At 46.5% G+C, this 125,214-nt stretch overlaps 1 protein-coding gene across 2 annotated transcripts; it reads right to left on the bottom strand.

Moving 5' to 3' along the window:
- Positions 1 to 4,430: 4,430 nt before the first annotated feature.
- Positions 4,431 to 95,734, bottom strand: LOC126536836 (uncharacterized). Of its 2 annotated transcripts, XM_050183844.3 has the most exons (10): positions 95,135 to 95,734; positions 76,741 to 76,864; positions 69,088 to 69,170; positions 68,829 to 68,927; positions 63,285 to 63,389; positions 52,136 to 52,231; positions 50,154 to 50,347; positions 29,479 to 30,444; positions 16,694 to 17,061; positions 4,431 to 4,972 (listed from the first exon to the last, which is right to left on the bottom strand). In XM_050183844.3, exons 1-10 carry the CDS (start codon positions 95,219 to 95,221, stop codon positions 4,950 to 4,952), a joined length of 2,145 nt encoding a protein of 714 aa, XP_050039801.1. In that variant the 5' UTR covers positions 95,222 to 95,734; the 3' UTR covers positions 4,431 to 4,949. The 2 variants fall into 2 exon arrangements, with proteins under 2 accessions (XP_050039801.1, XP_054929529.1); XM_055073554.1 differs by lacking the exon at positions 16,694 to 17,061.
- Between the last annotated feature and the right edge of the window lie 29,480 nt (positions 95,735 to 125,214).

Raw genomic sequence — 125,214 nt, 5'->3', positions numbered from 1 at the left:
CCATTGCGGCGAGCACGACACACTTCGATTCGACTTCACACATGGTATACGCGTCGACTGAAGGAGCGGACTTTTGTTTGCAGCTTCTATAGATAATGTAAACCGAGGTTCACAAAAAGAGCGCCTGCTGTTCTCTGCATTGTAATGCTTTTAGGTGTCTTTTATTTTGGCCCACCAATCTTGGAGGGCTTATATCCTTGCTATAGTTTCAGATGAAAGCGCTTCGCAAAATGTGACGTCGAAGGAAGCTAATCCTCTATTACCACAGTTTCTTTCGTTAATGAGCATCGGCTGCATTAGCCTCTCTTTCAGTTAACGAAGCCATCATTAACGAGACAGGACGATTATAACAATGTTTCTTTATTTAAGAATTTCTTCTGTAAGCCATATTCTTCAACGAAAAACAACACTGGAATGACTAGATTTAAGCAGGGTCACCTGGCTAGGCAGAACGAATTACTTTACCATGTCATGTGCACCAATTACTTCGGGCGGCGTGACTATGTTTAGGAGATAATGCTTTTATTGGGCAGTAACCTGTGGGACAGGATTTCTAAGGCGCTTCCCTCAAGTAAACACATGTTTCGACAGAGTGTTAAATTATTCTGCCCTCCAGCAGAGCTAATTAACTGTACGAGCATGCAAAGTGTTCCGCAATGTCCACCGCCGATAGTTACACACAGACAGCCTGCATGCTAATCGTGTGTTTAATTTTACACGAGAATATTTTCTAACCGTTTGAACGCAGTAGGGTATCGCTGCGTGTTAAAAAATATCGTGAGGATCGCACGCACTGTGCAACTCGGTATAACCTTAGCATTTTCTTTTTCATTTTCTTTTGGTTTCACACTCGTTATAGTCTTGTTATTTGTTGCTTTAGTAGCGCAAATGAGCGTTTCAATTCCTTCACTGAGCTTGCTGCCATGGGCGAAGAGTGGAAAGGGGGACGATCATTAATCGCGATGCTCTTTTAGGCGGGTTCGCGTGTTTTCTATGCGTCGGTGCGCATTTCAATTGTCTCGAAGCGCTGGCTGCCTCTATGTAGCGAAACATGAGAAATAAGAGTGCCCTAGAAGCGCGCAACTGTGGCTTAATGGTTGCGTTATCACCTTAGGAGTCCTTGTTTGACATCCCACCATGAGGCGCATAAATTTTTGTAGCGAGGCTGTTAGTGCGAGTATAAACGCTCGAACACGTTGCATGCATGCGTGTTTTCACGGTGTTCCGCTATCACGGTTTTATCACGATGGTTTTCACGGTGTCCACTGTAGTGTGTTAGTTTTCCTAGCTTTTTCTTGCACTGTAATACGTTTGTTACAAACTTATAGAGTTCCTTTTCCTTGTACTCATGTACAGCTGTATGTAGCTAACATGTTTCTCTAATTTTTAGGCTGTGCACTTGGCTGGTGTTCTTTTTCTTTATCTTCATATTGTTACTAGCTTGTATGTGCTTACTTGATTCTATGCCCCCCTTACTCAATCCCCATGTAGGGGCCTTGTAAGGTATTTTACAAATAAATAAATAAATAAATAAATAAATAAATAAATAAATATAGACGTGACCATCCACTGAGTTCATGTTTTGGAAGGAATGAGGGACACGTCAGGAGCAATGTAAATACTCATTTCGAAGTATGTAGGTTAATTAGAGGCGAAATGGAAATTTCTAAACCTTCGTTTTCCGCCTGTTTATAGAGGCATATAGAGATTAGCTGGGACACCCTGTGTACAGGGTTTCCCAGCTCACTTTAGCCAGAGTTAAAAAAATGTGAATGCCACGTAGCTCGACAGAACCAATGTAATGTTGTTTGCCGGCACTTGGAGATACTCAAACTATTATTTCTTCATTCCGCCTAATCAGATAATTAGTCTTAAATAATTAATCAACTTCTCAAATATTATAAATAGATGAAAAGTGTAAATGGGAAAATTGTAGAACGACATGAAAAACTCCTGATGCAGCTTTCTGTTGCTCAATACGTGCTTCATAAAAGTGTTTTTCCTAGAGTGAAGAAGCCCGCTGATGCACGCAAAATTGCTGCGCGACTGGCCGCTCGAGGCACTTCGCGTGTATTCGCGGGCTTCTTTCACACTCGAAAAAACACTTTTATGTAGCACATATTGAACAACAGAAAGCTGCATCGGGAGGTTTTATGTCGTACTACAATTTTCCCATTTAGACTTTTCATCTATTTATAATATTTAGGTAGCTGATTAATGAATTAGGACTAATTACCTAATTAGGCGGAATGAAAAAAAAAATTTGAGCATCTCCAAGCGCGGGCAAACAACATTACCTTGGTTCTGTCCGGCTACGTGGCATTCGCATATGTTTAAGCTCTGGCTAAAGTTAGCTGGGTCACCCTGTATATATAACGCTCACAATGTTCCCCGCTGGCCTGGGACAACCAAAGGTTGCAGCATTGTTATATTTGAATAGATTTGGGGGCCCTATTACGGGTAACCTGCAACGCAAGTTAGACGTGTGTCGATATTGGTTGCACTGCCACATATACTGTTCTCCTTGGACACTGCGAAACAATGCGGATAACGGCCATACAACGCTTTCAAGCACTTGCCTAAGGAATGTTTTTGCAAGACCCGTAATTAACTAACGCTCTTGAAGGATCGCCCGTATACCCCTTGTGAGAGGCCCTTTATTTACTCGAAATGTAAAGTTTCTGACACGTTGAGTTCTTTCCGGACATTGGGCAAACTTCCTACATGCAGTTCGTTAATTACGCTTCTGACGCTCAGGGATGCTTGTATAAATACTTTCCTACCAAGGCTGTAATTAACCTACGCAGTTTAAACTCTGATCGATCAACACCCTACAACATACGTCTTATTTCAACCAAATATAAGCAAGGTACGTACATTGTTTAGCTCAGCGAGGGGACCAAGAAAACGTGCTACGCGTTTCGTATAACGCATGAAAGCGGAAATAATCATAACATAGTAAACACCTTTAGAGATTACACTTACAAATTGCTCTTGTCATTACAAAACTAAATCAAGGCAGCATGAACTGCAAGATCACTGCAAAAACGGGTAGGACAGTTAGCGCCTCAAAAGCGTTTTCAATAGTCTGGAAAAATCTGCGAAGACCTATTGTGTAAATAATTCGTGTGTATGAACTCTGTTTCTTTGTAAACTGTGACTTCGAACCATGTGAAGTGGCTATTAGCGGAATTAAAGGCAGAGAGGTTGGCTTGAGGTATGGCATGCTGGCAAGAAAATGAATATGAATAAGCTGATGACGTGAGAAAGACATGCCTATATACAAGCCCGCAGCGTTGTGGCATCTCTAAAACAGTGTGTCTAGCCTATTGACTAGTATAAAGGCTGTAGCTGCTCTTGTATTCATGGCTGAATTGTTTGAATACGGTCAGTGACCCTCCCAAGAAAAAAAAAAGAAAAACTCATCGGATCGATTGCCGTCTCTTATCGACTTGTGCGGTTTCTGTCGTTTTCGAGCGTATGCAGGACGAATGCAAAACGTGTGCGAGTGCTTCTGGCACCTGACAGTGTTTACAGCAACACCGCGTGAAAACTGTGCGTGAACGCCTTTCGAGATATGATGTTATATGTGCACCTGTATTTGTTAGAATCTGCAGTGGCTGGCAGTCGATCCGAACGACCGCCATAAGCACGCCCCACACATTTTCCCTGTCCCTGGCCGTTGTCTGAGCGATCGTGACAGACGAAGACACATTAAGTGGCCGCGGTTTAGATATTGTAAATATACATCTCAACATTTCTTAAACAAAAATGCTAGTCGTGTTGCAATTGCTTTGTATGAACTTCAGCTGTCATTTTTGTTCTGTCTTCTTTTTTTTCTTTGTATATCTTGCCCTCAACTGTGTACAAACCATAAATGTGTATGTGTTCTAAGTAGGGACATGCGAATATTCAAAACTTTCGAATAATGAATCGAATATTATATAGCCGTAGTTATTATACAGCCATAGCTATGCTGTCCATGCGATTGGCTTTCAGCCGAATGACGTGGTGGCATCCATGCTGGGTGACTTATCGTAGATGCAGATGAGCACTGCAAATGCATATTTCGTACCGCCACTTTGAGGCTGTGATACGACAGGCAGGAGCAGAAGTGAAAGCACGTACAGTGCTCAGCGATTGAAACGCGATACTCGGACAACATGGCGGCTGGTACTTTCTTGTGCCACCGGTGGGCGCTGATGACATTGAGATGATTCATTTTTGTGTCACATGAAAGCGAGAATCTTGTTGATGCATCGTAACTGCATTCGGCCTCAGCGATCACCAGGCGCAAAAACCGCCGGCCGCCATGCTGTCTGAGTATCGCGTTTCAATCGCTGAGCACTCTACGTGCTTTTTATAGCGATCCAGTCGATCGTTCCTCCTATTGCGATTATTGAGAAAGCCATAAAGTGTGGAACGCAATATTTATTTCAAAAAAGAATGTTTATTTTATCAAAGTATCTTATACATCGATAACACCATCTCTGAGCGACATTGTCCGTGCTTCGTGAACTCGCATAGATGGGCACTGACAACAAAGATGACTTATTGTCGCTCCGAGTTTGTTTCCAACACCTGTGGAGTTCGACGCTGTGCCAGCGTGATCCTTACAGGAATCTTTTGATTATTGTGCATAGGTCGCGTGAGTCTGATGCAAGTGAACGAGCAGCTGTGCCAAGTACTGTGCTGGGGCTCTGTTTTCCGCACCTGTTCGGTGCCTTTATGCAAATTGTAGTAGAATATGTTTGAAATTGGCCCAGACGCCTAAACTTCGCGACCTGTCTGCGTGAGATGACGGAGCCTTCTCGGCCGACGTTGCAAAGTTGCTGCTGTTACTTTCGTTAGATGGACGGGCTTGCAAGAAAATTAAGGGGGGAGAAAACGCATCCATCTGAACGTCCACGTCGGCGGAGTAGTGTTCCAGGACTTCGCTTAGGTGTTTCTCAGTAGCGGCCTCTTGGAGGAACTGAAATAGTAAAACAAAATTAAAATATGTTAGAACAGAAGGGTAATGTGCAGAACCCAGAATTTCCCGTTAGAACGCACGCACGCTCGTGTAGGTTTTGTTGTGGCGAAACGGTCGGCCATCTGCAACTTGCAGGAACAAGCTGGTCCACCTGGTATCGTTTTGCAGAACCCCAAATAATGCGGGATAGTCAGGTGCCCGCGAAATCCTTCGCATAACAAAGATTTCCACAGTGCGTGAAATCTGTACAATCTTTTCGTTATTATTTATTCGAAACATGTAAAGAGATCCGCACTATACGCGTGACCTAGTCTTGATCGAAACAATGCAACATTTCTCTTGGGGACTGTGGGAATCCTTATTGACCTTCGCCGATAGACATGTTCAAAGTTTCTATTACCACGAGCCGACAAAGCTACCAATTGCTAAGCACTTTTTTTTGTTCGTTTTCATCTTCGTGTACTCTTGGTACTCGCGTGATCGATCCAGCAAGGAAGGGGCTCCCTGCCACCTCTGGTACCTTCTTGGTACTTCCGGATACGACTGAAGAACGCGTCACTATGCGGTCATTTCCGTATTTTCTAGGCCGCTTTGTCCCTTTCGTTGTACGAAAATGCGGCACTATGGACGCCCCGCTGCTCACGTATGAATGGGCAGTGGCAGTTTGATTCCTATCGTCAGGCGACTCTTAGGGAAGGCTACTTTCTAAGCGCCGAGTTAAGTGCCCACCTAGTGGACATGCCCATTTCGTATGCTGCTGAAGTGCTGATTGGCTGGGGGCTGCTGTCTCCTTATGCCGCGTACCTTAGTACATCTAGTCAGAACTTCAGCAATAGACGAAATGGACATGTCCAATAGGTAGGCGCTTACAGAATAAACCCCTCCCCCCTCCCCCTCCCTCAGCAGCGGCCAGGAGTGAGCGGGCGCGCTGGCAAGCGTACGTGTGGTCTGACCTTAAGTTTCGCATGGCTCGAGGCTATTTGAGCGTTCAAAACTTGTCGAAATTAGCGAAATCACCCGGATACGACACCGATAAGTGGGGTGGCCAAAGTTTAATTATTACGAGGGCGGCCGTGACCAAGCGTGGGCAGATGACAGTCGGCTTCTTCAGGAAGTGCGCAGTTGCTATCGAAATTCAAAAGCAGATTTTTGCTTACTTCAGCCTGCACAACTGCATCAATACATAGCACAGAAACAGTGGTAAGAAGCGCACTGGTGCGAACGCCCTTCTTGATTGACGTCAGCTATTCCCCAATAGCGGCCGCGTATGGGAATCCACTGCATTATGAAATAAAACGTCCGGAAAAGAGTGAAGTGCAGATTTCTGTTGAAAAGAAAGCGTTTGAGAGAAAGCTGGCTTTGCGCTCCGTTTGCGAGCTCCACGCGCCGCGTACGACTGCAAAACTTAGCCGAGAGGTTCACAGCAGCGTATGCTATCCGCGGACTACGTTTTTTCACCAGGCGCGAGGGGTGGTTCAGGACTCCTTTAGAAAAGGAAAAGGCTGAGGAGGGGTTGGGGCGGGCAGGAGCGGTCACACGTATTTCCAAGGAGCGTGTAGATATCAATTTACAATTCATCTTTCGTGTAAAGTAGTACGTGACCGCTTAAATTTCTATAAATAATAAACCTATGAAGAAAACAGTGCTGAATATGTTCCACGTCACAAACCTGTGGCGCATTTATCTGATGCTGTGAATAGGTCAGAGAAGAAAACATAAGGAATGGTATACGGAAGGAAGGAAGGAAGGAAAAAGTGGAGAAGGAAGGCAGGGAGGTTAACCAGTTTTGCCTAACCGGTTTGCTACCCTACACATGGGAGCGGGATGGGGGGGATGAAAGATGGGGAGAAGAGATAGAGGGCACATAACACGGCACACACATCGTTGGTTACAGTCTGTCACTCTTGTGTGGTACGTGACATCACTGTCACAGTCGCTTGTCCAAGCCCGTATCCTTCATAAACCGAAGTAGTCCCTTCGTCGCCTTCAGCTGCGATGTCTTCAGTCGGCGATATGTGAAAATGGTTGCAACTGACAATGGTCTACTGTCAAGGTGCGCTAGAAAGGACGCCATGGACTGTCTCTGAACATTATATTCAGGACAGTCGCACAGAATGTGTTCCAGCGTCTCCTCGCAAAGACAGGCATTGCAGAGAGCGTTGTCGGCCATTCCAATGCGAAACGAGTAAGATTTCGTGAAGGCCACCCCTAGCCATAAGCGATAAAGCAGGGTGGCCTCACTTCGGCGGAGTCCGGTTGGCATACAGAGATGCATCAAGGAGGGCAGGTCGTGTTGATGATCGCTGCGGTTGGTCTGGCTGCTTGGTGTGCACCATAGAGAGAGCGTGATCTCCTGTGCAAGCACTTGAAGTCTGCTGGCTGCGTCGGAACGTGAAAGTGGTATGGCCTCTTCCTGTGTGTCTTCAAGAGCTGTCCGAGCGGCTTTATCGGCGTCTTCATTTCCGATGACGCCGCAGTGACTTGGCAGCCACTGAAACGTCACGTGATGTCCTTTCTCATGTGATGTATGAAGTAGGCATCTAATATCGAATACGAGCTGTTCAGATGGCCCGCGACGCAGAGCTGATAGTACAGATTGTAGGGCTGCCTTTGAGTCGCTGAAAATTGACCATTGTCGAGGTGGTTCCCGATTGACAAAACAAAGTGCAGCTCGAAGAGCAGCTAGTTCCGCAGATGTAGATGTCGTTGGGTGGTCAGTCCTAAAGCTGATGGTAATACCTCTTTCTGGGACGACTGCAGCACCGGACGAGCACTGGATGTTTGTGGAACCGTCAGTATAAATATGTGCACTGTCTGCGTACCTCTCGTGCAGAAGAAGCAGAGACAGTTGTTTCAGCACAGGCGACGACAGCTCAGACTTTTCCCCGATTCCTGGCACGTTGAGATGGACTGTGGGGCTGACAAGGCACCAAGGGGGCATCGATGGTTTAGATGCAGCGGTGAAGCCCGAGGGAAGTTTGTCGTTGTACTTGACAATAGTTTTTGAGAATGATGCTTGGTGCCTGTCTGAAGGTAGTGTTGCAAGGTGGTGATAGGGGGCCCTTGCCAAATGTCTGATATGCGTTCTCAGGGTTTCCACCGTGATGTGAGTCTGCATTGGATGGTCCCGAGCAATCGCAATAGTTGCCTCAGTTGACGTGCATCTCGGCAAACCAAGACAAACTCTGAGTGCTTGAGCTTGCGCTGCTTGCAGAACACGAATATTTGTCTTGCAGGTGTTGTTCAGTACAGGTAGACTGTATCTTAAAAAACCGAGAAAGAGAGCTCTGTAGAGTCTCAGCATTGCGTCTACTGACATCCCCCACGTCTTTCCTGTCAGGTATTTAAACAACTGGGAGGTTGCTGTTAGGCGTCGTTTCATGTAAGCCACGTGGGGGCTCCAACAGAGGTCTCGGTCGATAATTACGCCTAGAAATCTGTAGGTTCTGACATAGGAAATGGTCCGCCCGTTGATTGAGATGACATAAGGCGTCATTGGTTTGCGAGTAAACGCCACTAGGGCGCATTTTTCTGGCGATATGCTGAGACCTTGTTCACACAAGTAGCTCGCTGTCAAAGTAGCCGCTCTCTGAAGCCGTGCACGTATCTGAGGACGTGTGACTGCCGAAGTCCAGAGACAGATGTCGTCTGCGTATACTGAAATTTTGGTGGTAGTTGGCAAGTGTTCAGCAAGCCCAATAAGAGCGAGGTTGAATAGCGTCGGGCTGAGAGCACCGCCTTGAGGAACGCCCTTGCTGGTATAGCGTCGCGTAGTTGGGCCATCGTCAGTTAATACATAGAATGATCTTGCAGATAGGTAACTTGCAATCCATAAAAATACTCGGCCACCTAGGCCAACCGTCACAAGAGCGTCGAGAATAGCCTCATGCAATACGTTATCGTATGCCCCTTTCACATCTAAGAATAAAGCTGCAGATAAACGTTTACGGGACCTTTCGTGCTGGACATATGAAACGAGATCAACTAGAATGGTATACGGGGATCGTGTTAAAGCCAGTATGTAAGTACAGATACCATACACAGTCCCAACACCTCGTTTTGTTAGTTTGCAGTCGTTTTTTTTTCTCTCTCTACAGCTTCCCCGCCATATAGTTTTCGGTGCTTTTAGCGTTGTATGATCCCTTCCCCAGTCTGCAGCACTTATGTACGGCTCTCAAGGTTAGCCGCTGCACCCGCTGTCGGCTGAAAGCCGTGAGGGATCCATCTTGCTGCCGTGCTCTGGCATTGTGGCAATGCCCCTGGGACACTTCCCGACATATGCTGGAATTATTGTTGATTATATTTTATTATCGTTATTTATTTTTACCCTCGGCCATTGGCTTTGGCAGCGCAACGCCCATGTTATGACTAGGATGTTTGGACAGTCGCGTGATGGTTGATCCAAGGCAATCGATCCAAGGCAATTGTTGCTATATTACCAGCCCAGTAATCCGTGGGTTGAATTCGTCCTTCGGCTGCCGCATTTCTGCGAGAACAGAACGGGAGTCGAGGAATCTAGTGATGTCTGGGGCAACGCGGCGAGCCGCAGGTGGCCTAAGTTGATCCGACGATCTTCGCCAAGAATTCTCATTCTTTGCGTCCGCCCCTCTTTTTGTTCTTCCTTGCAATGCCAGCCGACTTCTCAGAAAGAAATGTATCAATAACTAACATAAAAAAAATCACCATTAGAAATGAGAAGCTGTTCTGTGGTATTAGGTTGGACAACGAACCGGTCTTCGGCATCAGACATCTTTTGCAATCAATCCGGCTCTAGGGGCTATTCGCTTGGTCCAGCTTTTGCTTTTATGCGGCGTAACGCTGGTGTTTCTCCTGGCGCGTGGTCTGAACTTAGCTTTTTGCCTCTTGGTTACCACGGTGCAATACAACGCAAGGGTTTAGCAACGAAAACGTGCAAAATACAACGTACAAATGGCAGAAAAATATTTCGAAAAACTGGAGACAGAAGAAAGAGAAAACCCACAACTGGCACTCTACAACGGAAGGTATGGCGATAGGTACGCCTGCATTGACAAATGTAAAAAAAAAAATCCCACAGCAATTATTAATTGCTGTGGGATAGCCTTCTACCATTAACTTTGTTTCTTGCTAACAAAGAGATCATCAAGTTCACAAAATTGTCTTTACCTCCTCACGTGTTGGCACATGTATGGCAGACACACATGAGACAGCGCATTGCTTTTGTATCAGTCAAAAGGGTTCTACGGATATCCTCTAGCCTTAATGCTGATTCACGATAAGGAAAGGTTGATACGTTCATAATGAAAAGTTGATACCCTCAACGGCGAGAGGTGGCCCATACGCACGAGCGTGAAAAAAAGAATGCAAATGGAAATACACCGTCGAGCCAACAGAGGTTTCCGAATCCCATGCGATCATGACCGCGATAGGATGCGACCTTACTTCCCAAGGCCCAGGCCAAATCCCTATGCATTTACGCCGATGATAAGGCGCTGCGTAGGCCAATTGCCCGTGAACCTTATTCCTTTGTACCTATACCGGGAGCACTGCGTACCTACAACACGACACCTCCAGCCAGCAAACGCTTATTTGCGGCTCCTACTCATTTGTCGTTGGGACCTCTGTCCGCAACATAGACAACTCACTTTGTGGCGCCTGCTTGTGTATAGAACGTAGTTGGGTCCTCGAAGACGATCTCATCGAAGTAAACAGATGCTCCAACAAAATGTAACAAAATGTTTCCTTTCTTTCTTACCATATATGCGGGTCCTTTCGTAGCATTGTATTGCGATCAGGTGGATGACATCTTTTTCTACCCAATGTACGTTTTTATGTTATCCTCGTGTTAACCCGGTCTGTTGATCAGGCCTCGTTTATTATTGTTGCTGGGTTGCTGCTGGGTTATTATTGAGTTACTCTTAGGATTTCACGCTATTTTACTTTTCACTTGATATTTTTAGACTCGTCTATTTATCTGTATAGATCCATTTGGCTCTTTCGAAATCCTCCATAGTGCCTACAGTGAGCTATATTTGGAGGAAAACCATCCAACAAACCAACGAGTCTGCTGTTGTGATCGGGTCCGACATATCGGCTGCTCTGTTGCCATTGCTTCTTTGTCACGTGGTGGTGAAGACAGTCCGGGACGTAGATAACATCTCTGGAGCCAATTATTTATTGGGTAAACTTATGCTATTCAAACTATTATTCAATAGGGCTTGCAATGCCAGCTTCGACTGCATTCCACATAGCCACCACCATAACAACCAAGAAAGTGACTCGGCTTGGGCAATAACAGCGAACATGACCAAAACCAATGGTTAAACACCAAAGCTTACACAAAACCTTTATTAACAGGGTGTCGTTGAACATTCCAATCGTTATCGCTAAGATGATAAAACAATTCGAACATACTACTGTAATATAAATGATTGCAAGGTCCGATAACGCGGATCCGCATCGCGCTGGCGCGTTGATATCTCTATTACAACGCAAGATAAAAATGATAGCTTATGCAGGGTGTCCACATGAAACCTCCCTGATTTCAGCATGAAATAAAAGAAGAGCAATGATACATGGAAACCTGCTGTTTGAGGCATCGTGTAAAATAATTCAAAAAGGTTTTGGTTGATTTTTTTCTAACCTCTTGTTTTGTTTCAGGTGCTGACTACCAAAAATGTCAACACCTCAAGAGAGAGCCCAATGTGTGGTGTCCACTTGAAACCTCCCCGATTTCAAAATAAAAAAAAAAATGAAGCTATGATACATTGGTACCTGCAGTTTGTGGCATCATCTTAACTGGAAAAGTCTATTGATTTCCGTAGAAATTCTCGTCCAATAATTCGTTGGACAGCCAAGGGTGACTTCGTTTTCGCATGCCACACCACACATTAGGCTCTCTCTCTCTGTCGAGATGCTTTAATTTTTGGTATTTATTCAGCAACTGAAACAAAACAAAAGTTTAGAAAAACAACAACAAAAATCTTTTGAATTGTTTTACATGATGCCACAAAGCGCAGGTTTCTATGTATCGTTGTTTCTATGTATCATAGTGAGGCAGTAGGGGAGGGGTGAATTCTCGTGATAAAGCGGAGTGAACTAATGTTAAGTTCGCGCCTTTAATAGGGGTTCCTTAACGCGTTCCACTATTTCGAGAAAAGTATATAGGCCTAATTTGGCAATCCGATCGAAAGCTGCTTTTAGGGCAACTTCCGCGAAATTTCACTGCCTGTAAATTAGTTATAAATTAGTGGTATATACAAATGAGGCAATTTTGGCAAAGCTGCAGAGCTGATAACTGTCTAATGTTATTGTTAGCAGCCTTTATGTTGTTATTAGCAAACTAAGCAGACGACACGACCACCCTATGATTAGTGGATACGATGGAAATCTAAGCACGTCGTCTCCAAGATTTTCAGTGCGCTGCTTAATCTCGGAGTTGACGTCGAGGAGCTCAACGTTCTCAGTTCGGCGTCATTTTCAGTGAACGGTAATACAAGCGTTTTTTTTTTTGTTTTGACATCAAATAACTTGGAGGACACTTAAGCTTCGCCTTTAAGAGTGGAACGCAATAGCGTTATCGGGTCCCGTTGACACCAACACAGACAGCGGATATTTTGCGACTCGGGGCCTGATGGAAAACAATAGTGGGTCGATCGCGCCGGCAGTGCGGGCCAGAGCAATGGCTCATACCCCCGTAAGGCAGAGGCTGCAAGCAGTGACTCATCAATGGCTCCTACCGCAGTAAGCAAGGAAAAAGGGGTTTGTGTTTGAGCTTCCGCATAAGAAAATTATGTTTTCTCGTATATTCCAATTACAATCCGACGCTATCATGTATGCAGGTTGTGTGTAAGTTGGACTTAACAATTTTTTTGACGCCTTTTACTTTGAGAAATTCAATTAAGTTCAGTAATGCCTCTGCGCCCCGCGGAGGGCCTGCGTGGTTGTGGTTCGGTATGATTTTTTTCCGACGGACAACGCCACCGACGGCGGACGCCGACACCGAATTTTCTGTGACACGGGACCCTTAACGCTGTCGCGTTAAAATGTCTATTTTTGCGAGCTTTTAGGGATGCATATACTAGTAGTTCAAACGCAAAATTTGGCATGAAGCTAGCTCTTTGTCTACATTATTTGAAAATTCTTTTTAAGCGTTCCAAAATTTCGTTGCAGTTGGTCTTTAAACGATAGTAAAAATAAAATAAGAAACAAGAACTAGAAAAGAAAAGAAATAAAGAATATCCGAGCACCGTCTGATCTATCTATCATTGTGCCAATATGTGCGTGTGTGGAGCCCTTTTTGATCAGGCAGGCACACGTCAGTGATAAGCTAAGAGCCAAGGGGCAGCTGATAAAAAGTGATCCATGATAGGGAGTAATTCTGGAATCAGGCAACTTACCGTCATGCTCTGTCACTGAAAGATGAAATATCTGACTAATGAAAACAGTTGCATCAGAGTGTGCAGAGTTGCACATGACTCTGATGCTGCTCGCTTATTTTTGCTCTGAAACGGAAATGAATGACATGCGGCATATAACTAACTTACGCGTTCCTTCAGAATAGATTGGGTGAAGAGTTGGACAAAACTTGAGTGACAAATCGCAATGTCAGCTATGTAATTGCAATGCTTTATTTATTACATATTTTAAATTATTTACTTAATAATGCATTGCAACTACGGTATCTAATTAGTCGGGCAGCAATGAGGTCGTTTTCGTTTATTAGATATCATGTTACTAATATCATCTGTATATATCGATCCCCTATATCTGTCGCAAAATACATTGACGTTCCATTTACTGTTGACTGACAGTGCGGGAGGGAGGATATTTAGGAAAATATAAAGCAAAACGCCAATTGAACTCGTAGAACATTCACGAGGTAATTATCTCGGAACCGGTGCTAGTCTGTGGATATCTGCTGAGTGGACAATACTTCATTACTGCCCGACTTCAATTCCGCAATAGCGACGTTCACACTAAAGTAATAAGTTATATAGGTAAATATTTAAAATTTGTTAATTAGCATATTTTAAATGATCCTTTGTCATGCAAGTCGAAGAACAGAGGAAGACATTGTGAAGAAGAGCGGAACAACGTTAAATCTGTGCGAAGTAGAGCTTTCAGTGGTATCTATACAACCGAACGGTCTATTTTTCTTGACATGCGTGAAAAAAGAATACATACAGAAACTAAATATATAATACATTCTACAGCAGTCGCACTCAAAGTAAGACACTACTATGACCGCCCCTTCAAGTATAAACATAGGGAGTTGGTCCAGTTGGTGCATGCTTGATTGGCGGGAGAAATATTCCGGCGGTGAACACGGTACACAATGGAAAATAACACGACAGGATAAAGCTGGAACTAGCAGTTAAATTTTTACTTAAAAAAGAAGAAGAAAAAACGTGGTCTACTTTTTCTAATTCAACGTAGTTTAATTCGACTTGCCGCTTAATTCAAGCCTTCTGAAAATACCCGACGAGGAACCATACATTCCTATAGAAGGGAAACTCGTTTAGCTTGAAATCGAAAGCGTGCCGCTTCGCATAATTCGACACCGCCGGGCATCCCCTCATGCGCTCAGCGGTTGCCAAAAGCCTGAATAAAACGAGAAATTCATTAGATGGTTCTACTGCTTCCCCAGGCGTGAAGCTGTTTTATTTAACTTTATTTTTATCATATAGTGGCCGTCGCTCCTTCCGCCAGGGAAGCCATCCGTTGTCGCTTGTTTCGTGTCCTGTCACGCTGAGGCAGCGTTTAATTAAAGAAGTCGGCGCTTTTCACTTCATACTGGTTGAGTCGCGCTTCAGGAGCAAGGAACAAAAACACTACAAGCTGCGTCAAACGGACAACAAAAAAATTGAATTCGTTCATTTTTTGCTTCCTTTTATCAATTCGATCTTTCGGATAATTCGCCCAAATGTTGCAGTCCCAAAACGGTCGAATTGACAGGAGCTGGCTGTACAGCTTCCGGCAAGGCTCCTGGCATGTCCAAACGTAGAAGTTCCGCAACGGTCTAATTAACCGGAGTTGACTGTATACCTTCCGGCAAGGCTCCTGGCACACGCACGAAGTATGAATCGGATATAAGAGAACGAAAAAACAAAACAAAGGCGAATCTGACCGCTGCATGACACAAACCTACATAACGCCAGTAAGAGATAACTTTTTGTCATTGACGTTCAAAGAAGTAGCACTGGCAGAGACATTTAGTTCGGAACCTTCTTGACCTTCCCGCTATGTGCTTCACCTTGCTTCGCTCTCCCCCTGATATGTGCCATTCATCAAAGTCTCAGCTTGAATACGAAGAGGCACATAATGAATACGTTAGAAAGCGCTAGAGAAAATGAAGATATGAGAGCAAAACAGATAAGAGAAAGGAAGTCACGCTAAGGAAGAACTTGTAGATTTGCTGAACTGCCGACCGTAATCTGCATATTCCCTTCGGTGGGAGCGGCGCCAAAGGAGCAACAGCTGGCTAACTAGATGTTTTCGGCTGATGCACACCCTTCGTCAACAGTCGACCTACAAGCTGCGTTATATGCGTTACCGCAGCCTACTTCCGACACTTGCGCAATCCTCGGACTACATTATCAGCGCTTCAAAGGTCAGAAGAGTGGAGATAATCTTGTCCTATTCTCCATAATTTCCACGCATGCAAGACTGCCACGAGAGCGTGGCCTCTTTATTTCCGAGCTTTAGCTATGACGCACGTCTATCCATTTTCTCCTCAGCTTTTTATCTGTCGCCTGAATACACTGAATCCTTCCTTAAATCTGCAAGTGCAATCAAAATTTTCTCGCTCTGACGCGACATCGTTGTGCCGCCTCCGAGTCGGGGTAGCACCTAAAAAGTCTTACTCGTTTCTCATTGGAACGGGTGGCATGCCTATGCGTGACTCTTGCGGAACTGAAGAGACCACTTTTTGTGTCTGTTACACTGGTACAGTATCCAACATAGACCTCTCTGGACAGCCTTAAACCAGCTGGACTGGGGACCGTTATCAGTATAGTGAAGATCCTTCGACTATCCCCGTGCACGTCGCTGGCGCAGAAAGCAGCGACGGCGTTGCTATATAGACTACGCAACTCGACAGGGCTCAGCGACCGTTTACAGACTCGTACAGCTCCATTTGCGCACGCAGATAGTGCTATTTCCTTCCCATTCCTTTTCTGTTTTCATACTTTCATACCCTTAGCCCCGTTCAGGGCATAGGAAACCGAACATGCGTCTGGTTAGCTACTCTGCGTTTCTCATATTTCTTTTTTTTTATCTCTCTCGTCACAACAAGCAAGTAACATTGGCTAGTTGGTTACAGGTATTATGGAACAGGATTTTACGGTACATATTTAGACGGGCCAGAGTGAGTTAACAGGACAAATGCGGAACTTCAAGTTGAAGTAGTGCCGTAAGATTATGTTCCACAATACTCTCGCCGCAGAAGTTCGACCAGTCATCAGAGCAATGATCTGTAAAAGTCCAACGACGACTACAGCTTAGATGCAACTCTTGTTTTTTTTTAGCTTATTCTTTTTTTAGAAGAAACATGTAAATCTTGCTAGTCCATAAGAAGTCAAGGCGAGGCGCTCGTGCTCGCCTTTTCTCAGTGTTTGTGTAGTTTCGAAAGCTTAAAGTGGCTTTCTGCGACGACTTATACAAGCCTTTCGAGTGGCAAGCGTTCTTATCAAGCACGGATGTTTTGACATTCAACGGCGGTCACTGAAGCTGGCGGCTGACCTCTGCGTACGCTGGCTGGCCCGACTGCCGGCACCCCTCCAACGGGCGCAGGTCCGGTGCGCAGCGCACCTCCAGTGGTGGACTCGTAGCGGGGCAGGATCTTCTTGACGAGGCTCTCTTCGCGCTTCAGGCTGGTGGAGCCGCCGCTGGGACGAACCTCCTCGTCCTCGTCGCCGCCCATCATGACCATGCTGCGGGGTCTCGAGTGCGGCGATGGCACGTTGTAGCCCAGTGGGCCCGGGCCGTAGTCGAAGTGGCCGCTGTCGCGGCTGTAGTAGGCGGACGTGGGCCGCTTCTTGACTCGCAGCTCTCCGTCCTCGGCCCGAAGGTAGCGGGACGCGTCCAGCGGCTGAGGCGGCGTCGGGGACCTGCGGGCATTGTCGCTATACGGGTGAACGATGGCTCACGACGAAGAGATTTCCTAAGCTGCACTTGAATAGAAATGAAAGCTGCTTTTACCGACTGGTATATGCTTTCTGATACTCGGTGCCTTGTGCATGGACTGGGCATGTTCCGGGTGTTAATGTACGCTCTAAATTTGACGTCGTATATCGCTTATGTATTAAACACAAGGTACATTAAAAGCAGGACCGCTAGCACCGCTTGAACGTCTTTCAGGTTACAGCTATGTGTTCGTTTCGCCTTTTTGCCCACTCATTTTCTTGCAGCGGTGAACAGTTGTTCGGGAGTGACTATCCTTGACTAGCGAAGAGCATTGACAATAGCGCACGAGGACTTTGATTGCTTAATCTGAGATTGTCCTCGCTATCTACGTGACCCATGTTAGTTTTTTTTTTTTCACGCAACTGGTATTGGCGCTTCATATTTTTCAAGGGGTGTGTGGGGGAGGGCACATGCAATGTTTACTAATACAGGATGCGCGATAATTCCTGGGCCATATAGCGTACTTCCGGTGAGTTGTGCCATGTGCTCGTTCTTCTCATTTACACTCCAGAAATAAAGCACAGTGTGTTTTTTAATATAAAGCCGCGGAGCGCTAACATAACTTGTGTAGTGTGGGGAGAGCAAGATATAAGTTTGTCTTAATTACGGGCATTAGACACACTAAATTTGAATGGATGTTGGATAGCTAGCGAAAAAAGAAAAGAAAAGAAAAGATTAGACCTAGCTTTACTATACTTTTTAGGTATTGTACCGCAAATTTTCAGCGTATTTGACACCTCTGGACTCCATATCATCAAGGAGATGCAATTGTCCGTATGAGAGCTTGTCAGCAAATCCAACGCGGCCTGTAGAGCTTAACAGGCGCTCCGACACAGTTGTCACCACATCCCAAATACCTCCGCTACCTACTTGGACCGCAGACTAGCTCTCTCTTGCAATGAATGTGCGTTCGTTATCTCTTTATCTGGCGTTGCAACATTTATTTAGCGCGTTCAAGGGTTTGGATCAAGGAGGAGGATGAAAAGGAAGGAAAAGGTTCGGGTTACGTCTCCGAATAAACAGCGTGGGAAAGTTAGCCGGCTCTCAGATCTAATTTCACTCCTTCGCGTCTCGGCCTTGATCGAGCTCACACCACTAGCATCGGATGTGCGCACATATGCTTTGAATGCCTGGTGTGTACGTGTCCTGAAAGTCTTATTCTAGTGTCCCTACGGGTGCATAAGACTGACATCCCGACGAAACAAGAAGAGTTGCAAGCTTAAAGCTATAGAAGCAATTGTCAAGTGACACGTGTTTTCTAGTTATTTACATCTTGCAACACCTTTACCTTTTCTGACTGTTTGTCGCCACTGTACGAGATGGGGGGGGGGGGGGGGAGGATTGGAGGGACTATTACATATCTGATGTAATGCAGTGCGAGAACGTGTATTTTTCGTCGTGATTTGATTTAGGGCGACAAGTTCTACGAATCTATGATACTATTGACTTTGGTTCGACATAGGCAAAATTTAAAGGCTCTTCCCTCAAATTGCTATCGAAAAATAAAATTGGGAGAGCAAGTTGCGAAAGTACAGAATCTTTCTCTAGCATGAAAGAACTAGTGCCTAGCGTGTGAAGCGGGCTGTCGCAGCGCGTACTTCGAGATATTTCCGCATGCGTCTCTGCCGCATAAGGTGCTGCCGGCGCTTCATCACCAATCGCCGCTTTAAGTGCACGTTGACGAACTTGCACAAGAAAAGCGCGCATGCTATACGCCTTGATGAAGCCTTTGTCTTTACTGGGGCGCCATCTACTGGGCACTCAACCAATGGCGGTTGTTGCCTCCACCACAATGAGTGCACACATTTGCGCCTTCTTGCGCGTTTCTTTTTTAAATTTCATTATTAAACATCTTCAAAGAAGATGACACGAACCAGTGGAAAAACAAGTAGATCAATTAAGGTTCCGCGTTATTAGAAATGTGACGTTTTAGACAACAGGCGTCGAAAAACAGCGCAAACACTAAGAATAGGATGTTATTGCAAGCACAATAAAGAAAAAGTGGCAGAAGGCATTTATATTTCTTTGGAAGTATTTTTTTTCTTCTAGTTGACGTTGCAAAACAAGTGATGACGTGGAAGAGAAAAGAGCATGATAATTGGTGTACTAAATATCACTCGTGTCGTTCTCGTTCTGTTTACGAAGCTCGAGATACGGTCAGCAATCATGTTTCGCTCACTGAAAAGGTTAGAAGCCAGGTCACGGACGCCCAAAGTGCCCTAATTAGAATTTTCAATGGGTTCCGGTTTCACTCATTATCGAGCTTCAAGAAAAAAAAAAATGGTCGGGAAGTGCCAGAGGCATTACGAAAGAACCCGCCGTGGTTGCTCAGTGGCTATGGTGTTAGGCTGCTGAGCTCAAGGTCGCGGGATCGAATCGCGGCCACGGCGGCCGCATTTCGATGGGGGCCAAAGCACCCGTGTACTTAGATTTAGGTGCACGTTAATGAGCTCCAAGTGGTCAAAATTTCCGGAGTCCTCTACTACGGCGTGCCTCATAGTCAGAAAGTGGTTTTTGCACGTAAAACCCCCCAATTTTCTTTTAGGAGAGCAGTTTCAAGAAATTTGATACTAGCGCCGACAGCCTTTAGTTTTGCTGCTCTAATGAGTAAGCTAGAGTGACTACACGTTTCAGAAAAGCTTCAATATTCGTAGCGCGTGCGGGTGCCGCTAATGTGAGCGCTTGATGCGTGCGACATGATACGGAAAATAGGTCGTGTATGCAGAATGGCTTTATGCGCGAACCTTAAACGTATTCGCTGAACAACATTCCATGGAATGCCTTCGTAAACAGAAAACCTTATTAGCATGTCGTAAGCGCCGACGGCCAACGAGGAAATGCTTTTATCAAAACAAGCCGAGACATGTGGCGGTGTCTGTCAGTAACATATCGTTTACTTATTTCTGGTGTACGTCCGCGTCAACACCAATCAAGCAATAATTCGACTGAAAGAGTAGGCTTGTCAGCAGAAAAAAAAATCATAATTGAAAATAGATCATGTTCGGAATATATAAAATTTGCAGGCGATCCGGACTCACGCACAAATGCATATCACAGAAAATGTTGCGTGTGTACGCTAATACGTGAATTTGCTGCGTGTGTGTGTGTGTTGCGATGGAATCAAATAAATGGCGTTAACAACTATTGGGTTGAACAACATGCTTACAACTACCGCTGCCTACAAGTTCTTTGAGAAGCAATTTGTACAGGACAAATTTAGAGTGGCACGCAGAGTATAGCCAGTGCGTCCTTACTGTGACTGTTAACTCACAGCAAAGATTGCCACGTCCATGGGATCTGCATACATTCTTAAATACATTTCTGAGAATCCTCTCCATCGAAGTGAACCCTCTGTGATGAGTGGACACACATTATCGAATGCAGAAGACAGATGTAATGAGGGGATTGGGGAATTCGCTGGTAACAGGTCGGTGCACTTGAACTAAACAAGGGTTACTGGACTTGTCTGAGAGATGCCTTTGTCCTGCAATTGACCTAATCAGGCTTATGATGGCGATAATAGTAAACAAAAGGGATTGCGTTGGAGAAAAGCAGTGGTACCGCACTTTGAGGAAAGATTTTAAAACGGTGCTTATCTAACCAGTCGGCTTATAGAGGGGGTGCGTGGAAGTATTCGCACGCAATTGATGCAGTGTTACTCAATTGATTCTGTTTCATCGGTACACGAACGAACACTTCTAGGTGCTAGTGGCTGGGCTGTTGCTTATTCGACGGTGTTTATTGATGTTTAGAATAATGCAGGTAGCTGCGCTGCCTAAGCATGATGCGTTGCTTGTCATACATCAGCCAATCTTTATCGTGCATATAAACACTGCAATATTAGACAAAAAACGTAGCCAGTCAATTATATTGTTCAACAGCGTTCGGGAAAAAATGTTATTGATTGAACTTTTTACTATGGTGAAGTTTCGCATGGTATAAGCGCGATGTAAAATATCATCATCAAGGCACACGAAGACGAAGAGCAAGAGAACGGCTCCTTGTCGCGAGCGCGTGCTACTTCTTCAATCCGTTCATGTTCGAAGCAGTCACCGGTTTCGATAATTTTAAAGGGCCCCTCAGCAGGCCACACAGCAAACTTGGGTAATACGTTAGAAGTTGATGCGGGAGGGACCTCTAGGGAGCGTTCTGCCGCAAAAAAATTTTTCAATTCGGCACATTAATAGCCGAGATAGAAATATTTCAGTGCCACGAACCCATGATTTCAGGAGGCGAGCTGTCCACTTACCTCGTCTAGCCTCCGCAAGCGAAATTCCTTCTCTGCGTTCTCCCATACCGGACCTGAGGATCGCGTTACGCATACGTCACGGGCCCCGCCTCCACTTTTTCTCCTCGCTTTTTTCTGAGGTGCGGCGCATACCGCTGACGGCGTCGCGCGCGAGCTGTTGTGATTGTCTCGTTTTGCGCAGCGCACAATTTTTCGCACAGTGCACGATTTTGCGCGCTGTGCACGAGGACAGCGGTATAAGTCAGTGCTACACGAATATTGAGGCAGACACAAGCGGATCACAGAGCATGATCGCGCGCTGGAACACGGTAGAAAATGATAGTGTCGCTGTCTGCGCGGGAGGCTGCACGACGTGGGAACAAGCAGATGAAACGGAAGTACAACTCTATTGCTCTAGCAATATAGTTCTAGCAATATTCTAGCAATATTCTAGCAATATTCTAGCAATATATTACACAAATAACAGATGTTGCCTTGAATAATTCTCGAAGTCATGCGTCACCACGAGCGACGTCACAGCACAAACACGTCTACGTAGGCGCACTAGCACGTGTACGTCATCCTCCGGCTTGAAGCGCGGCGGCCGCGAGGAGATGGGCAAATGGGGTTCGGTTTGAAATTTCAGACCTTTCCACGGCGCCTAGCGATGTAATACTTTGCAGACACGATCGTTATCGCGCATTGTATGCTCTGCGCTTGTCAGCTCAATATGGCCAGACCTGGTGAGGGGCCCTTTAACAATGATGCTGTGACCAGGACACTACCTCCCCGCCCACAAGGAAGGTCAACCTGCAAAGAAGCAACAGGGAAGGAAACGGCGGTGGAGCAGCTGATCGACCTGGATCGAGCGAGGAGACCAAAGTGAAAGCCATGAGCATAGGAACGGCTGACCGACAAGTAAGGCGTCATTGTTACCCGTCTAGAAATAAGCAAAGAAATAGTAACGAAGAAACCGCTTCGTTCCCTGATCATGCGGCTCATCAACGCAGTCGAACAGCGATTAATGAAGGAGCTAACAGAGAACAGTTGCTCGCAACGCAGGTACAGATTAAGGGAATAAGTGACAGCCTCAAGAGCGCCAATGAACAAATGGAGAAATTTCTAAGGGAAGATACTGCCGAAGCTGAATTCGAAAGAATAATAGAGTATGACATGAAAGTAACGACGATTTTGTCTAATATAGAGTTCAGAAATCAAGAGCCTGTACACTTAGATTTGAACAACAGAACAAGGCAGGCGGCACCACCAAGTACAGAACAAGGCGCAAGGAAGCTGGTTAAGCTACCCAACTGGAAATGACAAAGTTTGACGGAAGAGCTTTGGGGTGGAATCGCTTCTGGGTTCTTTACTAATCAGCAGTTCACCTCAGACCTAACACGAGCAAGAGACAGAAGTTGAATTATTCATTAGCATCTCTAACAGGAAAGGCATCGTCTGCTATAGAAGGGCTTCAGTACTCTGCAGATGAAAATTATTATGAAGCGATAAAAATACTTCAAACAACGTTCGGAAATTATGAACAATCAGTGGAGCTGCACATGAACGAGCTATTGAGCGTAGAGAAAGTGAGGTTGGCGCAAGAAAGTGATGAACTACGCAAGCTAGTGTACAGGGTGCAGGTCAACACATTGGCACTCAAATCACTGAAGGCGGAGACTGAGTTTCGCGCCGACGTTGTTGACAGTGTTCAAAAGAGAAATTTCACCGGAGTTATCAGTGCAGTCAAAAGGAGCAATGAGAAACAGCTGTGCGATGGAAGCTAGCGCGCAAGGCAACAAAAAAGCAAAAGAATGTGAGGAAAAGCTGGACAGGCTTATGTCATTTCTGCGAGAGCAAATATGTTTCGAGGAAGAAACACAGCTTGAACAGGAGCGGATAGTTGCGAAGCCAAGGAATAACAGCAGACAGCTTCGAACAACTTACAGCTTTTATAGCTCAGAAAACAGAAGCTGCCTGTTCTGCTAGCAGAACAACCATGCAACTGAGGACTGTCGTGGGAACATTACAATGATGGAAAGAAAAGGCCGTTCTCACCGAGAATAGAGCATGTTTCAGATGAACCCGGCCAAAACACACCGCACGTATTTGTATAGAGCAAGAGTGAAATGCAAGCAATGGAAAGGACGACATGCTGCATCGGTGCGTAGAACGGTGCGGCAAGAAAAGGCAGAGCAGGTCAGAACACAGCAAACGGAGGCGACGACGTCTACTCTACACGCAACTGAAAATCTAGAGCATAATATTGTGCTTTTGCAGACACTGTAGCTTGGATAGGGGAAAAAGAAAGATGGCAGACTTTGCCGTTTGTCATTAGACAGCGGACGCCAGCGGACATTTATTGCTGGATTTGCGAAAGAAGTACGTGCGACGATAATACGACAGGAAAGGCGAACGACTGGTTCGTTTGGAGGAGATGAAAAGTTCAAATTAATGAACGCTGTGTAAGTAACTATGCAACGCAAGAAAACAGATTAGCCACGGTAATCGAAGCTCTAGAAGTCGACGTCATATCTCACAGTTGTCTACCTGCTCCAAATCAGAAACTCAACGAGAAAATGAAACAACTAAAGCTACAACAGACGCCGTAGGATTCCTCATCGGCTCAGATTAGTATTGGGTGCTCTCCACTGGTAGAACAGAAAAAATTGAAAGCAGTCTGATGATAATTGAGGCACTACTGGGTTGAGTACTGCAAAGTTCATCGGAGAAAACCAAAACAAAATTAAATCAAGCCCAAAATCAAGCATCCATGGTTCTGAAAGTTGAAGCTGCGGAAACGACACTTCATCAAGAGCTATACAGGTTTTGGAGATGGAACCGATTGGGATCACAAAACATAGTTGCTATACTACAGAAGCGGAAATTGTAGAATTCGAAAGCTGTTATTCCAGAGGAACGAGACACGACAAAGGTTCGTGTAGTATTCGGCGCCTCTTCACACACGCGAAGAGGCATGCCGTTAAACGACAATCCAGAAGGAGGACCTAATTTAAGTGAAGACATGCTATCGCTGTTAATCAACTTCCTAAAGGGAAAAGTGACTCTAGTAGGAGGCGTTGAAAAGGCATTCCTACAAATTTCAATCACGAAGAGGACAGAGATGCCATAGGATTTCTGTGGTGGAAGCATGACGCTGACGGAAAGCTGCTGAATGAAGTAGAAACCTGGCGCATGGCTAAAGTAACTTTCGGTAAAGCACCAAGCACGTTTCTTCTTGCAGCTACAATCAAGCACCATTTGAAACAAGTGGCTGAGCGATTTCTAGATGCAACAGAAACACTACGGAAAGCGATTTACGTGGATCATGTAATTCTAGGTGCAGCAACGTTTGATGGTGCTATCAAGCTGTACAAAGAAGCAAAACAAGTGTTCAAAGAGGCGGCGATGAACTTGAGAAAATGGACATCCAATGAAGAGAGGTTAAACAAAATAATATATGAAAACGAAAAGGGACGACGATCACATGGAGATTCGAATGAAAGGGGCACAATGCTTCTTGGCATGATATGGAAGCACTAAAAAGACGTGCTATGCTTCCCTGTGGACAAGTGGGCGTCCTTGCAAGCAACAACGAACTAAAAGGACAGTGTCGCAAGCAGCAGCAAGGATATTCGATCCGCTTGGTTTGCTGTCACCTTCTACGATACGCGCAAATATAGGTTTTCAAAGGCTGCGCAAAACGGACGTCACTTGGAATGATCCACTCTCTAAAGAAGAATGCGACAAGTGGAAGGAGCTCATGTCTGAAGTGCAGGAGCTGCGAGTTCTAGAAATTCTCCGATGCTACTCAAGCAAGAATCAACAGTGCAAGCATACAAGCAGCGTGTGTTTGCCGACGCGAGTTCAACAGCATACTTGGTAGTAGTGTACAACGATGCAACAAAAGAGTCAAGGCTACTGATAGTGAAAAGCCGCGTAGTTTCATTCAAAGAGCTAAGTTTAGCAATACTTGAGCTAATGGCTGCAGTGCTAGCATCAAGACTAAGCGACTGCATTAAAAGTCACTTCACCGAAAGAATTCAAGCAACCCGCTGGACTGACTCAGTGATTGTACATCATTGGATCAAAGGGACAAGCGAAAGGGATACGTTTGTTACCAATAGAGCCGCAGAAATGAGAGAGAAAACACTACAAACGGGCTGGTCCTTCATTTAGGGTGAACACAGTCCGGCCGATCTATTCCCGCGTAGTATAAGCGCAAAGACGTTGATGAACTCGAAACTGTGGTGGCACGGACCCAAATGAGTTAGCTCCGTGGAGCCGGAAAAAGTAAGCGTTATTCACACGAATGTACAGATGGACGATCAACACGAAGTGCAATGTCACACCTGCGCATGAACAGCAGAGAATAAACTAATCTTGGGAATCAAAAATTATTAATCGTACAGGCGGACTCTAAGAGTAACAGCATAGGTATTCAGATTCATAGACAATGCAAGAAAAGAATATCGCAAAGGGCTGTTAACCGGAAATAGAGATTACAGCTGCAGAGACATACTGGTTACGACAAACACAACTGCTACTCAGGAAAACAAGTGGCGATGCTGATTCAAGCGCTAAATCCTTCAAAACAAATGGACAAGTCTACTCTGACGACAAAGAACTCACGAGACAGAAAAGGACGTTTGCACTACAGCCAATAATCAAGCCTGCACTTCATGCTACTACCAAAAGACGGGTATTTCCCGGAACTACTGATAACGTTCATCAAATAATATTGCACGGCGTAGTTTAAGCAACGCTAGCGCCCCTGCGAGCTAAGTTGTGGATATTGTAAGGTCGCGAAGCTGTAAAAAGTGTTTTGAACAAATTCACAGTCTGCAAGAGGCACAACACAAGACCGGCCTCTCAAACTATACCTCCTTATATACCTCCTCTTATGCCTCCTATATCTGAAGGAAATAGGAGCTACTGTCAAAGCCAAGATGCCACAAGCGAAACTATTGTCCAAAAATGGCGTGGTGTTAATTGAAGACCGGCGTCCAAGAACATTTTGGAAAATGTGCCGAATTGAAAAAAAGTTACCCCGGACACGATGGAATAACAAGAGCTTGCCTACTTCGCATAGGCAACAAAGTATTTATCAGAAGCTCTGTGAAAATGTTAAAGGGTGCTTCCAACAGCCCGCCGAAGCCTATGTCAGTGCAAGTTAGGCGGGCAGGAGCCTGTAAAATATCGTCATCAAGGCACTAGAAGACTAAAAGCAAGGGAACGGCTCCTTGTCGCTAGCGAGCGCTGCTTTACTTCTTCAATAAATCATTTATGTTCGAAGCAGTCACCGCGGTCTCGATCGTTCTAACACGCGACGATCATTTTAGCGGAGGAACATATATTTAGCACACTGCAGATCCACCTAACTGCTGTAGAGCAGATAAAGGAATGTAAACCTTGCTCCTTGTAATCGGAGGTGGAGTGGCTCAAGTTGCATCTTAATTAGCATGTTAGACCGTGACGACACATCTCAATAGATCGGTAACATGGCGTGACAGTAACTGCCGGCACTCTCGATCTCCTGAGTGCTTTGGCTGGCAACGTCACGGAAGACTTTTGAAACTGTAATTTACGGCAGGTCTGAAGTAACTTTTATTTGCCCATGGTCATAAAAGCCAAAATAATATTTATAGCCTTTCTACTTTGAAAACCTAGTCGTGCGCATGTCAGGTAGACGGGCGTCGTCTGCCGTTTTATTACGTTACAAAAACGGACCTTTGTTTTTGTTGCCTCAAAAAATTTGTCCCCCTTTCTTCCCAGCCCGTTTCTCTTCTTTCTTCAAATTCAGGGTTCGACGGAAACCCGTCTGGTCGGGAAAATTAATGGCGGGAAATATGGAGCGCCGACCAGTCGTTGAAAACAAAACCTTACCTTCTTTCTTAGCTAAGACACAGCCTGTTTCAATATTATACAATCGTCGCCGTGTACATGTCGTTTCAGGGATTGCATACGCGCTACCCATGTTTCTACAGTTCTGTTTACACCGTGTAAAGGTTCCAAGTACTTTAGGCGACAGTTTAAACAAAAAAGGCGGTCACAAACATATAAATTGACCTACAGACGTGGTATGCAGGTCAAGGAACTTGCCGGCGCCGACTTGAAGAATGTTCTCAAGGCTTTGAGTAAAAGCTTACGATTCTGTTTTCAAGGCGTGACGTCAACTGCCCCCTCTGACGCGAAAAGCGAAATAAGTACACCGGAAACGCCCGGAAAATCGCCACAGCCATCCGATGAGGCAGAATCATAAGCTGTCAATACGAGAACCTCCTTTCTCTCTTCCTTTTTTTTTCTTTGTTCCTCCTTTTCCTGTACGGATATCCACCAAGACACTTTTCCAGTTGACCTCCACGCCTTCTTCCCTTTATATTTTCTGTCTGTAGGCTATATGGCCCAAAATTCTGCGCAGCAGTATCTGTCTTTCGCCAAGGCTTAGACTGGGAGTGGCGTTCGTAGACTTCGGGTGTGTGCACTATATGCGGCGCACCGAATCTCCAGAATGTCCAGAATGAATGCCGTCTGCTTGTAGCCACGGATTATACTATGTATTTCGCCCTCAATACGTGCACGACCGACAGACTGTGGCTACTGCTCTTTCCCGTCCCGTCTCGACAACCAGCTGCTTATGTAAAGCCTGGCAGAGCGTCAGAAACGGTACTACAAAAAGAGGACATACACAGCACCAATATTTTCTCTGTCATGGTACGCCGAAAAGCTCTCTATACACAGTGCCACCTGATCCGACGCTGACCCAACCGTTAATCTAATACGCTGTTTCAGCCGATTGGCGTGGCTGTTCAGTTTTCAGACAATCGAGGTCTTATGTAACCTTCTTTTACTTATCTTCCGCGAGCACCATTTAAAATGAGAAAAGAAGAGGGTAGCTGAAGAATGGCCAGAGGAACGCACCGCAGACACCATCTATCTGCCCTTCCCTCACTATATTTTCTCTCTCCACTTCATTTAAACCAAGCCAGCTTGCTGGATTCTTGCCTGATATTCAGCAGTTCTATTAAATAGAACGATTGTCTTTACATTCGTTAGTATTTCTTCCGACCAGTAGAATGGCACTCTTCGTTCCTCTGCTTTCAAGACGTCAGCTCATCCTAGAAGACGAGAAGGAGTCAACGTAAACTGTTTGTAAGCTGGCCATTCGAAGGAGTGTTAGTTAAGGGGTTAGCACATCTGTCGGTGAACATTGACATGTAGCTTGCCAGAACGTGTAGCAAAGGTCTTGCAGCCTTGCGACAATGACGGCTAGGTGAATAACCGTGGACATTCGAACGCTTTCGACTAATCTGCGAATATACCAGGATAAGCTATAAGCTCATGTCATATTATGGAATAAACTATACTATATATAGTCTATAGGGTGTACTAGGATATGCTAGGACAAGCTATAATACACTATCTGCGGGCCTGACAGGCCCGCTGACAGGGTAGGATATGTTTTAATTGCAACACGGAAAATGAGAGCACCTTGTCGACGGATAAAAGATCTATGCCCACTTTCTAAGACATTGCTGAAAATAGTTTTAGTCTTTACACGCCACGAAACACAGCCAATTTTCTTTAATGGTAGGTCTAAAGGAAATCGTTTTGTCTAGTGCTTATAATTAAAAAGAAGAAGAGTGAAAACTAAACATTGTACGGACAGACGCGCAGAAGGAACCAAACGCCCTTCTTTGCCGGTATGAGATTTCTCGCCGAGCTATCGCTTTCGTCGAGCCATTTCAGGCGTTGATTAGCGTCTCAAAGGATTCCAGTTAAGCGACAAACCCGCTGCCTTGGTCAGTGCACCGTCATTTTGATCCGCATTCGAGTGGAAAGCGCCGTCTGCGCAGATGTCGCAATCCTTCTCGAGAAAGCGGTCGTCACTGTGTGTTACTTTTTTGTTTTCTCATTCCGGACGTTGTAAGAAGCTTTCCGCTCCGCAAAGGAGGAGCAGATCTTCCTTTCCGCCGTACAGACATAATTCTTTCGCTTTCATCTGAATCCAATTTTACGGCGATCGATCGCCTTTATCTCGAAGCAATCTGACTGGCTGGGCGATGACGATTTTAGAGAGAAAAAACACGAAAATAATAAGTAAAGTCGAGCCAACCGTTCGCGGTCGTAGTCCTCGGCCGGGCGCCTCAAGTCGGCTCTGCTGCTCCTCGCCTCGTAGTCCTCGTACGCCGAGCTGGGGCTACCCGCCGACGTTCGTTGCTGCGGACGCGCTTCCCTCTGACCGTAGTCGTCGCGGCCAGGCTCCCATCTCGGCGGCGGACGGGAATCGTTCCCTTGCTGCTGTTGCTGCGGTCGATCGCGTGCGTCGTAATCGCCGTTCCACCGACCGCGTTCTGCCGGCGACGCCTGCCTATCGGCTCTCTGCCTCACGTCGTCGTACTCGTACTCCGATCTCCTCGGCCTGTCGGTCCTCCTGAACTCGTCCTGGCGTGCCATCTGTGCGCCTTCCTTCCGGGGCTCACCGGCTTCGCCCTGCCGCCTGATCCGGTCGCCGTGCGCTGCCTTGCGTTGCTGCTCGTCCTCTGCGCTGGCGTAGTATTCCTGCCGCCTGTCGCCCGCGTACTGTCCGCGGGCTGGGCTTCGGGACCTCGATTCGTAAACTTGTGCCGGCTCTGGCTTGCCGCCCCTCGAGACGTCTTTCGGTGCAGAGGGAGGCCTGTAGTCCCTCCTGGAACCCGGTCCGTGCTCTTGGTACCGAGACTCCCTGCTCCTGTAGTCGCTCCCGTCTTCCGCAGCAGGCGATTGGGGTCTTCCAGAAAGGTTCTCGCAGGAGGGCTCCCTGCGAGAGTACTCCTGCAAGGGGTACTCCCGATCACCGCGACTACTGTGGTGCGCGCTGTTGCCGCGGTGGTCCCGTGCCTGCAGGAAGTCCACGTCGGCGCTCTTAGTCCGCGACTCTCTCCAGCCGTCATCCCTGCGCCGGCCGTCCTTGGTCTGTACTTGGGGTTCAACGGTTTCCGACCTCGGCGCTGTAGCCCGCGACGCACGGTGCTCCGCTTCCCTCGGATACCTGGACTCCCTCGCGGATGGCTGGTCGCTGCGCGCGTCCGGTCTCAGGGACCTGTTCGAAGAGAAAGAATGGTGTGGATCGGCACAAACCTTCGGTTAACGAACGAGTGACGAATGGTGGGAACAGCGTATCGCAATAAAACTCTCAGACAAGCAAAAAGCTGAAAGTGAGCGTTTGATAACTAGAAAAAAAAACATTAAGAGTGATGTTATGCTTTTTGGCGTTGTAGCGGCATCAGCGTTTGCATCGCGTGAATTTAGTGTAAGACGCTCGCATCCTCACAAGCCCCGGTGCTCCACATAGCACTGCCACAGCCGGCCAGTGTTCGGTAGATTAAATCAAGGCTCACACAATGCTGACATACCCTGTTTGATCTCGTCGCGAGCGTTTCGAAGCCTACACCTTGTCACTCGTCGTCGCAGTATAACTGGAATAGTATGTCACGCAATAGTGACGGTGTGGCGAGCATTATTACCTACCTACTCTAACCTCTGTTTAGTTTTTGCTTCCCCGCATCTTAATATCCTTTCTTTCTCTGCCTAAGAGCGGGAAAAAAGATATTCCTCGCTGCAAGATTTACTATTCTTTTAGTTCAGCTCTGGAGCGGCTCCATGTATTTCATTAGGTCTGTTCTGGCTTTCTGTTTTATCAACAATCTCTACAGCATAAGCGTAGTAATCATAGTAGGTATGCGCCGTGATTATTCATATCAAGCACTTTAATTTAGACACGACAGTTAGTGGTAGAAAGGCCTGTTGACATAGATTTGGCGGTTGTTGAAACTGTGAAGTTGATACATTTTGCAAATCTGACACTCTTTTTTGATTAAGATATATTTTAATAGAGAATGGAAAGACACTACGCGGTGACCAAGAAGCAGTGAAAATACCAAATAGAATTCGCGTACAAATAAACACAGTAATAGCGAAAGGGGTACCGTGAACTAAGCCAAGACAGGTTAAGTTACATCTGAGAACGTCTTGCAGAAAAAGGAAAGGCTAAAGTGGTAGTGACTCCAAGCACCATGCATAGTGTAATCTAGTTAAGCCCGTCTGTGTGCATTAAAACCGCCTGGTCTTGTAAGAAATTGCGGCGCTAAGTTTGCAACGGGATCGAGAAAAGGTTCATGTATACAAACCACAGCCCTTCACTATCCACACAATTTGTAGCAACCAACACTCAAAGGCGATCAGTTTGTGCTCAGCTGTGTATATAGTGCCTTGAAGGAAGAGGTAATTGAAGAATACGAGTAAGGGCGGTACCCGTACAAGTGCGCGAGAAGCTTGTGTCCAGTGCGTTAGCTCTGTTCGTGTTAAGGGCTCATTATGCAAGCAAAAATTTAATCCTTAAGGGTAAACAGATAAGTTGTAAGAATTGATGATTCAGTGAGACCTACCTGTACGGCAAAGATAAAAAAGTTTTGATTTGACGTGATGAAGTTCTACGTAGATCGGCTCTCGTTATACGAGTCAAAGGCGCGTTGCGCGACGCCGTAAACGCTTCTTATAGAGCTGAAAATATTTAATTTTCGCAGACTTCGACAAGCAAATAAATCTTGACCAGTGTGCCATTGTCGTATACCATCTACCAAAGAGCTCGCACATGCTGATTCAAATAACAACTGGAGCTGCATTTCCGCATTCCACGCCTCAGCTTTCCCAGACGATGCAGGCCGTTTGAACTATAGGTACATACGTACACTGGACATATATTGGCTTTTACGAAAGCCTACTCATTTCTTATTGGAATGTCCGACACACCGATTTGTGGTTCATGCAACTGTGAAGAGACGATCGAGCACGTGTTGTGTTTTGGTAATCTCTATGGCATCGAACGCTACGTTTTTCGGAGGGTGTTAATCCGATTAGATGGCAGACCATTTTCTTAGACTAAAATGCACGGACCATGGCCCCACGCGTCGCAGGCTTACAAAGCGACGCGGACACTGCTAAGTTTCATGAAATCGACTGGCCTCAGTGACCGATTGTAGGCGAGAAGTGATGAACAACCGCACGTATTCACACCGATAGTATCTTCTTCCCTCTTTCTCCTTTCTTTTCTTCCCTTAAATCCCTTCCCCCGTGCAGGGTAGCAAACTAGACGTGTGCCTGGTTTACCTCCCTACCTTTACTTCCTTATTTTCCTCCTCTTCCTGCTCACCCTTCGTTACTGATCACGATATCGCAGCTTAGATTCCCGGCCGCGGCAAACGCATTCCGACGTAGGCAATATTTCAAAAGCCACGAGACACCTCACTTTGGTGAGGGAGGAGATGTAGTGACTGTAGCGTATATGATAAGCGCTTTCACAGTATCACTTCACAGCGCATTAGTGCCTTCTGCGACGCGACGACACTATATTGCAATGCGTAGGAACTGCTCATTAAAGGCCAGCAGTAACAAAATTTTGAACCACGTAAGAAAGTCTCTAGTTTCACACAGTGTAGATATGAAATCAACCTTCATGCAAAACGATACGTATGAAATGCGAGCGGAGGCGTCATGAAATGCTCGCAGAAATAGACGTTTTTGGCATCGAAACTAAAACAAAGTTGGATTGTATTGTGTTTGTGCATCTGATGTTCTACTGAGTGCCATATTTTGTGACACTACTCGCTATTTTTGCGCATACTTGTTTCCTTTGCTAAGTGACGAGAAGTAGTCGGTACGTCCATAAAGGCGCCAAGCTCTCCTATTTTCATATCAATAAAAAAGAAAAGAAAAAAAAGACGCCTCTATTATCGCTCTCCGGAAATTAAGTACTATCTAGAGCGTCCAGAACCAATGCGGCACCTCGGCATGAGCCCTGATGTTATACAGCGCAATGAAAATTTTAGAGGCGACGGGGTGGAACTTGAGTCGTATCTGCTTAACCCCCGGATACCAGCGTCGTCTCCTTAGGTACTGTTTAAAGGCTGCTAACAAGAAAATTCCACAATTACCTGCGCTGCAGCCTTGCCTAGATTACTTCAATACTACACGCTACTCATTTGGAAATGATAAGGCCAAAGAAAATTTTCGTCGCAGTTGGCCTGTAAGGATTAAATTAGCTCGCAAAGTGAAAGATTCGCAAAGTGGAAGGACGACGACGACGACGACGACGACGACGACGACGACAACAACAACAACAACAACAACAACACCAACGACGACGACGACAACAACAACAACAACAACAACAACAACGAAGACGACGACGACGACAACAACAACAACAACACCAACGAAGACGACGACGACGACAACAAAGCCATTTATTGTAAAGCACCCCGAAGCTTCAAAATAAACCGAAACGGATTGTTCAGAAAGAAAGCTTATCAATTGAAGGAATAAATTTCCCTGGTCAGAAGATGCCATCCAGCACCACCACCTTATTCGCCGCGGTAGCTCCGTGGCTATGGCGTTGCGCGGCACGAAGTCGCGGGTTCGATCCTAGCCGCGGCGGCCGCATTCCGATAGCCTGGGAATGCAAAAACGTTCGTGTGCCGTGCATTTGGGTGCGCGTTAAAGAAGCTCAGGTGGTCTAAGTTAACCCGGAGCCCTCCACTATATACGGCGTCCCTGATAAACCACTATGCAGTCTCGGGAAGTTGAACCATGCACGTAATTAAATTCTTAGCGTCATCCCCTTATCGGGACACTCGTTAGAACAGCCGTGACAGCGGAATGCGGAACAGCGGAACAGCCGTGAGTGAATGCGGAATGAACGACGGCATTTCCTTAACACTTTGTGCTTCAATATTTGATAGAGGGAGAGTAAATAATCACGCAAGTATTAAAAAAAGCTCGCGATGAGGTACTGAAATAATGAGGTACTGACAAAGTTATTGATCTAATCAAGATTATTGCCAAAACAAAAGGCATGTACGAAGAACCTCCCCGTCAGGGAGGTTCCTCCTCCCTGACGGGGAGTCGTTGGATCGCGGACTCTTGCGGACCAGATAGTTGCCGCCAACGTGCTCCAGCAAGGATGGGACGTAAATGAAGAAAAGAATGAATTCTGGGTATTTACATGCCAAACCGATGATCTGATCACGAGGCACGCCGTATACTGATGGACTCCGGGTGAATCTCAACCACCTGGGCTCGTACACAAGCGTTCTTACACTCCGCAGCCATCGGAACGCGGCTGCTGCGGCCGGGATCGAACCCGTGATCTTACGCTCAAACAGCTGAATGCCATAGATAGCCACTGAGTTACCGCGAGGGGTGGTAAATAAAAAAACTCCCGTCGTCTGCTCACACATTATTCGCTCTTTTTTCCCGCGATACTCCCTATATGTTTGCCCTAAAACGAAGGCCCGAATAAAAACATTTAGTTTAGTCAGGGTTCGCCACGAACACACGCTCTAGTATGGAAATTTGGGCGCACGGTAAAGAACCGTCTGTGCTCGGAAGTATTCGCCAGCATTCCGATATGGCGTCCTTCGTAACATTTGTGTCGTTGCCGGACATCAGACTAAATGACATTACTGCGGCCAAGTATAAGCTGAGGCCCACTGCCGAATGCGCATCTGACGAGATGCTCGTGCGCACGTGAACATCCACCACGAAGATTCCTTCGCAACTGCTTGTACCTTGCTGTGTGTGCAGGTGACACAGCGACAGAAGGATAGGAACTAAGTCACCCCCCCCCTCCCCACACATACACGCGCACACACACACGCGCGCGCGCGCGGAATCACTATTATCTGAACGAAGGAGGTGGGGGCGGCGGGCAGCCGGATGCTTGCGTGGCGGCTCTCGCTACTCGCCTGGGAGGCTGCAAATCGCTTTGGGACAGCGATTGTCCTCCTTGGCCGGCGCCAGTAACCCGCGGAATCTCCTCTCGCGGGACGCATTCCTCGGGCGTCGTCTCTTATCGCCGGTGGCCATGCAGGTCGACTGGTGCGCACTAGAGCAAGGCGTTGGCTGGTAATGTGAGACATGAAGTGGGTAGCTGTCTCGGCCGACCATTCAAAATACACTTGAATTTGCCGCCATTTTGTAATTAGTACGTTTACGTCAGTAATACTAGTGCGTTTAGGATTAGTTTGCTTCAATATGATTTATACAATTTCCGGCGCACTTTCTCAAGGTTTATCTCTCCTTTTTCCTTTAGTCGCCAGTCTCTTGGTCGATTCCCTGTAGGGGTTCGGCGCGGTGGTTTGAGGAGCACGGAACCAAGCGTTCTCTGCTGGTGCCATCTCAATACATTTATGATACTTTCCCAATACAAACACGGACTACTTCGAATTCAGTACACGTGGTGTGCGATCTCGAAAATGCTTCAATTCCAGAGTATCGATAAATATAAAGCCAAGTTAACACAATGGTGCCATTCTAGCTGTGTCTGCAAAGCTAGTTTTGACGCGGATTGATCTGACAAGGTTTAGCGCAAGCGATCGCATGGTCTCGCCGAGCTCGTGAAATTCCTCGAAACGCCGTTGGTAAACAACGAGGGACTGATCGAAGCAACGCACAAGAAAGCGGAAGAAAGTCTGCTCGTCTCGAGAATCAAAGCCAGGGCTTCTCGTCACTCTATTCCGAGACCAGTTCCCCGACAGCTATAGAGCTCATCAGCACCAGCTTGGGCCATAACCTGGTACATAGCGGGCGGGGGGGGGGGGGGGGAGGTTTTAGTTCTTACACCACCCGCATGCACCCCCTAGCGTTGCATAGCGGGAACTATGAATTGCGCGAAACATTAGGGATGACAAAAATATGCTTGAGAAACATCCAAGGACCACGCAACAAAGCTATGGAACGAAAAAAAAAAAAAAAGATGTAACGCTAAGATGCAGGAAGGCAGAAGGGCAGGCGATATCCGACTTGAAGACATTATGGTGGAGTTAGCAAACATGTAGTTATGCAGTGATGCAAGAAGAAAAAGAAGAAGAAACGCGCACACTAGAGGTACTATATAGGCTTTCCTATCGGCGAGAGAGAGCATTTCCTGCCTGGGCTTACGCGCGTAAATAAGAAACTCGCTGCTGCCGCTTTTGCTGCAGTGCTTTTTTTTGGGTGGTGTTTACTCGGTTTCTGAGGAATCCAGAGGGCATTATGGCGACGCCCAAGGATCTCTCATTGGCACACTACCGCTGTATTAGTGTAATATACGGCGGCTTCTTCTTTTTCTGTTTTCTTTTTTTTTTCGAATACGGCTTTTAAGCTTTAAATAACACTTTTTTTTGCCGTTGCCATATTGTAAGGAAGCGGCTGCTAGAAAGAAAGCGTGGGGGGAGGGGGTTCTGTACGGCTGCAATATAGTAACGTGACTCAAGAGATAACTGAAGCTGCCTTTTGCCCAATCTCTGCAACTTAGTCCCGATATAAACGTGTGCCGGTGTGCCGGTGCCTCCACAATTGAGTGGTGAATGACGTTTGAGCCGCATTGTTCGGACTCCCTGCGCTTATCTATGTTGGGTGGGTTAAGCGCGCGCAGACGTGACCTCAAAGATAGCTCCTGGCGTCCAGGAGCGCGACTTCGATGCAACGCCACGCTATCAAAGGCTGCCCTCCGAGTTCACCGAACGGCTGCGCTTATCTGTCACGCACACAATGGATCAACGAGTGTTGGTCGCCTTAGTGCGTCTGGCTGCCAGTTCCAGCACGATAGGTACGATGCAGAGCGTTTACAAAAGGCTTAGAAAAGAACGGAGGAAAGTTTCTCTAATGTACAACATGGAGGGATTCAGGTGCTTGCGCGCGTGCATGCTTCGAAAATCACTGCACTAGGCCAGAGCACTGACCTCTTCTCGCGCCACGGTAAGGCGGCACAAAAGAAAAAAAAGGAGAAAGAAGAAAACAGTACGGATTACAAATTTTTTTGTGGTTATTACACGAGGTGAGGTTCCTCGTTTGTGGACAGTATATACTGCAGTAAACATTCCTTATACTAACTAATTAAGCGTCGTGTCACCTACCTGAGAGAGAGAAGGAGCTTTAATGAAAAGGATGGTTCAATGGCCTAAGCAGGGGTGCGGGCCAATGGTAGGGATCGTAAAACAAACAAATAGAAGAAAGAAAACGAACAAAGCACTACACGTTCATAACCTGCCGGCCAAGCCGGCCTCGCGCACGAACTCCCATAAAGAGCTAATAGCTCGCTGGGCGTCGACCTGAGGGGGTGGCGTGGTCCATGCCTCCAGTGATGTAAAAAAATATTGAAAAATTAAACTATGGGGTTTTACGTGCCAAAAGCACTTTCTGATTGTGAGGCACGCCGTAGTGGAGGACCCCGGAAATTTTGATCACCTGGGGTTTCTTAACGCGCACCTAAATCCAAGTACACGGGTGTTTTTGCATTTTGCCCTCATCGAAATGCGGCCGCCGGGGCCGGGATTCGATCCCGCGACCTCGTGCTCAGCAATCCAGTGAGGTAAAGCCGCATCCTTTGTGTTTGTCCCTTACTAACGCGAGACCGGGACAGTCCCACAATAGGTTCCTGACTGTCGGACGAGTACCGATGTCGCACATACTGCATGCCGCTGGCCGTGAAGAAACACGATCTCGCCCGACGACAGCGAGCAGTCGCGATCGCATGGCGAGCGTAATGAGAAGCACGCCGGCAGCGGTAAGCGTGCGTGCTTGTTGCAAAGCGACCGCTGTGGACCGCCGCTAATTTGCGAGGCCTCCGGAACTTAGCAGGTCACATGACTTCCAATACACGGCGCGCGGGCCGCGTATGCGCTAGACCGCGCGGGCAGAGCGAAGGGGCTGGGCCACGCGCACCACGCATGCGCTGTCGCACCTAGAATAACACGGCCACGGCGTGAACGCGCCTCGTATGTTCGTATAATGGCTACTGTAATATAAATTGTCAGGTTTAGTAGCACTTAAACTCACTAAGGAGTTTAAATGTTTTCCCACCCAGGCGGCTACAATTTGAAGCCACAACTTGCTTGTAAGAGCGATCTCTGGCAGTCTGTAAGCTCCCGGTTCCCTGTTGTTGTGTGCCTATGCTCACTTCTTACACTTAGTCTTATAAAATCACAGTTTTGTTCTTTTTTGCTTAATTTTGTTCTCTTCTCTAGTTGCATATATATCTTCTGATCTACGCGTATCAGCTGTGATTGTATGAATGGTAAAAAAAAATTCCATTAACCATTTTATGTCGGTTTCCACTCCTCTCTGTACTTTCCTTTTTTAACCTTGAAGGTTTTATAGGAGTATTATACGCAAGCAGAGTAGCAGACAAAACAAATGCGCACTATTTATGAGACGAAGGTCAGCAGAACTCATCTTGCGTAGGTGTTCTACTATATGGACACTTTACGATTGATGGAAAGAAAAGGTCACACCTCAGGCACCTTAACAGGCCGCATTCTGATTTGATAGCGTTAGGTTAAGCAATTTACATCTGGTTAAAAAATACCGGACGGTGGTCTGAACTCGTGTTACTGATCACCATTAGGAGCCAGAACTCCAGACATGGCGCTTTGTCACACGCCCGACAAAAAGTGAAAGTGTGGAGTAATATAACATTCCAAAGCATCCCAGAAGAATGACAGACGCCGTGGTGGAAGTCTCCAGATAAATTTTTCTGCCAAACCGAATTCTTTAAAGGGACACTAAAGAGAAACAGTAAGCCATTTTTAGATTGCTAAGGTATTCATTGAAAACTCTGTTTTCGTTAATCCGGCGACAATAGGTTGATTGTTAGAAGAGGAAATGAAGGTCAAATTACCATGTCTTGAATGTTGCGCCAAAATCCCAGCGCCCGTACGTCAGCGTGACGTCACGCATTCCACATGGTTTTCTTTTTCTTTTCTTCTTATTTTTTTTGCACTTGGGCCACGTTGGCTGAGTAAGAGTTCTAGAAGCTTTCCATGTTCAGTCTTTGCTCCTTTAAAACACATGGTGGCCCATTCTTATCGATAAACAATTGGTCTTGGCAGGCGCCGTTGAAATCAATTACGTCACCGCGAGCTTCTTACGCCTTTTGTGGCTTACCAAGCCTTTTCTAGCGACAACAGTGGTGTCTTTAACTTTGTATCAGGGTAATTTAAAAATCGTTTTTTTTTAAATTTCACCTTTAACATGCGCCCAGAGGCCACGGAAGCTTTTGCTTTCCGCGCCGCAATGGAATACGATCGTCGAGGCCGAGAACCGAACGTGCGACCTTTTATTCTCATCAGAAGCGCGTGCGGTGACAAACAGCCAGAGCGATAACCCTAGAGACAGCGTTATTATGAAGGAATGAAACTGCAAAACGGACGTCTTGTTGGGCGAGTTTGTCACGATTCATCTTGGGTACTAGGCGCGAACACACACAGAAACAAGAAAGGAGACGGGACAGAGCGCCACTTACAACTGCTTTAATCGGAGGCACACCACACACTTATATAGCCGTCTCAGACGCAAGGAACACAATCAGATGAAGATTGATATGGAAGCTTGCTGGTTAAATATTTCTTTTCAGCCTCATATAAACATATTGATGGGTCGATGACGCACATGCTTCCTTCCTTTTTGATAAAGAAAGCCTCAATTACTTCCCCAGCTTTTGTATCTTTACTCTTTGCTGGAATCCGCGCCCCTGCAAAACATGGCTCAGAACAGCGTGGCGGGCAGGGCCTAATGTGCTTGGGTATGTTTGGCCCTTCTTTATCTTGCTCTACGCTTTTTTCATGTTCCCTAATTCGGTCGTTAACGTAGCGCCCAGTTTGCCCTATGCAGGAGCGGCCGCATGAGAGGAAGTTTTCGTACACGACACCTTCGGCGCACTTCGTACACGGTCGCCCATGCTTGGTGCCGCATCCTTTTCCTTTTCACGTATTCTTTCGATACGAGAGCAAAGGCTTCCGAGCTTTTTGGGGGCTGAAAACACAAGTGGCACTCCATGTCTGCTTGCAACCTTATTTAAATTATGGGCCATATTGTGTACATAAGGCACCACCGCAGGTCTCACCACCTCTTCTAGAGGGGGATCTTACCCAGCTCTCACAGCCACACCCTTCATTTTTGTAATAGGCTTTCGGCGACTGCCATCACAATCGAATCATGGAATCCAGCTGAAGACAACCTGGCCAATTGGTTCTGGAAGCGAAACTGCATCCTGTGAGGGCACGATTTACCGAGGGCGGATTTCAGGCAAAGTGAAGCAATCCCCCTTTTTACTAACTTCGAATGGGTGGAGTCATATGGCAGGAGCCCTTTTTTTTTTTGCACGAGGTGCATATGCCGAACAAATGTGATCCGCACAAAACTAAATTTTTGTATCTAGAAACTGTAGGCAGTTGCCCTCAGGTACTTCAATGTTGAATTTCAAGTCATTTCCATGTTGTCGTAATATGGATAAAATGTCATGCACACTCTCTTCGAAGTTTAAACTTTCGTCCTTATTAGAAAAATATCAAGAAAATCATCCACGTATCTAAAGACTTTAAAAACGTGCCTAGCTGGTAAAATCTGATGTAAAACTCGATCCATTTGTGAAAGAAAAATATTACGCAATACTGGCGCCCCACAGTACCCTATACATATGCCGGCTTTCTGCAGAAAATACTGCTGGTCAAATATTATAAAAGTCGATTGCAAGTAAAACTCTAAAAGGTTTAAAAAATCTTCAATGGAAACTCCCGCATTGTTCTGAAAGAAAATGGTTAGTCTTTTTCTATACACTTTCGGACTGCAAAAAACAGGGCCTTGTGAGGAACAGAGTAAAATAAGTCTACCACATCCACGGAAGAGGCGCGCCTAACATCACATTGTGATTTCAGGAAGTCACACACTTCGTCAGATTTCTTTGTAAGGGTCGTCCACTTCAAGCGCATGTACTCAATTGTTTCAACAAGAACTGGCTTAGCTCCTTCTGCCACGACCCTTTTTCCGTGACTATTGTTCTAAACGGCATACCTTGCTTATGCGGTTGTGCTGAAAAAAAGGCTTTCAAGGCATTATTTTTGCTTTTTCCTATCTGTTTGTCAAGGCGGTGTAAACCAAACTGCTCACATAGTGCAACAGCTCGGCTCTTGACTCTAGTTGCTTTAACTTTGATAGGCGCACAATTCTTTTCTAGTGCCTGCGCAGCTCTTTCCGGGAAATTACCTTCAGATAACACGACAAACCCGGCCTCCTTATCGGCCTGTAAGAGCCTTAGGTGGTTATTTCTGAAGTACGTCACAATGGCTCCGGTTGAAGTTTCCTTGTGACGTGAACGCCCCCGGTCGCAGGACTTGAGAAGGCAGTTAACGCCTTCAAGAAGGCACATCTCTTGCTCCTCTACCTAAAATGAATAAAACTGCAGTCTCGAACAAAGTACTTTTGTCCGTTTCATGTAAAGGGAATAAAGCATACTCAGATGTATGTTAGTCGAATCTATAACTATGGGAATGACCATTAAAATGGCAAAGATGCAGCTTATATCGCAGTGCTTACCTGAATGTAAAAATTTTTCGTATAACGGCGATATACCGCCTCACGCTTAATTTAAACTTGATCCCATAAAGGAATTGCTTTTAAATGTTCGGACATTACAAGACCCCTGTTTCTGTGACATAGCTTGCATCCATTATAACATAGGTCATAAAGACTTTATTAATTAGGCAGTATACACACATTATAGGCATCTATGGGCATTTCATTTCACTTTGCTGTGCGACTGCTCTGTCCTCCTATTCAGTAACATTTGAAGCAGAAATGCTACATATGATGGGTTGCTAATTCGGACCGGTTGGTTGAACATCGACATGCTGAACATTAACAGCGTTAACAACGGGAAGACAACACGGGCGCTGCAGAAATGCTACAGGTTCTGCGTAGCTGCACGGATGGCATGAATTGTATCTGATTTTATGCAAATGCGATGTTTTTGTTTGCGATAAGGGTGCGTTTCGAGGAGCGTTGCACTATATAGCTCATATACTTATGGCTGTTATACGCTCATCGTTAGCATGCAAATCTGTGTTACTGAGTAGGTCTCATAATGAATGTTTCGAGGCACCGTGCAGGCAAGGAGGCAATGCAGGATGGCACTTTCTCAGCTCCTGAGTGGACTTCAGTCACAAGCCTGAGCTGCGCGAGCTCGCGTCGAGTGCGCAAGCAAATCTAAAAGAGCCGCACGGAGCTTCTCAGCTTCCGTTGTCAGAGCTGCCGTTGGTTGAAAATGTCGCCGACTATGGTGGCTTATAGGAACTCAGGTGTCTTGCTGTGGAGTGAAAGTATGTATATACCGTGCAATTCACCGCGTTCCGATGGAAGAGGCACTTAAAAAAATTGCTCCTGAATTTATATTTTGGTGATCGCCGAGGAAGCTCAGCGAGTGGTAGGAATAATATATAAATAATAAATAGAAATAAGTGCACGTCAAAGAAGCCCAGGTGGTCAAAATTATTCCCGATTCCCTAGCTACATGGTGTCTCATAGTCAGATGGGGGTTCTGGCACGTAAAATATAGAGGTACGCGAATGTCAACTTTTTCGAATAGTAATCCAATACAAATACTAAGTACCGAATATGGAATTGAATATTGAATAGCAAGACACAGACAAACATATTACAGAATAACTATTTATTTCGATAAAATTAGATGCCACGACTCTACTGACTATAGTGCAACAAATGGAGCTAAATATCAGGAACGAATGATTAGCTTTAAGCATAACATCACTTATTGCCATTAAAAGAAACTTAACGAATGGCCTGTCGACATCTTTAGAGCACAAGCCTTCTACGAATGAATGGCTGCTATGTGCAATGGAGCTTTCTAAGGACGCTGAATAGATGGTTGCCTAAAAAAAGGTAAGATGTTGTGGAAAAATAAGAAAGCTGCTGAATGACTTGATGTGCCACAAACAAGTATAAAAGGCCCGTTGCGAGGAAAACATCATTGGTCGTATCATAAAAGACACAGCAGAAAGGCTACATGTTTAAACTGCAAGAAACGCAAAACAGAACCCATCATTTAGTTAGTTGAACCAATAATTCGGAGCCCCCCACTTCTTCCATAGCTTATGGTGCAGATTTTGGCAGGAAGAACAGCCTGTCAATAATAATGAAGACGTGAGCCTTTGCGCAAGGTATACGCGACATTAAAATTCGCTATCGTATAGCATGGGTTTAGCTACCTATTGCTTCACGATATAAGGTGAACAAACCGCGTCGTTCATTTATAAGCGCATTGATCAAGTTACCAAGCTTCGCTGCGGCCAGGCGAGCTGACCAGAAAACCGAGCAGCGCAGAAATGGAATGGACGGCAACGTCTGTGTTTCTCGCCTTTGCACATATGCGTGAAACAATGTAGTGTGGCTGTCATATGCATATCTGAGGTGAACATTGGCGCTTATTTTACAGAGCAAGATAGCAAATATGTATATAGATGGGCACGAGGAGCGTGCCGCCGAACTTCCTCCGGGCTGAGCGCGTGGGAACGTGACTAGCATGGGGAAACGGAAACGGCAGTGCTTGAGTCGAATTGGGCGAAAGCGGCGAACAAGCATGCAGCTCGGGCGCGAAACTTGGCCGCGAAGCGAGCGGCGCAAGAAGCGTGCTTCCCGCCTCGCATTGTGGTCGTTTGTATTTGCTCCCGTTTCCGGTCGGCCACGTCAGCGCGACGTAAAGTGCCTTCCAGCTGTCGACGTCAGTGAGAACGCCAAGCGCGAGATATGCGCGACCATAAAAAAGAAAAACGTGCAGCGAGAGCGTTTGCGCGCTTCCGGACCGCGCGACGAACGCTCGTGTGTGCATGCATACGCTCGAAGAGGTGCAGCAACGATGGGACATATATATATATGTAGTATATGCAGTATAAGGCCTGGCTTTTATAACATCGCCTTGGGCAAATAGTGGCGATATGATTTGTTGTGTGGCGCGCAGTAGGGGCACTCCGATTTACGACGAGGGTGGACTGTCAGCTTGCAATGTGCTTGCCTGCGCGAACGCAGGGCGAAAAAATAGAGAGGAGAAAAAAAAAACTGAGCATATATACCTTTCTAGGAGATGTAATGCACCTTCAACATTTGAAGACGAGATATTTCCGCTGGCGCGTTTCTGCTGTGCGCTAGACAGTCCGCGGTGCAGGCTTATCTCGCTCTTTCCCTCTCTGACCCCATGCCCCTCACACACTACCCACACATACGCTATATATATATATTCGAAGAAATTTAGTTAGGTATAGGGCTCACCGACATCAGGTAGGGTAAATAGGACGCTGTAGCACACGCAGGCACCAAGACATACTTGTAAGTGAAGAAAAAACAGAAAAAGAAAGACGAGCCAGCAACACAGAGTGCGAGCTTACGAAAATGAACCTTATTGTATTAAGCATATGCCCTTACTAATAAAAACAGGTGTTCACGGCAATGAAACCTACACTTTCAAAGTCTGCAATGGGCCTTAGTCCAAGCACTGCTCCAGGTGACAATGAGTGGCTGTGAAGCGCTGTCAGGTTAGTCGGTTAGCTGCAGATTTTGCTGGGCGTAGAGGGCGCTGTCCAGGAACACGTAGGGTACGTTGTCCTCCGCAGCATACACATTCTACGCGGATCTTACACGATTTAATTTTAATTTGCTAGCAAAGCTGAGCTGAGCTATTGTGACAAGTGTCATTCTCTGTACAAAATATTTCTATATGTTTTCTTGTTATGCATGTATGCATGTGCTATTTAATATATTTTCTGTATTTCTTTGTGTCTGCTTTCTGTTTGTTTAAATTTTTTTCTTCTTCTTTCTGCCGCTGGGCAGCTTGTAAGGGTGACTCGGCCTAGTCAGGCGACTGTAGCCTTTAGCCGAGACCTCTAAGGCAAGATTTTTAAACCAGCCTTAAATAAATGACTGAATAAAAGACGGAAGAATTAAAGAAGAAATGAAGAAGGCGAAAGGTGTGAAACACACTTCCTGGCGGACATTGTGCCGTTTCCGGTGCTAGTTGTCAACTTTTCATTTAAAACGAAGCTTTCTTCGCCTGCCTCCCCAGTGTTTGTCGTGGCTTTGTATGCTATTTCATTGATATCGTATCTCTCCGAGCAAATTGGCCTCGATTCCTGAGAATGAAGGATGTGTGGCTTCGCAAGCGTTGTAACGCTGTTTGGAACGCGAGCCAATCAGGGAGACAGCGCAACCCTGATAATTCTGACAATGCTATCACGTTACAATTTTCCCTTTGTAGCCTGTGGACCGAGCTTTGACTCTTCTGGTTTGGCGTCGGTGCCACACCGAGGAGGCGCAGCGGGGTTATCCTCCACAGCTGTGGCGAGGGTAAGTGATTGCAGAAGTTGGAAATAAAACGTATGGTTGCACGCATCGGGTGTCTCTTTGTACAGCAGTTGCTTGAAACGATTCGTGGAAGTTTAGTTTAAACATCGATTGCGACATGTAGACGTTAGATATGTGTGAATATTTTCATTGTATCTGATTGTCTAGAAATTAAATAATAATGTTAACACCGACTCTTGGCAACTTCGCAGAAACAAGGGTATTCCAGTTCATGGTCTATAGTATGCAGGACGTGACAGATAAATTTAGCCAAGCAAAACACTCTAGGGAGACGCAGTAGAGTGCATGATGTTGTCTATTGTATGGAACAAATCACACTGTTTTATATATTCTGCTTATTCGCATAATTAGTCAAGAGTAATTAGCGAACTTTGCAAGTACTAACCTTAGGGTGAAACTTCTCAAGAGAAAGTTGAAGAGCGTTCTAGGAAGCATCTAATTAAGAAATTTTTTAACCTCCTTCTAGTTACGTAATATTTTTTTCTGCGTCCAAAAGAGAGCCGGCGATGTGTGCGTGCATGCGTGTTTCTTTTTCATTCATCTTCTTAGAGGGAGATCCTAGGCTTTATGTCAGCTGCGGTGCCTTTGTTTCTTGGAACTTTTACGTGTCAGTCCATCTTCATGGTTACGATATAATGGTGATCATTTCTTGTACCGGACATCTTGCTCTGGAGCCGGCATGGCTGGATAGCTTCGGCGCGGAGCGCTGCATGAACAGTTATTCACCGCGAAGCAGAAGCCAACGGCGATATTTTATTTCCTAGTTTTTCACTGTACACAGGCGGGGCGAAGAATTGGTGTAAAAAAAGACACATGCCACCAAGTTTGCACGTGATCGTCTATTAGCGCTGATTTCTTGAAAACTAGAGTGAATTTTAAACCTCATTTCCGGCATATTTGTAATGAGCTGTGACCGATAATCCATGCTCACTGACGCCGCACTTAAGTTATGTTCGTGATGTACCTGGGACCCTTCTTCCGGCCTACTAGAAACTCCGAGATGAATCTCAAGTTACCCCACTTATGGTCGATCGTGGCTAGAGAGAGAGAGAGAGAGAGGAAGGAACATAGGAAGGCAGGGATGTTAACCAGTCAAGGGTCTGGTTGGCTACCCTACGCTGGGGGAAGGGAAAAATGGAAGAGAGAGAAGGGAGAGAGAAGGTGTAGATACGTGTACGGACAGTACTTGAGTCAAAGCCGCTTTCGCAAACCAGACGTTCTGAGAAAGCACAAAAGTGCCTTTACTGCCTTCTGAGCCGATGATCGGTGGGGACGGTGCTCTAGTACTGTCTGTTCACTCAGAGGACGATCATAGAATTTCCTCAATGCGTTGGACAAAGATTGCCTACTCGTGACGTTCAGTGATCAAAATTCTAATATGGGAGCTCGCTACACTGGGGCTTCAACGAAATTCAGAAGCTCTCACGTATGTCTTGTCTCTGTCAAAGGCCACACAGTGTTGTAGAAGTTATAACTTAGGTAACCAGTGACCGAGCTCACAAAACTATTCATATCGCAGGGATTGTTCTCGATTCTCCTCGCCTCTCCATTAGATAGTAGTGAGGTATATCCTTCTTACTTTTCTTTAGCGCATGGCCAGCGAATTGCGAAACTTCAAGCTTATGAAACTTCCGCAGAACTTCACCGCTTAATTCATCAAAGCACTACGTTTACGACGCTGCCTTCACTTGCTTCTCTCGCGACGTTATTTCTTCTCTTACGCGTTTATTGCCAGTCGGGGGCGATTCTTTCACCTCGTGGCACCTAATTATGCAGATTACAACGCCCTCGCCCAACGTTTCATCGCCCGCGTTAACTCGCATCTTGTGGCAGTTCTTGCGAAGTCTACTTCCTGTGGGAGACGTTATTCGTCCCCACGGGACCCGCTCCGCCGCCAGGGGTCGTGCTTATTCTAATTAGCGCGTGCCTGCGTAATGGTCAGACTTCCGTGCGGCCTCGGATTCCACAATCAGGTGATGTAGACGACATGGTTAAGCGCGCATACGCGGAGGTCATACGAGGAGGAAACTCAATAAGGCCCGCTCTCCGGGCTGGAAGATAGTCTTCAATTGCGCAACAATCTGTGTGATGTAGGCGGCTTCGCTACGTGTTGTTGCGAAAAATCCCTGGACGTGTGGAAATGTGTTCTGGTGCTTTGCTATGATGCTTAGGCTCGGAGTTAAAAACAGCGGTGCCTAAACGTATGCTTTTTTTTCTAACGCTTACTGAACTGCTGAATAGCGCCACCAACACGCCCTCTATAGACGCCAGTGACGTGACTGCTTGCGCCTCACTGTCGGGCGAGCAAGAAGCAACCGAATTCGCGGCTTCATTAGAACGCTCACTTGATTCTCGTCAACCTGTGACTGTGAGGCACAAGCAATTAATTAATCACGGGGTTATACAAAAGGCGCGCAGTAGTTTCATTCTTCCCCTGTTCAGTTTCGCCTTACTTTGTGAAAGTGGTCTCAGTTCATTACCCTGGAAAAAATTAGCAGCGCCAACTTGCATTTCTGAAACTGTTCTGAGCTCTTCGGATGGCATGCTTCAGGTATTCTGTTTGATCAATCGCATGGCTCATTTGACCAAAAAGATAATTAGCTTAATTTGCACAATTACTTGTATAATCTTTATATCGAGTAATCTTCATTTCCACGACTCTGTGATGAGAGCAATCAAGAGGCAACCATTTAATTGTCTCCCCTTTCCTAATTTAGAGAAATGTTAGACGCATTTCGTGAAACACCCGGTGCATTCATTCAGGTGGCGGCGTTTTTCGAATGTACTTATTGTTGGCTCTCTCTATTCACGTTCATATACAGGGTGTCTCTACGAAGACGTTAAGTAATATTTGAAAATTGTCACTTTGAAATAAAAGGACGGTTCGCTCAGACACGTGCCCTTCGTGGTGGCGACCATGGGGGGTACTGGTCATTCATTACGAGTTCATTAATTCACTTATAAAACTTCCAATTTCAGCGGGCTCATCGTAATTAAGAAATTGAAGCGAGCTCTCTCCGTAGAAGCCGTATCAACTTCTAGATCTGGTGAAATACGATTACCGGAGGAACTGTGGCGCGACGAATTTCGACCAGCAGAGTGCGCGAAACCGCGCTAGCTGCTTTCGAGGCGATGTTCTGCATACGTCACGCAGCAGCGGGCAGCTAGCGTGCTGCGGCTCCGTACTCCTCGCTGGCCTGACCGTCTGAGTGATCGCCTACGCTTGTGTTGTGCATTCTTTTGTGCAGGCGCAGTGTTTACTAACGTTCCTTTCATTTCTTTTTTTTTGTACACATCTTTTTAAACTCCGGTGCATGGGGAGCTAATTGCATGTTCGCCTGGTTGATGTCCCTGTCTTTTTGCTTTCCCTTAGTCTCTCTCTTAATTCAGTCGAAACCTCAGCAGTCATGCAGGCATCACGGAATCAGGGTGTAGACGAGCCGTATGTAAAGATACTAAAAGATCTCTATAGCGGCTCCGCAGCCACCGTGGTCCTCCATAAAGAAAGCAACAGAATCCCAATGAAGAAGGGCGTCAGGCAGGGAGATACGATCTCTCCAATGCTATTCACAGCGTGTTTACACGAGGTATTCAAAGACCTGGATTGGGAAGAATTGGGGATAAGAGTTAATGGAGAATACCTTAGGAACTTGCGATTCGCTGATGATATTGCCTTGCTTAGTAACTCAGGGAACCAATCGCAATGCATGCGCACTGACCTGGACAGGCCAAGCCAGAAGGGTGGGTCTAAAACTTAATCTGCAGAAAACTTAAGTAATGTTTAACAGTGTCGGGAAGAGAACAGTGGTTTACGATAGGTAGCGAGGCACTGGAAGTGGTAAGGGAATACATCTACTTAGGGCAGGTAGTGACAGCGGACCCGGATCATGAGACTGTAATAATCAGAAGAATAAGAATGAGCTGCGGTGCGTTGGGCAGCCATTCTCAGATCATGAACAGCAGGTTGCCATTATCCCTCAAGAGAAAAGTGTATAACAGCTGTGTCTTACCAGTACTCACGTACCGGGCAGAAACGTGGAGGCTTACGAAAAGGGTTCTACTTAAATTGAGGACGACGCAACGAGCTATGGAAAGAAGAATGATAGGTGTAACGTTAAGGGATAAGAAAAGAGCAGATTGGGTGAGGGAACAAACGCGAGTTAATGACATCTTAATTGAAATCAAGAAAAAGAAATGGGCATGGGCAGGACATGTAATGAGGAGGGAAGATAACCGATGGCCGTTGAGGGTTACGGACTGGATTCCAAAGGAAGGGAAGCGCAGCAGGGGGCGGCAGAAAGTTAGGTGGGCGGATGAGATTAAAAAGTTTGCAGTGACAACAAGGCCACAATTAGCAGATGACCGGGGTAGTTGGAGAAGTATGGGAGAGGCCTTTGCCCTGCAGTGGGCGTAGCCAGGCTGATGATGATGATGATGATTATGAGTCTCTCTCTCTCCCTCTCTCTCTCCATTTAACGCCTCCGAATGCCAGAAAAACTGCAGAACTCTCGCGTCTACGTAATGCATCCCCAGGCGAGGAGAGTGCGTTTGTACATCGGCCCGTACCTTTCTTCGCTGTCCCTCTCGTAGGCACGGTTCAGGTATCCGTTATCCGGCTGGCTCCGTGGAGCCGTGTCCTCCGGTTTCTTTGGTGCGACTGCACCAGCGGCGACGGCCGTCACCCTAGGAATGCGCCGTATGCTCTCCGGGATGGCTTCGGGCCGCACGTGAGGCTCTTCCGGCTCAGGGTCGAACACGTTCTGCACAGATGTGTACCCGCATGGGTTGCAGAAAATAGTGCTAGCCTTTCCTCCTTCCCCACAAGAACCACTTCTCTCTCGTCTGGTGTTGGGCTGCTGAGCACGAGGTCGCGGGATCGAATCCCGGCCATGGCGGCCGCATTTCGATGGGGGCGAAATGCGAAAACACCCGTGTACTTAGATTTAGGCGCACGTTAAAGAACCCCAGGTGGTCGAAATTTCCGGAGTCCTCCACTACGGCGTGCCTCATAATCAGAAAGTGGTTTTGGCACGTTAAACCCCATAATTTAATTTTTTTTCTCTCTCGTCCTTCGGGAAACTGTTTAAGACGCAGCTCTACCTCGGGCCCAACACTGTTGCCGCCCATTCAAATACATGTAAAACTCATAAATGCTTTTCTGAGACAACCGGCCCCTAGGCTGATTTAATCAAATTTGTGGCATTTGAGAGAGAAGGTTAAATCCTAGTGACTGTTGGAAGCGGTTTGTTGATTTTGGGCCTGTACTTTCTTACAAAAATTGCTGAAAATTGGTAAGTCCAAAAAAGAAATAGAAACATGAAGTTTACAGATCTTTGCATCAAGAACAGATATCGCAATTCTGTGCATTGAACACGTTAGAAAGCCTAAAGTGGACAAAATTTTTATAAATTAATTGATATTTAGGTGGGCTTGTTACAATGTTTACAAGGGTTTTGCAAAAGTCCTACTCAGACATTAGTGACGTACTTATGAACCCTGTATAATACATCAAGCTTCTCCGGTTTAGATGCATCTATTAGATGCAATTTACAGAATTGTTATATCGTTTTCCTTTTCTGAGCTAGATAGTCTTAAACTTAATAGCTTGGTTTCCTGAAAATTTGCACTTAAAAAGATATGTTTAAAGAAAGGTCAACACGCTAAATCGAAAATCCGCTTAAGAAAAGTCACTATATTTCAACTTTTCTGCTTAAATGCAACGCACCTCATCGAATTTGGTGCAGTAGTTGCCGAGAAAAACAAGTTTTATTTTCCCAGGCATTTAGATAGGAGCGCCCGAACTAAAGCTAACTAATTTCTAACCTGTATTTCTAGCTTACTGACGTTTTCGTCTACTGGTCACTTCCTGAACCTTTTATTGGAATTACTCTTTGCATGATCGATTTCTCGGTTGTTCGATCGACTGGTGTGCTCGCATTATGTGGTGATTTCTTTTCCTTTATTTTTTGACGAAATTTGGCATCCCATATAGTAAAACGGGTGCTGTGAAAGGCACCGTAGGTGAGGATTTCGGATTAATGTTGACCACCTTGGATTTCTTTTACGTGCAGCTGACGCTTGGTATACGAGCATTTTGCGTGGCACCCCTACCGGTTCGCTGCTGCCACAAGTGGGAATCGAAGCCACGACCTCGTGGTCGACGGGAGCGGCATGGAGGGCTTCTTACACATGCTTCATGTGCGGGCCATGTAAGGACCTTTATTTACACGAGAATCTTGACTGTACACGACGCGGGTACATATTTAGGCAGAAAAGATGCCTGTATTACGAATGCGGGGTTCTCTGGAGCTCCACTTCAAGATCGAGCACGCTAAAGGGGGCACTAGACCTTGAAACCGGTCAAAGTATTCATTCGTAATTTTCCTAAAAGGAGCTCACCACGCTTATAGAGGTATGCGTGCACGTTTAGTGTGAGCTCTTCAGCATGTGCTAATTAGTGTTTAGCGACATCTACCGTTTCTTTTCGGTAGGATTCGCGAGAATAAATGGTTAACGCGAGAAAGTTCTTCAAAGCAAGAAGTGGTCACCTTGAATGCCTTGTCCACGGCGGTCTGGATCTCGATGCTCTCCTTCTCGCTTTCAATTTCTTCCTTTCTTTTGTGCACACACATCACGATAGCCAGCTACATGCAAAATGTGGGAGAAGTATTTGATACCATAAAGGGAATGGCAAATAAACACACACAGAAACATCACACAATAAATGTGGCAGCAGGGACGGGCTTTCATGTCCACCTAAACTGAGGTGCACTAAAATCTGCCCGCCGGAATGTAAAGGCACCGGACAGCCTTGCTTAGTTAGTGAGAAGATTAATTTACAAAGGGAACGTACGAAAAACTGTGTGTTCGAAGTCAACGGAAAGTCTATTGAGTATAGACGGTGAATGTTGCGACATCATTTAGAAGAAAAGAAAAGGATAGGCTCTGGGCAAACGAGTCTGTCACGTTGGCCTCTCTTGTTATCCAATAAGGTGTGCAAATTCTCAAACTAAAATGAAAAGAAATAGTGAATGATAAGAAGGAACCCTCTTATAATCGAGATCGCTTTTCTCAATTCCTTTAGAGCATAGCGCACGCTGCTGTTACGTTATTGAACGTGTGAAGCCTGGCCAAACGTCTCTCAAGTTGCCAAATAACAGCACAAGTAAGGCGTGAAGAAAGGAACTCGCGAGAAAGCAGTGCCCTAAATTATGCATTTAGCTCCTAGGTCTGTTTACCGGAGCAAGATATTTTTTCTTATTGCCAGTGCGCCACCGCAAATCCAAGCAAGCTGCAGGCGGCAGTCGCCTGGAGCGTATACGCGCTCTCGACACTGCTTCGGCACACCGGCATCGCGTCACGCCAAGTTCACTCTGTAGTCGGCGCCCAAAACTTTCAATTGCGCTCGACGCGGCGTCCGCGTCAGGTTGCAGCCGCGCGAGACGCAATCTCATCCCGACGGCCGCACAAGTCTGTGGAGGGGCGTGAAATGCTCGCGTCAACGCGGCGGCAAGAATATGTCGTAAATTTGGAAACATGTTACATGCGGCTGTCGCTCGAAGCTGCTGTACCCCCATTGAAGCGATAACTCAGTCCAAACAACTCCCCTGTTGGGTGATTCTGCTGTGCGCGCACAATGCTGGCTTAGCACCGATAGAATTTGTTCCGCAATGTAAGTATGTGGGAGCGCGCCGAATCGCTGGCGGGCGCGATGAAATGAACTCGTGTGCTGGCATTTGCTGTGTCGAGCGCGTTTACACACGCAAACTCACAAGAGAGAGAGAGAGAGCGAGAGATGGCATTGTTTAAAGTTTGTATTTCATATATCTTTTTCAGCCTCGCGCTTGTCTGCAGCATTGTACACGGTGTAATATGTGTGTTTGTGATCCGGCCCAGTCGAGCAATCTTCTGCTGGCGCGTTCCTATAGAGTTCTGTATACATGTATGATACTGTGCTTCTCAGATAACGAATAAAGAAGACGAAAAATTCTTGTCGCCACGGTGCAGTATCGTATTGCATATAGGGTCCGCTGAACGACGCAGAGAAAACATCGTTGAAAATGTGCGTGTAACTCAGAAAGAGGGAATAAGTGACATTAGTTTTTATAGAGGGCACGCAACGTTGCAGTGATTCCCGTCCTGAACACGTTTTTAAATTTAACTACAAGAATAAATAGTTACACGGAAAAATTGTTGCTTCTTCAATTATGCATTGTCGCCTTACCTTACAGTTTACATACATGTTAAAGGGGGATGAAACGTTTCGAGAAAAAAATAATAAAGCTGAAAGAAATTGATATGACCACTGCTACGAAACTAACTCTTTTTTTACTATTTTGTCGGGAAATTCAGTCACAGCCCTCCTTTTCACTGTGCAGGGTTACTTAGTTCGCGCATTATTCAGAGTTAAGAACACCTACATAAGTGTGGAGACATTTACATTGTATATTGTATGTACCATGTGTTCCTTACGTCATAGTCTTCCTGTGGAAACGTTGCATGATAAGTCCTGGTGCTTGTGTGAAAAGACTATTTGATGTGTCACCTTGAACCCTGTACGATGTATGACGGAACCACTGAAGAGATGAGGAGTAGCCGGCGCCTTAAACTGTGCGCCAACATCTCCTTATATCATATCAATAAAACAAAAAACAAAATTCGTGCTGCAGTGTTCGCAGTCAGTGATTGTGCGACGTACGTAATGCTCGCGGCGCTGTTTCGGGGCCGCACGAGTATAAAAGTAAAATGCACTGCGGCGCAGCTAAACGGCGCGAACTACGAAATTGGGAATGTTGGTATACCTTTTTGCTCTACGATATCTGTCCCCGCCTTTCAGGCCATTGGAATGATAAACTTTGATATGTTAGGGCGGAAAATTTCAGTGCAAGGCAACGAAAGCGAACGTAGTCGCTCCAGATTACGTGTTTAATATGTACGTGCTGTTCTGTAGGCCATTTGATTTTCTGTTTGTGCGAGTGGCACTGAAACGACGCGCTCTTATAAAGAAGTTTTTCATCGCCATTGCGCTCGCTATAACGCGAAGTTAAAGCACCCGTACAACGCCGTTCGCACCTGTAGGACCAGGACGGGAGAGGAACGACAGACCTAAGGTAAGATCATCGGAGTGACGAGTGTGCGGCGTAACCGCCAAGCGCTCCCAACGGGCTTCGATGCTATCCTACCACCGGTCAGTGGCGGGGGAACTAGAACAGCCGCAGCTTCGGTGGAAGCAGGGGAATTTACAAACTCTGCCGCCTAGCGGTTCCTCGTGACTAGACGAATAAGCAGAAGCGTAATGCGTAATAACGCCTGCTTTAGCGAATACCCGATGATATTGTATAATTTTCTGTGCGATCATTAGGCCAAGCCACGAGAAAGGGGAAAGCAAATGTTAGCGGTGTTGCCGAGCACCATCTGAGATTTTCGTCAGTCAACTCGCATAAATCAGTTTGAGGCGCAAAGGCACTCTGTATAATGCAGCGTGAATGTTCCCAGAAATTGCATCCTAGTTGTGCATTTTTCCAGCGTATAGCATTGACGCCAGAGAAGCCTGCGATAAGTTATACATTAGTTCCGGCTATCAGAATGAGAACACGGTGGAAATGTACACGCATCTCCTCCCTGAAAGCGTTAGGAATGCAGCGGCCACCAGACAAAGCAGGGCGATTTCTCTTTGAGCCAGTAGCAGTGAACCGAGTCACTGGCATGGCATGTCAGTTCGTGCATGGACGTTGAGCTTTAGAATTTAGGCGGCCTGCGTGAGCTGCCACCGATCTCCAGCGCGCCGAGATGTAAGGGCGACAAACATTTTTGCGGGACTTGTGTGGCGGGAACACAGCTTGGTTGGCAGCCACTTTTACTAGCTCCGATGGCCCCGTTTAGTGTAACACTCCGCGGCAACGGCGGCGGCGGTGGCGGACTCCGCGGTAACAACGTTACCACGAACCTCGTTACCTCTTGGAGCTCCAAGCGTTCATCGCTGCTGCCATCTCCACAAGGGCTTGAAACCAGTCCAAGGGGCTGATGGGTTCGCAGCGTTCTTATTTAATTTTTTTTGTTGCCCTTCAGTGCAGCACTCCACTCTTGCGTTTCCCGCCAGTGCGAAAGGAGCAGCAACTGTTGGAAACTCAATTTAAGTAAAGAAAGTAAAAGAGGTTGATGGAAAGCGTCCCTGTCAGCCAAAACTCTGACTCCGAACTTCGTTGGAGGGCGGGTCGATCAGCATTGCCGTCGACGGTACGCATGCCCGTGCGAGCAACGTGAGTGGTCGGTGCATCACGGCGACGTCAGCAAATTTTAACACTTTGCTCGTTCTTTTTCACGCGAGAAGAGAATGCTTTTGGGTTGAGCAATTTTATTAAGGAAACTGCAATATCCTTCTATGGGATATAGGGCGTACGTGAGGAGGGGATTAGAAGCAATGAAGAGCAGAACTTAAATATGGTGGGACAGAAAACTAAGCCACCAAGCGCGCGTCCAGGACGCTGTCTCAGGGCAGAAAGTATCCTATTTTCGAAGCGTCTCTGAAATGCCATTTGTCGCAGTTAAAGATATTGGCTAACTTATAAAACGCAGAGTATAGCTCAAGCAAGACACCTTTCTTAAAAATTTTCCTATAGCTGCATTAAAATAAAAAATTTCAGATCATGAAAGATTTATTGTAGTACAGCTATATAGTAAGCGCTGCACCTATTTAAAGTTACCATTCTCTCAAGCAGTTGTCCCCGCCTTAAAAAAAAAAAAAATAGGACTTCGGCTCGACTATGGTCATGCCGCGACCTCTAGACATCAGATTGCCCGGTGACGCGCGTGTTGTCTACGATATCGACGTATATGTTTGAACGGTAAAGTTCCTGCATCTCTTACTATTTGCTTTCTTCATTCCGATGTGTTCAATCTCGTCAGTGTGGCGATCGCGAGCTTGACGCTAAGTTCAAGTGCAGCACTGGCGCCTTCTAAACCGTGAACTGATCACTGCAGTAACACGCCTGCTGCCATGAGAATTGTGCGCTGGCTCGCCAACGCCTTTGAGGCGAAAACGCAGTGCATTGCTGTCAAGACACAGTGTGGGAGAACTTGGCGTGGGTCTCTCGCGTCAGGCAAGACATTATTCCGCCCCAATATTTTTACGTTAACGTTAGCAACTGAAGTATTAAAGCGCCAAACAGACGACACAAGAAGAGACACGGTAAGCGCTCGTCCGTGTCTCTTCTTGCGTCGTCTGTTTGGCGCTTTAGTACTTCAGTAACATGCACCAACTAGCCCAACAAAGCGTTCTGCTGGAACGTTAGGAAAGTGGAAAAAAAGCGCATATGAAGTGTGGGAAGCCGAACACGTGGTAAAGGTAAAGGTAGGTCAGTGTGCGTGCGTGCGTGTGCGTGTGTGTGCGTGTGCGTGTGCGTGTGTGTGTGTGTGTGCGTGTGTGTGTGTGTGTGCGTGCGCGTGCGCGTGCGCGTGTGCGTGTGTGCGTGTGTGTGTGTGTGTGCGTGCGCGTGCGCGTGCGCGTGTGTGCGTGTGCGTGTGTGTGTGCGTGCGCGTGCGCGTGTGTGTACGTGTGTGCGCGCGTGCGCGCGTGCGTGTGTGTGTGTGTGTGTGTGTGTGTGTGTGCGTGCGTGTGCGTGTGCGTGTGCGTGTGCGTGTGCGTGTGTGTGTGTGTGTGTGTGTGTCTGTGTGTGCGCGCGCGCTAATACATGGGATTGGTTTATTTACAAGCTGATAGATGATTGGCATAGTGCAAAGGACAGGAAGGTCATTCAACGCCAACAAGCGGCGGCCGGCTCCTCAAAGAGGCAGGACGTGTACCGAGTGAGCTCCTGAACAACAATTTGCAATGAACACGGTTTAAATCATGGACCCGGGACCTCAAAGAGGTGCGACGTAATACTAACGCATTTCTCCCGCATTCACCGCTATATCGCCACTGAATTTCTTTCACTAGACCTGATCGTATGGTGGCCGCCATACTGTGCCCTACGAGCAGCCACCGTCATTGCCCTGTTCGCAGCATTTATCGCGTTCTTCCTTCCCAGCCCACCCTTCATTATACTGCCCGACACGTATTGCACGCAGCCCAGTTTTCGTTTATAAACGCTTTACTCCATTCCTCTCACGCACGCACACACGTGTGCGCTCTGGCGTATGTGAGGTCACATCAGAGGCAGTGAGGTCATTCACATGAGTGACAATGACGCACCCGTTGTATATGCAAGGCGGAGCTGCGTCTACAATGGGCGCGTTATTGTTTACGTCGCCTAGGCGGGAGAAAACGCCCTTTTTCCTGTCACGCACGCGTTGGGGAGAAAGCACGGCGAGGTATCGGTATCGATCGCTTAGATTGCCAGGGATGCGAAATATTGAAAGCGTGTCCGTAACTTACATTGTTTGCGCTAATTAGTTTAGGATGTTCGCGTTTCCTTCCCCTAACCATTTGGCGCACTCGCCTAAACGAGTCAAAATCGTTTCATGGCCCTTCGCAGGGTTCTCCGTTAATTTTTATATAAGCAGTACACATATGCGTGGATGCAATATTTAATTTTGCCACCACAAATCAGCCGGGTGATGGATTGGTTGAATTTATTTATTTATTTGTTTATTTATTTTATGGTATTGGAAATGTTGGTAACTTATGTCTGACTTTTCCAGAGAATTTGCTTGTCTTATGAAGAGACATAAATTACATAATTCACCAATAACTGTTTCTTCGGGCGTTCCTCAGGGAAGCGTACTGGGCCCCTTGTTATTTTTAATGTACATAAGTGACGTTGTCGAACTAATTACATCACCCATAAAACTATTTGCTGATGACTGTGTGATATACAGAGAAATTACCACTGAAGATGACATAGATACATTGCAAACAGATTTAGATAAGGTAGCGATCTGGTGTAAAAAATAGAACATGAATTTAAATATAAAAACGTGCAGTAGCGTAAGTTTCTCCAGAAAATTATCCAATTTCAGCACCTATATAACATCAATGGCACGCTTATCGACATAGAGTCGGAATACAAGTATTCAGGAGTCTATTTCAACGAATCACTCACTTGGCATAAACAGATTGACACTGTCATTGCAAAAGCTAGTAGGATGTTACATTTTATTCGCGGAAATTTTAAACAGGCAACACGCGAAGTTAGAGAAACTTTATACTTCTTACATTTCAGAACAATACTTGATTATGCTTGTGTAATATGGGATCCCTATCAAGATTACCTCGTTAATAGACTGGAAAAACTACAGAACCAAGCAGTAAGGTTTGTTTGCAATAATTACAGCCTGTACTCTAGCGTTTCCGAAATGAAGGCCACTTTAGGATGGGATCTGCTACATATGCGTAGGCAGAAGCTAAGGCTCAAACTATTGCACCGAATATATAACAGTCAGACAGGTATCAGTCGCTGTAACTATCTCCTGGAACCAGATTACATATCGACTCGCTGTGATAACAAAAAGATGTCAGCCTATAACTGCAGAACAAACACATTTTACTACTCTTTTTTCCACAAATCAATCAGACAATGGAACAGTTTATCAAATGATATAGTAAATGTGTCAAATAACGAACTATTCTATTTTATCCTGTGACGGCGCTCTTGTAAAACAAATGTATGCGTTTAAATCTTGAAACCCGTTTGTTTCACATTACTTGTATGCCTTTCTCTAAAAGCTATTGTAGTGCTTCTGTTTGCGAGTATATCTGTCCGAAAGCTTTTCTGTATTACTGGTTATATTTTGTTCCCCCCTACGTAATGCCTTCATGGCGATGTAGGTACTCTGTAAATAAATGAAAAAAAATAAGGTAGAGGAGCAAGCGTTTTAGTAGTTGCGCTCCTGAAGCCATGACAAATGTTCAACTATAGAAGCTACAACGAATTGGGCTGCTCATTCTCTGTACGTGCACTGTGTTCAGTGACTACACAGGTGCACTTGGGCGTGCTCAGGTGTGCTACAATGCATGTTGACAGGCATCAGCATCCACGACCATCGACGCGCAACTAGAGATGTCTTGCTGCAGCGGATGCAGAATGGGAGAGCTTATTGATAGTTGGTATACCTGTTTATGGAGTAAGGGACAAAAAACTGCCGTTTCCTTTTTGCATAAACATAGAATTGAATCCGGTGTGAGGTTTAACCTCTCGAAGCTGCGAAGCAGGCTTTATTATGAATGATGTTGTAATGGAGGACTGCGCGCGTAAATTGTGGCTACCTCAAGCGTTATTGCATTACGCGTGCATCGCAATCACGACCCAGCGATTTGGAATGGAGCCTGCGACTTCGTGCTCTACAGCAGAACGTCATAGCCACTTAGTAGCAGCGGCGGGTAACGGGAACTTGAACGCACGAAGTGCGCAGCGACATGTCAGCTGCAGTTGCGATATGTCCGTGCGGCGCTCACTGAAGGTATATCGTAACTCTAAGTCATCTGGCTCACGTGGTTGCACTGAGCAATATATAGACCCCCAGCTATGGACTGTTCTTATGACAGCAGTGTGCTCAGTTGAAGTGGTATACAGTCCTCGCATATGGATATTCAGTTTGCAATGTACAGATTTATTCTTAACGTTATACGAAGAAGTAGAGAAAAAAATGCATGATAGTGCAGTGGCCGCACGAGTCATGTGCTGTACACCTTCTCGGAAGAGTTTGTTGTTGGTACAGTTGGGAAAAGTACGAGGAGGACAGTCTCACGTTCTCTTTTTCCTGGAGAATAAGCAGCAGCGTGGCAAGGATCCTTGCTGAAGGCGCTGCAATTGTTTCGTCCAAGGTGAGCTCTTAGTCTGTGCTATGACAGTTCGGAAAGTAGATTATGGTACACAATAGGAACGTATACAGAAGGTTTGAGAAGCACATATATCCAGTCGCGACACTGGTGTCTTTCTTCCTCGGTGCTTGTTGTTACACGTATATGGAAAGCATCTCATTTCCTGCATTTGAACATTCCGGTGGTAGCATTCGCCGCATTGAACGGCACTGCGGAGTTGCGACGAGGAGGCGTTGCCGTGCGCAGCCCATCGCAATGCCCCCTCTTCGAGAAGAGACGCGCGCGCCAACCACGGGCCGCGAGCCACGCAATCCCGCGAGGCAGGTCGTTACGCTCTCTGCTTGGCGCAAGAAACACGATTTGTCAAGAGAAGCGCAGCTGACATGCGGCTCACGATTTTCACTCCCGCGTGGCGCTCCTTCTGCTTCGCGTGCCCACAAACCCGACCCCAGTACGCACGGTACTCCCAGGACACTTGGCGACGTCTCCACCTCTGGGGACAGTCATTTGCTACAGCACAGTGCGCTACGGTGCACTCTGCCTATCGCATTACAAGTACTGATGATGTGCGCTCGGCGTTTAGACGTGTCTGCTTTGAACACGACGCTACTCGAAATAACGTTTGATATACAAATTTTATTAAAAGAAGGCTTGAAACTCATTGCAAGTTTTTTGTAACGGATTCTGCCCGCGGCGCCACTTCGTGAACAACGTATTGTCGCCTTCGGGAACTGCCTGATACGTCATTTGAATTCTTCGAACTTGTTCCAAGTCTAATGCTTTTAATGGCCCAAATGAATTGTAATATATAAATTCAAGTTATGAACCAAAGTAAATAAATTCTGACAGCACACATTCTAAGGTTGTAATACAGCGTCTGTGCCCTCCAGAGTGAAGAGTTCTGCTCAACTGCCCACTCTATTCTTGACCGAAGCAATATGCATACATCCCACCCCTAAAAACAAAATTTAATTCTGAGGTTCTAAGTTCCAAAACCACGATTTGATTATGAGGCACACCGTAGTAGGGCATTCCGGAATAATTTCGACCGACTGTGGTTCTTTCGCGTGCAACGAATGCACGATACACGCGCGTTCTTGCATTTCGCCCCCATCGAAATGCGGCCGCCATAGCCAGGATTTTATCCCGTGGCCTTGTGCTCAGCACCTCAACGCCAAAGGAAGGAAGGAAGGAAGGAAATCAACTTTATTCTAGGTCCTGCAGGCCACGAGAGCTTTGGGCTCTTATGGAGTGGGCGTCTCCCACGACGGAACCGGGAGGTTGAGTTTCCTGGCGGCGTCGTGGACCTACTGAACAGCCCAGAGTTGGGGAACTAGTTCTTCGCTCCGGATTGATTCCTCAAACTTGCCTTTGTCCTAATCGCAGTTTATGTGAGCTTGCGAGCACGGCCAGAGTAAATGATAGACGTTAAGGGACGTATTGCAATTGGTGCAATAAGACTTGTCGTAGAGCTCAGGCATGTAATGGTGTAGTCGGTTTTGCGTGGGGTATGTGTCTGTTTGTAGCATTCGGAGTGTAACCGCTTGAGCTCGAGTGAGCGTGCGGTGTGGCGTGCTATACTCTCTACGTTGTAGGTAGTAGTGCTTCGTGATTTCATTGTATGTAGTTGGGGCGCCCTTGTTCTCCGAGTGGTCGGGTGAAGCCGCGCGGTCTGTAAGCGCGCGCGCAGCCTCGTGCGCCGCCTCGTTAAGGTTAGCCACTGAACAACCGCGGTGGGCGATGCATACCCACGTGTGATGTCTGAGGGCATGGAACTGATATCAACGTAGAGTTCTTTTTTCACACTGAGAGCTCTATCGAAATGAAAGCTTTTGCGTGGGAAAGACGGCTTCAACTTGATTTAGAGCGACGAAACTTATTAGGTGTAGCCAACTCGCTTGACAACGCGAACGTTGACCCTAATTGGTGCCCACAGTGAGCGATACAAGAGTACGGAGACGCCACACAGTAAGAACACGACGTAGAAAAGCGCTCGCAGTCCAACTTAACTATACGGGAAGACGAAGCGGGATTTTGAAGCATTGCGACACAAGCACAGAACTCATTTTAGTGCATGAGAAAAGGCCCTGGACTAGACTAACAAAAAGGTAAGCTGCATGGCAACAGCTCGCAATTTTCCGTTTATGTTTTATACATGTTTATGTTTAAGTGTAACCGACTCAGTTTAGGTGGCCAACGAAGTTTGTTTCGCTTTTGTGTGTAAACCTTGACTTTTGTTTGTTTTTGTCTGGGCTTCCAGGAATCAAAAACGCAAAAGCAACGAGAGAGAGAGAGAGAGAGAGAGAGAGAGAGAGAGAGAGAGAGAGAGAGAGAGAGAGAGATGTCACCTGCACCCCTGAGGTAGCTGCACTTGTTCTTGTAATGTTTATAACTGATGACTAAAAAGATATCGTTAGTTTGTACTGTTGTAGCGAAACGCGACCACTGACTAACGGAGAGCCGTCTATCTGAACATATCATGCAGCAATCTACATTTACGATGGAATAAAATATTTGCTCCATAATGCAAATATACGCCTACACAAAAGCATAATCAGCCGGCGTAGATTGCAGGCGCACACCGTTTCGCAACCAAAAGACAGAAATTGGTAGTCGCGTGGATTTTACAGCCGGCGGTTCGAAATAGGCTAAGCGGACTATTATGTTAAGTGTTTTCCAGCAGCGTGCGCAAGAAGCAGAGAGCTGCACAATATTAGTGTAATGCTTGCATCTAAAGCACAACAGCTGACTTGACAAGCAAAATACGTACCTCCAATATTAGTCATTTAGCAATACTGTCATTAAAAAAAGTAAAGACAGTCGCAAACAGTCGCATTATACTTTCTATGCTGTCTTCCCTGCATTGGCGAAAGATGTAAGCATGGCTTCGTGTGCAGTGCTTATGCTTTAGACAGGCGGCAATGAATAGCACTCACCTTGACAATCCAGCCGATGAAGAAGTAGCGAGAGAAGTAGAGGAAGATGAGGAAGTGAGCCAACGCTGCCTCGTTTTGCGGTTCAAAGAAGTACGTGAATACCATCTGAAATCATCGGAATAAATATTAGGCTTTTATTCATACTTAGTGCAATGAATATGAAGGTGCTTGCCGTTTTCCAAGTCAGAATGTGCGTAAAGGAAATGCTGAAGTGAAAGAGATAGAAACAACTTCATGGACCTTTCCATGTTCCATAGATAGAAAAAAAAATTTTAATAAAAGCAGAGAGCTCAGCCTGAACCTTCTGGCCTGCTACTTTTGCACTAGGAAAAGGGAACATCAAAAATAGAGGAAAGAGACTAAAAAGTGTAAAGTGTCATGTCTACAGAAAGATGCGATGCGGGCGTGCTGGTAGGGTCAACGCGGCGGCATTAGCCACATATTTAGCCTGGCCCCGTGTTGTGTAAAGATCGTTACATGAGCCGTTGTCTAACTGCTGCTGGTCTTGGGTAAGGTCAGGAACTTAAAACAGTCTTCCGCTAACCACCTGGTGCCAGCCGAGGAAGAAGCTAACTTCTTTCGTGAAAATAGGACTTGTGGTATTGCGAATTCACTTGTGCTAAGAGCTCGCAAGGCAAAAACAAAACAAGGAATAAAAAGTGACTGTTCCGACCAAAAAAGCTAAGTATTAACAGCCATGCAAAGTATTGGACAACTACACGAAGTAAGGCCCTTCGTTTTATTTGCTGTACAAATTGCACTAAACATTCACTTACCAATTAAATTAACAAGCATGGCGTCATGGGTGCACAGCCAAACGTGAACAGATCTTACTCGAGGAACCCGAACAATCGCTGTCACAATTCTGGCGTCGTGAAGAGCGCCGGCCTCGGGGAGCGAACGCGCCGTGCTGACTCTCGCTTTAACGCGTCTCCGAAACTTGAGGTTAAGCGACCTCCAACGCTATATAGGCGCGTGAGTAGACAGCACACGTGAAACGACCAGCCATCTCGGCTCGCCTAAGTTTTACACCTGTCGGTGACTATACTTCCAAGGTAGACAGCGTACGCACGCGAATGCACGCAAAATTGCCGCGCCACTGGCCGCTCGAGGCATTTTGCGTGCATTCACGGGATTCTTTCACGATCGGAAAAACACTTATGTAGAGCGTACTGAGCAACATAAAGCTGTAGCTGGAGTTTTTCGTCTTGTTCTACAACTTTCTCATTCACCCATTTTATCTAATCATATTTTAGAAGATGATCAATTAATGTGTGATGCAACTAGTCTTGGCTTTTTTGCCTATGTGTTTGTGTCTGTACCCAGGAACAACCTCGAGGGTCTTGGTGCTGGCGCACTCGGCAAATAATAATAATAATAATAATAATAATAATAATAATAATAATAATAATAATAATAATAATAATAATAATGTGATTTTCTGAGCTTTTCTGTTACATGCATCTTTTCCTGTTATTTTTTTTTTCTACCTCACATCCCCGTGCCTTCGCATCCGTTTTTTAAATCTGCATATTATCTTTTCGTTAGATTATGTGCGCGCCAATATATAGATCTCATGGTTTTTCTTTTGCACATAATCTAAAGGTTGAATTCATTAACTTACATTTATTGACTCTCACCCATAGTTCATGTTTTTCTCCGTCTTTATGTTGTGATACTCACCTTAGTTTTGGTTGATTGTAAACTGTACCTTTTTATAATTGTCATTTTCAATTTCATGTTTCTTTTCCTGTATTTCTATTCGTATTTATAACTCTCTTCTAACCGTGCGCTAGCGCTCCCGCTTTAGGGTTGTTCCTGGGCACGTTAAATAAACAATTTATTATAATTCTTCTTCTTCTTCCTATTATTATTATTATTATTATTATTATTATTATTATTATTATTCCCCTCTGTCACAGCGCTGATAAGAAGCTACCTACGCGACCGGTACTGCTACGTTAGCGTAAATGGTCAGTCGTCAGAACTTCATGCGCTTACAAGTGGTGTTCCTTAAGGGTCTGTGCTGGGCCGTCTTGTTTATTCGCTGTTTATTAACGACGTTTCGACAGTCATTCAAAACTCCTTAATTCTGTTATATGCTGATGACGCGAAACTTTTTAAAGCGGTAAAAAATGTTAATGATTGCGCCGCTCTTCAGAAGGACATTGCAAATTTTGCGTCATGGTGCGCTGAAAACAAGCTGATCATAAATGCATCCAAAACGAAAGTTGTAAGCTTCACGCGGAAGACTAACAGGACTTTATTTCCCTATAGCGTTAAAGGCGCTCTCCTGCCAAGAGCTCAGGGAACGAAGGACCTTGGAGTGTACTTCGATAAATCTCCGAGTTTCTCGCCCCACGCTCAACAGACGAGGCAGCGTGCACTTCGAACACTCGGCACAGTCTGTCGGTCGACGAGGGACTTCAAACAATGTCGGCCGTTTGTAACGTCATATAAGAGCGCATGCCTTCCAACTCTTGAGCACGCCTCCGTGGTTTGGGGCGCCACTTGTAGGTCAAATTGTGAACTTATCGAAAACGTGCAAAAAAAAAAAAAAACGTTCACGTGTATATTTAAACGTCGCTTCTGTCAAAAGCCTTCCGTCTCCATAGAGCTAACACGGACACTCATGTTACCCTCACCTGTAGACGCAACAGATCGGATGTTCTTTTTCTTCAGAAAAAAAAAAATACATGGAAATATATGCTGCTCGCACTTGCTTTCTAATGTGCGCTATTAAATTCCGCAGAAAGGCGCAAGGAAACAGCGCGCCTTTCAGCCTTCAGATTTTTGTGACCCTCTATCTAGAGTGCAGGTGACATATACCGCCCATTCAGAGTGTCTGGATATCTTCATGCCTAATTTTAGTATTTTCCTGAAACGAGTTGCAGAGGAATTTCGATAATTAAACAAAACTCTCATATCTGTTGTGTGTTCCGTCATTCTGCAATCCTTTTTCCTGTTTCTCCACTATTTCTTTGTATTCCCTTCGCGAACGCATCTTATGCTCTGTTAAAATCTGTATTCGCGAAATTATTTTTTTTTTATGTGTGCACGCATGTGTATGTGTGTGTGTGAGCTTGCATTGTTCTTCCTGTGCATTGTCTTGCCGAGTGCGCCAGCACCAATACCTTTGAGGTTGTTCCTGGGCACTTCAATAAACACCTTTTACTGATTGATTGATTGATTGATTGATTTTCTCATTACACAAAGAACAAATGAAGTCTGCTATTGGACTTTCTGTCCTTCTGTTGCCTTCAACAGCACAACTTAATCGCCAATCCCTACGGCAACGCCCTGAACTTTGCCTCTCGAATGCTCAAGTTATGCATGTCTCTCATTCGGACATTTCCATTGTGCTTCCCGATAAGTTTCACCCGTCACTAAGGATAAACTGCGTCTGTGTCAGCCCTGAGGCTGCGCTCCACCAGTGGCATAAATGTATCCTCTTGCTCTGCTTTCAAGCGTGGTGATTATGTTGGTTTATATGACTTCTTGTCCACCACCGTTTGGTCACTCATTACAGACCAAATCAATGCTGATGACCAAGTAGATCAATTTACGGAGTTTGTTTAGAGCAGCGTGCGCAAATACATTCCCGAGTGCAGACCTAAACGCTCGAAATGTGCCCACTTGCTCTCGTCTGAACTTATAGCTGCCCTAAAGCATGAAGAACGCGCGCACCGAAAACACAGAAGTCATGTACCTAATGAGTGGAGAGAATAATTCCCCTTTTCTAAGCGCTATCTGCAAACGCCGCTATAAGCGGGATCATGACAAATGTATTGCATTCTTGGAAAAGAGCGCCTCGAAATTTCGGAAGTATATCCTCAAGCGCTCCAGCAACTGTGTAGAGTGTTTTCGCCTGCTAGACTTCAGCGGAGCAGATGTCCATATATTTGCGCTGTTTTGCTGCCCATTTGTCATCCTTATATAAAGCTTCAGGTTTGAACGCTGGTGGCAGTCAGCAGCACACTATGGTTCCTACATCCAGTGCTGTGTTGTTTGATGAAAAGGTCATCCACGAATGCCTTAAGCGCGTGAACCATCCCTTATCCTGGGGCCCTGATGGCGTCCCCTCCGCAATTCTAAACGCTTACGGCAATATATTTGCATCAGTATTCACATCTATATTTAATAACTCTTTAAATACCTTCACTTTTCCTCACATGTGGATAACATTGATCTTATATTTAATTAATGACTTTCGTTCAGCCATTCGGAACTCTCCTTCCTTTCTATATGCCCATGGCATGAAGGTTTTAAAGAAAATACGCAATGTTGTTGACTGTCGCATCCAGAAGTCGGGCCTGCTTTTTTTTCTGAATGGTGCATATATCTTCACCTCGAATACAGCTAAGACCAAAAAGTTTCACACGCAAAACAGCAAGCATTTATTTTTCGTATTCTGTAGATCCTGTACCATTGTGTAATGTCTGTGACATCAGTGATCTCGACGTACTTTTTGATACAACCTCACACACTTCTGCTCACACTAAACGCGTTGCGATGCGGGGTATACTCTCTCCGGGCTCAATTTGCAGACTGTCGAGGAATTTCATTCTCCTACAAGTTCCGCAGATTGTGCACAGCAATCTGTCTTCCTCAACTCAAATGCACTTCAGTCATCGGGAATGGCTTTTCTAGATTAACAGTGAAATTATAGATCAGCCGGAGAAAAAATTTCTATGCATATGTCATCATCCTTTTGCTAACACGGATACAGAACTTTGTTCTAGCATGGCTGCGTTATTTTCATTACTCTTACTTCGCTGCCGATGTAATCGCACCGACCTTCTGTTTCTTTCCAAACTCCATCATGGTATCCTCACGTGCCCCAAACTCCTCAGTGGTATCATGTTTAGTATTCCGCGAAATGTCACCAGAGAACATATAGTTTTCCATGTTCCCGCCTGTCATTACCAACACTCAACCATCCACAGAATACTAATTCTTTATAACGCTTATTTTCAGTATCCTGTTATTTTCCTAACTAGCCGCAATTGTTCTTTTCCTAGCCTTGCGTTGTTGTCATAGTTTCACACAATGCACAACTGCCCTTCTCCTGCTTTTTATTCTGTATTCGCATTGCACCTTATATGTACACCTTTATTTTCAAAATTGCTCTTTTTATTCATTGTTTCTTTACTTATATATCCCCCTGCATTTTCCTTGTTTTCTTATTTTTTCTTCGTCTTATGTATGCGTGCACCAGCACTCAGACCGTATGGTTGTTGTTACGGGGCACGGTAAATAAATAAACGCTTTTCTGATCGACTGATTACATTATTATTTTTACGAGTATTATTATTATTTGAAGGAAATCAGCCGTGCCCATTATACGGTGACTAAATCTCTTGTTTCATTTTAATAAAAAAAATAGAGGTAATAAGATCAGACTTATGTAAAGCCTGGACCACCTGTCCTGCCCGCTTTTCTTAGTTCTCTTCCGGTTTGCGCTTCCTGCCACGAGTACTTGCAGACTGGTGCCGTTTGACTGAATGGGCTGTTGTGGTGATGGTGATAGTCTTACACACTCACCTCGGACTGTACGAAGAAGTATATTGTTATAGATACGCTCAGAAGAATGGTAACGACGGAGGCAAAAACAAAGATGGGAAAAGCCGTTGCCTTGTCCCTCTGCAAAAGAAGAACCACAGCATAATGAGTGCATCGATCAAAGATACGTGTAAGAGGTGAAAACTTGCGTAACCACTTTTACGGTTGGGAGAAGATTATTACACAAGAATGGTGGCTTGCATTACGCATAGTGCAAGCCACAAACGACACGCTTGCTCACCTTGTTCGACCATATCAGGGCTCCTGTAGCGAATAAATAAAGTAGGTGAAAAACCAACAGTGCCACCACGCAGACGCCGTATTCTGAAAAGAAACGTATGAAGAAAGAAAGTCACGTGATAAAGGAAGACAATATTGACTTGATTGTGTTATGCTCTAATGAAAATGTCCCTGCATAGCGGAATACAGAGTGCCATGGAGCGCTTCATCGAGGACAAGTTCGGGGGTAATCGCTCTCGCAGGAACCTCTCACACCTTCCAACACACACTCTTCAGGGCCACGATTTTGTAGTGATGCCTTCTCGGATGCTATTCTTCTTCGTAATTTTCGCGCTTCGTCAGTAATCAGGCTTTACGACACTTCGCCCGTATTTATTAATGGGATCAGCCGGCGTCGAAAAGTGGATGAGTGGAGTGGCATATAATGTATTGTAAGGCATCGCATCAAAATCGTGGCCCTGATTTCGGCACTACTGGCTCGCTGGCTCAATGCTCGAGCAGTTGAACCAATAACCACACCATTAGCCTATCGCTTTCTTCTTAGAGATGGGGCGACTACTAACGCGGTCGGGCTAAGAATAAGGTAATTTCTTAGGACGTCATCATAAAACTATGAAATTAACATGTTGCGGCTTTATGCTTTGTTTCATCCACACTTATTAATGATAAAAATATTTAAATAACAAGCTGGTCGTATGTAGTATTCAGAAGAATGAAGTATCATAGCCGCCGTGGTTGCTCAGTGGCTATGGTGTTGGGCTGCTGAGCACGAGGTCGCGGGATCGAATCCCGGCCACGGCGGCCGCATTTCGATGGGGGCGAAATGCGAAAACACCCATGTACTTAGATTTAGGTGCACGGTAAAGAACCCCAGGTGGTCCAAATTTCCGGAGGCCTCCACTACGGCGTGCCTCATAATCAGAAAGAGGTTTTGGCACGTAAAACCCCATAATTTAAATTTATTGAAGTATCATATGCAGAGCAATATACTTCACACGCAAACACACCACTATACGCCACACTTATCGCATTAACTCTGTTCCCATTGACCACACGTGTACTTACAGATATCTAGGAGTTCATATGACGCCATCACTTTCATGAGTGAAACATATTCAAACAATTCGCTGTGAAGCTTCCCGTACACTAGGGTATTTGCGACGTAACTTAAACACCGCGTCGTCTGAAATAAACAACTAGCATACTTAACGTATGTGCGACCCAAACTTGAGTACGCATCATCCATCTGGCATCCCTCGCTAGCTTATCTCACCGATGACTTAGAAGCCGTACAAAACCGCGCTGCTCGCTTAATTAGGTCACAATATTCAAGACATATCAGCGTAACCACTTTAAAACAAACTTTGTCTCTTCCATTGCTTGCTTCACGGCGCGTAACTTCTCGTCTTTGCCTTATTCACACTTTCTTTTACTTCACCCACTCAGGACACGCCCTCTTAAAACGCCCGTTTGGAACATCATCCAGTTTATCTCACTCTCGCCCCTTGGCGACGATAAAGTGTCGGACGGCGGCGATGAGCAGCTCATTCTTCCCTCATGCCATAACACTGTGGAACGCACTCCCGGATATTGTTTCGTGCAGCGACCGCAAAATATTTCGCACAAGCTAAACAATTTTGATAATGCTAACATAACTACCTAAATACCACACTTATCTTATTAATATTTATTTATCGCCTCGTCGGTACTGTGTACATGTTCCGTTTTCTTCTTTTTTTGTAATTCTCTCTTTTTTGTACCTATTACAATCAATGTGTACTTTTTATGTTTCTTTCTTATGAAGCTGTACAACTTTGATGCACCAGGGGAAAGCACGAACCGACTCCAGATCGACCAGTGAAATGCGGATTCGCCGCCGCGGAGCCTGAAATCCTGCTCCAGATCGACCAGATCAACCAGTAAAGAGAGAGAGAGAGAGAGAGAGAGAAAGAAAGAAAGAAACGAAGAGGGAAATGCAGGGAGTTAAGCAAGGAGGTGCCCGGTTGGATACCCTACACATGGGAAGGGGGAGACCATTGAAGAGCACCATTAAAGTGTACTAGACTGTGCTACCTTCGGGAGTGGCCTACATACCACCAGTCTTTTCGTCGCTGCAGATAAAGCTATGGAAAAGCTGTGCGACATTGCAGCGCCTTTATGATTGGCCCAAGTTGAACAGGTTTGAACGTTTTATCCCAGGAGTGCAAATCTCAGCATCGTTTTACGACTTACGATCATGTAATGCGTAGTCCCAATTACGTCGCAATCCGTAAGTCGCATCGAAAGGCCGCAGTAGAAATTCTGGCATCCCAGTCACATGCACGATCGTCGTCACCGTCGTCTTGCTGCTGTCGTCACACACAGGCCTCCGTCAGGTACATATCTTCCCGAATCACACAAGCATGGTGGTCCACCTGATACGCTCTGCGTAATCCCAATAGATGCTGGGCCCAGCCAACTTCCAGCAAAATGCTTCGCATAACATAGATTTCCACTGTGCATGTGATCTGCCTTTTTTTCCCCTTTCTTTCATTTTTTTTTGTACTGCACGGACGGGATTAGTAAAGTGTGCTGTTGCTTTAGACTATGTACATTCATGTATGTAGGCTGTTTGTAACCAAATTTTTACTTGCGAGCTGCGCCACCATTCATGTTTTTCCGTCTTTCCCTTTCTGGCAAGTTATTCATAATCGTGGACTCATATATTGTGAAGCAAGGGTGCTTATACGAAAGCCATGGCTAAACTCGTTAGAGCTGTCCTGTACCGGTCCGCGCAGAAATCTTTTTGGAACTATTTTATTCTCCTATGAAACAATGGGGCTTCTAGGTTCGCCAGATGCGCACAGTTTCGTTAATGAAGCCGCTTGGAGATAAGCGCGCTAGCGCACACCGCAGCGCGAAACAGATTACGGAATTGAGTCTGTTTCGTCAGCGGGGCCGGTAGGGATGGGGAAAGGACGGGTTAGGGGAAAGGGGTAGGGGAAAGGACGGGGAGAAGTGGGATTGAGAGTGCGCCGGCTGTGAATTCAATTTAGTTCCTGCCAGACATGATTGCCCTGGAACGAACTAGTCCGTGCTCTTCAGCCGTCATTTCAATACCTCCCGCCGAATGCGCGCGATCTCGCGGTTAATGGCGCACAGTCCCGGCCGCTTGGGCTTTGTTCGAGACCGAAGCACGGGAACTTGCGCTATTTTATTTTTAACATTCGACGGTGTCAGGAAAGAACGCCTTTCCGAGGAATTTGCGTTTATACGTGCTATCATCTTGCGATCGGCCGGCGACGAGTGTTCTTGCAGTGGTGGTTTTCAACATTTTTACTGCGAACCTGAATACCTGCGCACGCCAAAGCATTTGTCGTGTCTGCGGGCAAGAATTCAACCAATCACAGTCGGAGGCGCGCTCCGCGTGCGCCGCTGGATTCCTTGCAGCACCACCAGATGGCGCTCGCCTCCGCGCATGCGCGGAAGCAGCGGCACCGGCCGTACGAGGAAAAGAACAAAAAAAAAAAAAAACCAGAAAGCTCGCCTTCGCGCATAGCATTCGACCAAAGCGTTTCCCAGTAAAGATTATGCTTGTTTAAGCTGTAATTGTCCGGAAGCGGCAACTGTAGCATACAAAGCAAGGAGTGACGTAACTACACTTTGGTAGCTAAAAAAAAAAAAAACCCCGCCTAGCAATAGATTTCATTTGTGTTCTGATAGCACTATGGAAATGCCACGCATAGTTAGGACTCTCGAAGAGCCGCGTGAACACGATGAGCGGTGACGGAAACAGTACGGCGTCGTGCTCAGGCTAGGTGCAGCGGTTCCGGTCCAAAGGATACAACGCACAGTTAGGCCGCCTGAAGAGCAGCGCGAATACGATGAGCGACGAAAGGAACAGCGACGTCAATATGAGCCGGCTCCGTCTCGGCAGGACCCAATTCAAGGCCACGTCACATTGTTCTATCGGATCAGGTGATGCCAGAGCTTCGCTGGCCAACCACCTTTACACCGCGGATTGGAGCGCATTTTTTTGGTGCAGTGATCATCGCTCAATTGAGAATGTGCTGGGCCAAATGATGGTAATTTTGCTTGTGATGTCGTCCGATAGGCCGTATTTGGAAGTGTCGCGAGCAGTTTTAATTTTCGCAGCAGCATATTATTGAACACACATTGCGGCCCAGTTGCTGTGCTATCTGATACGGTTCAATAATACACTTGCATGTTTTTCTATTTTTTTTTGTTCATGGCGATTGCTATGATGATGAGCGCTGATAATTTAATTAACCGAACCATTCAGTTGAATTTACACATACTTTTTTCTCTCGCTAAAATAGAATTTGCTTTTAGCGTTGGCTTAGAACGTGTCCAAAGCGCAGCCATCTTGCGACATTTTATGTTTTGGAAATGAGTGGCACTGATTTTTTTCATTACACTTATCATGCAACTACATTACTGTTCCTTCGATTATATCAGTGTAAAGCGCTTTTCGCCGACGGCTAGTTTAGCTCCAGATATTGTGTCCGGGTTTACTTGTTACTGTCTTCCATCATCGTGCTTTACTTTGAATAATAAAACAGTGCTTACGAATACGCTTTCTGATGCCATACAATAAGAAGATGAGATTAGAATAAATATAGCACCCAAGGGGACGCTGAACGTGTATGTGGCACTATCTCGTATCTCGCACTATCTCGAGAGCACTAGCTCGTATATTAGGGACGATTGCGTACGCCCAGTCGTGGGTTGAACGACACCATAACTACTAGGTCTCGGCACTTACACGGTAATAGAATCACACGTTTCTTTCAGCGTGTGTAATTATGAAGTAAAGAGGGAATTGCATAAAAACTTCTGGTGATGGCTCACTTTAATTTATAATTGGAAACTTCCTAGATGAAATAGACAGCAGTTTTCAAGAGAAAACAACCATTGCGAATGGAATAATGCATCTGCTTCCTTATGGTTGCACTCGCGCAGGTCTGGAAAAAGAGAACGATAACGGAGGAAAAAAAAATAAGCAGTATATCTTGCGTACACTTGGCAATATGGTTTAATTGTGCGAATAGACAGCTTGTAGAGAGAGAGAGAGAGAGAGAGAGAGAGAGAGAGAGGACATGAAAGGCAGGGAGGTCAACCAGAAGAGCACCCGGTTTGCCACCCTACACTGGGGGTGGGGGAAAGGGGAATAGAAAAAGGGAAAAGGGGAGAGAGAGAACTGAGTGCGTGTGGGCGGGACACTATGCACAGGGACACTATAAACGGTCTCTTAAACCGGTGCACCTCAAGTATTGCACTAATGCACGATTAGCTTTTCGTGCCAGTGATGGGTGTGGCCACGGTCCGAGTATCTTTGACTCGGTGAACGGTCTTAAGTCCAGTCGGGGCAAAGTTTCCCGCAGAGAGAGGCGTTGTACATCGTAGCGGGGGCACGTACACAATAGGTGCTCTATGGTCTCCTCGCACCCACAGGAATCGCACATCGGGCTCTCGGCCATTCCCAAACGATAGGAGTACGAGTTTGTGAACGCTACTCCCAGCCACAAGCGGTACAGCAAGGTTGCTTCGCCGCGGGAAAGGCTAGATGGCAGTTGTAGCCGTAGCGTGGGGTCCAGTTTATATAATCGGCAGTTGAAGGCACCAGGGAACTTCGCCTACATGCGCGCAAAAAGTCGCAAGATCTCTGGAGTTCAGCTTGTGGAAACGGCTGTTTGTTCTAATGGGCTAATTACGTGGAACGGTTTGCCTGCTTACTTATTTATTTACGATAAACTTGAAAACATTTTGGAGCTGAAAGGGGTCGTGATGGGTTAGCAGAAATAAAATGCTAATCTATAGATATTATAAAATGCTAATATATTAATATATCTGGCAATGATGCTAGACAAAAGTTCCGAACGCCGCAGACAAACGATATGTATACACAACATAATTAAGAGAAAAAGAGGGGAAAAAAAGAAACTCATGCCATGACGTCAGTGCTTATGAGTGCTAGACTGATTGGTTTATTTGGATACTATTGAATATATTGACAAATTTTGTCACCGGCTTTTCCGCAATGTCCAAGTGCGTCCGTTCGTTTATTTTCCGTTCTTACGAACCCTCTTACCGAGTAATTGTTCCCGGTGATGATGATGGCAGGGCTGCAGTCGTGCCATTGACGACTAAGGCAATCATTGACGACTAAGGCAATTGACTCGTGGGCAGTGGCCTACAAGTCAGTGAACGCACTTTTGTGCTTTTTGAGGGCGACTGGCCTGTGTGAACTTCTTTGACTGCGTGGCGCCGTCTGTACGCATAGATTGACCGCGTCTTTTCATTCCTCTCTGTCTCTTCATCAACACGAAAGTGTTCTTTGCCGAGCTCCAGCAAAAATGTGTCCCACGTGCGTACGTCACGCAATCGTCACCACGCAAATTTTCTGACATCCCCGCGAGGGATGGTGAGATATTTTAGGAGGAGTGATTAGACAGGGGACGGTGGACGAAAACTGTGCTTCCGCCCCGCCGAGGTCGCTGTCTTTTCACTGCCTGATCGCCTTCAGGCCAAAGATGCTACTCGGTAAGCGAGCTCGCCGAACGCACGTCTGCTCACCTCTGAACATGTGTATGGGAGTGCGCGCGCGATGTAACCGGAGCTCTAACCACGCAGTTTCGCCATATACTCACTCGCCATCGCGTCCTGTAGCCCAGACCTAGAGTGCTTGCTATCGTTGTCATTGCTTCGCCCTTCGAGCGAAACTGTAATTAACGGTCTAAGTTTCGCATGAAAGGCGAAGCATCGATTGCGATAGCAAATTATCAGACAGCTATACGGAGTAAGGATAATAGCTCTATCAGCCGTATTAGCTTGTAAAGATTTGCTTACTAACTAAATTAACAAGCATGACGTCACGTGCTCAGGCACACATAAACATATCTCACTCGATGACCGCGGACGCTCACTGTCAAAACGTTGGCTTGAGGAAGAGCGGCAGCAGCAGCAGCGAGTGAATTGACTTTCGTGCTGCCTCTCACTTCACCGCGAACTAAGCGGTGAAAGATAGCGCACGTGAAGCTACCAGCCCTCGGTGCGCCTAAACTTTGTACCCATCGCAGACCGCTTTGAATTCAGGGTCCGCGCGGGCGCGCTCGGCCGCGCTCAGCCGCGCTATACGCAGCCGACGTCGGAGCAGAACCAGTAAATGCCTTAGAGAGGAAGAGATAAACGAGATGGGAAAGGAAGCAGGTTAAACAGACGAAAAACATACGGGTTGCCACCTCATTTCTCGTAGAGGGTTGATAGTACACATGTAAAGAAACTCGGACATAGGAAGCACATGAACGAAAGAAACACGGGAGAGTCGTTTGAGAAGGCCGTTTGAGAAAAACCGCCCAGTTCTCACTTCGATAGCGCTTCTTGCTTTCTTTTTATTAGACCGGAAGCACGAAGAAACTGAATTCAAGACAATTGTTTGAAATTTCTTGGGAACATGTCTTTCGACATAGATTGCTGCACTTGTGATGATCGCGTCCACGCGGCCTGTCAGCCCCGCCGACTGTGTGATTGGTTGACCGATTGGGCTTAACATTCCAAAGACGCCATTGTGGATCACTCGGAAATAATTTGGACCACCTGTGGTTCTTTAACGTGTACCCAAATCGTAGTAAATGAGCGTTCTTGGCCGACTTACCATGGCGCAGACTAATTTCCTTGAATTCACCAGACAGGGTAGTGTAGTGTAAAGAGCCTAACGACTCTGGATCCAAGAATGTCAGCAGCGTCCATCCCAAGCTCCACACTTCGAGGAACTCGCACTGTAAACAAGACGAAGAGGCGAGAACATATTGTATAAAATGACAATGAACACTAAGGCCTTTTTTCAATACGACCACTTCATAAGGCGTCATAATATAGGCTTATTTACTTGTGAGTGTAGATTACGCTCGACTGCCGGTCTAATTTGTTCCCCTAATCGGTTAATTTACTGTCGCGCGAATGTGCAGAAGTCAATTAGGTGGCTCGCATCTTTGAGGTATAGAAGCAGGATGACTATCTGCTGCCGATAATAATTGGTGAAGTTGTTTTATAGCTTACTCAGAAAGCCCAGATACAAGTTTATCTAAAACTAAACGGACTGTCTAAACGCAGCACAAGACAACCATAGCACACAGATTAACGTGTGTGAAACGTGTTCGATGTCAAATTTGCCTGGTGAAGACTTTTTGAATTTAACAAGCATGTGAAACGAGTACAATATAGCCACTATACGCAAACTCTTATCGAATTTACGCCCCCCCCCCCCCCCCATCCCACCTCTCCCTCCACATGAAAACTGACTCACGGCAGAGAAAAAACTTTCCTGTACCGTAGAAAACTCGTTTTTCTTCCGCAACTGAACTTATGACGCCAAGCATATATTAGAGAGTGGTGCAAAGCAAAAATACTTGTACGAATATAATTCCAAACATTTAAAATGCTTCACATTCTCTTTCATTTCAGCTTCATTGTTCACTTAGTTTAAACAAGGCTGCGGGATGTATATATCACATGGTGACAGCTGTCTCGGCACATTAAGCAGTTAGAGCGCCGAGGCTGCACGTTTTCTTTCGTTATTTCGCATTGGCCACCTGATACAACGACCGTTATTTCCGCCGGAAATGTGCTTAGATGCGCCGAACAATGACTTACTTCGACGTTACACGTGCGAAAATAAGAAGGAAAGAAGAGTAAAACACGTTGATTAAAAAAGGAAGTGTAAGGGGGAATCGCTATTGCTTTTCACAAAAACCCGGTGCGCCTATCGAAGACGAATGACAGGCCCCGTGTGTGTCGAAGCGGAAGCTATTTTTGCCGTGGGTAAAACTTTTATTTCGTCTCACCAAGTGCTGCACAAAAGTAGCCCGCATCGATAAATGCTAGTGCGAGAGAAACGTCGGGCACCCGCCAGCAGAATTTGAAGCAACAAAAGAAGTGAGAAGAGGAAGGTTAAAAAAAAGGAATCTGAAAGAAGCTTTACAAATAGGAATGGCACAGACACGTCAACATTCAGCCTTGCGTAACCCGAAAACCTGGCATTAAATCGGGCAGTGAGCTCGTCTAGATATTTCCCTCTGTAGACAAACCTAAGCGGGCACTGCTGGTAGCGAGAACGCAACGCTCTCGTAGTTTCTGCCTGTGTTGTTGCTCAACAACCCGCTATACTCAATGATAAAAATACAGTTGTTCATATTCTTTTCGTCAGCCTTGTTTTCATTTCGTTATTTAATTTACACTGTTTCTCTTTCACGGCTTCCGGTTTCCATTCAAAGAGGATCTTTTCTGAAAGGTCTGTTTAGTAGAGCCACTGTTCTTGTTCTCCCGCAAGCTTAGCAGTGCTGTTTTTCTTTCCTTCTCGAAGTAAACGTTTTGTTTTACAGTAAACTTTCGTGTAAGAACTTGAGCGAATGCTTAAGGGCGAATAGATCGGGGCTCATGCATGTACTGATCGCCTGCTTGAGGCTACCGCTTCGCTGTGATGCAGGCTCCGAATTTACGCGATGCGCAATCATTCAGAAACCGTCAAACGCGATTGGCAAAGTAAGTGAATAATAGCTTCTGCAGAAATCAAATGGACGCACTAGTCGAATTTCCCAAGTATATCTGCCCATGTCGATAGCGATGTTCGATGATGGTCCCCCAAATTATCGTCGACACGCTTTGGTAGACAGCGTGACAGCGTGACAATTGCGGCAAGGCGCAAGCGTGACAGCGATGGTCTATCGAGGGCCGCGCACTTGCGCTACCTGCGCTTTCTGCTCGGCTAGTTTTCTCCAGAGAGGCCAGGGCCGGTATAACGTAAAACTATTCCAATCTGTGTTTATTCCAAATCGGCCATTAGCCCTCCCTGATGGGTCAAAATGGCTTGAGCTCCGCCCGTATAGGTGCGGTGCCCTCCCATACTGGCAGAACACGAGCCATTTTGACCCATAAAGGAGGGCTAACGGCCGATTTGGAATAAAAACAGATTGGAATAGTTTTACGTTATACCGGCCCAGATACTTGTCCCATCATTCGCTTTAAATTGTGCGTATCCCACGCGCTGTGAAGACTGACCGACCGACCGACTTGACCGACCGACCGACTTGACCGACCGACCGACCGACCGACCGACCGACCGACCGACCGACCGACCGACCGACCGACCGACCGACCGACCGACCGACCGACCGACCGACCGACCGACCGACCGACCGACCGACCGACCGACCGACCGACCGACCGACCGACCGACCGACCGACCGACCGACCGACCGACCGACCGACCGACCGACCGACCGACCGACCGACCGACCGACCGACCGACCGACCGACCGACCGACCGACCGACCGACCGACCGACCGACCGACCGACCGACCGACCGACCGACCGACCGACCGACCGACCGACCGACCGACCGACCGACCGACCGACCGACCGACCGACCGACCGACCGACCGACCGACCGACCGACCGACCGACCGACCGACCGACCGACCGACCGACCGACCGACCGACCGACCGACCGACCGACCGACCGACCGACCGACCGACCGACCGACCGACCGACCGACCGACCGACCGACCGACCGACCGACCGACCGACCGACCGACCGACCGACCGACCGACCGACCGACCGACCGACCGACCGACCGACCGACCGACCGACCGACCGACCGACCGACCGACCGACCGACCGACCGACCGACCGACCGACCGACCGACCGACCGACCGACCGACCGACCGACCGACCGACCGACCGACCGACCGACCGACCGACCGACCGACCGACCGACCGACCGACCGACCGACCGACCGACCGACCGACCGACCGACCGACCGACCGACCGACCGACCGACCGACCGACCGACCGACCGACCGACCGACCGACCGACCGACCGACCGACCGACCGACCGACCGACCGACCGACCGACCGACCGACCGACCGACCGACCGACCGACCGACCGACCGACCGACCGACCGACCGACCGACCGACCGACCGACCGACCGACCGACCGACCGACCGACCGACCGACCGACCGACCGACCGACCGACCGACCGACCGACCGACCGACCGACCGACCGACCGACCGACCGACCGACCGACCGACCGACCGACCGACCGACCGACCGACCGACCGACCGACGGACGGACGGACGGACGGACGGACGGACGGACGGACGGACGGACGGACTTTACCACAGACAAAGCTAACAACAAACAGACAAAGCTAACTTTAGCCAGAGTTTAAAAGATATCTAAATGCCACGTAACTGGACAGAACAAAGATAATGTTGTTTGCCGTCGCCTGGAAATACTCAATCTTTTTCATACCGCCTAATGAGATAATTAGTGTTAATTAATGGACTTCTCAAATACTATAATGAGATGAAAAGTGTCAATGAGAAAATTGTAAAACGCCATGAAAAACTCCCGATGCAGATTTCTGTTCCTTAATACGTGCTACATAAAAGTTTTTCCGAGAGGGAAAAAAATCCCGCGAATACACGCAAACACGTTTGTGTGTGGCACACACGCACACACACACGTCCATGCTTTCTTCGATCATGCCCTTTCTATACTTGGCAGTCTTAAATGAAATTAAAGTGGCATTCCAGGCACAGAGTGTGCACGACCACAATCGCAAATCACGTTCTCGCTTGGTTTTAGCAGAAGCCACGACCACACAGGCGTTAAACTTGGCATTGTAGAATTGTTTAATTACATTTTAAGAACTGTATTTGCGAATCAGTACTTTTAGGACTACAGATAATGCTTTACTAGGAGCGGCTGTGACATTTCTGGTGAATTCCGCCGCAAATATGTCACTTATCAGGACGGTGCAAGATAAACCAAACGCAAACAGTGAAGAACACATCATTGGACGCGTTTTTATGTTCGGTTCATCTTGGGCCACCCTATATATGCCTGCTTGTCTGCGTATTGGTCGAGAACGCTTTCCTACAGCTAGTATGACACCTAGTGCGGGAATAGTAGCCGGAAAACGCGAGCAGAACCACACACGAAAAAAAGAAAGAAAAAAGAAAGCTAAGCTAGAATAAGAAAAAAGCAAGGCTTAGGTATATATTCGGCGTTTGCAGCAGTTTCATAAACTTACATGATCCTACGCTTCTAGGCTTTCCGTGTCCGTTCATATATACATACATATATATTTTTTCAAAACGATCTTCTGGTACACTTTTTTCAAACCATCTAATCGGCGCTCAACCTTGCGTGAAATCGAAAGCGCTTTATACTGGCGACCTATTTCGAAATGGTACAAGGTGGCTCCTAACACATTCCATGCAAGTGGAAAATGGAAGCTGTTTTCGTATACATTCAACGAGCCGTCACAATCTGCTCGTCGAATATGGGGGGTAAAGAGGCAGCATCGCACAATTGTGCCTCGGGGTTATACTGGAAGAGAATGGCATATTCTGTAAGAAAATCGTCTCATACTTGCTGACTGCCTTTTTCGCAACGCTGCTTTATTTGCAAGAGATAAGACTACATTGCTCAACGCCTGAGCAGCGAAAGCTTTAAAAAATTTTAAATTATGGGGTTTTACGTGCCAAAACCACTTTCTGGTTATGAGGTACGCCGTAGTGGAGGACTCCGGAAATTTCGACTGCCTGGGGTTCTTTAACGTGCACCTAAATCTAAGTACACGGGTGTTTTCGCATTTCGCCCCCATCGAAATGCGGCCGCCGGGGCCGGGATTCGATCCCGCGGCCTCGTGCTCAGCAGCCCTACACCATAGTCACTGAGCAACCACGGCGGGTCGAAAGCTTTTGGAAGTCATCTGATTCCAGTCTCCATGCACGTTCGTTATCACAAAGCAAACAAGAAAAGCTATGTATCACGTGAACGCTGGGATTTTTTTTTAGCACATTATACTGCGAAGTCATCGTAGAGCATGCTCATTTCATATGGCGGGCTCTAAGCTCGCATTCTGTGGTACATTCAGAGAAATATTCAGTCCGTCCATTTTAGGATATTTTCATTGCGAACAACATTCACGAGCAACAGGGTGTTTTTACATAATTCGCACACACTGGATGACAGTACTACCACATCTGGAAACAACACTGCTCTGACAAGTTACCGTAATTAAGCCGGCATATTCCAAGTTTCCACGACTATACTGCAGCCTTTTGTTATCCCCAAAATTACACCTCTTAGACTGCAGTGTTGGAAGAATATAAGTACGAAGATAAGTCATCAGGCTAGGTGTAAAATCTCAATGCAGAAATACAATGTTGAGAGATAGGAGAAACACATCTAAATGTACTCTAACAAATAAGTGCTCAATTTTGAATGACGACCATGGGAGGTTCCGTTATTGGGGACAATGCTGACGATTTACACATTTCAGCGAATACGGGGATCCTCGATTGCTATAGTTGGAATTAAGAAGAAGCCTTTCTGTCATGCGTCACATATCCAAGATTGGCCGAAAAAATCGAAGGCCAAAACAAAACTGTGTTGCTCAATCACGCTCACTTAGCACGTCTGGATTCGAGATTTTCCACCTGATGTTATGCGTAGTTTTGCGTTCAACTTTGTCGCTGCTTGGTATTAAAAGTAGCTCTTGATTTTTTTTTCTCGAGGGGGAGGGAGGGGGTTAGTAGCGGAGGGAAGGCTCGCGGCAAGATACATTTAAAGAAAAGTCAGCTGATGTTTCCATATCCGCGAGACTGCGGAAGTCTTATTTCATTATGCCGTTACTTGCGAACGCTTTTTTCGCCAATGAATAAATATGCACGACTGTAATAGTCCGTGCATAGAAATATATGATTAAAATAGGCACAACGCGCTCTTTTCAGAACTGCGTTTTAAGTATCGGAATGCAGCGAGACTAGCAGTACTCCAAGAAGTGCCGACAACACACATATCAATGCGCTGAAGTGATTCCTGCCTGACCACTGCAGAAAGAAGCTTTAGTTATGTATCAAAGTTTGTAGAGAAAGAGAGTTAAAATGGATACTTTAGTAAGAGCTAGATATGTTAATCTAGCGAAATGTTTGATTTGCTACTCCAACTTATTAGGGTGGAAAGTGAAACAGAAGGAAAAATAATATTGAAACACGAACGTCGAAGAAAAAAAGCATAAAAATGATCTTGCTCTCCGCTGCCATCTCCTGTTCACAGAGTGAACCATATAATTTCCTAAATGCTATAAACAATAATAAAGCAAGCGATGCAGCTCCTGAACCTTTTGCGCTGGTGCGTGATACCATGAGCTTATCGGCCTCAAAGAAGTATACTATGCATATGGTCAACAGTTGCACTGCAAGGACGAGTGCATGCGCGAGGCGTCTAAAACGTTCCAGGCCGGCATTATACATGGCTGTCAATAACATGTCCCGCGCAATGTGGCATTCGGATGCGCCAGCCTTCATTCGCCTAGTTTTCTTCCCGTTCTACGTCCTGTAACTTCAGACTACTTCAGTCCGCGCAACATAAACAGTTTGAAGCCAAATGCTTATGCATCTCGTTGATGAATTAAAGGCAGTTTAATAATAATAATAATAATAATAATAATAATAATAATAATAATAATTTATTGACCCTTAAAGGCCCCTGTTGCGGCATTACATAACGCGGACGCATAAAGAAAGAAGCAACGCAGAAACAGTCGTTTCGAATTAAGTAATAAAAGAAATCATGAGCCATTCCACTCTGTGAAGGTGGTTGACCAGCGAAGCTGTTTAGTACACGACACGGTCGTGACACATAATTTCGAGCAAAGGTACGAACTCATTTGTTGTTCTGATGGGTCGTGATCGTGACGAAAGGTGCACACACACTCATGTATTGTGTTGACGGGTGGTCGTTATTTCACTCGCAACTGCAATCGCATTCTTTGATAATGCCAAATCGATGCACTTACGCCGCTGGGTGGTCGGTTGAGCCGGATCAGTGTGTCATCGCAAGAGATATGTCTGCAACGCGGAACGCGCGAACTACTCCCTTTTTGGTACCGACACATCCACATTCAAATCACCGACGACGACAACAGGGGTTGTGTCATCGCAGTCAATTTTTAGAGTGTAGCGGTTGTCCTAGCTTTGCGTAAGCTAAAAGCTTCCAGGACAACCGCGGTAATAATCACAGACTCTTTATCGTCGTGCACCTAACTTACTGCTCCAGGTGAGTCGCATATATTAAAGACATTGTACTCACTGGCTCCAAGTCATTTGCGGAGTTTACGATTAATATGGGTACCTGGGCTCAAAGGTATATTTATGAATGAAGCGGCAGATAGCTCGGCCAAGGATTTTATTAGAGGCAGTGTGTTTACCCTTCTTTCAACGACAGACTTTACCACGTCTGTCAGGTTTATAAGACACATCCTTTTGACATCAAAGTCAAATCTAACATCATCCACAGAACTGCACCATTTACAATTCCCTTGGAGCAGAAAATTTCACAAAACCAGACAGACGGAAGTGACATTAAGGAGACTACGATGTCGAGTCCCACCCCTTAATTTATACATGCACCGATCTGGTCGGGGACTTTCCCATTTGTGTCATTTTTCCAATGCATTAGAAACGATTGAAGGACCACCGGCGTTTCTACTCTCTGAGAAAAAGGACATTACATATTACAATGCGACAGCTCGGCCTGCCACTGAACATTCCTGTACTGCTGTTTTCGGAGCGTCTGTGCTTGGGCACTTATGCAGGAATGTATGCATCGCCATAGAAAAATGCATTACTGAATCTAACCGATTTCATTGTTGACCGTGCTATTCATTTCATTATTCCCTTGTTGCCTCAGTTATCAATATATATACATTTTTATATTGAATTTCTGTCTCCTGTATCGCCCCGGACATTACCCGCTTTAATTTATTCATAAAAAATAAAGTCTTCTAAATTCATTCTTTTAATACGTATGTGAAACCTGCCCGACTCTTGGCCAATCCCCATGAGTGTGTATGTGCTAAAGACATTAAGACCACCACCACCACCACCACCATCATCATCATCAGTGCGGAAAAGCAGCGTAGACAAAAATTAAATTAATTAAACTATGGGGCTTTACGTGCCAAAATCACGCTCTGATTATGAGGCACGCCGTACAGGGGGACTACGGAAATTTGCACCACCTGCAGTATTTAACATGCACCTAAATATAAGTACACGGGTGTTTTCGCATTTCGCCCCCATCGAAATGCGGCCACCGTGGCCAAGCAGCGCAGACAGCACGGCCATTACCTCAAAAAGAAAAGAAGACAGCGCGCACATCCGGAAGAGAAAACAAAACGAAGAAAAGAAGGAAGAGGGGTAAGGCCGACGTGGCCTGGAAGCAACGAGGAGTGGGGTGGCAGAACACCGCTATATAAGGAGCAAGAGGTGCGATCGAGCACTTCATAATTCTTTTTTCTTTATGGTTAAATGGAACTACCACGTTCTTGACCAATTCCCCAGAGTGGGTATGTGCCACTAACGTCTAGGGCTCTACATCTACACTTAGCGCAAAGGCGGTGAACCAGCGGTGTCGGCAACGAAGACCTGAGCAGGAAGAGGACGCCAGTGGCCCCGCACCAGTCTGGCTTGATCCTCCACGCCCCACGGCTGTGCCCCGTGGTTTCCGACAAAGGCTCGAGGTCAACGGCCCCGTCCTACGCTCGGGGACAACCTCACCTTCGCTGACGGCAATGAAGAAGAAGCCCGTTCTACGCGACGGAGACAACTCCTCAACAGAGATGCCAGTGGTCCACGAGGCCACACGAAAGCACAACGCCATGGCGGATACGTAGGCGCCCCATCGTAGTTGATTTGTTAGGACATATGCGGGAAATGCGAACTGGATCGCGTAGGGACTCATGAAAGATAGCGGAAAACTGTAGATACCAAATTTACAGAAATTCAGTGTAACTATATGGGCGGGTTTGCGTGGATTTCATGTGGAGTTGTGCATTGTGTGTTAATATTGTCACGTGGTGGTGACGTTGAATAACACAGTAGCAATACTGTGAACGACAAAACAAACTTTTATTGGGCGAACCTCTGCCCACAAAACAGGCTACACTTATAGCACAACGATAGCGGCGAACACGCTCGGCGATCGTCGAAAATCTGATCAGCGGGTCAAGCGCGTCGGCTTTTATACAACAGTCGTCGAATGTTCCAGACTAATCGTTGGGACCCGCATGCCTTCCACAAAGTTCTACAACATTCGAGTCACGCGATGAAACAGATAACACAAGGTTCGGCGACAACAGACATCGGATAGAAGCATCGCTAACTTTCCAGAAACTTCGGATACATGCAGACGCGTCCCGCGCTGTGCGATAACATTTGTTAGGCGGCGAAACGTGGTTGCCTGTTAAATATAAGTACACGTGTCAATACCCCCCTCTTAAAAAAGCATCGACCCGATGCTGCATACAAATGAAAGCAATAAAGAAAAACACCCGTAGCAAAGAAAACAAAAATAAGGAAGTTCGTCAGCGTCCGTAAAAGGGTTTCAGACGCACCACGTGGAGCACTTCAGATCGTGTGCGGCGCCGCTGTGAATGCGAAATTCCGTCTGGCCCGACCTCATAGTGGCCCGACCTCATAGTCCAGTGCGCCAATACGTCGGATGATCTTGTACGGTCCGAAATAGCGACGCAAAAGCTTCTCGCTCAGTCCTCGTCGGCGTATAGGGGTCCAAACCCAAACACGGTCACCGGGCTGGTACTCGACGAAGCGTCGTCGGAGGTTGTAGTGTCGGCTGTCGGTCCTCTGCTGGCTCTTGATTCGCAGGCGGGCGAGCTGTCGGGCTTCTTCGGCGCGCTGGAGATAGCTAGCGACGTCAACATTCTCTTCGCCAGTTACGTGCGGCAGCATGGCGTCAAGCGTCGTCGTCGGGTTCCTGCCGTAAACCAGCTTAAACGGCGTGATCTGTGTTGTTTCTTGCACCGCCGTGTTGTACGCAAAGGTTACGTACGGCAGGACCGCGTCCCACGTCTTGTGTTCGACGTCGACGTACATTGCTAGCATGTCGGCGAGGGTCTTGTTCAGGCGCTCCGTGAGACCATTCGTCTGCGGATGGTAGGCAGTTGTCTTCCTGTGGCTTGTCTGGCTGTACTGCAGAATGGCTTGGGTGAGCTCTGCTGTAAAAGCCGTTCCTCTGTCGGTGATGAGGACTTCTGGGGCACCATGTCGCAGCAGGATGTTCTCGACGAAAAATTCCGCCACTTCGGCTGCGCTGCCTTTTGGTAGAGCTTTAGTTTCAGCAAAGCGGGTGAGATAGTCTGTCGCCACGACGATCCACTTATTCCCGGATGTTGATATCGGAAACGGCCCCAACAAATCCATCCCAATCTGCTGGAATGGTCGGCGAGGTGGTTCGATCGGCTGTAGTAATCCTGCTGGCCTTGTCGGTGGTGCCTTGCGTCGTTGACAGTCTCGGCATGTCTTGACGTAACGGGCGACGTCGGCGGTCAGACGCGGCCAGTAATACCTTTCCTGTATTCTCGACGGCGTCCGGGAGAATCCGAGGTGCCCAGCGGTTGGATCGTCGTGTAGGGCGTGCAGTATTTCTGGACGCAGTGCTGACGGTACAACAAGAAGGTAGCTGGCGCGGACTGGTGAGAAGTTCTTCTTCACGAGCAGGTTGTTTTGTAGCGTGAACGACGACAACCCGCGCTTAAATGCCCTAGGGACAACGTCGGTGTTCCCTTCCAAATACTCGACGAGGCCTTTTAACTCCGGGTCTGCTCGTTGCTGTTTAGTGAAGTCTTCCGCGCTTATTATCCCAAGGAAGGCGTCGTCGTCCTCATCGTCTTGCGGCGGGGGATCGATGGGGGCGCGCGATAAGCAGTCGGCGTCGGAGTGTTTTCTTCCGGACTTGTATATTACCGTGACGTCATATTCTTGTAGTCTGAGGCTCCACCGCGCCAGCAGTCCTGAAGGGTCCTTTAAGTTAGCTAGCCAACACAATGCATGATGGTCACTGACGACTTTGAATGGCCTGCCATAGAGGTAAGGGCGGAATTTAGCTATAGCCCAAATGATGGCGAGGCATTCCTTTTCAGTCGTAGAATAGTTGCTTTCCGCTTTTGACAGCGACCGGCTAGCATACGATATCACCCTTTCAAGTCCTTCTTTCCTCTGGACTAGGACGGCACCGAGGCCTAGGCTACTGGCGTCAGTGTGGATTTCGGTATCGGCGTCCTCGTCGAAGTGTGCAAGTACCGTCGGCGACTGCATGTGTCGTTTGAGTTCTTGAAATGCCTTGGCCTGACGGCGGTCGACGGCGGCGTATGTCATCGCTTCTGGCTGGGGCTGCGGTAATTGAGGTTGCACCTCAGGAACCCCAAGCGATCGCTGAACCTCATCTTTCACGATGTCAGCGATCGAAGCTACTTGAGGCTGCGACGAAGGCAGGACCTTGCGCAGTTCTTCGCGCACAATGGCCCTGATGGTCTCTTGAAGGTCGTCCGAACCCAGTCCTTGGATGGCATACTGCGGCGTGTGCCCCTGGCGGTTATATTGACGGGTGAGCATCTCCAGAGTTTTCTCGATCATCGATGCCTCTGCAGAAAACTCAGCCACAGCCTTCGGTGGGTTACGAATAAGTCCGGCGAAAAGGTCTTGCTTGACGCCGCGCATCAGGAAGCGAACTTTTTTCTCCTCCGACATTTCCGGGTCGGCGTGCCGGAAAAGACGGGCCATCTCCTCCGTGAAGATCGCGATCGTCTCGTTTGGCAGCTGCACTCTGGTTTCTAGTAGAGCTTGGGCTCGCTCTTTTCGCACGACGCTTGTAAACGTGTGCAAGAAGCCGCTTCGGAACAGGTCCCCCGTCGTTAAGGTGGCTTCCCGATTCTGGAACCACGTCCTGACGGCGTCTTCCAATGCGAAATAGACATGCCGCAGCTTGTTGTCGCTGTCCCAACTGTTAAACTTAGCGACCCTTTCATACGTCTCCAGCCAGCTTTCCGGGTCCTCAAATGTGGAACCGCGGAACGTCGGTGGCTCCCTGGGCTGCTGCAGAACTATTGGGGCTGCTCCGGCTGCCATTGGGGCTGTCTTCTTGGTCGTCTCTGGACGAACTTCTCTGACGCTCTTCTTGGTCGTCTCTGGTAGAATTCCGTGTTCCGGGGGCAGCTGCTGTAGCCGGCGGCTTGCTCGATGTTCCGGGACGGCGCTGGTGTTGTCTTTGCGGTCCGGGCTTGAATTACGGCTTGTCGGGGGCGTCCGGTACATGAACGTAAAGCACCTCCACCAGATGTCACGTGGTGGTGACGTTGAATAACACAGTAGCAATACTGTGAACGACAAAACAAACTTTTATTGGGCGAACCTGTGCCCACAAAACAGGCTACACTTATAGCACAACGATAGCGGCGAACACGCTCGGCGATCGTCGAAAATCTTATCAGCGAGTCAAGCGCGTCGGCTTTTATACAACAGTCGTCGAATGTTCCAGACTAATCGTTGGGACCCGCATGCCTTCTACAAAGTTCTACAACATTCGAGTCACGCGATGAAATCAGATAACACAAGGTTCGGCGACAACAGACAGCGGATAGAAGCATCGCTAACTTTCCAGAAACTTCGGATACATGCAGACGCGTCTCGCGCTGTGCGATAACATTTGTTAGGCGGCGAAACGTGGTTGCCTGTTAAATATAAGTACACGTGTCAATATTATAAAAGTATTATATTATATATTATATTATTATAGTATATTATATTCATTTCTTGTGCGCCGGGAACCGTGACAAAAGATGCAAAGAAGGAAAATACTCCTAAACACGTAACAGCAAGACTCAAACTGTTTGTTAGTGTAAGCCGAAATCTGGAAATGTTACGTTCGGCTACTATGTGTTTAGGTAAACTATTCCACTTCTCAATAGCTATAGGCAAGAAGGCGTTATTGAAGGATCTAGTTGAGCCGTGAAGACGTTGAAGACTGAGGGAAATAAAAAGACGACGTGAAGTAAGATGTGGTGGCAAAAGAAGCGAGTTGCGTAATTATCTAAAGTTGTAATAAAGCTTTTTAAGTAGACATAGGCGATAAATTTTTCCGCGATATTCCAGTGGATTGATGTCGATGAATGATTTGGTGCTTCCAGAAATTATCCGATAGTCGTACCGGAAAGTAATAAATCAGACTGCGCGGTTCTGGGTGGCTTCAAGTAGGTCAACAAGCTACGCTTAGTGGGTGTTCCATATTGCCGATGGGAATTCCAGTTATGTATGGATAAGTGTCTCGTAGGCCAGTTTACGGATCACAGGGGGTGACAGTGAAAGGGATCGTCTTATGAATCCAAGGAATTTCTAAGTTGCAGACGCCAGATTTCTGATATGTTCGGACCATGAAAGTTTGCTAGTCATTGTAACGTTAAGGTACCTGTATGGAAAAACTTTCTGAACTGGTGTGAGTAAGGGTACGAATTGAGAGAGTGTTTCTGTGATATGCACATGAACTTGCATCTTGTGACGTTCAGCTGGATGAGCCACTCGGCCCACCATTGTTCAAATGTGTTGAGGTAGCGCTGTAAAAGCAACTAATCGTTTTATGACCTTATGCGGCAGTACAGCATGCAGGAATCGGTTAAGAACCGGATGGATGACGAAATGCCAAAAGGAAGGTCACCAATGAAAATTAAAAATGAAAGGTGTCCGAGGACTGGACCTTGTGGCCCTCCATATAATACTTCAGCGACCGTAGAGTGACGGTCCCCAATCACAGTGAACTGTGATCGGCCACTTGGGAAGCAGTGGATCCAGGACGTGGCTAGTGGGTGGAGACATAGGCAAAGGCAGTTTCAGCCTTAGTCCTTCATGAGGCACACGGTCAAATATTTTGGAAAAGTCCAGGTAAACTAGACCTGTTTGGAAGAGGCAGTCAAGGTTTAGATGGAGGTCGGTAGTGAATTCAAAGAGCTGAATCCTAGCCGGAAGATATGTTGGTTTCTGAAAAGGAAGGAGTTTTCTTCGAGATGAGAGGCAACGTTAGAATAGATTCTGTCTCGAGACGTTTACAGGCGATACAGGTAAGTGATAACAGACGGTAATTTGAAGGATCAGTTCGGTCACCGCTTCTGAAAACTGTGACAACTTTCCTTATCTTCCAGCCGTTAGGAATTGTACTGGTGCTTACGGACTGCGAAAAGATGATTTGTAAAGATTTACTAGTAAGCATCGTAGTGCCTTTGATGAATTTAGCCAGAGCGTTACCAGGACCGGGAGCGCTGGAGGCTTGAATATTGTCGACCAGGGCCGCTATCTTGTGCACGTTCCAAAAGCCGACGTTCGATTTCGCCTCGCGCGATTGTCCAGGCCGCGCCGATATCGTGGCCTATAGGCCAATCTAGTCCAATCGCATGAGGTGAAATCGAATGTCGGCTTTTCGAACGTGTCCAAGATAGCGACCCAGGGCCAAAATGCCCTCAGACCATTGAATGGGAGACATGCGCGAAAAGTTGCAGTCGGGAAGGGTACGCTTATTTGGGGCGGGTTCTAGTGAAAACAGAAGTAAGCATTCAGGCCATCGGATCGGTGCTTGGTAGGGGCAGGTGAGCCATGTGAATATGCCAATTTTATGTTGTGAAAAACGCCAAATCCGAGCTGTTCGTCCTCACACCGCTTCGACCTGGACGGAAGCGCGCTCCCCTTCGGGAGTGTGATCACATCAATATTGTGACTGCATCGGGGCAACGCATCCCCGAAGTTCCCAAGATCAGGGTCTTGGCCTGCTGCTCAACAAGAGCGGCCGCAACGACCAGACCATCAACAAGCTTACCACCAAGGCAATGGATGCCATCCGGCTCATACACCGAGTCTCTACACGACGGGCGGGCATGCGTGAAGACAGTCTCGTGCGCCTTGTCCAGTCGTTCGTGATCAGTCACATCGCCTACGTTGCGACCTACCTCAACTGGCACGTCACTGACAGGACCAAGATCAACACGCTGATCAGACGGGCTTACAAGAGTGCGCTGGGTTTAATGGAGACCACGAGTACGGCTCGGCTACTGCAGCTCGGCGTCCATAACACCCTAGAAGAAATAGCCGAGGCGCAGCTCACCGCGCAATTCGAGCGCCTCTCTACCACCAAGACGGGCCGCAGTATACTAACGTCCCTGGGTTACAACCCCCAAGCTCCCAGCCGGCAACCGTGCGAGATCACAGATGGGGCGCTGGCCCACATTTACGTGGACCCCATCCCGAAGAACATGCACCCAGAGTACAACCAAGAACGGCGGCAGGCGCGGGCCAAGGCCCTCACCGAACAACACGCCCAAGACCCGCACGCCCGGTACGTGGACGCAGCGGCATAAAAGCGGGAAGGCTTCGCGGCAGTGATCGTTGCGGCGGCTACCGGCACCAAGACAACGGCAGCGAGCGTGCGGTGCACGAACGCCACAGACGCTGGGGAGGTTGCCATCGCTCTGGCGATCACCGAGGCTGAGTGTCGCACCGTGCTCAGCGACTCGAGGAATGCCGTGCGCAACTTTGCCAAGGGGCGAATATGCGCGCCGGCGGCCGCCATAATCGGCAAGCTCCAACTTCAAGACCGCGGCAGCACCGTCCGTATCAAGTGGTTCCCGGCACACGCCGGCGAGTGTGCATCCTCACCGAACCACAACGAGACGGCCCGTTCGGCGGCGCGAGCGCTTACTTTCCGCGCCCCCGAGAGTGACCATTCCGTGTGGTGGTTCGAAACCGAGGACAGATTGACTAGTTATGCCGAAGTAACCAAGCGTTACCGCTTAGTTCGACGGACAATGCCGCCTCCCCACCCGGCACTCAGTCGGGAGGAGGCCGTAATCCTAAGGCAAATACAGACCGCGTCACTCCTCGCCCCCGCAATGCTGCGCGTGCTTCACCCAGAGCTCTATCCGAGTGGGCTGGGTGGTGTTTGTGCAGCGGGTCCGGCGGACCAATGGCACATCATGTGGAACTGTGCCAGGTTCCCGACGGCAGCTACCTCCAGGACTTACCCACCCGAACTTCAAAGTGCACTGCACTCTGCAGACAAGGACTCACAACTATGGGCCGTCCAGCAGGCCCGGGGTGCTGTCGAAAAGCACAAGCTTCATGACCCAGTACAAAACGGGCCCAACTGGGCTAGTGCAGAGTAGGGTATCACCCCGGGTCGACGCTTGGCCAGCGTCACGACGCGTTAAACCGTCGTTTGCCGGCACATTATTAAAGTTATCCCTATCCTATCCTAACGCTGTGGTTCGTGGGTAAAGATTCCGAAAATTTGTGTGGGTTTTCAAGAAAGATAACCAAGAAGGTTATTATGAAGAAAAATTCTTCTTCCACTGTATCAATAATTGATTGTACAGGCGGTGGCACGCGAAATACTGTTCCCATTTTCCCATTTCAAGTCTGACAATTTAGCTGCCCGAAAAAAAAAAAAAAAACGCTTCTTATTGCTATCCAGCTTTCTTAGGGAGTTGGTGAAATACGGTCTACCGGTGTCGCCACGAATGCAGAAGAGGGGCTCGTATCTTTCGACAAGAGACTGTATTTTCTATTTCTTTTTTATGAAGTAACCAATTTTGTTTTACCCTTGTTGAGGAAGCGGACTGCTTAAAAAAAACGCACAAAAAAGTGTCTAATTCCTGATTGATTTTCGGGAAGTCTGTTTTTCTTGTAATCCTGGATGTATTTGGTTGAAGACTGACTGACGGGTACCTTAAATGTCAGGTCAGATAACATAATCTTATGATCGCTAAGGCCATCGATAGACTGTAACGATTGAACAGCGTCAGGACTTTAAACTTGTTCCAGGAAAGAAGAACAAACGATGAGCAGTTAGCAAATATAATATTGTTAAAAATGACATCCGCATATGTTATACAAAAGCAAAATAACAAAAAAGAATGAGTTTATTGTTCTCCTAATCACTTGTCACACACCAAAGTGAAGGATTGAGTATGCGCAGTAAGAACACGGACGCTATCGTTAGTGGTACAAAAATCATCATACATAATAATAATACAGATAGAAAGGACAACTACTACAAAAAATATGAATAAAATAAGCAAAATAAGAGAGGGAAGCCGATAAGCATATCTGTTACGTGCCCACCAGAATCATCGCTGAAGTTGAGGCACGCGCAGCGAAGGGCCCAGCTGCTCTAGCAACACTGAGATTCGCCATCCGACATAAACTGGGAACAAGTCTTCGTAAGTGAAATGTAGCGTAAGAGGAAATTTAAGGATTGCTTATCGTATGCGGAGAAAAAAATCGTTCAGCTAAAGGTGAAATGGCGGCACGAAATGAGAAAATGGTCAATTAAGCGTCTCCGCTTCGTTTCGTTGCTACAGAAGCAGAAATCGATTACTTTGCCATCGTATGAAGTTTCCAGGAAGCCCGCCATGCAGTAATGCAGTAAGAACGGGTGATTGTGTGTATCGTCGAGTCGCTGGCTGTCATTTGACATCTTCAAACGCAGTCCTATTTAGGCTAGTAATTCTGTAAGCGACTAGTCCTATGGCGCTTCATAAAGAAAATAGAAAGCTTGCTTTGTACAGCAGTGGAAATGATGACGCCTCGGCGTAAACAAACTTTGGGGGGAAGTGTTTTACGGTGCGCGGTAATTGTGCAATAAAGCCCAGCAATTCCCAAATGCTTGTTCTCCTAAGTGAGGCCATTCGGAAGCTATCAGCGAGTACGAAACGATGGCCGCGCAAGGAGTTCGGGAACACCTGGAATAAGTGAGATCAGCATAAATAATTCAATTACATATTATTTAGGTGGCTAAAGGGATAGATGGCATTTAACAAAGGAATAGGAAGAGTGACAAGTCTAAATAGCCCTTACTGGCCTTGTTGACTATGCATTTGCGCACAAAAGCGGTTCACCTTTGTTTGCATTATAGGTAAGCGTAAGACATGCAGAATCTTATTTTTTTTTATCGTGTGAATAGGTGTTTACTGCTATCAGCAAGCGAACTTCTGTAATGCCACGGCGCAACCATGCACAAAATTAATTTGATCAACATTAGCATTTCCCACAGAATATAAAAAATAATGATTCGATATCAGTCATCAGGTACAAAACGCTGCGTGGTCAAAGCGCACCAAGTATACTTACAACTGCCACCGCAGCAGCAATGGTGGCGGCTGTCTTGTAGATATTACCCTTGCGTCCTTCCTCTTCAATCCTTGTTAAGTTATCCATTACGCTCGTAGATTAGCGGACAGTCCTTGAAACGGACAGTGTAGGTGTGTCAGCCTAGCGAAGTCCTTTGAGGATTATCTTTCATACACCACACTGCGAACGCAAACGCAGACCGCTTCACGAATGGCTTCAACTCGAAACACTTTCGTGAACCGAGGCTTATTCCTAGGGTCCGCGGGCGCAGACCCGACGCCCGAAACGACAGGGAAGAGGCGGGGTCCCGAGTGCTGGGCAGTTTCGAACGTCCGTGGGTCGTCGACTCGTTTGAGGCGTTTCCACTTTGCGCTACGTCACCTCCGCATTATATCGACGTCAATGTTGGCTCTGCATGTTGTTTTCCCGGGGCCACCCTGCAAGAGAGCGCGTCCACAGCAGAATCACACCTGACACTCTTGCAGAGGCATTCGGGTGCACACCTATGCGCGTCTGCTCCTCGGACAGCTTGAACACTCGTCGGCCAGGGAGATAAGGCCAGGCACGCCAGGAGTAACCTCCCCCCCGCGCGCGCTACGCACTTCTCGCTTCGTGCAGATGCCCGCATGCCCGCGAGCACGCTCGTTATCGAGCGTTCCCGCTGATAAGATAAGCCGCTTCCATAGAACAAAATGGGTGAGTGCCTCTGGAAGCTTTGTAGCTTCATGGACGCCACATCTGCAGGACATTGCGTGCGTGCGTGGAGGTCGTCGCATATTTGTCGGCCTGGGATCGAAAGGCACATGCGCGTACATCTATAGAAGCCTCGCCTATCGGCGCACCGTGGCGGCATAAAGTTCGAGGTCGACAATGCTTCACAAGACGCGAAAATGGCGCCAAGAGTGCCTCTGACGCAAATCAGAAACCTCGAAAGCAGTGCGGTTCTTGCAGCCGCGTTCGGTGTCACACGTTCGAAATTTTCACAAAGGTAGTTCAAGAAACTCAAATCAAAATCCAAATATGCTGTATTTTACGTTCTTTTAAGATATAAAGTTTTCGTGTGGTGAAAGAACTGATGAACTGCAATGATAAAAAAGAAACAAAATCTAGGGATGTTGCAAATTCGAAGAAATATATTTGTTATATCGGCAAATGGGATAATACATTTGTGCTGCAAACGCACGCACGCACGCAAGCATGCGCTCACTCACTCACTCACTCACTCACTCACTCACTCACTCACTCACTCACTCACTCACTCACTCACTCACTCACTCACTCACTCACATTGAGTGACTGACTAGGATGTCGTCATTTATTCCGAGAGTTCAGGCCGAAAGGTGCTCCTTCCAAGAGCATGGTTTAACAAGAGATCAGCGAACAGGACTTTTGATAACACTAGGTTCGTGTTTGGCCATCTACATATACTGAAAGCGGGATAACAAAGTTAACAGGTGTGACTTGTATATGCGTTATCACGCACGCTGTCTTTTTCTTTTAATGAGTAAGCATTCTTTGGCGAGCACCCTAGCAAGATCACATACTTTGGGGGTGCACATCCAATTCCCCACCAAGAACGATTATTCGGCAAGCTCCCGCGCTCGAGGCCTGGGAGCGTATACGATGAAGACTGATGACCCAAAATGCAAAGTCATGCTGGCAGAGTAGGCTAACCGCGTCGCGGCCACATGACCTCCACGCTAGCTCCTCTGCCAGGGTTCTAATAAATAATACGCGTGCAATAAAGTTTAGTTTTCTCTCTCTCTCTAGCAAAAGCTGTCCGTCCCATGACGCCTTATTTCTGCAAAATAAATGGGTAGTTGGTGAATTTAACACATGCAATCGTTATAATAGTTGTTAGGAATGGCCGTACGGGGTGACAACGTGCCAGCTTTCATCCCGCTGCACGTGTTCCAATCCGGCCGGACGGGGCGCACTTCGGAGAACTCCGAATGGCCGGCAGCCACGTGGCGCGCGGTCAGCTCAGGAATGTGGTACTCGGCCGCGCCACCCGGGACAAAGCAGAGTTCTACGAAGCCCTCTGACGTCGGCTCCGGCCCTTTTCACCTGTGTGTATGTGCGGCACGTGTATGTGAGTCATCATCCTCCTCCAACAGCCCTCGCCCTCCTCCAAAAGGGCGGGTCATCTACGGTGACGTCGAACGGTGACGTCGAACGATGACTGGACGAACGTTTCCGTACACTGGGACTCAAGGGGGGACCAAGGGCTTATAAGCAGCGATTGCCGGCTGCTAGAGTGTGCTCGTCGTCGGGAGCTGAGTGCTCGTTGTCATGCTAGAAATGTACTAGTGAGCTGTGTGCTCGTAAGCTGTTTGCTGTAGGTTAGTCTTGCGGGCTCCATATGGGAGTCACGCTAGACTGTCGATGTATGTCTTGCCTTAAATGTTAATATGTAAATAAATCCTGTTCACCGAGTTCCTCTCTACGACCTTCAACTCCTTCAAATGGTGGCCAGGCGAGATCGTCCGACGACTTTAATATAGTGTAATAGTAGACGATTGGTAGCGTTAAAAAAAATGCTTCTGATCGGGATTCGAACCATGGACCGCAGCGTGTCTTTGTGAGCCACATTGGTAGGTAGCGTTAGAGATAAGAAATGGTTATATCGCCTTCACCGCACCAAAATCGTAACAAAAAAGGAACATAAAGAAGTTAACAGATGTAAACGTTATAAAAGTAATCGTAGATGATTGGTAGTTTTGGAAAAAATAAGCTGGTTACGGCTTCGTTACTGCGCCAAGGTTGTAATAAAAAAGGAAAATAAAGAAGTCACCACATGTAATCATTATAATAATGAAATAGTAGATGATTGGTAGTGTTAGAAAAAACAAAGAAAGAAAGAAACAACAAACTGGTTACCTCGCCTCCGCCGCATCAAGGTCGTTACAAAAAGAAAAGGAAAATAAAGAAGTTAACACATGTAATCGTTATTATAGCGTAACAGTAGATGATTGGTAACTTATGAGAAAAGAAAGCTGATGACGTCGCCTTAGTCGCGTCAAGGTCGTTACAAAAAATAATAATAAAAAAGCTATGGTGTGAGAAGAAAAAGAAGCCGGTAGTGACCGGGTTTCTGCTCAGTTCATACGATATATCTGCAGAATAAAAACGTAATTGGTTAATACCTGCAGTCGTTATAATAGTGTAATAGTAGATGATTGGTAGCGACGGGTAGACATGCATAAACTAGCTAAATAAGTAAGCAAAAGCGAAGTAGCAGCTGAGCCAAGTGGTGCTTACGCATTAGTAGGCAATTCTCAGAATTTCCGTAGCATTTTTAAATTTTAATTTGTGTGGTGTACAGTCCTCAGACAAATACTCAAGAATTCGCGGCCGGGTATTCATTGCCTGGACGCCGAAGCGAACATCAGCGACAGGAGTAACGGTTTTGTAATGGAGTAACGCAATATCGTTCTGCCAAGGCTCAAGTAATTTACTGGTACAGCTGCGTTAGCGTCGTTGTCTGGAGAAAAGGAGGCACGTGCAAAAGAAACGAGGATGTGTCGCAGTCAGCTGATAACAAAAAAGACAATAAGGTTTGTAAAGCTGTAAGATAAGCACTAGCCACAGACACTATGACAAGAGAGACACTTTTCACTTTGCGATAGTGAACAACAAGAAAGCGGGACTTCAGTTCTCCTCCTCTTCGCTACCAATTCTCCGCTCTCCCGCTCTACACTGCCGAGCGAACGGCGCTACCAGTGCTGTTCAGAGCATGGCCACAGAGCGCCCGCACTAGGGACCTCGCGTATTCACGTAACCAGTTCAGCCGAACGGCTTCAAATCCCACAGGCCCTACTCGCGCATTGACACCTACAAGGACGCAGCTCCGTTGCATCCTCGCGTTATCAACGCCTCACCTTCCGTCAACGACTCAACTCACCTTCCGTCACAGATGCAGTGAGCATCAGGAACAATAACTATGTTATCTTCACTGAAAAAAAAAAGTGTGGGAGACGTATTCGCAAAATGATTTTGTATAGATAAGAGTTTCCTGGTCGGCCGACCTTTGCGCGCTCGCCACTCGTGATAGCAATCGGCGTGATAACGAGACCATTGCCGTCGTGATAATCAATCGTGGATGGCGCCGTAACTGTAACAGAGCAGCCGGAGGCACACTGCTTCAAAACTCTTGAGCTGTGCCCCGTTTAACCTTCAGTAAAATGGCAAACTGAGCCAGTTTTTTAGCGTTCACTGCTGCGAAAAAAGCGGACAGACAGAAACGAGTGAACAAAGGACTAGCGCCTAACGTTACCTACCTACGGAAGAGACGTTTTTGGAATCATTAAAGAAATTTTTTTGAACCCATTTGTACCGAAAGTTTTGATTACATGAAATATGATCTCTTTACTGTGGATGTATAACGCAGACTCAACGACACGACACACAGCGCTAATATGCGTCTCGACACACAGCGCTATGTGTTTGTCGTCTCGTGTGCCTTCAGTGCTCCGTGTAGTCATGACTGCGCTACAACAAATCAGGAGACGACCTACCAACAAGCCCATATACAGTAACTATACTCTCAATGTGAATGCGGGATGCTCGTTATTTTGTGATTTCCATGGTCAGCGCAACGCAGCTGGAACAGACTCGATGTTCTGGATTGCTCCGCTGTACTTAATGACGCCTGTTATCGCTTTAGCATCCGCTTCTCCTGCTGGCTCTCTGCTGGCTCACCGTTGAATGACTCGCAGTCGAGCTTGATTCGCAAGGTGGTTTACGTCGGTTTCATGAATGTTGGAAAGGTTAACTTTCCAGTAGGACCGACATTGTGTAGCAGAACTTGGCGCAGCAGGAGTGCGAGGCGGTCTAGGTAGCTGTCGTTCACCTTTGGAAGTAAAACAAAAGCATCAAAAGACAAACGACGAAAAACACGCAGGATAATCAACAAAGAATAGGCACGCCTTCTGCGCTGTCCTGTGTGTTTGTTATTGACCGACAACTGTTCTCCCGTCGCGCTTCTTTCCCGTCATAGATGAAGAAGTGAAAGCTGAGGCCTACGCACAATGGATACTATGTAATTGCTTAAAAACATTATTGTACCAAAAGACCAGCGCTATTGCTCAAACGGCATCTTATACCTTGTTGTATCGCCGACATCGATCTTAAGTGTTTTATTGCCGTAGAAATTATACGGACACTCTAGGCGCACTTCTGCCATCAGCGTCGTCGTCGCCGTCGTCGTGAGGTTCCGTATAATGTCCAAGGGCGTTGAAATCGTCGCCGCGCGCCCTATGCTGCATGTGCGAGTGAAAGCGTGCGAGGGTGAGCCGGAGAACGCGGCTCAATGGGCTCAATTTCGCGTGCGCGAGCGAGGAAGGTGGGCCGGAAGCGCGCCCTCTCTTGTTGCTCGCGAGGCACGGAGTGAGACAAGGCAGGAGGGGCGTTCCGCTCCGGCGGCTGCTGCTTGCGGCGCGGCCGTGTGGGCGCCGTATATTGAGAGCTACCTGCGACGTAGCCGAAATTCGCGTCCGCATGGGCCTCATCGACGTTTCGTTCGCGTTGAAGCGACAGATGCACGAATGCCAATTCGCTCGCTGCTGCTACCGCGATTCCTCACTCAGGCATTTGAACGCGACAGCGTTGAGCCAGTGTCGCAGAAGATCCTGCGTCGGCATCCGGTGTCGCACGTCGTTTCGGCAAAAAGATTTTCGAACCATCCATATCCAGGCCTTCCATGTGACGCAAGCAATTTACTGAACTAACTGGATTTCTCAAGCTAAAATACGTGGAAAAATCGTAAACTGTGACTTACACACAAGCTACAGACATCTCAGACTGTAATTTGACTATACCAGAAAACGTAATTATGTTACGCGAAAACTGAAAGAAACCCCGTTTCCAGCGTTTCTACCATCCACAGACCAGCCGCGGCGTCCGCCATTTGCGCGCGCCGGCGCGCGGGTGTTAGGGGCCAGGGAGCGGCGCGGCCGGTTCCTTGCAATACCTCCAGCTGGCGCTCGCCTCCGTCGCATCGCGGCCCACGCAAGAAGACGCGTTTCTACCACATAGCCCGCCTTCGTGCATAGTGTTCGCGGCCAGCGTTTTCACTGATTAAATCACTTTGTTCTTAATTGCCACGTGTCCTTGGTCACCGAACATGAGATCTTGGCATGCTGTATGAAGACAGAAGTGAAGTTGCTGCTTGAAGATGAATCTGCAGTGAGTGACGAATCAAAGATGAAAAATGCAGAGCCTTTGCAGACCTCGTGCTGGTTCCTTCTCCCTACGGCGGTCAAGAGATGGCTGTGGCTGTTATACTAAGATATGGCCGTAGTGAGAACAAGTATACAACAAACAAGTTCCCATGTGTCCTGTTTATAGCGTTGACCTCCCTCGTTCAGACGGGTAAAGCTTGCAGCAAAAGCTAAAAAAGAAAACAAGGAAACACGGAAAAATACATTCATTTTTTTTACGCGCCAAAATCACGATCTGTTATTGAAGCACGTCATAAATGGGGACTACAACATAACTTTGACTACCTGAATTTCTTTATATGTACTCTACAATATACGTGCCCAAGCACTTTTTCATTTCGCCCCTATCGAAATGCGGGCACCGCGGCCGAGGTCGAACTGGCGACCTCGAGCGCAACGCCGTAGCCACTATGTATACAACCGCGGCTAGTGTACAACTAACGCTGAATACGTCTGGAATCTTATTTTTGGCCGCAATTTTGGCATTGTGCCAATCATTGGCGGTGGCCGTGGTTACCGGCGTGCTTGTAAAGCGCGTTTCACGCTATTTTTCTTCTTAGAGAAACACCTTCGGTGCACCTTTGTTCATGTATTTTGCCGATTTTGCCATTTTCGCCGATGTAATTGTATTTGCAGTCAGCGCATGGCACGTTGTACACGACGTTGGAATAATTATTGCTGTCGAGCAGACCTTTCGAGTTTTCGACTAAATGGGCATGATTTTTGTCCTTACAAGGGGTTCCCTCAAGCTGGTAATTAAAAAAAAATGTGATTTGTGACTTTTACTTTTGTAGTTTAAGCATTATCACATAGCTATAGTGAAGTCCGCCGCCTAGAATTATGCATAGCCGAAAAGATCATGGGCCGTATTCAGAAAAAATTTCGTGCGGAATTTCTGTATGCCACTGGTCAGCCGCCTTCGCTAATAATATCTCCGGAATTACGATTGGTTAACCCCTGCTCTTACGAACAGATTCAGCGTAAGAGCTCTTTTGTGAATTCAGGACCATATTTTTGACTCTGTTAGGCTGAGTTAAATAATTGAATCTGAAGACTTGCGACCTGTTCGGAGCGACTGCTACCACTACGCCTCAGACAGAGAGAGTCTCTGAAGGCGACACTGCACCTTCAACGGGACTCGAGCTTGGCACTACAGCACATTCTCGGCCCACGGCAAAGCACCGCCTGTGCACCCGCCGTGGTTGCTCAGTGGCTATGGTGTTGGGCTCCTGAGCACGAGGTCGCGGGATCGAATCCCGGCCACGGCGGCCGCATTTCGATGGGGGCGAAATGCGAAAACACCCGTGTACTTAGATTTAGGTGCACGTTAAAGAACCCCAGGTGGTCGGAATTTCCGGAGTCCTCCACTACGGCGTGCCTCATAATCAGAAAGTGGTTTTGGCACGTAAAACCCCATAATTTAATTTTAAGCACCGCCTGTGCGTTACGCGCCACGAAGCCGCTGCTGACGTTCTTGCGGGCCACGGGCCTTAACGAAACTTTGAAAATATCTCTATAGTGCATCTATGTGTCTGCGTGTGACTGGACGTGCTGTAAAGTGTTTACCACTGTGTATATCCTAACCATCACCCAGCACCCGGAGTAGCATGTCTGGCGAACAGCCCGGCTAACATCTCCAGCATGCAATTAAAGCTCGTTTCTTTCTCTCTGAATCTGCTCCTAACATCTGACATACATTTCAACACACGCAAAAAAGAAAAGAAAGGGAATGAAAAAAAGAAAGAAAAAGGAATAAATGTGAAAGTGTGACGTCAAATGAAATTACGTATTGCGATTACAAGAAATGAAACTCACGTACTTGGCGCCTATTCTAAACTATGTGTATAGACTGCTGAATAAGCAAGGTAGTGAACGGGAACAAAGAACTTTATTTTATTAAAAGAGATGTCAAGGCCTTTAACGATGCCTCTTGTGCTGGTAGATGCTTCTGGAGTTCGAAGCAAAGCTGCCTCTTGAGTAGTTTTTCAAGGTACTGAACAAAGCATGTCTACTATAAAAAAATATTGATCCCGTGCCACTTGCGTGTCTGCGCGTCTGGAGTATTTCCAGCAAAGTTATAGTTAAGCAGATATGTTGAGCCTAAATGAGTAAATCAGTCGGCTTTGCTCCTTAATGATCAAGTGCAGCAGCTCGATCAAAGAGTCCAGGGCCATCTCCGTAGTAACCAACACGCTTAGTATTCAGGTCGGCAACGGCAGCGCCGACATGATACTCCTAAGAACGACCTAATACTCCTTAAGTACTCCCAAGAACGGCGGCCAGGCTTGGGGTTTGAATAGCTCGAGTTTGCTGTTACTTTATTACTGCGTAGCCATTCAAACAAGAAGCTCTTCGACGTAATAAGCTGCCTGGTACACACTGTATGTCATATAGAAGGACACTGCTTGGCACCTATAGATAGCGCACCGTGTTCATTGCAAACGCGTTTAACGACCTACGATTCGATGCAAGTGTTCAAACAACAGCTTGGAAAGCATTATCAACATCAATCGTACCGGCAGGCTGGGCAGTGTGATTTATTTCTACCGACTAATAGCCAGTGAGCGCAACTCTCATTTGCGTAATGAAACAATAAATCGGGACATAAAACATGTGCATATCTATACTGTCGGGTTATAGGTATCTCTATAGCACATAGAACATCTAATAAAAAGACTCGTGATATTCAGCGGCTTCTATGATTTTACAGCGAAGCTGTATATGGCTAGGGTTCCATGCATTTTTGTTATCCGTGAACAAAAACTATCCTCATCGAAAGTTGATACCCGTAAGCAAGAAATAATGCAATGGCTCATAGCCTCGTAAGGCAGAGGCTGCAAGCACTCAGCAAAGTGAAGCGAACAGTGCTTAAATTCTTTCTAATCACGCATACAAGATACAAGGCACCATGTCAAAAACTGTCATCATCAATGTCTCATACTCCAAAATGCAATGATTCATAGTCCGTAAGGTTGATGGCTACTCACTTTGCGTGAATTAGCTGCGATGGCACTACCCCTGTTGTTGTTGTCGGTGGTTTCAATGTGGACGCGTCGGTACCAAAAATGGAGCGGTTTACGCGTTCCGTGTTGCAGACATATCCCTTGCGATGACACACCGATCCGGCCCAACAGACAACCCAGCGGGGTACGTGCATCGAGTTCACATTATCAAAGAATGTGATTGCACTTGCGAGTGAAATAATGACCATCGATCAAAACAACATATGCGTGTGCGTACATTTCTTCACGACGACCACCCATCAAGAGAATAAATGAGCTTGTACCTTGGATCAACATGATGTGTCACCTCCGAGTCATGTGTAAAACAGCTTCGCCGGTCAACCACCTCCACAGAGTGGAATGGCTCATGATTTTGCCCGATGACCATTTAAAGCTTGTTGGCTTTATATGGGCTTAACAAAAATCAAGCCCCTCTCTTTCGCAGCTCCTCGTTTATATATATATATATATATATATATATAGACGAGAAGAAAGGGGGCTAACAAAGGGGCCCGATTGTTTTCATAAACTTCTTATATTTGGGCTGCCACGTTCTTGTACCACTGGACAGTTGCCCATTCTTATGCCAATCTTCAAGTGTGAGTGTGTTCCACTGTGATACAAGGGGTGTAAAATGCCCAAAAGTGTTTAGATATACGTCGTACTTCTCTGTGCGTGCAGCATCCCGTCCCCATCCTTCCTTCGCCAAGTGTCATAAATCACCTTAGTCCCGTGACATCGCTGCATCGACGTCTGACACGCTGCATCTATCTGATCTTGGCGTTTGCATTTCGGCATAACTTGTGAACGGTGTACTGATCAAACATCAACATGAAAATCAGATAAAATTAATGTTGTGACCTGCGTGCCGCAACACCAGAATGTTTATTTGTCCGAGTAGAACACATTAGTCAGCACATCACCGTCGACGTCATACTATCATCGTCGTCGTTGTCATGCTGCTGTCGTCACATACTCGCTGGCGCTACACACGCAATTACTCGCCTTACGCGAACATGTTCGTACGCCTGGTAACGCTTTGCAGAAGCCCAAGTAATGCTGGATAGCCAGCTACCTGCATATGCTTCCCATAACATCGATTCCCACAGTACGTGTGGTCTGCATACCTTCTAAATTAGGCTGCTTGGCTCTTTCCACAAGCATCTAAATGGGCGTGATATAATTTTGGGGCTCACTCAAAATGATTGTCGATGGTGTCGATGGTAATCTGCATCTTGCCACTGTTTAGAAAGTTTAGGGCGAGAAAGTCAATATGAGGAGAGCAGGGTTAGTTAAACGGAAAAGCATACAGTTGGCTACCGTACATAGGGTAAGGAAAGATGGATAGAAAGATGAGAGCGAGAAAGAAGATTTTGTGATGCATGCCCTCAAGGAAAATGTCAAGCGGCCAAATCCGATCACACAGGTAAGTTTATCTTTAAAAAAAATATTTAAAGAACACGAAATAGGCGTCTTCAAAGCCTTTTGAGCCGACGAACGGCAAAAATGGAGTTGCAATATCTTGTCTGTGGACAAAGGTGGTTGTACGATGGAAAGCGATTGCCTCTATGTATGGTGCTGAACGGTAGTTCTGCAAAAGGCTATCGATGCTCTCGACGACGTCTCGTTGCACAGGTTGCATCTAACACAATGTATGCCTTTGCGCAACGCAAGCATCGCTGAGGTACCTTATGTGCCTGGCCCTCAGTGCCGGCACTACACAATGTCCATTCTGGAGCAAAAAGGCAGGTACATTAAGGGCAACCTTTGGCTTACATGCTTACCGTGTTAACAGAACGTCAACACATTGCGACACACTTGGCTGTACTACCGAATTTGATTTGAAGTCGGCAGAAGAAATAATGAAATGTGATAAACTGACCCTAGACATGCTTATCGCTTGCAAAACGCACGAGGAGTCACGGCAAAAAGCACTTGCTTTGTTCCTACAACAAAAACTATAGACATGTTAAAGATTGATGATCCTTTTTTAATCCGAGATTCTTGACAAGTAAGATAGGATGGCACAATGAACACAGATTGGCTTTAATGACACGGGGGCGGGACTAGGGTAATGTACACGATAACACACACGATTCACTTCATGATTGTCTGTCGCTTAGGTAGTCATGCACAGCGTCGCTGGAGGAAGATGTCTGATCGCGTGTCGGCATCACACACTCACGGCACGAGGAGCCGCAATGATGAATCTGGAGCAGCGGGTGGCGCAGGGCATGGAGGCCGAGGCCGAGGCACGGCACACGACGCGAGCCACTCTCGTTACAGCTGGGTCGGGACGTCTGCCCACTGAAGGGTAGACCGTTCGGAAGGCTTTGCTGCCCCGGGACACGCCGGCATCAGATGCTCGCACAGCAGCGGAATGGACCAGTTCAGGCACAAGAACAGCCCGGCCTGTTCTGTCAGCACACCCAGGAACAGTGGCCTTGGGTAGACGGACTGCTCGGCTTGTTCGGCACGGAAGGCCAGACCAGGCAGCTCAAGCTGGTGGCATGGCTGTTGCGGTTGTTGTTGTTGTTGCCTCAAAACATGGCTCGTACCCACCAGGGAGATTGACCACACTGAATAGATTAAAACGCACGCCCAACAACATTTCAAAAGGGTTAAAGGCGACGATTTAGAACGAATCATTTGGCAATTCACGGATAACAGAGATTTTGAGGGTACCAATACATCAACTAAATACATAAAAATAAGATTAAACTGAAAAGCTCAAGAAAAAGAATAACGATAAAATAAAATGTCACACGGTCGGTACACTAGCAGCGTAACCTTCCGGATGCTTCTCTGAATTTGTGCAGAGCACTAATAATCGAACCATGGCTTGTGCCTAGTTGACAGACGCCAAAAGACAAAATGTTTGGTGCTGTAAGTGCTAAACCTACTTGAAATACGCAGAACATTTTAATTGCACGTACTGTTGGCCGATGGGACCGTTACAGGGGTGGGGTACAAATCGGGTACAAAACCCATCATTGCTTACATAAAGCCGAAATGTATAGCTAATGCCTAGAGTTAGAAATCACGACACGCTATTATACGTAACTACAATAAAAAGTCTGACATAACAACCGTCATGTCAAACGTAAAGCAGCAACGTATAGCCGAAAAATGCATCACGATACTACATTCTACAACTTACACGAGATATGTTAGATCATGAGGATTCACTTAGAAAATATTTTATAACGTTGGTTTCAAAATGTTCTACAGTTTGAGAATTACATATAGCATCCGGTAAATCATTCCAATACATTGTGGTTCTAGCGAAAAAAGAGTATTCATATGTGTTTACACGAGATTGAGAGAACCGAAAGTTTCTGCGGTTGTCACTTCGTAGGCTCCTGATTTGTCGCGAAATTAGGTACTGCGCTGCATCAAAGTTAAATATACTTTGAGAAAGCAAAAACAAGAATGTTAGTCTGGCTATGCGGCGTTCCAAGAGGGGGGGCGGGGTACATTCGGTTCTTGCAACCCCTCTTTTACAGAATCAGTACGGGAGTACCTTGAAATAATAAATCTAGCCGCCCTTCTTTACATCCGCTCAATTTTATTAATTAAGCCTTTTTGGTAAGGGTCCCATCTGATGCCTGCATATTCCAGTGTAGGCGTTACAATTGTTAAATATGCTGTTACCTTTACGGAGGCTGGAACGAGTTCTAATATGCGACGTAAGAATCATAACTTCTTTTCTGTGGTAGAGTGAATATTAGAATGTTGAGTCGAGTTGAGGTCTTGAGATATTGTTACTTCTAAGTATACATTTGTTAACGGTAGCAGGGACTATGGAACTTAGTTGAAAATAAAAATTTTGGACGTGCTTAACCTTGTTTCCAACACATTAAACAACACTTCTTTTTCTTTATTTACTTGCATTTTCCAAGTTTCACACCATTTTTCAATAGACGCCAGTGCATCGCTGAGCATTTTTTGATCATTGTGGTTACATGTTTCTCGATTAATTAAACAGTCGTCGGCGAAAAGTCGTACAGTAAGGTTTCATTAATATTTGAACAAGTATCGTTAATATATAGGAGAAATGATACCGGTCCGAGGACAGACCCTTGAGAGACGCCTGAAGTTACAAATAAACGATCGGACTGCTAACCGTTTATGTCCACGTACCGCGTCCTACGTGATAGATATGACCTGATCCATTCTACTATATTGTTATATATTCCAGGCTGTTTCAATTTCATAAATATTTCGTTATGAGGAACCCTATGAAAAGCTTTTGAGAAATCAAGGCATATTGCATCAACCTATTTTTCGTTAGCTATTGCTTTTGAAAAGTCGTAGATGGTTTCAACGAGCTGGGTGACAGTTGACATTTTTTGCCGGAAGCCATGTTGCTTCGAATGTAGCATTTTCTAGGTACGTATATATTGCTTTCGATATTATATGTTCGAGGAGTTTGCAGCAGAAGCAGGTTAAAGGAATCGGTCAATAATTTAAAATTTTCTGCTTGTCTTCGGTATGGCGTGTCGGGATAACTTTTGCAACAAACCGGTCATCTGGGATCCATTTTTGTTGCAGGGATGTATTAAAGAGAATTTCTAAGCATTGAGCAACCCATTCAGCGTATGTTCGGGTAAAGGCATTTGGAATTCCATCCGGACTCACAGATTCTTGTTCTTTAATGTTTAACAGTAGCGATAGTATTCCTTCATAGCTAATTCGTACTTATGGCATACCTGACACGTGTGAAACTTATTTTACTTAGTTCGAGATGTACAATTAGCGGAGGGAGGAATTTTGCGGAGGGAGGAGAAGCTGCGGCAAGAAAGAAAGAAACGGTCAATAGTTTCTGGTTCATTACAAAAATGTCAGAGCTTAGTTATGGATAAAGCAGATCTATGAAGGCCCCTTCAGCGCCAGACACCCGCCTCTTATCTTCTTCGTCCATCGCCGCAACCCAGCAGTCACGCGCATTCGGCCGCGCAATTGAAATAATCTAAACTCCCATCCCAAGTCACTCACTTCTTAAGTCAGCACCCTCACGGAACCTCGGACCGCTTTCTCTATAGTTGTTTAAAGATCTATGTTATTTTCTTCCTAATAATGAACTATGCAGAAGGAAGCAGCGATGAGTTTGGTGCAGTGGTGTGTCGAAACACAGTGGGTATGAGCGCTCGTGCTTTCCTAGGCCTTGTTTCCCTGTTTCTTACTGCCACATATGTCGAATGATACAATGTCATTTTAGTTTTTCTGTATTGCTTCGATTCTCAGCGACTTGTCTTTCGTTAAACTCGACAAGGCGCTGTGCGAGCATTCGCTTGGTGGCAGTTCTCTTAAAACATTGATATTTGTCGACGATTATCTTGTGGTTTTCAAATTAGACGTCGCGAACTTTCACTCAGAACGCATACGCATGTTAGCATGTTTGAAAAAGAATTTTTCCTGTGGCTCACAATATACCACGAGACCACACCATTCAGTTTTTAGACAAGCGGTTGCCTGTTTCCAAAGGCCATACATACTGGATGTACACTGGAGTCCGACGCGAGAAAACCCTTGCTGCCTTGTGCAACATCTCGCAGCAAGTTAGGGAAAACAAGCATCGTCCAAACGTGTTTTTTTCAGCGCATTGGAGAAATTGTGCAATCATGTCGTTGCAGATAGCTTGAATGCACTGGTTCGTCGCCTCAAAGCAGCAGGCTATCCACAGATGCTGCTCACTTCTGTAGCAGAGGAAGTAATGCACAGAAAAGGGAAAAAAATTGTAGAATTGCAGCACTTACAAGATGCATACTAGGTGGAAAAGTAAGCAAGCGCGCGGGACGAGCTTTCTGTAATCCCCTACATGCATCAAATTCCCGCCGTATAAAGAAGGTAGGGCAACATGAAGCTGTGCAAGTTGGTTTCTCCGCGCCACATAAACTGTCGTATCTTTCCTTGGAAATTCGTCTCTTGAAGTCGTATCTTTAAATAAACAAAGAAAATACAGCGCTGTTGGGCACCGGACTATAGGAGGAGTGCGCAAGCACAGTCCTTTATATGTTGTTTCTTTCTTGCTGCAGCTACTACGTAGGCTTTAGACGGGAACGTCCAAACGTGCTTTTACAGCGCATTGGAAGAAATCGCGCAAACATGTTGTTGCAAATAGCGTCAATGCACAGTACAATAACAATGCATGCCTAAAGCCTGGTTTTCAGGCTGGCAGTACTTTTCAAATAAATAAACAAACTAATTAATTAAGAGGTAAATAAATTTTCGCGATGGTGAAGAAGAGTTCTCTAGGCATGCACCGTCAAACCTGTGGTTGCGACTCCTTCTTTGAACAAACCTATGTCATCGGCAAGCATCACGATCAGCACGGACACCAAATAATTGAAGCTGCTGATATGTCATGTGAAAGCATACCATGCTTTAGAAAACTATCAATGGGTTTGTAGAAAAAAAGAACAGATGATGGGGGAGCGAGTGCACGCGAATTAGGCGATAACAAGTCATGTTCTCATTGTTGTCTTAACCTAGGCTGTCTTTTCCAACGTTTGTACATCTTTCCAGCGCAATAAAGAGTCCCAGTTGAAAGTCGGCACTTGTCTTTGTCTACGGTTTTTTTTTTGTCCTCGTTCAAGAAGACGCACTGTTGTACTTTGAATCATGCAGAACCAACTCGCTAAATTTTTGACGTTACTTATGCACAGTAAAATTCGTTGAAGTTGCGAATGCCACCGCACATTTTCCGCAGCGATACAACTTTACTAGGACCAGACAGTTGGAGAGCACAGAGATTGTGAGGGTAGGGAGAGAAAACACGTTTATGCGTGCGCAAAACTATTGTCGGTCTGTGTTTTCTGTGCAACTGTGCAGTCACGTTTTCGTCCACCACAGGCACTGTAAAACAAGATTTTGCCTAACCAATAAATTTGTGCTTCTCCAAGAACACTACTGATTGATGGTAAAACGACCTTTACTGCAGCCCAATTTTAACAGTTGTCACCAACCCAGTCTTGTTAACTAGCGCTTACACAAGACGTCCGACTGCGCTTGCAACAGGAAGCTCTGGGCTGGAATCTTAACTGACACGACAGGTCAGTAACGTCTCACGCTCAGCGCGTAATACAGAAGCCTAGGTTAGGCACGTGTTGCCGATAAGTGAGACTTCATTTGTATAAACACTGCAGCTCTATGCAGCTCTGCAGCTCTATGCAGCTCTGCAGCTCTACACGCGGCCTCGTGATTAGCAGCACAACACCATATATCCGCTAAGCCACTGCGGTGGGTAGATACAACTTCCTTGCATACAAAACTGACCTGGTTGGCACCACGAGATTTCACGACAAAGATACGTTTCAGCTATTCAGAACGCAATGCGAGATTCTGTTTCTCACCGTGTACAAGGCGAAAGGGGGGGGGGGGGGGGGTAACGTGCGGATTGAGATTTTGCACAGGAAGAAGAAAGGAAGAAAAAAATTAAGGAAGGGGCTTCGCAGGCACAAGTGTGTACAGTGCAAGAGAATTCCATCGTCAAAATGGGCTTTCTTCTAAGATGGTTGTTCCATGATTATACTAAAACCTATGATATGGACAAGACGGACCTGCGTTGTCTTGCTTTCTTTTGTTATGAATCTCGTCTTTGTCTAGTTCGTTACCATAGGCTGTGTGTGCAGTCTGCTTGATTTCCTATAGCTGGTGCGCTGCATTAGCGAAGCTAATATTGAAAGAAGGCATTCAAAGCAGCTCTTTCAGCGCCCGTGAATGATATATCGGTAATCCTATCACCTTTGCTTCGAAAAACATTGTGTGACCGAGACAGCCTACAATATGCCCGAGTGAGACGTGCTTGACTTTGCACGAGGAATAAAGGAATCTATTGGGGTTTAGGAAGAAATGGAGCTCAGAAATAGTGCCTCGTCATGCATATGCAATGCTAATTTGTGAGCCAGCTAAAGTGCATGAGCTGTACTCGCGTTAAGTACGTACTGAGAAGATAGTGCTTATCAGCGTTGTTTCCAACACGATGTTTGAGGCTCTGCGTCACAAATTTTTGTTGATTTTAAGTTTAGACCAGTGATAAAGAACAGAACGGAAAGCGTACGTCGAGAGAGAGAGAGAGAGAGAAGAGAGAGAGAGAGAGAGAGAGAGAGAGAGGAAACATTTATTTGTCACGCGATTGGGTGACTTCCGCGCAGAACCACCAGAAATACGCAGAACGCCCCAGTTGGATGCTCAGTGGGACGCAGTGGTTGGCTTAGAAAAAATAACTTACAGTTGATGGGACTTGTAAACGTCATATAGAGAGATGCTTTTGCTGAGAGCAGTCATATTAGACCCACTCCTACAGAAAAGGGTTTGTAATGGGCCAGGTGTTTATCGGAATGGTTTTCACGGACAACGCGGTGACCTTGCCTGAAACTTGGGACCGTGTTCATGGAAGTTTCGAAAAACCGGAAACCGAAGGACAAGAAAAAAAAGGAAGTTACCTTGGAAAGGCTCGTGCTTCGTAGTTCTCGGAAAGAATAAAGAAAGCTATACCAACGTTTATACGCACGAGGCTTGCTGCCTGGAGTCACTGCCATCCAGCTGAAAACCTGATATATCTGGCGATGTCGTTCATCATGGCGAAACAAGAAGCCACACGCTGTCAAGAGAACGGAGCGCGAGCGCAAGCAAGTGTGCGCTAATGAATTTGTACCGTGGTGGGACCCATAATTGAGGACTTTCGTAGGCATGGTGCTGCAAATATACATGTTAGAGAGCTTTAGAACAGGGGACGCAAGCAGATCGCGTGCATCCCCCCCCTCCACACACAGACACAAAGCCTCGAGCAGAAATGGAATAACCGATTGTAGAACGTGAAATCGCACGTGCCCCTTTATTGCCTCACAGTTCGCCTCGACTTCCACCTTAACAATCGACTGCGCTACATCTGTACATGCTTCGGATTTTGCTGACCACCCAGAATAGAAACTTGTCTGTCGGTGAACGATACATAAATTGAGCGTACGCGGTGACCATATAGATTACATAGGGAACGAGGGTTGCAATGTGGGCTTGTTGGTAATGCATCTTCAAGGGGAGTATGGTAGCGCGATTCAAAGACGGGACAAGAGAAGACACAAAGGGACACACACAGCGCTAACTTCCAACACTGTTTATTGTCGAAAACCAGGTCGTACTTATGCACTCAGACCACATGAGTCACAGGCACGTGAACAGATTAACAATCAGAGCGATACATTTTGTGATATGCTAAGCCATGCGCAAAAATGTCAGTTCTTTTTCAGAGAGAGCCAATGATGGTTTGCTGATACATGAATCCCCTAGGGCATCAATCTGCTCGGCTTCTATTATAAGTCTAGTGAGTTCGCACTTGTTTCTACCGGTAATGATTGTTGATTCGAAGAGAGGGGAGCACTTATGTTGCTTACAATGAAGGGAGAGAAACCCATCTGATACAAGTTTGTCGACTTTATTTTTGTGTTCGCGCAGTCTATCATTAATGCATCTGCCCGACTGTCCGACGTAATACTTCCCACACGATAAGGGTATACGATAAATAATTGAAGTCTTGCATTCTCTGAACTTCTTCCTGTGTTTAACTTGGCAGCTAGGGGCACTTTCTTTCTTTTCTGGTCTTGTTTTCCTGCACAGGCTGATTAGTTTGTTGGGTGCTGAAAAAACCACATCAGTGTTACCTCGGTGGGCAATTTTCTTTAGGTTGTGCGACAACCGGTGGATATAAGGTATCACTGTTGGTCTTTTTTTCTCTCGGGTACTATCTCTTTCCGCTCGTTCAGCAGTCCCTGATTGCTGCACTTGCCGAAGTATTCCCTCTGCAACTGATGTCAGTACATGATTGGGATAGCCTGCTTCATGTAGCCGCATGGCTTGTTGTGTGAAGGCTTCGTCAGTGCAATGACGGCATGATTTAGTTAGTGCGTTAGTGAAACACATTTTCGCAATTCCTCTTTTTACCAGTTTAGAATGGGCTGAATGATATGACAACAACGGTTTATTTGTCTGGGGACTGTAACACCAGCAAGTTAGTTCATCACCGAAGGTAAATTTAATATCCAGAAATTTGATCTTTTGTTCTATAGGCACTTCGAACGTAACTTCTAGAGGACTAAGGCACTCGCGTATAATGTTACTAATAGCTGAACACTCTGTGTCAAAGTTGTCTGGCTGAACATTCACAAACACCAAAAAATCATCAACAAATCGAAATATTTTAACAACTTTTGTATCATTGATGCGTGAGCACAGGTCTCTGTCTAGCTTGGCTAAGTACAGGTTGCTTAAAACAGGCGCTAAGCAGGATCCTATACAGACCCCTTGTTTTTGAAGGTACGCAATGTCATTTCTTTGCACAAATGTCGACTTCATGTACAAGTCTAAAAGTTCTAAAAAATATTCAACGGTTGTGCCCGCCTTCGTACTAAATCTTACTGCCCCAAATTCATCTATACATGATTGAACACAACTTAACAATTCATTTTGTGGCAAAGAATAATACAGGTCCTTAACATCTGCTGAGAAGGCCTTTAGTCCCGCGTTACAGTTGGCCTCTACAAAGGCTAACACTTCCTCGGAATTTTTCGTGATGAACGGATCTTTAATTTCGAGTAGGTTAAGCTTGTCTAATAAATAGACTGCAATAGATTTCTGCCATGTGCCTTTCTCCGATACTATTACTCTGAACGGGACACCTTTTTTGTGAGTTTTCGCGCTAAAGAACACATCTAGACTGTCATTCTTGCTTTTTCCTATTGATTTCAATACTTTATCTAGGTTCATGTCCCGGCACATCGCTACAGCTCTGCTCTTGACTTTCGCCAGTGAAATTTCCTTGTGTTCATTGAACACGGCTGCTAGTGCCTCTTTAGCTTTTTCGTTGTAGCTACCATGTGACAATAATACAAAGCATACATACAACATAGGGAACGTAAAGGTTAGCTTATACGCTAAGCAGCGTGTGTCTGCCAGCTTAGCGTCAGGCAGAGTGAGATAGAGAAGTGATAAGGGAGGAGGAGAAAGATAGAAAGAGAGGAGGCAGGGATGTTAACCAAAATTGCGTTTGGTTGGTTACCCTACTCTGAGGGACGGGAAAAAGTGAATAGAAAGATGAGAGCGGAGGGGGCGAGGAAAGATGCGGTGAGCTCGCGTACGCAAGTGGAGGACCTAAGCAAGTCGAAGGCGCTCGCATAGGCCAGTCATCCTGCTCTGCGTAAAGAAAGGAAGTGGACAAAAAAATATGAAAGAAGCTTACAGCACGTGGCATACTTTGTCGTTCACTCAGTCGCATAGGCTGGTGAATCTTGAGATACACATTAGAGATATTGCAGCCTTGTGCATAGTGGACACACCAAGAAGCAGAGCGGGAGGTTTCTCACGCAAACCATATGGAACACCTCCCTTACGTGTCTAGAGGCACCCCTGCCTCTACTCCATACCACGTGATGGCCACGCTGTAATCACGGCTGAAATACGCTCTACATAACTGCACCTCTTCAGGTTGCACACGCACGAATCTTCGTTCAGAGCATGTCGCAACCTGTGAGTAATGCGACGTACAATAAACGGCAATAGCAACACGCTGGAAAATACATCCGAAATTGCGTCTTAGTGAGAACAGCTTTAATCTAACGCAGGAAAATAACTTACACCTAGTGGAATTGAAAGCTCATCTGCAACATGGAAAAAGCAAGAAACGCGTGTTTTCTCTTCGCCTTACTGTGTGTCACTGCATTAGGTACGCAGGGAGTCAACGTTGTACGCACAAAACAGAAATTTATATGCAAATCACAGCGCATTATAAAGGATCACCGCAGAAACTAGAAACGCTGTATGTTTTGTTTCATGAGGTCACTCTTGGTCTATAAAGTGCTGTGGTTGACCTATATTTATACAAGAACACCTAGCCCAATTTTAGGTTTTAGCATAGATCCCAACTCGCAATCTTTCTGCATAACCCACCAAACATACTGACAACTTCCTGGTCGGCTCTAACTCACAGTGGTCTAACCCACAGGTCTGGACCATGCCATGATACATGTTGTGCATAAACTGAATGACCTCTCCCCCCCAATAAAATACAAAAATATAAATGGCAGTATTACCTTTTCTTGCGGCAATATATTTTACGCCTTTCGTAAATGTGGCGATCGTTCAAGTCAACTATACGAAATAAAATGCTACAGAAATTTTGAGAATTGTATACTAAGCGTAAGCATTCATTTTCTCGGCTGACACTTCGCCTTATGCTGACTTATTTATCTAGCTTATGCATGTCTGCCCATCGCTACCAATAATCTACTATTACATTATTATAAAGATTACGTGTGTTAACTTGACCAATTATGCATTCATGTTGCAGATATAGTGTATCAACTGAGCCGAAACGCCATCACAACTGATTTTTTTTTTTTTGCATAACTTCTATGTGCTAACTTCTTCATTTTCCTTTCTTTACGACTTAGACGTGACGACGGCAACGCAACCAGTTTCCTTTTATTGCCATAGCAATTGTATGCACACTCCAGGCATATTCCTGCCGTCGGCGTCGGCGTGAGGTTCCGTATAAAGTGAACGGGCGATAAAATCGTCGCCGCGCGCCGTATGCTGTATGCGCGAGTGAAAGCGTGCGAGGGTGAGCCAGCGATCACGGCTCAATCTCGCGCACGCAACTGCGGAAAGTGGGGACGCAGCGCGCGGTCTTCCGCTGCGCGCAAGGCTTCGTGGGGAGGGGCCCGGCCGGGCCACTGTATCTTGAAAACCCTCTGCGACGGGTACAGAGTGCGCGCTGTACTGTATTTTCAAAACGTAGTTACTGTTGATGCGAGCGCCTGCACGAAGGTCAATTCGCTCGCTGCTGCTGCCGCGTTTCCTCACTGCAGTGTTTTGACAGCGGGTTTCCGCGGTCATGCAGTGAGATGTGTTCATGTAGGGTTGTGCGCGCGTGACACCATACTTGTTAATTTAGTTATACTCGCAGACAACTTTCTGTGGCTATGAACGGAAATCTACGGAGGCAAAGTGCGCACAAGTGAGAGCGTTCCTGAAAAGAGTCCCGCGTTTTAATACACCTTGGTTTAGGTTGGAGAAGAGAAAACATAAACGCCTTATCAGCAACAATTCCGTAAAACAGAACACATTACTGAGTGTAAAGGTTTACTTACTTTGCGTTTACTTACCTACTCTGGGAAATCGGCCTTGAATTGGGTGGCGAAAACAGTTATCAACCGCCTGTACAGCTGATATCCTCTTTCTCCTCCGACCCAGCCACTGAAGCGTGTCAATATTAAAAATATTCGCTGTTATATGCCGGAAATGGACTGGCCGATGTCTGTGAAATATGTATGCATTCATTTAAAGATGTATATATTTTATTGTTTTAATTATAGTCCTTCATTACTTCTTTTTTGTCTTGAGAAGTGAAAAAGAAAAAGTTCTGTATTTTGTCATATTGTATATAAGCTTCTATAGTACATGCTCTTAGCTTATTTATTTACTTGCTAATTTATTTCATTCATTACCTGCAAGCTGCCTTTCTGCTAACTGCTGTTATTCGTCCTTGTTGAAAATCCTGTGTGTAATCTTTAGAGTGGCCAGTTCTCGTGTGCTTGTCTTGATTTACACAACTATCGAACTTTGTAGGGTTCAGGAGGTCGTCAAGCTACAGGTTTTTCTCTTGTGGCACTCTGCTGATTGGAGCAGAAAATAAAAATTAATTAATTGCTTTATTCATTGATTGATCGACCTGTCGACAGCAAACGATTTGTGCCAAAGTAGCTTAACAGAAATATTGTGAGAGAAGAACTTGGGCTGGGGGGTGGGGGTGCTCTTGTTTCATTGCCATGAGAAGCCCGCGAGATATATACACAAAACGAAAACTACTGCAGTATATGCGTGTGTGTGCGTGTTCGGGGTGCGAATGCACTTGCCGCAACGTAGCGGATCAACGAAGCGGATCTCGCCGGCAAGAGAAGTGGTGTTTCATAATCGAGCTCTATACCTGCGCTGTAGGGCAGCATAAGCTTACACAATTTCATCACGATCGTGGGTGAAAATGCGTGCCACATTTCCCTTTCGAGGTATTACAGGCTTCCACGTAGTCATCTCGCTATCGCAACCTCAAAGATATGATAGTCTTTGGCGTCTCGCACAGCTCTGCGAATATTGGGAGACCTTGTAGGGCTTTGATTTTGCCGGTGGTCGTGAGATACAAAGGCAGCACGTGCTGCAAAGGTTGCGTGAGCGCTTCGTTTTCTTAGTGTCATACTCTGGCTACATTTCCCTTTCGCATTAGGATGATTCAACAATGCGACTGCGCGATGATTGTGATAGTGCTGAAAATGAAGTTCTCGTGCTGAGCGGCCGAAGGGTGTTCTATTCCTAGCCACGACGACTACTCGCCGCTTAAGGCAGATTGCGAACGGCCTTGAGGGATGTGGCGTATACATATACATGTCAAATAACTTGTTCTGTTCATATATAAGTAGCCTGATTTCTGTAACTGTACACAAAACAAACAAACACACAAACATATATAAATAAATAAAATATACAAATAATAAATAATGTTAAATATAAGGATATACTAGACAATGCTGCCACAGCGGGTCGTTCAGTCAACAGATCACTAGTGCCTATGCCGCTACACGCCACCACATGCACCGTGTAACATCACGCGCGAGCATTAGACGCTATGTTGCGGCATCTGCGAGACGGGTTCCTGCACACCATGTTCGCGAGCACTCTTAGCAGCTCTGTCGCCACGTTTGTTGGCCATAATGCCACAATGGACCTCTTTATGTCTTCTGACATAAACAGACACAGGGTAGCGAGGCGGCGCGGTGGGAACAAGCGTGGGAAATGTGCTTGAAGTGTGCTCCAAGCACGTCCTAAGTAACGTGAGTCGGCACTGAGTTATTGTGAACAATTGAACTTCTTGGAGGGAGAACATTGTGTACGTGAGTACACACGATGTTACAACTCTAAAGAGTACGCTATTTCTGGTATATATGGGATACAGCTTACATGCGCCAATCCATACCACAGGACTAGCACATGTAACATTGAAACTGCTCAAGTCTAGACAGTCAGGGTTTCTCTTCCATTGCCATTGCCACAGTGCACAATAACAGCGCAGACTATTCCACTCTGTACATTGTTGTGATGCAAATGACTGGCAACCGTTATGTATAGTAGAGAAGCGATTTTTTTTATTTATTTGTACATACAGCAGCGCAATAAGCGCTATAGCAGGAGTGGATTATTAGAGGAAAATTGTACAGAGAAAAGTACGATACAATGATGAGTGTGATGTGCTAGGACCATTCATCCTTGATGGCAGATACAAAACTTCAGGGTGAGCATGAGCGAATAGACCCAGGTAAGGAATTCCAGTCTATGGAACGAGGGAAAAAGCTGAATTTAAACATATTAGTGCATGCAAAGTAGGGCACCAAGTTCAAGTTGTGATGTCGTCTCGTCGATGGCTCTGCCGCGAGGTTAGTATGATTTTTTGAAAGCCTAACAGAAGAATTGACGACGCTGTGCAAGAAATCTAACGATGCTATGCGGCTACGTGAATAGAACGAAGTTAAATTCAAGAAGTGCAGAAGAGGACGAAAAGTCATGATCATAACGGTGACATATAAATCTTGCAGCTTTTTTGTTAATTGCTTCTAGACTGTTAATCTCACACTGTTTATAAGGGTTCCAAATGACAGATGCGTAGTCAATAATAGGACGGGTTAGCTCTTTATATAACAGTAGCTTAGTATCTTTTGGAGAGTTGGGCACCGTACGACGTAGGTAACCTAATTTTTTTCTTTGTTGCAAATCGTCGAGATGGGATGCCGCTCTGCGCAGCTCAGACCTCGGAATCCAGACGTGGGCAGTCCAGCAAGCCCGTGAGGCGGCGTTGAGGCGGGGCCTTGACGTTCCCCCGTGGGAGAGCTAAGCTCGGGTCGCGTTAAACCTTGCCGGACGTTCAATAAGGTGGTATCTATCCATCCATTTGTTACAAATGTAATCAGTGTGATTAGACCATGACATGTTATGAGCAAAAGTGATACGTGATACTTATACTCAGATACCCTGCACACAGCACGGTTATTGAAGGAGTAATGAAAAAGAGATTTTTTTACAGAACGACATAATGACGGTTTTATCGAAGTTAATGTTCATTAGCCAGGCGCTGCACCATGTACAAAATCTAGCAAATGACTCTTGGAGACGGTAATGATCATAAGAAGAGGTAATAATGGCGTCGTAATTTGCAGTATCTCCGATGTCATATAAAGAGAAAGCTTTAGCTCGGGTGCGCCTATCTAAATACATGTAAAAGGAGAATTCGTTTTTCTCGGCAACCACTGCACCAAGTTTGACGAAGTTTCATTTCATTTCATTTCATTTATTATACCCTCAAGACCACAAGGTATTACAGAGGGGAGTGGGGTAAAAAAAAAAAAAGTTACATAACAAAGAAAGCAAAGAAGGCAGCAAGTGATGTAGTCATACACATATGAAGCCCGAAGCGATGGTGTTGATTATGGCCGTACGAAATTGTGCTTGGTCTTCAATTGCAATCAACGCGGCGGGAAGGTGGTTCCATTCTTGACACGTCCTAGGAAGAAAAGACTCGTGACAAGCTCTAGTGTGACACTGCAAAACTCCAACTTTGTGATGATGATCAATGCGAGGAGAAATGTAGGTTGGGGATGAAATAAGATTATCGCGCAGATATGAATTATGGAAGTATATTTTATGAAACAAAGCCAGGCGAGAGCATTTGCGACGAGCAGAAAGTGGTGGAAGTTGGAGGATGTTTTTCATAGAAGTTACGCTAGCCGTGCGGTTATAATTGCTGTTACGTTTCGCCTACAACGCGCGGTAATGCCGGCGCGGATGCAACGGATGCCGGGGCTTTGTTCAAAGCGGCGGACATTTTGGCCCGTTCAACGCCGCCGCAACGCCTACCCGCCAAGCGTGTCCAGGCGTGTTTCAGTGCCACGTGTCTTCGTGTGTGCGTGTGTGTGTGTGTGCCCTCGCTTGTCAAAGCGCGGCAGCCGGGGAGCGGAGTTCCCCGAATGAGGAGCCTGGAGGTCTCTCGGCTCAACCGTTCGCGCCGTCGTGTGTGAGGGTTGGCGATGCGTCACTACACTCGGTTCAGCAGGTCTCTCGGCTCGACCGTGCGCGCCGTCGTGGGCTCCTGCTGCGCCGTCCCGTGACCTTCATCCCGTGACCTTCATCCCGTGACCTTCCCTTTTGGACCGCGACGCCGAGAGTATAAGAGCAGCTGCCCCCGGACGCCAGGAGAGAGACTCCGATTTGTACTGTTGAGTTACGTGCTCTCCCGTCTCTCCACTTCGGTCGAACTGACCGGCCGCTCTTTTGCTATGTTAGAATAAACAAGTTGTTCTGTTACCAGTCTTCTCTTGCTTTGCCGGGACCTTCGGATGCTTCCAGTGCCCCAGGCCGCCAGGCCAACGCTACCCTTGGGGCTTGCGACCCATTGGCAATAACGGGCGTCAGCACCGAGACCCCAACAACTCGTGCCAGCGGTACGATTCCAACATCTGGTGGCAGCGGTGGGATCGCGACAACGGAGGCCAGCAGCGAAGAGATGCGGTTGACTGTATGCTGAGCAGCTCAACGACCATCCGGGAGCAGTGCAACGAGCCCTGTGTGATGACTGGTTGCCTGCAGCGGAACGACTACGCTGAAGTCTTGGCTGCAAGGTTTGGTGAGTGCGGGACTTTCTTCTTCTGAGTTTTGCCAGGCTTTTGTTAGTGTTAGAAACAGAGCTGGTAATTGTGGTTGTCGTTGCTACCGGGTTAGTTTGCGGCAAGACAATAGTAGGCAGTAGAGAAAGCAGCATTCAGAGCAGCCATGGCTTTGAAGTCGTTGCGCAAACCGAAATTGCTGGAGCTTGCGAGAGAGTTGGGTCTGGATGTCTCAGACAAACTCAGAAAACCAGAACTGCTAAGGGCTATTCTTGAGTTAGAAGCTGAGGATGACGAGCTGTCGGAATGCCTTGAGACCATTGAGGAGAGGGAGACGGCAAAAAGAGATGAGCGCGAACGTAAAGAACAGATAGAACGAGAGCAACAAGAGAAAGAAAGAGAGCGCGACCGTCAACACGCTTTGGAAATGAAGCGTCTCGAGTTAGAGATGGAACGCGCTCGTAATGGAAGTCAGGCACACGGTGCAGGAGAACGAGTATATTTCAAAATGACTGACCTGATGCGGCCGTTTAAGCTTGGAGAGGACATTGGTTTGTTCCTGGTTAACTTTGAGCGAACGTGCGAGAAGCAGGGGTTCTCTCGGGAAACGTGGCCACAGCGCTTGCTCACTTTGCTACCCGGCGAGGCGGCCGACGTAGTCGCTCGCTTGGAGAAAGAGGAGGCAGAGGATTTCGACAAAGTGAAATCGAGTCTGCTAAAAAAGTACCGGCTGTCAGCGGAGGCGTTCCGTCGGAAGTTTCGGGAAAATGAGAAAGGCAAAAGTGAGTCATATACAGAGTTTGCGTACAGGCTTATGTCAAACATGCAGGAGTGGCTCAAAGAAGAGAAAGCGTTTGGTGACCACGAGAAAGTTCTGCAGTGTTTCGGGCTAGAACAGTTTTATAGTCGGTTACCTGAGAACGTGCGGTACTGGGTCTTGGATAGGCCAGACGTTAGTACGGTGGCTAGAGCCGCTGAGTTAGCCGAGGAGTTTGTGACGCGTCGGGCTCGCGGAGCTAAGGACGGTCAAAAGGGTGAATTTGGCTCCAAGTTTGAGAGGCCGAAGTTCACACCCATGAGAGCAAAGGGGGATACACGTAGTGCGGATGCGAGTGAAAGCAGTCCGACCGAACGTAAGGAGACGGCGGCAACCGAAGCCGAACGCAGAAAGCGGTTCGAGACGAGGCAAGCGCGCGTTTGTTATACGTGCCAGAAGCCGGGTCACTTTTCGGCGCAGTGTCCAGAAACAAAAACACAAGTCGTGTTTTTGTCTATATGCAGCACTGACGAGAACATGAAGCTTCTCGAGCCTTACATGCGAGACCTCCTCGTGAACGGGAAAGAGTGCCGAGTGCTTCGCGATTCCGCAGCTACAATGGATGTAGTTCACCCCTCTTACGTAGAACCCGATATGTTCACGGGCGAGTGCGCATGGATCAAGCAAGCAGTGGAAGCTCATAGCGTGTGTCTGCCGGTAGCAAAAGTGCTTATTGAAGGACCTTTCGGAGCACTTGAGACGGAGGCCGCAGTGTCATCTATGCTGCCCCCCCAGTACCCGTACCTATTTTCGAACAGGTCCGATCACCTCCTGCGCGAGAAGGGGCTTTTGTTTGGGGAGGCTAGCGTTCAGGCCTTAACCAGATCGAAGGTTCGGGAGCTCGCTGCAAAGGCGGTAGTTGCGGGGCCGACGTTGTTGAATGATGAGAAAGGGTCAGAGGCGCAGCAAGCTGGTATTCAGAGCACGCCCGAACGGGATAAAATTGAGCCTGTAGCGTTAAAGGCACCAGATACTGGAGAGGAAATTCCCGACACGGGAAAGTTAGAAGACCTGTCTCCAGATTTGCTCATCGCGCCTACGTCAGACGGACTTAACAGGTTGCTAAAAGTCAGCCGGTCGGCTTTGATAGCCGAGCAAAAGAAGGATGGCAGCCTAGAAAACATACGCTGCATTATCAAGGAAGGTATCGCCAAGAAAAATGCTCGCTTTGTGGAAAGAGGTGGGGTCCTGTACCGGAAGTATCTAGACCGCAGGGGAGTGGAGTTCGATCAGCTGATCGTGCCTCAATGCTATCGTCAGGATCTGTTGCGCTTGTCGCATGGGGGTTCGTGGTCCGGACACCTAGGAGTTAAGAAAACTAAGGACCGTCTCTTGCAAGAGTACTATTGGCCAGGGTGTTTTCGGGACGCAGACCACTTTGTGAAGACATGCGACACCTGTCAGCGGGTGGGCAAGCCAGGGGACAAATCGAGGGCGCCGTTGAAGTTGGTACCTATCATTACGGAGCCTTTTAGACGGCTCGTTATTGATACAGTGGGACCTCTGCCGGTAACAGCCACGGGGTACCGACACATTTTGACTGTGATCTGCCCAGCGACAAAGTTCCCTGAAGCAGTGCCGCTTAAAGAACTCAGCTCAGTTGAGATAGTCAATGCACTACTGTCCATATTTGCGCGAGTTGGTTTTCCTGCAGAAATCCAGTCAGATCAGGGCACAGTGTTTACTAGCGCTTTGACGACAGCCTTTCTCGAAAGGTGCGGGGTAAGGCTGTTACACAGCTCAGTGCACCACCCCCAGTCGAATTCCGTTGAGAAGCTCCACTCCGTCATGAAGCGCGTGTTGAGAGCATTGTGTTTTGAACATCAAACTGACTGGGAGCTGTGTCTGCCTGGAGTGATGTTTGCATTAAGGACCGCGCCGCATGCGGCTACGGGGTTTTCGCCAGCTGAGCTGGTGTACGGTCGCTCGCTGCGATCTCCGCTTCGCATGCTTCGAGAATCATGGGAAGGCAGGGGCGACGACCCAGTCGTGGTAGAGTACGTGTTTAAGCTCTTCGAACGCTTAAGAAGGGCACAGGAGTTGTCAGGTGAAGCAATGGCAGAGGCCCAGCAGAGGGCCAAGGTTTATTATGATCGGACAGCCAGGGCCCGTCGTTTTGAGGTGGGCGATGAGGTCATGATATTGCGCACATCGCTAAAGAACAAACTCGACGTGCAGTGGGAGGGCCCAGCACGGATTGTTCAAAAACTGTCGGACGTTAACTACGTGGTGAGTCTGCCAGGAAAGCGGAAAGCACAGCAAGTTTACCACTGTAATCTGCTCAAACCCTATAAGCAACGGGAAGCAGTGGTGTGCATGATGGTAAACGTGCCCGAAGAAC

This window comes from Dermacentor andersoni, chromosome 4 (assembly GCF_023375885.2).
Source record: "Dermacentor andersoni chromosome 4, qqDerAnde1_hic_scaffold, whole genome shotgun sequence".
In the NCBI taxonomy this organism is placed as follows: Eukaryota; Metazoa; Arthropoda; class Arachnida; order Ixodida; family Ixodidae; genus Dermacentor; species Dermacentor andersoni.
Note: the sequence above shows the minus strand (reverse complement) of the source record. Positions and strands in the feature narration are given on the sequence as shown.

Excerpts from the sequence above, each read along its gene's own strand:
- LOC126536836 (XM_050183844.3), bottom strand. The coding sequence starts at position 95,221 with ATGGATAACTTAACAAGGATTGAAGAGGAAGGACGCAAGGGTAATATC. Across the intron at positions 68,928-69,087 it reads CCCTGATATGGTCGAACAAG|AGGGACAAGGCAACGGCTTT; the intron begins GTGAGCAAGCGT and ends CTTCTTTTGCAG. Across the intron at positions 17,062-29,478 it reads GAGGACTACGACCGCGAACG|GTCCCCGACGCCGCCTCAGC; the intron begins GTTGGCTCGACT and ends CAATGCCCGCAG.